The sequence below is a fragment of the Physella acuta genome, unplaced genomic scaffold (genome assembly GCF_028476545.2).
Source record: "Physella acuta isolate Inbredline_101_S28 unplaced genomic scaffold, ASM2847654v3 ptg000072l, whole genome shotgun sequence".
In the NCBI taxonomy this organism is placed as follows: Eukaryota; Metazoa; Mollusca; class Gastropoda; family Physidae; genus Physella; species Physella acuta.
Window position 1 is genome coordinate 615,001 of NW_026731592.1, and position 136,493 is coordinate 751,493.

The 136,493-nt window shown below is 37.6% G+C and overlaps 10 protein-coding genes and 2 non-coding genes across 17 annotated transcripts in view; 6 read left to right on the top strand and 6 right to left on the bottom strand.

Moving 5' to 3' along the window:
* Positions 1-3,208, bottom strand: part of LOC131952373 (uncharacterized) — a 3,704-nt gene extending 496 nt beyond the window's left edge. The window contains exons 1-4 of the mRNA XM_059314995.1: positions 3,105-3,208; positions 2,619-2,746; positions 770-945; positions 1-87 (exon numbers count right to left, since the gene is read on the bottom strand). The exon at positions 1-87 is cut by the window's left edge and continues 51 nt beyond it. Of these exons, the coding sequence (XP_059170978.1) occupies positions 1-87; positions 770-945; positions 2,619-2,746; positions 3,105-3,174 (461 nt within the window). The 5' untranslated portion in view covers positions 3,175-3,208. The remainder of the gene's footprint in view (positions 88-769; positions 946-2,618; positions 2,747-3,104) is intronic.
* A 2,510-nt stretch (positions 3,209-5,718) lies between these two features.
* LOC131952580 (uncharacterized) lies at positions 5,719-10,125 on the bottom strand. Its single transcript, XM_059315327.1, has 4 exons — positions 10,015-10,125; positions 7,514-7,641; positions 6,280-6,581; positions 5,719-6,020 (listed from the first exon to the last, which is right to left on the bottom strand). The coding sequence occupies exons 1-4, from the start codon at positions 10,079-10,081 to the stop codon at positions 5,858-5,860; spliced, it is 660 nt and encodes a 219-aa protein (XP_059171310.1). The 5' UTR covers positions 10,082-10,125; the 3' UTR covers positions 5,719-5,857.
* Positions 10,126-14,214: 4,089 nt separating this feature from the next.
* Positions 14,215-19,378, bottom strand: LOC131952681 (monocarboxylate transporter 2-like). The gene is made up of 5 exons (XM_059315444.1): positions 19,249-19,378; positions 17,707-18,304; positions 16,446-16,652; positions 15,134-15,368; positions 14,215-14,432 (listed from the first exon to the last, which is right to left on the bottom strand). The coding sequence occupies exons 1-5, from the start codon at positions 19,275-19,277 to the stop codon at positions 14,215-14,217; spliced, it is 1,287 nt and encodes a 428-aa protein (XP_059171427.1). The 5' UTR covers positions 19,278-19,378.
* A 1,049-nt stretch (positions 19,379-20,427) lies between these two features.
* On the bottom strand, positions 20,428-29,070 carry LOC131952385 (monocarboxylate transporter 9-like). The gene is made up of 5 exons (XM_059315015.1): positions 28,965-29,070; positions 23,571-23,755; positions 22,527-22,670; positions 21,404-21,547; positions 20,428-20,576 (listed from the first exon to the last, which is right to left on the bottom strand). Exons 2-5 carry the CDS (start codon positions 23,692-23,694, stop codon positions 20,428-20,430), a joined length of 561 nt encoding a protein of 186 aa, XP_059170998.1. The 5' UTR covers positions 23,695-23,755; positions 28,965-29,070.
* Positions 29,071-30,045: 975 nt separating this feature from the next.
* Positions 30,046-35,495, top strand: LOC131952486 (actin, cytoplasmic 3-like). Its single transcript, XM_059315176.1, has 4 exons — positions 30,046-30,260; positions 31,212-31,419; positions 33,820-34,004; positions 34,829-35,495. The coding sequence occupies exons 1-4, from the start codon at positions 30,046-30,048 to the stop codon at positions 35,358-35,360; spliced, it is 1,140 nt and encodes a 379-aa protein (XP_059171159.1). The 3' UTR covers positions 35,361-35,495.
* Positions 35,496-40,747: 5,252 nt separating this feature from the next.
* Positions 40,748-68,298, top strand: LOC131952534 (uncharacterized). Its single transcript, XM_059315258.1, has 30 exons — positions 40,748-40,888; positions 41,731-41,941; positions 42,449-42,518; positions 42,636-42,732; positions 43,055-43,146; positions 47,668-47,806; positions 48,745-48,844; positions 49,199-49,287; positions 49,443-49,542; positions 50,096-50,194; positions 51,087-51,190; positions 52,100-52,279; positions 54,265-54,421; positions 55,097-55,205; positions 55,946-56,082; positions 58,673-58,829; positions 58,944-59,032; positions 59,638-59,751; positions 61,538-61,695; positions 62,284-62,383; positions 62,679-62,742; positions 64,006-64,076; positions 64,445-64,567; positions 64,937-65,027; positions 65,291-65,415; positions 65,518-65,644; positions 66,614-66,726; positions 67,122-67,207; positions 67,515-67,701; positions 68,188-68,298. Exons 2-30 carry the CDS (start codon positions 41,771-41,773, stop codon positions 68,218-68,220), a joined length of 3,282 nt encoding a protein of 1,093 aa, XP_059171241.1. The 5' UTR covers positions 40,748-40,888; positions 41,731-41,770; the 3' UTR covers positions 68,221-68,298.
* LOC131952703 (U1 spliceosomal RNA) lies at positions 63,511-63,674 on the top strand. The gene has a single exon (XR_009388558.1). It is a non-coding gene; the product is annotated as a U1 spliceosomal RNA (small nuclear RNA).
* A 2,107-nt stretch (positions 68,299-70,405) lies between the features above and the next one.
* LOC131952497 (5'-nucleotidase domain-containing protein 3) lies at positions 70,406-84,932 on the top strand. Of its 3 annotated transcripts, none has more exons than XM_059315195.1 (17): positions 70,406-70,520; positions 70,664-70,869; positions 73,530-73,705; positions 74,101-74,175; positions 74,434-74,489; positions 75,177-75,267; positions 75,395-75,463; positions 75,695-75,775; positions 75,987-76,047; positions 76,241-76,349; positions 76,502-76,603; positions 76,886-76,970; positions 81,636-81,722; positions 82,061-82,114; positions 82,823-82,909; positions 83,078-83,142; positions 83,578-84,932. In XM_059315195.1, exons 2-17 carry the CDS (start codon positions 70,707-70,709, stop codon positions 83,828-83,830), a joined length of 1,614 nt encoding a protein of 537 aa, XP_059171178.1. In that variant the 5' UTR covers positions 70,406-70,520; positions 70,664-70,706; the 3' UTR covers positions 83,831-84,932. The 3 variants fall into 3 exon arrangements, with proteins under 3 accessions (XP_059171178.1, XP_059171170.1, XP_059171188.1); XM_059315187.1 differs by having other exon boundaries at positions 70,442-70,549; XM_059315205.1 differs by having other exon boundaries at positions 70,443-70,549; positions 75,719-75,775.
* Positions 84,933-85,396: 464 nt separating this feature from the next.
* Positions 85,397-103,452, bottom strand: LOC131952514 (uncharacterized). 4 transcript variants are annotated; one of them, XM_059315227.1, is made up of 29 exons: positions 103,325-103,452; positions 98,622-100,998; positions 98,394-98,490; positions 98,178-98,283; positions 97,917-98,082; positions 97,752-97,787; positions 97,507-97,587; positions 97,045-97,161; positions 96,618-96,716; positions 96,312-96,467; positions 95,697-95,789; positions 95,209-95,322; positions 94,989-95,084; positions 94,708-94,904; positions 94,431-94,496; positions 94,067-94,154; positions 93,599-93,858; positions 93,067-93,268; positions 92,421-92,589; positions 91,548-91,829; positions 89,001-89,216; positions 88,789-88,891; positions 88,458-88,542; positions 87,602-87,695; positions 87,259-87,341; positions 86,879-87,027; positions 86,665-86,757; positions 85,787-85,889; positions 85,397-85,604 (listed from the first exon to the last, which is right to left on the bottom strand). In XM_059315227.1, exons 2-29 carry the CDS (start codon positions 100,974-100,976, stop codon positions 85,431-85,433), a joined length of 5,880 nt encoding a protein of 1,959 aa, XP_059171210.1. In that variant the 5' UTR covers positions 100,977-100,998; positions 103,325-103,452; the 3' UTR covers positions 85,397-85,430. The 4 variants fall into 4 exon arrangements, with proteins under 4 accessions (XP_059171210.1, XP_059171201.1, XP_059171219.1 ...); XM_059315218.1 differs by having other exon boundaries at positions 103,357-103,451; XM_059315236.1 differs by having other exon boundaries at positions 103,422-103,436.
* Positions 103,453-105,677: 2,225 nt separating this feature from the next.
* On the top strand, positions 105,678-107,020 carry LOC131952685 (uncharacterized). The gene is made up of 2 exons (XM_059315459.1): positions 105,678-105,996; positions 106,536-107,020. Exons 1-2 carry the CDS (start codon positions 105,750-105,752, stop codon positions 107,018-107,020), a joined length of 732 nt encoding a protein of 243 aa, XP_059171442.1. The 5' UTR covers positions 105,678-105,749.
* Positions 107,021-109,100: 2,080 nt separating this feature from the next.
* Trnah-gug (transfer RNA histidin (anticodon GUG)) lies at positions 109,101-109,172 on the top strand. The gene has a single exon. It is a non-coding gene; the product is annotated as a tRNA-His (tRNA).
* A 3,899-nt stretch (positions 109,173-113,071) lies between these two features.
* Positions 113,072-125,266, bottom strand: LOC131952596 (anosmin-1). Its single transcript, XM_059315346.1, has 15 exons — positions 124,952-125,266; positions 122,025-122,093; positions 121,665-121,733; positions 121,200-121,431; positions 120,472-120,629; positions 119,923-120,052; positions 119,604-119,734; positions 119,265-119,399; positions 118,865-118,961; positions 118,389-118,511; positions 117,862-117,968; positions 117,386-117,554; positions 116,121-116,338; positions 115,619-115,766; positions 113,072-114,774 (listed from the first exon to the last, which is right to left on the bottom strand). Exons 1-15 carry the CDS (start codon positions 125,111-125,113, stop codon positions 114,593-114,595), a joined length of 2,130 nt encoding a protein of 709 aa, XP_059171329.1. The 5' UTR covers positions 125,114-125,266; the 3' UTR covers positions 113,072-114,592.
* Positions 125,267-136,493: the final 11,227 nt, after the last annotated feature.

A 136,493-nucleotide genomic window follows, 5' to 3' on the forward strand; every position in this document is an offset into this window, starting at 1 on the left:
CTGATGCCGGGCTTGATGTAGTGGTAAAAACACGGCATCAGCTTCTTGACACTGCGACAGCCGTAGTTCTGGGAGGCGGGGCAGCACCTGAAAGTGGGCGGAGTCAACTCAGTGTCACGTGCCCTGACTGTTTTAGTCTCTCGTTGTCATGGTTACAGGCGTGTCACGTGTTTTTGTTGAACGTGGGGGAAGGAGAGTACAATAGCTTTATCCGAGATCTTTATCCAAGATCTTTATCCAAGATCTTTATCCAAGATCTTTATCCAAGATCTTTATCCAAGATCTTTATCCAAGATCTTTATCCAAGATCTTTATCCAAGATCTTTATCCAAGATCCCACATGATCGTCTGCTGCTATAAGCCATAAGAACTCCCCATTAATTAAATCGACACTCAAACTTTTTTTTTTAAATAAAACACTTTATTCTTTAATCTTTAGCACATCCACCACATTTTCCAACAAGTCAATTTATTGTCCTAAATGGTTGTAATTGCAATCGTCGAGGTTTTCTTATTTCTGATTTTGGTTATCTGAGACTTCTAAAAACGTATAGATCTACAAAAATACTCCAGGTTTGGTGGGTGATGTCGTTTAGCATTGATTTACCTCCCTTTATTACAGTTTAGCTTAAAATAACAATCATTTATAACAATCGATTTTTTTTAAACTTGAAAGTAACAAAAGCGTATGTCATGATGGAGGTAATCTTTATGTAATGGGGGACGTAAAGTTTATGTAATGGTGTAATTCGTGAAATGATGTACCTACTTTTTGTAATCAAGGTACCATTCGGGATACTGTAAGTACTGCACATACAGATTCACTTTGGCGAGCTGGGTGAAGCTTATTCCGGTGCCCGGACTGTTAGCATGACAACCTGTTAAAGGTTCCTCAACGACAACAATCGAGCCATTTCTGTACTGATCGTAGTACAAGCCGGACATCTGGCAAGTTTTAAACAATTTAAATAGATTTCTAATCAAATAAAACATCGCAAGTTTTAAACAATTTAAATAGATTTCTAATCAAATAAAACATCGCAAGTTTTAAACAATTTATATAGATTTCTACTAAAATAAAACATCGCAATTTTTAAACTATTTAAATAGATTTCTACTAAAATAAAACAGGCAAGTTTTAAACAATTTAAATAGATTTCTACTCAAATAAAACATCGCAAGTTTAAAACAATTTAAATAGATTTCTACTCAAATAAAACATCGCAAGTTTAAAACAATTTAAAAAGATTTCTACTCGAATTAATCATCGCAATTTTTAAACAATTTAAATAAATTTCTACTCAAATAAAACCTGACGTTTTAAACAATTAAAATAGATTTCAACTCAAATAAAACATTGCAATTTTTAAACAATGTAAATAGATTTCTAATCAAATAAAACATCGCAAGTTTTAAACAATTTAAATAGATTTCTAATCAAATAAAAGATCGCAAGTTTTAAACAATTTAAATAGATTTCAAATCAAATAAAACATCGCAAGTTTTAAACAATTTAAATAGATTTCTGCTCAAATAAACACCGCAATTTTTAAACAATTTAAATAGATTTCTAATCAAATAAAACATCGAAAGTTTTAAACAATTTAAATAGATTTCTACTAAAATAAAAACCTTGCAATTTTTAAACAATTTAAATAAATTTCTACTAAATTAAAACCTGACAAGTTTTAAACAATTTAAATAGATATCTACTCAAATAAAACATCGAAAGTTTTAAACAATTTAAATAGATTTCTAATCAAATAAAACTTCGCCAGTTTTAAACAATTTAAATAGATTTCTAATCAAATAAAACATAGCAAGTTTTAAACAATTTAAATAGATTTCTACTCAAATAAAACCTGACAAGTTTTAAACAATTTAAATAGATTTCTACTATAATAAAAATCCGCAATTTTAAAAAAAAATAAAAACCTTGAAATTTTTAAACAATTTAAATGATTTCAACCAAACAAAGAACATTTCTGTTTTTTAAGTTATAAATGTTTTCTTGTGTGTATTTCATGTATTTTAAAAACAGCAATCTAGCGAAGAGTGGACTTAGTACCAATAGGCGCCACTTGGCTGATATGTTTGGGCTCCTAGATCGAGTTCTGTACTGGGGCCCCCGTGCAGTTTATTGGGGCCCCTGGAACGAGTAGTGTACTAAGCTCCCAGATTGAGTTCTGTATTGGGGCCCCTAAACCGAGTAGTCCAGCCGTGTAGTGCCCCCCCCCCCCCCCCACCATTTAACGAACAGCGTTATTTCCTGGTTGTTTTCCTTGATGTTATTTATTAAGGAATTTTTTTATTTTTTTTAATTTACATTTTATAATGACTAAAGCACAGTATAATTAGACTGATAAGTTCTTATTTTGTGTATTATCGGAGACACTTAAGCTTTAAGAAAAAAAAATGCGAAAACTGAGATTCCATTGTTCACGCGTAACACAGACGTAAGCAGACTTTAAAAAACCACACTGAAATATACACGCTCACACAGATCAACACACACACACACACATAAACACGCACATACAGACGAACTTTTGCTTGCTCAATAATGGTACAACAATAAGCAAGGGAAATAACCGAGAAAATGTTTTTTTAAGAGTTACCTTTTTTCCAGCTGGCCGTTTTACCGGTCTTGCTACATTCGATAGAATCATCTGATCGAAATCGTTGTCTTTTTTCTCGATCAACTCTACTTCATCATCTGAAATGGGCTCAAGCTGACCGCAATCACCTGAAATTAACGGGAAAAAAATATTTTAAAAAATTGAAACCGATGGACCCCGTAGTTTTAAAAGGTTTTAAAATTTTAAATTATTGACCTCATCTGTTTAGTTTTATTGTGATTCATTTTAAAACTGTAGGCTTTTTTTGTCTCTTGGGTAGCGGACTAATCCTCTACAGATGTACCAACTGGTAGTACTAAACACATTGATGACTATGACCCGGGTTCGAAAATCAATTTTCTTTCCTGTCATTTTCAGACTATTCACACAATTCGTTTATTGGTTTGAAAAAGTTGAAATTGAAATAATTTTTTTAATGAATTCCTTAAGAAAAAGAACTTAAACAAAGTTTTGGCCAAAACTTACTCGTAGAAATCTGGCCAACGGTCAGTTCTAGTAACACTAAAACGGCGATGACAAGTGATCTAAACATCATGGCTTCGTTGATGTTTTAGATTAGTCTTCCCTGCAGACTGTTCTTCGTCTATGTAGGCTCAGCTGATTGGCTTGTTATATACACTTCCATCTTTATGTTTTGGTCTCCTCTAGCCAATCAGAACACGGGTTACATCGGAAACGATTTTTAAGGGCATTCCTTGTACAGCAGTTTGAAATTGGTGATAGGGATTTTTGCTGATTGCAAGACAAATGGGCGTACGTTCAATAATTCCCTCCCCACCCTCCGTCCAATACACATTACTTGACAACCCCCCCCCCCCCCCATAACACACAGTGCGCATAAGCCCACGACATACCCCATCCGACCTCTGTATACCAGGTTAAAAACCTCCTTTTTCCACCCACCCTGCCCCCTCCAGACACTTCTGCCCCACCCCCCTCTTGATTTTATACATCCCCCCAAGTCAAGCAAAAAAAAAATCCACACCCCACCCCCCAACCCCCACCCCCTCTCCACCGAATTATCCTCCATTTATGAGCGGTGGGATTTTCCAACACAAAATCACACAAGTTCTGTTATTGATCTTCGATCCACATCAAAAACAAAATATTTACCTATTTACCCCCCCCCCCCCCCACACACACACACACACTTCCCCAACCCTCCCTCTAATCTGCCAGCTGCTTATGCGAATATTAGAATAATAGATAATTGATGCGTAAAACCACCACCCCAGCCCACCCCCCACCCCCCACCCCCCACCCCCAAGTGGTCTACGTCACACTCCACTGAATGTATTGTTGTGTGGTTTAGATGTTTAGGGTTTTACCTCAGATTTATCGTTCTTTAAAGGCTCTTTTGCTTTGAACTTAAACTTTGAATCATACACCGGAACTTTTACACCCTCATCGATTTGGTGGGATCGAAGCTGTGCTGATCTTATGTGTGTGTTGATATGTGTTAACGTCTTGTGTTTGTTTTTGTTGTCTTTGGTGTGTGGCAATGTGTTGTATTTGTTTATGTGTCTACGGTATATGTGCGTTAATCTTTGTATGTGTCAGTGTCAATGTTGCGAGTGTCGTGGTCACGTGTATGATTATGTCTCTGTTTTATGTGTGTTTTTGTATATGTCAAAGTCTCGTGCATGTTTATGTGTCTGTGTTGTGTGTCTAAGTCTTATGTATAATGTATGTCAATGTTTGTGCACATCTTTGTCGTGACATTCGTTTGACGAATTAGACATGTTCCTGGCAGGTTGGATCAGCCAAAAGTTCGTATATCGAAGCGCGAATTTTCCATCGGACAACACGTTTACAGTCTGTACTAGATGCGAACCATAAACAGAATGCAAAAAATGCTGAGAATGGAAGGAGCTTATTTGAACTCATTTCTTCCTATTTGAGTGTTGTAGACAAGATTTTCAACCCACGACGTAGATCTAGAATTGAGTTGCCATAACATTTTTTTTTAAATTGTAATAGTTGAAGTTTGTCTTCATTACCCTTCCGTCCCCTACCGTCTTCCTAGCTTACCCTACCATGTGCTCACCATACCCTACCTATTGCCTACCGTCCCATTCTTCCTACCTTCCCCACTTTGTCCCCTACCTATTGCCTACCGTCCCCTTCCAATTTCCGACAGTCCCCTACAGTCTACGACGTTAGCCTACGCAGCCTATCACTACTATTCTTTAGGCCATTCCATTGCCATTCCCTTTCTGTGTTTTTATCTCCCTGCTGTTGTTGGTTTGTAAGTTGCCGTAGGTCTTCGTTGGTAAAATGTTGGACTAGCGGTTGTATGACTTTGTTCTGAGGTTGGTGTTGCTGAATGATTGAGGGTGACGGACACAATTGTGACGGACACAGTTGTGAGTGTGACAGACACAGTTGTGTGGGTGACGTACACAGTTGTGTGGGTGCCGGACACAGTTGTGTGGGTGCCGGACACAGTTGTGTGGGTGACAGACACAGTTGTGTGGGTGACGGACACAGACATAGTTGTGAGGGTGACGGATACAGTTGTGTGGGTGACGTACACAGTTGTGTGGGTGACGGACACAGACATAGTTGTGAGGGTGACGGATACAGTTGTGTGGGTGACGGATACAGTTGTGTGGGTGACGTACACAGTTGTGTGGGTGCCGGACACAGTTGTGTGGGTGACGGACACAGTTGTGTGGGTGCCGGACACAGTTGTGTGGGTGACGGACACAGACATAGTTGTGAGGGTGACGGATACAGTTGTGTGGGTGACGTACACAGTTGTGTGGGTGCCGGACACAGTTGTGTGGGTGACGGACACAGACATAGTTGTGAGGGTGACGGATACAGTTGTGTGGGTGACGTACACAGTTGTGTGGGTGCCGGACACAGTTGTGTGGGTGACGGACACAGTTGTGTGGGTGACGGACACAGTTGTGTGGGTGAGTTGCCAAACTTAAAATGATTGTCACCTATCTAGATTCATAATGAAAAAGTATACATTACAATAAAAAGACAAAACGGGTATAATACTAACTTTTATTATTGCTTTATTGATTTGATGTTACATAATATTGGAAGGTCTAAAATTCAAAGATGGGTAGAATTAGGTTTTAGAATTATTTTGACTGAGTTTTTTGAAAACATACTTTTATGTTATATACCGAGATAAAAATGATTGAAGTCAGACAAAGTCAGCTCTTGTGACTTGTGTCAAGGACTTTTCTGATCGTCTGCTCCTAGACCTGTCTACAGTAGCAGCTGGTGGGCAGGTACCTGGCGAAGTGGACGATGGTTGTCCACCACCAATTGATGTAGCAGACGGCGGCAAATTTGGTGTAGGTGAAGCGCCTCAAGCACACACCAGTGTAGAAACAATCCGGGCAAATTATGGCGCATTTCCTGTAAGAAACGAAACAAAATGGTGTAAACATTCTTTAGACTTTTTGTTTAGCTTGAATTATTTATTTATTTTTTTAAAATTTACATCTAAATAATTCGTGAAAATATCTTTTTTTTTTTATTTAAAGATGTAAATTGGATGAAATCAAATCTTTAGTGTGGCTAGTTTTTTTTTTTTTTTCGATTTTTTTTAACCTGGTATGTTTACAGAGAATACAAAGCTTCAGAAAACTTACCCACTGCTGAAATAAGAACTTACCTACAGTTGCAGTATTGGGCGATGTTGATCCACTGTAGAGGGCAGCACCATGCTTTCATGCCGTGGACTTCATAGTAACCACAACCTATCGGTGCATAGACACTGCGGCAGCCAAAGTTCTGGTAGGCCGGGCAGCACTTGAGAATCTTCGCAGCCCAGTCGGCAAATTGAAAGTAGCGCACATACAGATTCACTTCCGCTAGCCGGGTGAATCCACTTCCGTTCCCTTGACAGCCAGCTAAAGGTTCTTCCACTGTAGCAATCGTGCCTCTTTTGTACTGATCGTAATACAAACTGGCAACCTGACAATTTTTAAACCATTAAAAAATAATTTATCGCAAAGAACTAGATATTTGTTTTCAGGTTTAAAGGTTTTCTTTTAAACAACGCAATCTAGACAATAAACTGCTTAACAGCATTATCCGCCCCATGGCCGATAAGCGTACCGGGCCCCTAAGCGAGTTGTGTACCGGGGCTCCTAGACCGAGCAGTGTACTGGAGCCACTGTGTAAAGTACCGGGCTCCCTGTGTCCCTGGTCCCGGGAATATATAAAATGTTCAAGGAAATGTTTACATGCAAATATGGACGCTAAAGAAAATATACATAGGACCACTACAAACGTAAACGTGAGAGTGTGCGTGAGTTTAAACGCAAACGTAAACGTAAACCAACCCCATTCCACAACCCCATAATTATCCTCATAGTTAACCATATCACAATCTATATCGATTTCCCTACCTCTACCCTTGACCCTACCTCTGCCTTTATCTTTTTCTTTTCATTGGGAGAGCCTTCACACCTCCCCCCCCCCTCCTGAAGAAAAAAAGTCTACCCCCTCCCCCAATAATATTAAGTGCCCCCCCCCCCCCCGCAGAAGAAAGTCTTGAAGAAAAACTGATCAACTTTTTCTATTTTAACCAAAAACAAACACACGCGTACACCCCCCCCCCCCCCGCGCAAACACATACACACACAAATACACGCTCACGCAGATAAACATACACACACATACACACGTACATATAAACACACACTAACATTCGCTCACCCAGCCAGACAGGACTGGAGGGATAAGTAGCAGTAGACCAGACCAACCCATCACATCCCAGTCTCACGTCGACACATTACTATACTACACACTTCACACCATTTTACAATGTGTACAATGGTACTATAAGCAAGGGGGACAAATGAGAAACTTTTTGTTTTAAAATAATAAAACGAATTACCTACCTTGCTTTGAACTGGCTGTTGTAATGGGCGGGCCTCACTTGATAGGAGAGTCTGATCAAATTCGTAGTCTTTTTGCTCGAAAAACTCTACTTCACCGTCTGATTTGGGCTCAAGCTGACCGCAATTAGCTGAAATGAACAAAAAATTTAAACATTTAAAAAAGTGACTTTCAATTATTTATTTTTTTCAAAACTCCAATAACAGACATAATTTTAATATCTGCAGGCTGTCTTTATCCTTTGGGTAGTGGACCAATCCCCTATGAATTACCAGCTTTACCAACTGAAGGCACAATTCACACAGCTGATGACGACCCGGGTTCGAAACTCAGCTTGTGTCCTCTTGTTCTAAGGCTACAAACACAGTTCGTTCTCACAAGCTTTTATTACTTCACTAACTATGTGTGGGTTTGGGTGTGTGTGTGTTGTGTGTGTATGTTTGTGGGTGTGGGTGTGGGTTGTGTGGGTGTGTGTGTATGTATGTGTGTGTATGTGGGTGGGTGTGGGTGGGTGTGGGTGGCTTCGCAAATCTTGGAATATTATTTTCACCCATTTGGATTTGTGCGATTTAACTGGGATATTTGACAAAGTGGTAGATCTACGATGACAATGCAAGAATATCTCATTTTTTAACTTTTTGGTAAGACAATTAGTCATTAAAATTTAATTTAAAACTTGCTGTATTCAGTAATAAAAAGAGAGATAACGAGTGAAATAAAATACTAGCGATCGTTCGATCTATGGACGGTCACGGTTGAGCTCTTTTTCAAGGTTTTCGTACCTTATAATAGACCAGGAAGTAAATAGGGGCAGATAACTGAAATTTAAGAGATCATAGGTGACTGGTCGGATTTTGACGCAAATATTTTTACTGGTGGCCTATGTAGTGTCCGCTTAATTTCGAACGAATGAATTATAAAAATTAGAAAATAAAACAAATATAAAAAAAACGTTTATAGCAACAAGCTTTTAAATACACTGAAAATCCTAATATATAAAAGCCCATGTGAGCACTTCTCTCTCTCCCGCTCTCTCTCTCTGTCCGCAACATTTTTGAGGCTATGTCATCGGTATGTTCAGCGATATATGGAGAACTTAAAGATACAGACTTTTGTTGAAAATAATATGTTGGATGTATAAACTAAATTTTATTTAAAGAAGGAAAATAAAAATAAAGAAATATTCGAATGTAGAAACACAGTTTTACCTATGTAGCCGAAAAAGTGTTTATTGTTGTGACAAGAACGCAAAAAACAATGACGTCACATGTTTAAACTACGGAAAGTACACAAAAGTAATGGCGACATCTTCCAATTTTAGAAGATCAAGAAATGAACTAATTCATTCAAATTTGATTTACATCTATAGATCTACTTATCAATATATACGCTATGAAATGTATAAAATTTTCTCGGCCAAAATTAATACAGATTACTTTTTAAAAAAACAGAATGACCATTGAACAGCCGAGTTTTTAACGGAATCATTTTAGTCTCTTAATCAGTGTGTGTATTTAATATGGTGTTGTGTTGACTAATATTGTATATAATTTTGTTTTTCTAATAGGCATTGGTAGTTTATGTTATTTTAAATGTGTCGGATTTTTAGCTATTTAGTTATTTCTTTGCTTTGTCATTAATATCGTGTAGTAAAGCACGTTGCGTTTTGACCAATAACTATTTTATAAAATACTTTTCTCAAACAAGTTTAACATTAAAATATAAAGGCATATGATTCTGATTCACATAACGGGTACCGACGGCTAGTAAGTAAATAAAACTAAAACTAATGTTTTTTTTCTTTGATAAAAGCTTTGGTTGCTAAAATATGTAGATATCTCATGGTGGACCACAGCTTTTATTAAAGAAAGCAGCCATCCGTGATCACAATTAACAGACAACAGCATGCTGATCAAGCGAAGGATAGTTCTTAATTATTGAATCAAATCGTTTAAAAACTGTATTTTCTGCCCCTATTAGCCTTAACTACTTCGACCCGGCTCTACGTTTGTAAATATTCGGCGTGAACAAGAGCTAAGCTGACTAGTCGGGTGATAGCGTCTATGTAGTTATCTCCCCTTTGTATAGTAATCAATCTAGTGAATTGATTTTGTTATCTCCCCTTAGTTTCGAAAAAGTTTAAATAAATGTAATGACTAATTTAACATCTAATTAAATTAAAACGTAGCTGGAAATTTAGGAAGATATCGCTGCGTTAGAAGTGGGTCATTTGTGATTTGTGAATAGAATAAAAGCGATTTTTCCTTATTTTTTTTTTAAGTGAGAAAAACTGAAGCCGAATCAAGTTTTTTACCAAATTTTCTTTAGAATAACTGAACTTAAAACAATTGTCTTATCAATTCCTACATTGTTTTAAATGAAATTGAAACCAATGTATTATCAACTTCTTTTTTTAAAAAAAACGAAAATCTTGAAATTTAAACCAGTTAACAACATATTTAGAAAAGCTGAAATCAAAACCATGTTTAGACCAAAGACTCACCCGTCAAAATCTGGCCAATGGTCAGTTCTGGAAGCACCAGTACCAAGATGACAAGTGATCTAAACATCGTGAAGTCGTTGATCTTTTAGATTAGTATACCTTGTGCGCTGCTTGTTGTCTGTGTAGGCTGAGCTGATTGGCTTATTATATACACGTTCTCCGTGATGCTTTGGTCTAGTGCAGCCAATCAGAACACGCCGTTGCATCTATTACGCCTCCAATGACGTTTATCCTGTAACAGTTTGAAAATACCTCCTCTTGCCACCCCACCGTCTTCAGAATATATAGACAGTTTTGTCCCTTCCCCCTGAGTAAGTGCCCACCCCACTGGATTATACCCCCCATCCCCCCTTCTCCTAGAATGTTGATGTTTATGTGAGTCCCCCCCCCCTCCCTGGGCCGTCATTCCTCTATGGCCGGTGGGATTTCTCTACACAAAAACCATACCTGAAAATACAAGTTATATCATTGATCTTCCGCCTACGGTATTTAGCGATCCCACCCCCCCCCCCCCCCTCCCTTAGATTAGCCAGACGTTTTAGATAGTTTTCAAAGCAAATATTAGAAATACTTAAGAAATAATAGATAAACCCCAACCTTGGCGGGTCACCCCCTAATGACTGCCGGCTGGATTAAATGTTTGGGATAAGATTTATTGTTCTTTAAAAGCTCTCTTTCTTTGAAGTTAATATTAGGAATCATAAACCAAAATTTTTAGTATTAATTTCATCGATTTGATGGGGTCGAAGCAGTGTTGTTCTTGTATGTGTGTATGTATGTGTGTCAAGGTCTTGTGAATGTCGATGTGTCTTCCTTATATGTGTTTTGTGCGTGTTGTCTGGTGTATGCTTATATGTCTATGTTGTGTGTCAAAGTCTCGTGCAAGTTTATGTATCTGTGTTGTGTGTCTAAGTCTAATGTATAATACATGTCTATGTTGTTGTAACAGACTATGCATGTCAAAGTATGTGCACATCTTTGTCGTGACATTCGATTGACGAATTAGACATACTCCTGGCGCGGTTAAAGTTCCCTTTAAAACCTGACGGTCTATAGCGCAAGTGAAGTAGAGTTCAGGGATAGTGTAGTCAGTACTGTGCCAGTTGCCTTTACTTTCCCTAACGTGAGTTAGGTACACATTAGAGCTGGGTGGACTCAGGGACGGTCTACTGACTTGAACCCGGATTCGAACCCGAGACTTACTGGTTAGCAGTCCAGCTCTTTACCGCTAGACCTGGCGCGGTTGGATCAGCCACAAGTTCGTTCATCGAAGCTCGAATGTTCCATCGGACAACACGTTTACAGTCTGTGCTAGATGCGAACCATAAACAGAATGTAAAAGATACTGTGGTTGGAAACAGATGTTACATCACACATCAACAATACATCACTGCCTGACTCTTAAACATCACACATCAACCAGACATCGCTATCTGACTCTGTAACATCACACATCAACAAGACATCACTACCTGAATGTAACTTCACACATCAACAAAACTTCACTCCCTGACTGTAACATCACACATCAACAAAATATCATACATCGACATCCCAGCAAACTGACAAATGACATCATACATCGACATCCCAGCAAACTGACAAATGACATCAGCATATGACATGATGTCAAACCTACCATATGACTCCGAAAACATCTACAAGATGACATCATAAACCAATGTCACATGTCATCTGTATCGTCACACACCAACACAAATGACATCACAAATCAATCACGCATCATCCACAACTAGTAAACAATTACTGAATTTGTTTATTTAACGACCACAAGTCTACAAAATGGAAATGGTATAATTTTTAAATCACTAAATACCAGCTTCAGTAGCTGTCCTTGAGTTACAATTTTAACTAGTAGTTTAAAATTCCAGACATTAAATGTATAAACTGGAAGTTTTAATTACAAAAAAAAATGCATAATTAGTTATAATCGTGTAACATTTCATTGGCATGCTTATATCAATATGACACAAAGTCTTAATCACAGTAGTGCTAAAATAGTTTATTATTCAATATTTATGGGAACATATATATATATATATATATATATATATATATATATATATATATATATATATATATGTTAAAATAATTTTAAAAAGTGAATTCGTTACTCATATATAAACATGTATATTAAACAATTTAAAATGTTTATTTTTAATATTCAAATATGAACACGTATATTAATAATTTAAAGTGTTTTTTTAATATTCAAATATTAATATTAAATAATATTAAATAATTTTAAAAGTTTTTCAATATTCATATTCATGTATATTCATATTCATTTATATTAAATAATTTAAGATGGTTTATTTAATACGAACATGTATATTAAATAATTTAAAATAGTTTATTCAATATTTATATGTCAGCATGTAAAAAAGATGATTTAAAATATTTTATTCAATCTTCATATGTGAACATGTATATAAAATAACATAATGAAAGATGTCATAAATACTGTCTATGGTTTATTTTAATAGTCTTCCATGTGCCAGATAAATAAAACTGATGCTAAGCTTAAAAAAATGAAAACTGAGATAGGATGTTAAAAATAGTTTTTAAAAGTTAAAACAATAAAACAATAAGTTGAAATGGTGTCATTATGTTATGGAGAAATACACAGGTTAAGAGAAAAAAATTATAATTCAAATAAATGATGTAACTATTGTTATGGAGAGAAACAAAGGTTAGGGGGTGGCGGGGGGGGGGGGGGGGGCAAAAAAATTATAAGTCAATTAAATGATTTAGTTATTATTATGGAGAGAGGTACAAACTTTAAGGGAAAAAAATACTTTTTTGTTTTCACAAGCATAAAGATCTTAGTGTGGTTTAAAATATACAGTAATTGACAAAAACAACAGAACTTGATATCTAAAGATAACCAGTTATATTTTAAAATTATACTATAAAATAATGCAGCATAGGTGTAAAAATATAAATGTTCAAAACATATTTTCTTAATAAACAAAAATGTCTTTATACAGTGAATAATTTAATTTAACTTACTTTTGTGACGATTTGTTTTCTAATTGAAATATAATTTATCGTGGGGGGGGAGGGGGGGGGGGATTTTTCATACCAGTGTCTGATAATAGCATCTTCTTTAAAAAAGATTTTAGTTTACTGGTAGTTAACTAAAATACAGACATGGCTTGCTAATGTCATGGCTAACCCTATAGATTACCTTAACCCTAGTCCTACCATATACCTAATCCTTATTTCTAACCATAAAACTAGTTGAGATTACCATACTACTAGCTACCCAACACACCTATTTTGGAAGAGTCTATTATCGGAGATCAATATGTTCAATCATCCAATGTATATAATGCCCTTCTAGCTCATGTTACAAAAAGATTAAAGACCATAATTAAAGACCATAATTAAAGACCATAATTAAAGACCATAATTAAAGACCATAATTAAAGACCATAATTAAAGACCATAATTAAAGACCATAATTAAAGACCATACTTAACGTAATAATAATTCTTTTGAACTTTTTCAAAATATAACCATGAAACATTCATCACAAATACACAAGACAAAAACAGTTTCAATAATAAGCTAGTGGTAGTTCGCTGAGGTAGTTTTATCTTTGGTGATGGATTCTGTGTCCCAGTGGATAATTAACACGAATTTTAATTATTATAAGCAAATAAATAATAAATTATCCTACATTAATACAATGGTACCTGGAATAGATGATTTTTAAAATAAATAATTGACAACTGCGGAATATCTTACGATGAAAATTTTAAAATTGTGACAATTATTGTCTTTGATTAGCTGGCAACAATTTCAGGTTTAAATAAATATTGGACAAAATACAAATTTTTACAATACAATTTTAAAATACAATTTTTTTAACATTGTGACAATTTTTTTTAAACGTCTTAGAAAAAGGGTCAAAGATTAGATAGTTGAATAAAATTTGACAAAAGCACGGCAAAATAAAAAATGTAAATGTTTTTGATTTTACAACATGAGAACAAGATACAGTTTAAACATTGTGGTTAAAAAATGCTTTCCTAGTTATAAGTAGTTGTTGAATGAAATTCACAAATTCGCCGTTTATAGTTGTGTAAAAATGCAACTTCAACAGCGATAAAAAAAAAAAACATTGCTTCATTTTTTTTCTTTATATCTTTAAAAATATTTTTAGGAAACTATTTAAACTTCCAATTCTGTTTTCTGTAGCGGTTCTGTTTCCTCCTTGTCTCCCTTTAGCCCTCCCTCTTTGGTCAGACTATTGTTTTCTTTCATGAACTTTTTGTCGTTTAGTTTTTTAAAAAGTGGCTCCATCAAGATAACAATGGTACTCAACATTACCATCACGCCCACATAATGGAGGGGGATAACAAAACTACCTGTGGCATCCAGCATTGCTCCTGAAATGGTAATTTTATGTCAGTCATATGTTTCAACTATATGGTAATCTTATATCAAAGTTACATATCTAACCTATATGGTGATCTTATGTCAAAGTTACATATCTAACCTATATGGTGATCTTATGTCAAAGTTACATATATCTAAATGGTGAACTTATGTCAAAGTTACATATATAATCTATACGGTGCTTGTATGGCAAAGTTATATTTGTAAAATAAATTGGTTTTACTTTCATCCTTTTAAATTACAAACTGTGAGGTTACATATATAGAAAATTATGTTGAGTGATTTTTAAACTGTTGGTTCTAAGTTTTTAAAACAGTCCAACAATATTGTTTTATGCCAGTATTTACAAACTAGTCTATAATTTGTAAAGCTATGTCAGACAGCCATGTTGTATGGTTCCATACATTAATCTGCTTTGTTATATTTTAAATAACAAATGGGACCAAAGCCCAGTTATTATTTCTTTTATGTTATTCTTAAATTAGCTGTAAATATAACATTAAATATTAAATACGATTTAAACCTAAAACTAGTTATAAAACTATAAAAATGAAAAGATTTATTCATTACGAGTTAAACATAATTGATATGAATATCTCTAATTAATACATATCGAGCAAGATTAATTCATTTTGTAGATAGAGAATGAAATATAATAAGATTCCAATACAAGTTATCCTAGCACACTTACCTAACACAGGATGGTTAAGGGAAATAACTAACGTTGCGATCATCATAGCAAGACCATTGGCCTTGGCGATATTTTCCGCCCCAAAGTAGTCAAGCAGCATGACGTTGTAGAAGTTCTGACGGAACCCGCCGAAAATGCCGACTAAAACGGCGAAGGCCACGAACAGCTTGTAGGTGTTGAACAGCCTGGAGCACTGACATATGACAGTGATGACAGCTAGGCTGAATGCCACTAACTGACAGAAGACAGAAGCAAACAAATAAACTCTCATGAACATTTTCTAGATTTAATGGCATCTTGTGCATCATCTGTAGAAAGATTAACCTACTAATGTTAGGTAAGATTAAACGTTATGAATCTAAAACGTACGAGCAAGTACTAAAATTTATGTATTCTATAAAGTACAATGTAAAGAGACCCTTTCTGGCCTAATGGTCAATAGGGTAGGTGAAGTAGAGTTTTTCTGATTCGCAGCCTTAGCATACAAAGGGATTGTGTGGTCAGTTTACTCCCCAGTCAGTTAATCTGTACCCATCAGTTAATTAGGCTCATATCCTAAGGGCTCAACAACCCAAGATTTGAACACAAGACTTCTGGGTTAGCAATACCACACTCCGCCACTTAGCCATGCCTCAAGCCTCACCCCATAGTGTGTTACATAGGTAACGTTAAAAACGTAACTCAGGCACTTTTCTTTAGCAATTCAACGTATCAATATAATTACCAACTTTAGTAAAGATAATACTGTAGTACAGAGGCGTCATCCAGTCAGGGATCACCCGATGTGACGAGTGAGGGTGTCACCCCACCCCTTTCAACAACTTTTGGTGTCACAACTCTAACTTAACAATTTGTTATATTCACATCGCGTTAACAGTAAATTTTTCATTTTTTTTATTTGGTGTCACCCTTAAATTGTGCCCCCCCCCCGGTGCCACCCCCTCCTCCCCGCCGTGTGACGCCACTGCTCTAACCAGTGGCGTAGCGAGGTCGGGTGTCACCCGGTGCGGCACTTAATGGTGTCACCCCCCCCCCCCAGAGGCGTTGCGACCCTTCCCGGGGACAAACTTTCAAGTTTTCGATTTGCACCCCCCCCTCAAACTTTCGATTTGCACCCCCCTCAAGTTTTTGATTTGCACCCTTCCCCCCCCCCCCCTCAAACTTTCGATTTGCACCCCCCCCCCCTCAAGTTTTTCTCTATATATTTTGCTATTTTTGCCTTGGTGTCACCCCCCCCCTAAATGGTGTCACCCGGTGCGGTCCGCACCCCCCGCCCCCCCTCCCCTCGCTACGCCCCTGGCTCTAACCATACCTTAGGCTTGGAGACAAACTTGAAGTCCGCGATGAAGCCCATGACGATCCTTGTGACGAGGTCAGTGACCCCACTTACAGTCATCAACATGGCCGCATCAGACTTCCCTATCCCTGACGTCACGGCTATTGTTGGCATGTAGATGGTCAGGTAGTTGCTGAACACAGCCAGGGCCGTGAACAACATCATCATACGGAACAACCAGTTCTGTGGGGGAAAGTTAACATCATCATACGAAACAACCAGTTCTGTGGGGGAAAGTTAACACCATCATACGAAACAACCAGTTCTGTGGTGGGGGGGGGAAGTTAACATCATCATACGGAACAACCAGTTCTGTGGGGGAAAGTTAACATCATCATACGGAACAACCAGTTCTGTGGGGGAAAGTTAACATTATCATGCCAAAGTTAACATCATCATACGGAACAACCAGTTCTGTGGGGGAGAAAGTTAACATCACCATACGGAACAACCAGTTCTGTGGGGAGAAAGTTAACATCATCATTTGAAAAGTTAACATCATCATAAGGAACAACCAGTTCTGTGGGGAAAGTTAACATCATCATACGAAACAACCAGTTCTGTGGGGGAAAGTTAACATCATCATACGAAACAACCAGTTCTGTGGAGGAAAGTTAACATCATCATACGGAACAACCAGTTCTGTGGGGAGAAAGTTGACATCATCATTCCAAAAGTTAACATCTTCATTTGAAAACTTAATATCATTTCAAAAGTTAACATCATCATTCCAACAGTTAACATCATCATTCCAACAGTTAACATCATCATTCCAACAGTTAACATCATCATTCCAACAGTTAACATCATCATTCCAAAAGTTAACATCATCATTCCAAAAGTTAACATCATCATTCCAACAGTTAACTTCATCATTCCAACAGTTAACATCATCATTCCAACAGTTAACATCATCATTCCAACAGTTAACATCATCATTCCAACAGTTAACATCATCATTCCAACAGTTAACATCATCATTCCAAAAGTTAACATCATCACTTCAAAAGTTAACATTAACATTCGCCACAACCAGTTCTATAGGGGAAGATGCTCAGGATATTGTGTTAGTGGAAAATGTTTACCTAAGCCTAAAATGAATCAAATGATTCAATGTTTTTCACCTTTTTACCTTTTTACTGGCATCAAAAACAGTTTAATTAAAACGTTGATGTAAAACTATAGTGCGAGCCAAAATTGTTTACCTGAAACTATAGTGTGAGCCAAAAATGTTTACCTTGAAAAGCGACAAATCAATGAATGTGCTCAGCTGACAGCCACGCCCACTTTTCTCGCTCTCCTCCGCTAAAGACGGCAGGATACAAGGGAGATCAGCGTGACTGACCACACTCAGCTGACTCGTGTAGCGCTCCAGGCTGATCTGTTTTCTACTGCTGGCGACTGTACTGCTATCACACGATATTTGCCGGGAAGGAACAAGCACGTTTCTTTGACTAGAGAACAGTGTAGGGGAGAGTCCCCCGGATGTGAAGCCATTTTTAATCTGCTCGGCGTCTGAACAAGATCGCTGCCGTGAAGTTTTTATTTGCGTGTTTTCAGCGTCTTCGTGTATGAGAACCTCCTTGAAGCTAGGATCGTCGTCCTTTGATCCAATGCCATCATACTTGTCCTCGTTTGCCTCATCAGGACAAGGGTCCTCTACAAGACTGACGTCCTCGTCTTGACCTTCACCTTTGGTGTTGTACACGTCACCGGAAGTGATCAAGAATGGGTTGGGGTCAGAGTTCACATCGTGGTTTGGGCCCTTGTAAATCGGCGTTCTGTTTTGTTTCGCTGCTTTTTCCTGTTGCCTCAGTTTAAAGTGATAACGTTTTCTGTTCAAGAAAAATAAGTGTTAGATTTATAGTCAGGTTAAATTTCATTTTAAAATTACAAACAATAATTCCCAAACCTTAATACAAACATGTAAGCCAATACGAATTCTTGGCCAAGAATTTTTTTAAATTGTTTCTTGATCACTGCTGGGTGGCATGTTCGAGTATTAGAACACACGAATGTTAACCCAGAAGTCTCGAGTTCGAATCCTGGCCTCAAGGCTGCTGGACGTCCCTAAAGCTCTGATGGGTACCTGATAGGGAAACTAGGGCGGCTGGGCATAGTGCTGACCACATAATCATCTCGTATGCTGAGGTCATTGAATTAGATAAACTCTACTTCATCTACCCCATGTGTAAAGGGCACGAAAGGGAAAAGATGATGATTGACAACCTAACTAGAGCGTACAAGACATACTGGACGGCCACTACATAAAACACTGGACGGCCACTACATAAAACACTGGATGGCCACTACATAAAACACTGGACGGCCACTAAATAAAACACGGGGCGGTCAATACATAAAACACTGGACAGCCATTACATAAAACACTGGACGGCCACTAAATAAAATACTGGACGGCCACTACATAAAATACTGGACGGCCACTACATAAAATACTGGACGGCCACTACATAAAACACTGGACGGCTGCAACATAAAAACACTGGACGGCCACTACATAAAATACTGGACGGCCACTACATAAAACACTGGACGGCCACTACATAAAACACTGGACGGCCATTACATAAAACACTGGACGGCCATTACATAAAATACTGGACGGCCATTACATAAAACACTGGACGGCCATTACATAAAAACCTGGACGGCCACAATTCATAAAATACTGGACGGCCACTACATAAAACACTGGACGGCCATTACATAAAACACTGGATAGCCACATTTCACAAAGCACTGGACGGCCACTTACTTGTAGCTTTCAACAGGACGTAGCAGCATATTTACGGCCACCAGGTGAAGTTCCACCCCAGACAGAATCAACAAAGTCCCTCTAAAGCCAATCTCCAGCCTACAAGAAAATAAATGCTTGTATGTGTGACAGACAGAATCAACAAAGTTCCTCTAAAGCCAATCTCCAGCCTACAAGAAAATAAATGCTTGTATGTGTGACAGACAGAATCAACAAAGTTCCTCTAAAGCCAATCTCCAGCCTACAAGAAAATAAATGCTTGTATGTGTGACAGACAAAATCAACAAAGTTCCTCTAAAGCCAATCTCCAGCCTACAAGAAAATAAATGCTTGTATGTGTGACAGACAGAATCAACAAAGTTCCTCTAAAGCCAATCTCCAGCCTACAAGAAAATAAATGCTTGTATGTGTGACAGACAGAATCAACAAAGTTCCTCTAAAGCCAATCTCCAGCCTACAAGAAAATAAATGCTTGTATGTGTGACAGACAGAATCAACAAAGTCCCTCTAAAGCCAATCTCCAGCCTAGGAGAAAATAAATGCTTGTATGTGTGACAGACAGAATCAACAAAGTTCCTCTAAAGCCAATCTCCAGCCTACAAGAAAATAAATGCTTGTATGTGTGACAGACAGAATCAACAAAGTTCCTCTAAAGCCAATCTCCAGCCTAGGAGTAAATAAATGCTTGTACGTGTGAAATGTGTAGTCAGTGGTGGATAAAGGTGGGGGCTGATAGGGTCGCAGCCAGGGACCTTCTATTATTGGGCAACCAAATCATCTCAGCCAGACCCCCACTCACAGCCATACGCACACATAACTGGATGATTTTCAGTTAGCCCTCACTATTCCACCTCAGACTCGGGATCATTTTAGCAGTAGCCCCTCCCCCCCCCCCCCCTCCTCCTTGATCATTTAAACAAGTGCGCTAAGGAGCAAGTCTATTGATTCTTTAAATTTAGAACACAAGAAAATTGAATGTTGAGACACAACACAGATTCGAATTAATATTCTAATTAATATTCTAATTAATATTCTAATTAATATTCTAATTAAGATCTCAGTGTGTGGAGCTCTTGCTATAATTTAATTAAACCCATCTTGTAAAAATGGTTTCTAACCACCGGGTTCTCCCAAACTTTACCTGAGAATCTCTGTTAGAGGTGGGGGTTCACCCAAACTTTACCTGAGAATCTCCGTGAGGGGTGGGAATGCGATGTAAGCAACACAGAATCCGGCGCTCCCTAGAGACGACGCCATGGCCCTCCTCTTGTTGAAGTAGAAACCGATCATAGACAAGGGGCAGAGGATGAGCCCGCCGAACGCGACGCCTGGGTGGGAGAGATCAATTATTAGGGTACCTTTTATCGGCACGAATGTTATTTTGGCAAATTGGCAGCGTTAATTATAATGCTATTTGACAATTTCGAGATTATTTTTACTGGTGTTCTTCTTCTTCTTCGTTCTTAATTATTAGTGATGAAGTGGATCGAGATTTATCTGTCAGTGGGTTTTGAACTCGAGACTTTGTTCGAATTTATCAACCTTGAGCTTTTTGCCGACTCGACCACGCGTTCGACACAATTAAGCGTTACGTGTCAACTGGTTATGCGCCATTGAGGCCATTGACTCCGATTTCAGCCTACTTTTCTTTTTGGATTTGCTTCCATAGCCTTTGTCCAACCAAGAACAAACTACAAGGCAGCAGGTGTTTAATTTTGGAGTTGTCTCTCCTAGAAGAATGGCTGTCCCCAGCTAACGAGCCTCATCTGCCCGAGGGCTCGAACTCGAGAATTTTCGGTTTAGCAACCATGAGCTTTACCGACTCAACCACGCCGAACCCATAAGGGCATCCATTTATGACACCCAAGCTGGAATAGGGTTTTTTTCTGCCGACACACAATGCTTTGGTGTTCAATTCGACAGAGAAAAAAAAATGATTTTTATAAAATGTTATTGTTATATATATATATATATATATATATATATATATATATATATATATATATATATATATATATATATATAATATATATATACAATATTTATATATTAAAAAGTAGAACAGAATGAGTTTTGAAAAACTTTAATTGGGCGTCTTAAGTGACGTCACACTAGGGGGTGGGGACAAACTTTTAACAAGATGTAATTTCCTTACCTTTGACGATGAAGAGCAGCAGGAAGATGACGATGTTTGGGGCAAACGACACGAGAATCGAAGCAACACCGTTGATCATAGCACAGAAGACGGTGATGGTCCGCACGTCAAACCTCTTCATGACAATATTCGAGATCATCACAGCTGTCGACGGTGGTTGAAAGTTAAACCACGTGATAACAGAAGAAATGTAGCCATAACTACAGTGTTTATTAAAACAGTTAAAATACTCAACTCACAGACACAAATGCCTAGCCGGAAATAATTTTATAGCGAAAGTGCTGAGTTTGTTTTTTTTAAAATAACAGGATTGTTTTCGTTTTCATTTTTTTTTATCATTGCGTATTCACCCTCAGCCTCAGTTAAACATTTTTTTTTATGTTTTTGTTGTTGTTTTTGTTGTTGTTTTTGTTGTTGTTTTTGTTGTTGTTTTTGTTGCTGTTTTTGTTGTTTTTGTTGTTGTTTTTGTTGTTGTTTTTTGTTGCTGTTTTTGTTGTTTTTGTTGTTGTTTTTGTTGTTGTTTTTTGTTGCTGTTTTTGTTGTTGTTTTTGTTGTTGTTTTTTGTTGCTGTTTTTGTTGTTTTTTGTTGCTGTTTTTGTTGTTTTTGTTGTTGTTTTTGTTGTTGTTTTTTGTTGTTGTTTTTTGTTGTTTTTGTTGTTGTTTTTGTTGTTTATTTTTGTTGCTGTTTTTGTTGTTTTTGTTGTTGTTTTTGTTGTTGTTTTTTGTTGCTGTAGTAAGGAGGGATGATGTCTAATGTTGCACCAACACATCCACACACACCGTCTATGTGTTTTAGTTGAGAATTATATCATGGGAACACAAGACCACCCTCGTGGATCACCCCCCCCCCCAACCCACACACATGATACATCTCTCCTTATACACTCATATATCATTGTAGATGTCAATCAAACAACACTTCACTCCTTCCATGACTCGAAATCCTTAAATGGGAGTTGGGGGGGGGGGGAAATGTAGACTCCGTTTGTACATGACATTAAACATTGGGGTTACTGAACGTCCAAACTAGAGTTTACATTAGCCACTGGACGGCCAGTCGTTAAACATAAACACCGGACTGCCACATGCCTACATGCAACTGGACGGCCATACGAGAGCTTACATGAAATACTTCCGGCCAGCGAGTGGACGGTGAACATGAGAGAGATGACCGTGTTGGTCTCCTGGAAGGCCTGCACGATGTCCACGAAGAGCACAGACAGTGACCGCGTGTAGCCCACCACGACGAACATGTCCAGGAAGGAGACTGAGAAAACACAAACATTGAAACGTGAGAAACAATGGTACGTCTAGCTTCAATATGCTGCCCTTCTAGCTTCAATATGCTGCCCTTCTAGCTCCCATATACTGCCCTTCTAGCTTCAATATGCTGCCCTTCTAGCTTCAATATGCTACCCCTCTAGCTCCCATATACTGCCCTTCTAGCCTCAATATGCTGCCCTTCTAGCTCCCATATGCTACCCTTCTGCCTCCTGTATGCTGCCCTTCTAGCTCCCATATACTGCCTTTCTAACTCCCATATTCAGCCCTTCTAATTCCCATATTCTGCCTTTGTAACACCTGTATGATGTCATTCTGATGCCTGAAAAACAGACGTTTAACCAACGCTCCTTAATATTTTAAATATGATACCTAATTTGTCAGAAAATGACACCTAATTTGTCAGAAAATTATACCTTATTTGTCAGAAAATCTTACCTAACCAAACCAATCTCCTTTCTTTGCTCTACACCAAACCCCAGACATTTGCCCTAAACTTATTCCAATTTTCTGCTTCTTCTAAACTTAACCATTTGTAGTCTCTCGTTCTAAATTTAACCATTAGTCCCTCAACCTAAGGATTAATTAAACCACAACCTTTATGCCTCTCTGTTGTTTTTTTTCTAGAATCGCCAGCAATCTCGATCAGAATCTAATACCGGCGTGAAACTTAACCCTAACCCTTAACCGCACACTACACCCTAACCCAGCCCTAACCCGAGCCGTAACCGCGAACCCAAAACGATTCTGATAGCAGAAATCAGATCAAATCTATACTACACTGAAGTGTTCTGTCCGTGTTTGTTGGGGTCTGTTTCACCATCAATGGGTTAATGTGGGTAATCGGGGTGTATATGTGCGGGGGGGGGGGGGGGAGGTGACCTACTTATAGCGATGACCCACGACCATCCTCTCTCCATCGGGACCCCTTCGTTCTCTCTGTCCATCTCTTCCTGTGACGTCACCACCTCCGTCTTGTGGTTGTTCGCCTTAGGTTGTTTAACCTTCATGTTGCTATGGTGACCAGGTCAGCACGAGATTCAACAGTGGCTGGCACCAGTCACGTGTCATCTGGGGAGAGAGTAAACAATACAATGGTAGAAACTTAGCTTCCTTAGTAACCAATGACTCCCTTAGTAACCAATGACTTCCTTAGTAACCAATGACTTCCTTAGTAACCAATGACTTCCTTAGTAACCAATGACTAAGTAATAAACGGCTTCTTTAGTAATCAACGGCTTACTTAGTGACCAAAAGCTTCCTTAAAGACCAATGGCTTCCTCAGTAGCCAACGGTTTCCTTAGAGCTAAATGGCTTCCTTAGTGACCAACAGTTTTCTTAGGGACCAGAAGCTTCCTTCGTTACCAACGGCTTCCTTAATAACCAACGGCTTCCTTAGTAACCAACGGCTTCCTTAGTAACCACCAGCTTCCTTAGAGACCAATAGCTTCATCAGTTACCAGAAGCTTCCTTTGTAATCAACAATTTTCTTGGTGACAAATAACTATCTTATTGACTAACGGCTATTTTAAAAACATCCAACAGTTTTATAATTAACCATCCCCTTCTAAGATAACGCTAATTTCCCGTAGACTCGAACCCAGCAATGAAAGAATTCTTGTACCAGTTTACCTACCAGACCACGCTGGCTCAGTTTACGAGTGTTCTAGAAATGCCCCACAATGTCCTAGAAATGTCCCACAATGTCCTAGAAATGTCCCACAATGTCCTAGAAATGTCCCACAATGTCCTAGAAAGGTCCTACAATGTCCTACAAACAACTATGTCCACACATTCCATCACGAGACCTGACCGTAAACAAAACCTGACCTTAAAATTGGACAACCCTTATCAACAAGAGTGTGTATCCTTATCAAAAAGGGTGTGTATGATACTACCGAGATGATAATGTGAAGATGAAGAAACTAGCCCTTGGTGAATTAAAAAATAACCAGACTTGGAATTCCCGTTCATTGATGTTTTGATGTATTTTAAGTAGAGTTGTGTTGTATGAACAACAACAGTACAACAATGTCAGCTATACCAGCGATTTTAAAATACTGCTTGTCCAACGGGAGGGGGGGGGGGGATTGGGTGGTAGAGTGGTGTCTCATAAATTTCATAATAACAGAGGACAAAATAACTGTCCTCTCTACATCAAAAAAACTGTGATTGAATATGGCTAGGCGCATATTAGAATTTTTACTGACATCAATTTAGGTTATCGCTAGTTTTAATCGAATAAAAAAGCACACATACACACACACACACACATATATATATATATATATATATATATATATATATATATATATATATATATATATATATATATATATATATATATATATATGTATATATTGATTTTAATTTAAATAAAAATTGTACTTGAAACAAATATCAGACTTGGCTACTGATGTATTTGAAGTACGTATTATAATTGAAATAAGTATAGTACTTGAACCAAGTATAGTACTTGAAAAAGTATCGTATTTGAAATAACTATCGTACTTAAATAGGTATCATACTTGAAATAAGTATTGGATAAAACAAGTACTTTACATAAGCCCATCATTGTAGCCTATCAAGTTTTGCATAAACATCCGTTTCCCGTTATTATGTTATAATTGACCACAAAATACCCCCCCCCCCCCCATATATGATAACGAACGCTAATTAACCTATTAAATCAACTTACCTTTTACATAACACCCATATCCAATAATGAATAGTACAATTAACGAGACGATAACAAAATATGGTAATTTTAAATTTTAGTGTCCAACTGATCTAATATTATTGTGACTGAAGATGGTGTAATAAAGCTGTAACTATTGGACTAAGTACGGTAGCCCACGTTCAACCTACTGTTTCTCTACATTACATCAGGCGACTTCCAACTTACTCCTGTATGTTGCATCATGCGGGTTCACCAGGAGAATTACAGCTACCGCATTTACACAAATAAATTACCCAAGCAGGGCATTGAAGAAAATTACAACTACCGTATTTCGACAAATAACTGACCCAAGCGAGTTGACCAGGACTTTGAACCATCATATTTACACACAACATCAAGGAGCATTAAGACTACCGTATTTACACAAATAACTGACCCGAACCTGAACAAACTGTCATACGGAAAGATAGCTCCGTGCTGCACACGGTAAAGGGCAAGGAAATGTCGTCTGTTAGACGTCTGCTGTGTTTAGACAAACTCAGGCAGGTGTGGATGGGTACATGTGACCATGTGACACCAGGTACATTTTGTCACGTGACATCACGTAAAGATAACCACGTGACATCTAGTACAAATGACCACGTTATGTCACCACGTGACGGCCAAGTACATATCACCACGTGACAGGAAGTACAGACGACCACGTGTCTAGAGTGGCGTTATTTTGACGTAAATAATAATAAAGTATTTTTGTGACCCGTGTTTCTTCCAGGCTTTTTTCTCCGGGGGGGGGGGGGGGGCTTGAAAATTTTATGGGGAGGAGGCGGACACTTTTTAAAGTATATATTTTCTATATAAATTCCATTTCATACGGGGGGGCAGAGTTACTTCCAGGCATCTCTTCGGGCCGCCCCCCCCCCCCCGAAAACAATTTACCGCCCCCCCCCCCCCCCCCCCGAACGAAATGAAATTTATATAGTTTATATAGAAAATATATACTTTTAACAGTGTCCGCCCCCCCCCCCCGAAGAAAGTCTACCGCCCCCCCCCCCCCCCCCCGAAAATTTCAAGTGCCCCCCCCCCACCCCGGAGAGAAAAGTCTGGAAGAAACACTGGGGGGGGCGGTAGAATTTCTTCGACGAGTTGCCAGCAAGAAACTCTGTTTGTAACAAGTTTTTTTGTGACCAGTTTTTTTTTTGTGTGTTAATTTGTGGTAGTTGCCCGGTTTTTTTGTGCTAATTGATTGGCCAGCTGTCAGCCTAATTAACCTCTGACTGGTAACAAGCGGGTGGTGGTATGAAGCTGTGGGACAAAACCCCGTACCGCCGACAATATTTCGGCAAGTCATTCCGCTCAAAAGATTTATGCGGGTGTGATCTATGAGGGCGTATGGCCGAGACAGCTGGTTGAAATAGACATTTGGTTTAGAGAGTAGAAAATATAGAATAGTGAGCAGTGGCTGATGTTATTTGGTACAGTTAGACTCTATATCTCTGTCAGCACATTAATTATTGTTACCACCCTCCTTTACATACATACACACATACAAACGAACACATCCATTGACATTTTTATTTGTTTTTAATGACAAACGTAAAATAGACGATTTTTAAAATATTAAGTTTATATATTTATATTTTTTTTTCTTTCTGACGAAGGCTTCATGCCGAAACACTTACAACTTAATATGTTAAAATAAGGGCTGGCTCTACATATGCCTAGGCTAACTTAGATTGTATGAACCGTGCTATCTTAGTTCCATTGAGCAATGTATGTCATTGCCCCATTCATGTGGATGACCGATATTAATGAGAGAATGGTCTGCGCATGACCCAATAAGGCAGTGCCAACAGCGCATGTCAAAGAGCTCGCGGCAGCTAAAAATACAACAAACTAGCAACGTCATCGCTCCGTCACTTCAAAAGATAGCACGTCGCTATCTTAAGCTGCAACTAGGCCTATGCCAGTTTTCTTAAGACCAAATTGAAGTTATCTGCAAAAAGTTACTGAAAAGTTATCTACAAAATGTTGCTGTACTTTAACCCGTATACTAAGTCAGACACCTTTAGGGAGATTTCGGTATTTTAATAAATGATACATTGCAATAGTCGTTATATATGGGTTAAAGGTCAGGGATCATGATGTATTTTTAGAAGCTTCAGCTAAACTTAGGCCGTAACAACTAGTGTGCAGTTTGTTCTAAAATCATGTTTTGTTTATTACATAATCATAAAATTACACCCATCATAACTTGTTTGCTTAAACTAAAAATACCGAGATAACAAAATACTGTAAACATAGCCTCGAGGTAACCGCAAACAGTAATGACTTAATCGTAAGTTCAAATCTAGCCGCATGTCTAACCCTTAAGTTAACTCTAAACATGCACCTATTTTGAACCGGATAAGTAAAATAAGGATCTCAAACAGTTAACCCATCCGCTTTAAATGTTACGTATTTTTACACTGACTCCAGTTTGTCAACTTAAACCACAATCCCCCCCCCCCTCCCCCCACAAACCCAAAAACACCTTGGCTCGGTGTTTACATCCTTCTCTCCCCTTAACCCAGTCCCAGTTTTTGCCCTTTGTTTTCAAGACACGGCAAACAGCGAAGGGGACGCAACTCGTAACAACTGTGTTTAAGTGACGTCCCTTGAAGAGATGTATCGTCTTTGGTTGACTTATCTTCTATCAGATGGGTGTGTTGGATGGTATCTTTCAAGTGGCATTTGATGGTATGCTACACATGTTAGCAACCATCATGGCTTCTAAGAGTACCATCTGATGGTAAACCACATTTAAAATCTGATGGTAACCCACGCCTACCATCTGATGGTAATCTACAACTACCATCTAATGGTAACCTACACCTACCATATAATGGTAACCCACGCCTACCATCTGATGGTAATCTACAACTACCATCTAATGGTAACCTACACCTACCATATAATGGTAACCTACACCTACCATCTGATGGTAACCCACAACTATGCTACAACACCAGCCACTGAAATACATCACTCAATGAGGCTTAAAGACACATCCTTTCTTCTTTTGTTCATTTACCTGACCGTGTATACTCGCAGCTCACAATATAGCAGATATGTTAGTTAAGACAAGAAGAATTCCTGAGCAAATTATTTAAAGAACTATCTATGCCTAATACTTTAACTATGTATGTCTTACGTGTGTATACATACATACATATATATATATATATATATATATATATATATAATTTATTTATTACATGCATATATACATATATGAATATACATATAAATGCATACATATATATGTATAGGCCTATATGTATATATATATATATATATATATATATATATATATATATATATATATATATATATATATATATATATATATATATATAGCCTATGGAGTTCAAGACTTGGAATCATAATGCCAAACGGATCTAGACCACGTGTATCTACACGGAGAAGCAACGTGTGTGACCAAAAGCTGTGCTGTTGGTCTAAACTACAATCAGCTGATCGTGTCAACAACGCCACGGGTCAGTAAACAGGAAGCCACGCCCACTTGATCTAAATTTAAACGTCAAGTAAAGGACTACTCACATCGTGAAGGATGAACGGTGTCCACGTGAAATTATCCCACCCCTTAAGTCCAAAAACTTCAATAAGAAAAGTCAGTAACAGTCCGCTTGAACTGTCGGGTTCTTTTTTTAGCCCATAGAACCTGACCCACTTTCGGCACGTCATTCAGTGCACTACGCATGCGCGGATTATGTTTTGACTAGTTGTGATTGGCAAATACATGTATAATATTGATTGCGTATAAAACAATGTACGTTTCGAACAGGAATGTACAAAAAAGGAAATATCCTGTATAAGTAATTAGAAATCTCACCACAAAGGCCTAATTTAATCTATAAGGTCTGGTAGTTTTTGGGCCCCATTTAGTTGTGCAATAGGACAGTCCAAATTTGGGTATTGGAACTATCAGTTATACGAAAACGCGTCCACTCCACACTAATTATGGTTAATTAAATTCAAATTAAGAATACGTCAGTTCTGGTTCTTCAGATGTAATTGTTTCTGTTAGCAGAAATTCTGCAATGTCTGCCCTTATAAGTAGCCCCTCCTCCCCCCCACCCTCTCAGACAAACACACATCCTCTTAAAATTTAGATTATATAAGGATGCATCTAGATCATTCGTTTTTCAACGAGCACCCGACATAGCTGTTGATGTGATTATTTGTATGTACATTATATCTGCAAATTTGTTTTTTTTTTTTTTTTTTTAAATTATTGTAAGTAAATATTGCAATAAAATCGCTTTAAGAAACCAAGTTCTTAAAAAAACGATTGCGCTTAATTAATTCAATAGTTTTTATCCATTGATAGAAGATATTTTATAGGGCTTTTTTGTGTTTGTTGTGAACGGAACTTTAGGGGCTTTATGTTTAATTTTAGTTTTACGGCGTAACCGTTTCTGAGTTTGGAAAATAATCTTCTCCTAATTTAAACCTCGCATTTCATCTTTTGTTATTGTCAAGTTATCAGACACCCAGGGTAGACTGTGAAATCATTGTCTACAACTTTGGACAGCAGCGTCATAGGAACAGCACCATATCCACAGCAACAACACAGGAACGTCATCATAAGAACACAAGATTCTGCAGCTCGAACTTTAAAATGACGTCATACCTCGACTCTGAGTGTACCCCCGTCGTCATCGACAACGGCTCGGGGATGTGTAAAGCTGGTTTTGCCGGGGACGACGCCCCCCGGTGCGTGTTCCCTGCCGTGGTGGGGCGCCCCAAGTACCAGACAGTCATGGCGGGCATGGGGTTCAAGGACGCCTACATCGGTGACGAGGCTCAGGCCAAGCGGGGAGTTCTAACCCTCAAGTCAGTCGCCATTTTGTGTTTTGTCACGTGCTTTAGAGCCACGTGTTGTCTTTTGCTTGGTTACCATGGTTTCCATCCATACCAAGGTCACTATTTAAGTTGTACTTGGTTTGTAATATTGTGTTGTTGTTTTTTTTGTTTTTGTTGTTTTTTTTTTTGTTGTTTTTTTTTTGTTGTTTTTTTTTTGTTGTTGCTTTTTTGTGGATTTATTTTCTCCTTTTTAGTGCAATGTTACATAAAAGCTTGTTATTAAAACGTTTTTTATGCTTTTTTTTCAGTACTTTTAGAAATTTTAAATACAAAAGAGTTGCATGACTAAAAAACTATTTCTACTTTTTTCATGCAACTCTACTGTATTAAAAATATTTAAGTACTAAAAAAAACGATTCAGACAGACGGGATTAAGACTGGAATAGCATTGTCAAGTTCACTTGGTGAACAATAGTTTTTAGCAATGCAATTCTATCCAATTAAGTCAAATTTTAATGTCATATTGCATTGTCATCAAGTCTTGACCTACTTTCCGAATTTTAAAGAAATTGGTCGGTTAGAAGTGCCCGAAATTTAGCTCTCCCGTTTCAGTCTAGAAAGACAGATGGGAGGGATTAAGACAGGGTAATCAAGTTACATAAAAGCTTGTGATAAAAGCTCCAGTTTAATTTAATTTCTTCAATGACTGTAACTACATTAGGCACGCAGGCATTTTTTCCCATTGGGTTGTAAAAATGTGTTTGAGTTTACATTTAACTCGTAATTCTTCTGGGTATTTAGATCTGAATAACGGTATGTCTCGATGTTTAGACTCAACTAACGGTGTGGCTCGGTATTTAGACCTGTCTCACGGTGTGTCTCGTTATTTAGACTCAACTAACGGTGTGTCTGGGTATTTAGACTCAACTAACGGTTTGTCTGGGCATTTAGACTCAACTAACGGTGTGGCTCGGTGTTTAGGTACCCCGTGGAACATGGCATCGTCACCAACTGGGACGACATGGAGAAGATCTGGCACCACACCTTCTACAACGAGCTGCGGGTGGCGCCCGAGGAGCACCCCGCCCTCCTGACAGAGGCGCCCCTGAACCCCAAGGCCAACAGAGAGAAGATGCTTCAAATCATGTTCGAGACGTTCAACGTGCCGGCCTTCTACGTTAGTGTCCAGGTAACAACAGGTGTTCTCTGTGGGTCTGCAGGCAATAGAGTACCTGGGGGTGGGGCGGGAGTGTATAATATGTTGACTGAAGGTGACAAATGTCAGTGTTTATGACATGTCAAATGTCACTGACTCGTGACATCACTAGGCCCCACGTGATTCACTAGTTGAGTCAAAAATTGGCATTTGAGTGATCTGGGTCAATTGTTGTGTTGATTTATTGTTACAGTTTTCGGCCTCTTTTATCTTGATTACTAATAAAGGCTTAAGTGGTCTTAATAGCCACTTAACAAGCTGTGTGGTGGTGCGTTGGAAATACGGGTCAACCTGTGACAGGTGTCACCATCTGTAGGTAAAACATATCACCTGTGTTTTGATGTATAGGTAAAACATATCACCTGAATATTGATGTATAGGTACAACATATCACCTGTGTTTTGATGTATAGGTAAAACATATCACCTGTGTTTTGATGTATAGGTAAAACATATCACCTGTGTTTTGATGTATAGGTAAAACATATCACCTGTGTTTTGATGTATAGGTAAAACATATCACCTGTGTTTTGATGTATAGGTAAAACATATCACCTGTGTTTTGATATATAGGTAAAACATATCACCTGTGTTTTGATGTATTGGTAAAACATATCACCTGTGTTTTGATGTATTGGTAAAACATATCACCTGTGTTTTGATGTATTGGTAAAACATATCACCTGTGTTTTGATGTATAGGTAAAACATATCACCTGTGTTTTGGTGTATTGGTAAAACATATCACCTGTGTTTTGATGTATAGGTAAAACATATCACCTGTGTTTTGATGTATAGGTAAAACATATCACCTGTGTTTTGATGTGTAGGTAAAACATATCACCTGTGTTTTAGTGTATTGGTAAAACATATCACCTGTGTTTTGATGTATAGGTACAACATATCACCTGTGTTTTGATGTATTGGTAAAACATATCACCTGTGTTTTGATGTATAGGTAAAACATATCACCTGTGTTTTGATGTATAGGTAAAACATATCACCTGTGTTTTGATGTATTGGTAAAACATATCACCTGTGTTTTGATGTATAGGTAAAACATATCACCTGTGTTTTGATGTATAGGTAAAACATATCACCTGTGTTTTGATGTATTGGTAAAACATATCACCTGTGTTTTGATGTATTGGTAAAACATATCACCTGTGTTTTGATGTATAGGTAAAACATATCACCTGTGTTTTGATGTATTGGTAAAACACCTGAATATTAATGTATAGGTACAACATAACACCTGAATATTGATGTATAGGTACAACACATCACCTGATTATTGATGTATAGGTACAACACATCACCTGAATATTGATGTATAGGTACAACACATCACCTGAATATTGATGTATAGTTACATCACCTGTGTTTTGGCCTATAGATACTATTGGGCCAGTAAATATTGGCCATGGGAAAATTAATCTAATATATTTCATATTTCGATAAAATTGATCATCTTTACATTGAGCTATAGTTAAAAATTGATTACTTGTGTCTGAGGGTACAGTTCATCACTTGCTTATTGATCTGTTGGTACAACATTTCACCTTTTTATTGATATTTAGCTAAGATTGATTTCCTGTGTATAGATCTTTAAGTACAATCGATCACGTATTTCGATCTATTGGTGCAATCGATCAATTGAGTATTGATTTGTTAATGCATTCGATCACGAGTGTATTAGTATAGATCGATTGGTACAATCGATCACCTGTATATCGATTGGTTCATGCAATCAATCATCTGTATATCGATATATTGGTACAATCGATCACCTGTATATCGATTGGTTCATGCAATCAATCATCTGTATATCGATATATTGGTGCAATCGATCACCAGTGTATTGATTTGTCAATTCAATCGATCACCTGTGTTTTGATTTGTCAATTCAATCGATCACCTGTATATCGATCTATTGGTGCAATCTATCACCTGTATATTGATTTGTCAATTCAATCGATCACCTGTATATCGATCTATTGGTGCAATCTATCACCCGTGTATCGATCTATTGATACAATCTATCACCTGTATATCGATCTATTGGTGCAATCTATCACCTGTGTATCGATCTATTGATACAATCTATCACCTGTATATCGATCTATTGGTGCAATCTATCACCTGTATATTGATTTGTCAATTCAATCGATCACCTGTATATCGATCTATTGGTGCAATCTATCACCTGTATATTGATTTGTCAATTCAATCGATCACCTGTATATCGATCTATTGGTGCAATCTATCACCAGTGTATTGATTTGTCGATTCAATCGATCACCTGTGTATTGATTTGTCAATTCAATCGATCACCTGTGTATCGATCTATTGATACAATCGATCTTTTGTTCCAGGCTGTACTGAGCCTATACGCCTCAGGTAGAACGACAGGGGTGGTGACAGACTCAGGGGACGGGGTGACCCACGTGGTGCCCATCTATGAGGGCTACTCCCTCCCCCACGCCATCAGCAGGGTCAACTTGGCCGGCCGGGATCTGACCAGCTACCTGCAGAGAATTTTGAGTGAGAGGGGACACAGGTAACTTGTTCGTGGTAATCATAGGAGTAGGTAGCACTACTTACCTGGTTTTATTATCAAAGGTATAGGTTACTGTTTTTCCTTTTGTTTCCCTGTTTCTTGGCAACAGTTTCCCATTTACTGATAGGTACCCAAAAATGCTGGATAAGCTCAATAAGGTCAAAAAATATTTTTTCAAGTCATATGACATCAAGAAAAAAAATTGTGCATGTAGTTTATAAAAACAAATTACTGTCCTTAACAATAACTGATTTAAGGCTACGGGAACACGATTAACCAGCTTTACAAGATCTTTACAAAGGGCAGATGAAGTAGAGTTCATCTGTTTTTATTACCTCGCATACATACAAGGGTAGTGTGGTCAGCACTATGCCCAGCCGCCTTTACTTTCCCTAACGTGAGTCAGGTACCCATCAGAGCTGGGTGGACTCAGAGACGTCCTACAGTCACAACTCGAGACCGTCGGGCTAGCATCCAAACGCTCTCCCGTTTGACCACGCCCCTCCACCCCCTTCCCCAGCATTATAAAATGCAGGACCGTTAGCTCACATAAGTCTACATTGTATAGATTGTTACGAAACAAAAATAGGTTTCTTGTTGATTAGCCGTACTGAAATAATCTGATATCTAGTATTGCTGATGATACAACCCGTATGTGGGTACGTCTAATCTACAAGAATAAAACCCGATACTGACATCAATTTAAAGTTAATTTATTTGACAGTGCGGCTAAATATTGTTCAATAAACTTCAAAGTCCGTTTTCTTGTTAAATTAAAATGTTGTTACATAAGTTTAAATATACGAAACTTTTTTTCCCCGTAGGTTTAACACGTCATCAGAGTTGGAGATAGTGCGAGACATCAAGGAAAAACTCTGCTACGTCGCGTTGGACTTTGACAAAGAACTGGAAACCAGCGCGAAATCTTCCTCTATCGAAAAGTCCTACGAACTTCCTGATGGTACGATTATTGCTATTGGCAACGAGAGATTCCGCTGCCCGGAAGTACTGTTTCAGCCATCTTTTATTGGGCTAGAGTCGGAGGGTGTGCACGAAATTCTGTATAAAGCGATTCAAGCGTCGGATGTTGATATTCGCAGCGACCTCTATAGCAACACTGTGCTGTCAGGGGGGACAACTTTATACCCGGGCATCGCGGACAGGATGAAGAAAGAGTTATCCGCCATGGTCGCGTCCTCTATGAAAGTGAAGATTATCGCCGCCCCTGAGAGGAAGTATTCGGTGTGGATTGGAGGATCAATACTGGGATCGTTGTCGTCCTTCCGACAGATGTGGATAACGAAGGAAGAGTTCGACGAAAGCGGGCCGTCCATCGTCCACAGGAAATGTTTCTAGAAGGTTCTGTCTGGTGTCTACGCCAATTGTTGGACTGTCTAAAGGCGTTTGTTTACCTTCATTTTTTATCTATTTCTTACTCTCTGTAGAAAAGAAAATTAATCAGCCTCTTCCCATCCAATTGATCGCTTCACATCATCAAAGTTCATTTAATGTATTTGATTGTTGGAAGCTCCATTAATCACATCAGTCAGTGTTTAATGATGTTGGAGGCCCCTTTGATCATGTCACATCAGTCAGTATTAAATGTTATTGGAAGCTCCATTGATCTCGTCACATCATCACTCAGTATTTATTGCAGTTGGAAGCCCATAGACCTCACGAATAACTCTCTTAGATAAACTCCAACGGGGAGATTAAATTTTGTTTTAAACTAATGTGCCGTAGTATTAGAATATAAAATGTGATTTTGAAAATGTGATTGTGAAAATGTGATTGTGAAAATATGATTGTGAAAATATGATTGTATGGTTTTTACATGAATTGTTTACTGTTAACAATATTTTCGTCAAATAAAACTTAAAAAAAAACTTTTTTGCTTTTCTTCCTCATAAATGTAAACAAGCAGGTCAGGCTGATTCTCGGCAGAACAAAATTGTAGGAAGTTGTCAAACATGCTTGTCAAGTGTTGGTTTTAATTAATTAATTTTTTTATTGCTAAACTAAACTATTTTAATGTCATGGAACAAATTTTAAGGTCATGGTATAGAATACATATTTTTTATAGGTGGTTTGTCCACAGCGGGGCTTTAACCATTGATGTTTGGGCCACAACAAGACTTTGACATATCTAGTGTGTTGTTGTTTTTTAAATAATAGCATATGTTATTTAGTTTAAAAGGTCGAAGAGATACTTTCGGGCGTTAACTTTTAAATTTCTTATTAAAAGTTGCCTCTTTAAATTTCAGTTATAGAAAATGCAAAGTAATTTTTTTATGGACAAAGGGGAACAAACATGGAAATTATTTCACATCGTAGTTTATTCATGGTTATCTCGCTTACTTGTTTTAGGACAACTTGGGGAAAAACGTTAAATTTTAAAACCTATGCCTAAGCGCAATACTTTGTGATAAGCATATAATTTGAGTTAGTAATCTCATATTTTTCTTAACATCCTTAAAAATTGAAAAAAGAAATATGAACAAGAATTAAATAGATTTAAAGATAATACTGAAAATAGTTAAGCGAGACAACCCCGGCTTAACTAAGAAGTGAAATAATTTCATGTTTGTTCCCCTTTGATCAGGAATTAGTAGCTGCAATTTTTTTTTCAAAAAAAAAATCTAAGAGGAGTAACCGATGCAAAAACTAGCGAAGAAATAGTAAAAACACGATAACCTCCCTTAGACTTATTTTATAAAAAATGATGACAAATATGAGAGATAAGATTTCTAATATAATCGAAAAATTCAAGTAATCGTTTTAATTAATCTGTATAATAATAACTGTTTACAATTGTAACCCTCACTCAGTGGGGATGCTTTTACCCACTGAGGTGTTGTGGTTTAAGACGGGCTGACCCTGAGATTAAGTACACACCGACGCCGACAGTTGTTGTCAAGTACTCGTTTATTTATAGCATCGAGCCATGACGGCGATGCAACACAGTAGTACAAAACGAACTAGCCAAGATAAACCAAAAGATCCAAACAATCCAAAAGACCAAAAGATCAAAAGATCAAAAGATCAAAAGATCAAAATAGAAAAAGAAAAACTGTAGCCCTAAAACAAATGTAAAATAAAAAAGTTACATTCAGGACAACACCACGTGTAAGCTACAATATACACGGGTACAATAAATTATGTTTTCGGCCAGTACACAGTACTGCCAACAAGTACCAATAAGTAGTACTACAAAATAAATACTTAATTTAATACATCACCCTAACTAGTGTGCACATGCAGCACTAGCAGGAATACATAAGTAAGTATTTTAACAAACATAATTTAAATAACTACCTTCATTAGGTCTACATCTTGGTCCACAGACAGCAGCCTTGCGTGTGCGACACGGCTAGGCACATGTCACATGACATGAAACACAGGTAATTTCGCTCACAAAAGCATAAAAAAACGTCAACAGTTCAGTTGCAGTCCCACAGGGGCCGCAACCCAATGAATAAAAACTTCATAGTTTTATCCCCCTTTGGCTGGTAACCATATGTGTTACACAGCCCCCCTCACAAATAAATGTACAATGGAATTCACATTTACATTTACATTTACAACTCATACTTAAAAAAAAAGTTCAGTACACAAGTACACAGACATTAAGTCCTTTCAACTCAAATAGATTATTCCCGGCAAACCGGTAGAGGCTCCAGTGCAGGTACTGGTCACCACTTGATGCGCCAGGTTGAGTCGCTCGACGGGTCGTCGTTGACGGGTTGACCTCCGCAGCTCCGCTGGTGGTTCTGGGTTGATCAAAGAGTCATCCTCGTCCGATGCCTCGTCCCTCGCATTCACCTCATCCAGATGTGGGGCTGGCCTGACCATCACCTTGTCTTGTCCGTCCCGGGCGACAACCTCTGGCACGAAAGGCGTTGCCTCCGGCCGAAGTCTAGTTGGGACCACTACCTTGATTGTCAGTTCCTCACCTTCATCTGCCTCACTGGTTGGTATGACCTCTCTCCGTCGCTCCCCCTCCGCCACAGTGGGTTCAGCACTCGACATTGTATAGTCGGGTCGCTGCCAACCACGGCGGCGTCCACCACGTCGTCGGCCTCTCCTCCGGCGGCGTCTCCGACCTCTGCTTGTGTCATGTCTGTCTCCCAAGCGACGATCTTGCTCGCGCTGAGACTGACATTCATAGTGTGGCTGTCTACCCTTCTCACGCGCACCCTCCGGCTGCAACCCTCCTCCACGGCGGAACACCCGACAGCCGTACCTCCAGCCGCTAGGCGAGGTAACCTGAACTGTGGTTGCTCGACACTGTGATGATCTCGGTGGCGTAAACTTGGGCTGGGAGCTTGGCAGAACACGCATCAGCATCCGCTCCCCGACGCTGATGGATTGGCGTTTCCCTGCTGCTGACCCCGTTGCCTAGCTGCTTTTCTCGGACAGTCGCGGACGAAGTGCTTCGTGGACCCGCACCCGTAACAAGCTCCTCTGGAGGGCTGTTGTTTCCGGGCTAGGATATCTGCCACCTTCTCCGCCAGACGGTCGAGTTGTTCCTCCGTGAGCATCAGCGGCGTCGTCTCCTGGCGACCAGCTACCGTTACTGCGTCGACCTTCTGCGCCAGACGGTCGAGTTGCTCCTCCGTGAGCATCAGCGGCGGCGTCGTCTCTTGGTGAACAGCTGCCGTTACTGCGTCGACCTGGATAGTCCTGTTAGCTGCTGCCGTGGCTACGACTGGGGACTCAGTTGTCCCGTCCAGCCTTTTAACAGCTTTCAGGACGTCCTCCACCTTCGGACTGGCTTCCCCTGCGAAACCAAATGTACCGCGAAGTTCGAGCGCCAGAAGAGGTGAAACCCCCTTGCAGAAAGTGTGATACACCTTCTTCTGGGCATCGGCCTCAGTAAAGATACGCTGCTGGTTTAGCTTCGTCATCTCTGACCACAGTCGGCAGAGAAATTCCGACGCTGACTCCCTTGGATGTGGAGTGAGTCGGCTGAACTGCAGATACCTGTCTTCGGCACATCTGGTGTCGCCAAAAGTGCTTTGTAGGAGGCATAGCACTTCCTCTGGACTCGCAGCTTGCTTCACCCGCTCATAGGCAATCCCTCTCAGGCTGCCTAAGACGCGTGGCAACGGGTTCGGAACGCTGGTGTTCCGCAGCAAGCATTGAACTTGGGTTTCCCATTCCGGGAAACTCACCTCCCCTCCTCCAGTGGGTGGAAGGCCGGTGAATACGCTCAGCTTGCTGTGTGCTGGAGCACACACCTCCACCGTCACGGGCCGCTGCGCACTTGTCTGCATCGCCGCCATCTTAGCCGTCAGTTCGGCCAACTCCTGCGACAACTTCTCCAACGTCGGGTGGCTGTTCTCCATCCTACCTCTCAAGGTCAAGCCCCACGTTTGGCGCCAAATGTAACCCTCACTCAGTGGGGATGCTTTTACCCACTGAGGTGTTGTGGTTTAAGACGGGCTGACCCTGAGATTAAGTACACACCGACGCCGACAGTTGTTGTCAAGTACTCGTTTATTTATAGCATCGAGCCATGACGGCGATGCAACACAGTAGTACAAAACGAACTAGCCAAGATAAACCAAAAGATCCAAACAATCCAAAAGACCAAAAGATCAAAAGATCAAAAGATCAAAAGATCAAAATAGAAAAAGAAAAACTGTAGCCCTAAAACAAATGTAAAATAAAAAAGTTACATTCAGGACAACACCACGTGTAAGCTACAATATACACGGGTACAATAAATTATGTTTTCGGCCAGTACACAGTACTGCCAACAAGTACCAATAAGTAGTACTACAAAATAAATACTTAATTTAATACATCACCCTAACTAGTGTGCACATGCAGCACTAGCAGGAATACATAAGTAAGTATTTTAACAAACATAATTTAAATAACTACCTTCATTAGGTCTACATCTTGGTCCACAGACAGCAGCCTTGCGTTTGCGACACGGCTAGGCACATGTCACATGACATGAAACACAGGTAATTTCGCTCACAAAAGCATAAAAAAACGTCAACAGTTCAGTTGCAGTCCCACAGGGGCCGCAACCCAATGAATAAAAACTTCATAGTTTTATCCCCCTTTGGCTGGTAACCATATGTGTTACACAATAATTGTAATCAAAATTATACACTTACTAATAAATGTGTAGATCACTATAAAATTTTATGGAAAACTGTTTTAATAAATTATAAAAGGATTTGATTAAAATTCTCTGTTGGCAGAGTTCAGACATTTTGGAAGAATATCGATGTTTTAAGAAAATGTCAACTGCAATTTTGAGGGGGGGGAGGGGGGTGGGCTGAGGTGTGACGTCATTTTAGGTGGGTCTGACTTTTTGCGACTATGTTTGACGGAGGCAAGGGGGGGGGGGTAAATTACTAAAATGCCTCAAAAAAGCGTGACGTCATTTATGCATTTACGGTTAGCGGGTGTGGTGGCTGGGCGTTGTTTAGACTCATTTTCACTTTGATCTGTAATAACAGTAATAATGCCCCCACCAACATTACGCAAATATTAAAACACAGGAGACATTAAAATTATACAAAAGCCAAAAATAAACACATAATTTACTATTTCTCTTATGTAAAACGTTTGCATTTTGGCCGAAAAAATAAAAGTTAATGTGTGCTACTCGGTGACAAGTGACAGCCCTAAAATAGACTTTAACTTAATTCGTGATTGTTTGGAACCTTTCGGCTTCTTGCCTACCCGTCAACCCCCTTTCTAACCAATCAATACTCAAACAAGTTGCCCTGCATTAGAATGTTGTTTACAAATGGCGGTCTACGTAGATTTTAGTCTAAAAGGAAGTTTGTTTTATTAGAGTTCGAGAAGTGATCTAAAAATTAATTTTTACTATCGAAATCGCGTAACAGAATCATTTCAAAGTAACTGATTGTTTTAAAATATTTATTCTGTACATTTTAAATTATTACATTAAGCCTACAGCTCTTTAGTCTTTAGATTTTACTTAGAGAATTAGAATTAGATTAGTTTTTTAGATTAGATGATCTAGATTTTATTTTAGATCATTCTGATTCTGTACAGTAGTACAGTACTTTAATGTGCCTAAAGTCTAAACTAAAACAGTTTTAGATTTTAGGCTTTATTTTTTTCTTTTTTAACTGTAAACTGATCTAGCCCTAAGTAATTAATATTTAATATACCAAATACTGCCTAATATATCTAGATGTAGATCTGATTCAATGAAAATTGAAAATGAATAGGCCTAATGAGTAAAAATAGTTTATAACTTTATAGGCATATATTATTATTATATTGTACACACTTTAGCATTTTATAGGATATGATAGAAACTGAATTTTAGCCATCTTTTTGGTCTTTTTGTAAATTACTATAGAAATGTATTAATATCCTCAGTGCTGACAGCACTCAGAAAATATTTTAGAAAGAACTTTATATTTAAAAAAACAAAAGCTGTAATTTGGTAGGGTTGTAGGCTGAGGTGTGACATCATTTTAGGGGTGGGGGGGGGGGCTTGTCTGGCTTTTTGTGACAATATATGATAATTGGGAGGTGAGGGGTCGGTATAATCATAAAAATAAATATGATGTCATTTATGGATGACCCCCTACTAAATTGTTTAAAGTTGTCCCAAAACTCTAAAGGGTTAATTAATTTCAATATTAATTAATGTAGAATAGACTGATTAAAGACAGATGAAATATTCATCAGACATTTTTATCACAAAATGTATTTCATAAAACAGGATGGCTGTATAACGGGAAATTAGAATTTTAAAAACTGCAATGGCTTCTTTAGCCAAACCAATAGATCGTAAACGTGTGCAAGCTAGGCAGGTGGAGAAGCTCCAGCAGCATATGATGATCTTAGAGCAACAGATGGTTGAACAAGCCGCACTAAGACGTCAGCTAGAACAGATCAGCCGACTGGACACGACCAGAACACAGAAAGCTTTGGTAAGTTTGTTTTCTTAACTTACATAACTACAAAATATGCTTTAGCCAAACATTTGGGATTTAGATGAAACTATTTATTTGTATAGTCTCACAGTTATTCATCAAGCAGAAACGTGTCCACTGTTTTGTTCAAACTGTTTGTTACAGGAGGGTTTAGACAATGGTTAAAATATATATTTTCCATTTTCAATATTTGTTCAATTTTATCTGGGGGGAGGGGGACAACATACTGCCTCTTTCCACCCCCACCTCCCTTGAGAGATGCTTGAAAGAGCAAAGAACCACTGAATATATCCATTCCTTATCTCTAATTCTAACCATAAGGATAATATTTTTTTAAGCGTAAGCTACTCCTGCTGTGTAAATATATAGGTACTGCTATAATATTTGAAATCCAAATTAATTTAAAACCATACTTTCTTTTTTGAGAAAGCCAAAAGATCAATCTTAGAAAACAAAACTATTTTACCGTAACATATTTGTAATCGTTGTATTTCCCTATTGCAGGAGAGAGCATCAAGCAGTAACAAAACTTTACAAAATGAAATCGACAGAATATATGGACCAAGTCATGAGTGTAAGTCTTAGAACACTCAACCACAATGTTAGGTTACTTTAGAAAGTCAAGTTACCTTGTCATATAGTTTGTTAACTAAAGTAAGATTACGATTTTATTTTTGTGTGAATATTTCAGATCCCAAATCCCCTGCCCTGAATGCTGTGGAAGAAATTATTGCACAAAGAACCAAAGATTTCCACCGCTCACAGCAAGAAAAAAATGCCAAACTTCAGTAAGTTCAAAACATATTTTAAAAATTTGTTTTTCAAATGTATTTACCAAACTGTGGTCAACTTTGTATATTTTTTGTGTTATTATTTTTTAGTAAATCTAGCTATGCTTATCATAACAGAGTTTACTGCTGAACTCAGGATCAAAATCTATATACTTATTGTAATAAGTTTTTACCAAAAAAAAAATGAAATTCAAGAAATGAGATGGAGCAAACAATTTAATTTGATGTATTATTAGCTGATCATTTCACTATCTTTGAACATGTATTCCTGTCTCTATTATTAATATTCACCCTAATTCTAGAAATTTAATTTTTCTAGACAGCTTGCGCAGGAAAGGCTGCGCATCCTTGAGGCTAGAAACAGATTAAAGGAGAAACAAGACATGCTGCGCTCTCTCCCCTCCCCCAATGGTAAGGCAACTCAGCGTATGTGGGGCCATAAATATTCACTCTACTCACCACTGCTTTACGATGACAGCACACACACCTACTCCCCTGTGTTTCAAGACGGGTATTACACACACTATCCACGCCCCCGGGGTAAACGCAGGTGGTTTAATAGCAGTATGTATTTTGTGCCTACCCCACTGTTTCAGTCTCTATGGCGATAGTTTATCTAACAGTACTGTTTTATCATATACTAAAAATATTGCATTTTATAAGGAGCAGATTTTTTACTAGGCTACATGTTTCCCTGCTTCACTGTATACCTCCCTTTTAGACCACTCACCTTGCTTCTTGACCACACTTCCTGCTTGACCACATATCTCCCTACTTGACCAAATACCTCCCTACTTGACCACATACCTCCCTACTTGACCACATACCTCCCTACTTGACCACATACCTCCCTACTTGACCACATACCTCCCTACTTGACCACATATCTCCCTACTTGACCACATACCTCCCTACTTGACCACATACCTCCCTACTTGACCACACTTCCTACTTGACCACATACCTCCCTACTTGACCACATACCTCCCTACTTGACCACATACCTCCCTACTTGACCACATACCTCCCTACTTGACCACACTTCCTGCTTGACCACATACCTCCCTACTTGACCACATACCTCCCTACTTGACCACACTTCCTGCTTGACCACATAACTTCCTACTTTGCCACACTTCCTGCTTGACCACACACCTCCCTACTTGACCACATACCTCCCTACTTGACCACATACCTCCCTACTTGACCACATACCTCCCTACTTGACCACATACCTCCCTACTTGACCACATACCTCCCTACTTGACCACATACCTCCCTACTTGACCACATACCTCCCTACTTGACCACATACCTCCCTACTTGACCACATACCTCCCTACTTGACCACATACCTCCCTACTTGACCACATACCACCCTACTTGACCACATACCACCCTACTTGACCACATACCTCCCTACTTGACCACATACCACCCTACTTGACCACATACCTCCCTACTTGACCACATACCTCCCTACTTGACCACATACCTCCCTACTTGACCACATACCACCCTAATGTCTCCATCATTTTGTTGGTTTATTTTAGTGCTAGAAAATTGCTGTATACTTGGTCTGACTTTTTATACTATGTCAATATGAAGACCTTGGGATTTTATATGGTAAAAATAGAGAAAAATATAGACCCTAACATGGTAAAAATTTTTAGATAAAAATAATTGTTTTAGATAATATTCCACCACTGTATCAGAAATTGCTTTAGTATAATTATTTAACTAACTCAATTTTAGCCATTAGCTTGAAATGTAATTTTTTGTTCTAATTAAAAAAAATTCCTGGGCTGCTAATTCTGAAATACTTAACAAAATATTTGACAAATTGTAACCCCGTGATTTTAAACATTGCTTTTTTTTTGCATCTATGCTATTTAAAGTGTCTTTCACTTTTTAAACACTGTCTCAACGTGTGGTTGATTAACAATGTTTTGATTTGTTGCCTGAAATAATTTATTACATTTTTAAATATTTGCTCGGAGCCAAAGATTTACTGAGGCCAGTATGAAGAGTATGGAGAGTTGATGTAAATGGTTTTTTAATGTATTTTATTATTTGCTTTTTAGTTTTGCTTAGCAGATCTCTAAAAGATGATGTGATAAATAAAAATGTATTTATATTTTTTAAAGCTTTATTTGTACCTCAAATATTTATAAATACTGATTCAAAGCATTTTTGTAATTAATAGATTTGTGATGAAAGTAGATTTTTTAATTAGTTATTTAATTGTTAGTTTTGTTCTGTGTAGTTACTTCATTAATAGTCATTGACCTATTCTTATAATTTATTGGTAACTATATTAAAGGTATGTAAAGGTCTAAGATAAATTCTAATATTAAAAATATTGTGAGCTTGATTAATATTGAAACATGTTATAATTGTTTTGTTTCATTTTTTAGTTCTAAAAACGCCTCAAGTTGTGTCATTTTTTTTTAGTTTATTTATGAGCTTTTAAATGTTTTTTGTTGTTTTTTTTAGAAACTATTGATAGGAACTTAACTTCTTTCCTTTATTTTCATGATGCTTTCTGTTGAAGGGATCAGATATTTTGAAAATAAATGTTTCCAAACACAACTTGACATTTTGATTTTGTTTGTTTGGTAGAATTAGTGTAGCCTATATATTTTTTAATTGTTCCTATTAATGCATACACCAAGAATTAATTAACATGTCACAGATCTAGCTGGCTTTTTTAAAAAACTATTAATGTGATAATTTCTAAAGTTAGAAATTTCAAAAACCTGCTTCAGTTTTACCAGCACAATATATCAAGCCCTTCAAAACAATCTTAAAATTAAGTTGTGTTTCGGAATTATTCATTCAAGTTTATGATAAATATGAAATGAAATATTTTTTTAATATGTTTGTATTTAAATCTGTTTGACAATAACAAGAAAAGTTCATTTTAGCCAAACCTACGAAGTACAGATTTTTTTAAAAAAACAACATTGTATTGATTCAGTATATATATAATTGTGTTTCAGTTATTAGTTTCAGAAAATGTGTTCAATACACTATTTGTTTTCCTCTAATGTATCCGCTTATTTTTTTTTCAAAAGAAATTTTCCTATTATTTTTCTTATGTATTGGAAAAGACTTAATGGCTTAATTTGCTGACTGTCTAGATGCCATATTTTGTGGTAAATTTCCTGATTCAGTATTTTCTGTCCTGTCTCACTTTTTAATAAACTAGAGATATTATGTTTAAGGCATTTCTCTGAACTCTCAGTGGAAATGTTAGCCTTATCATTGGCTCAGATTTACAACAACAAATCTTCTCTGATGTTTTTATTGCTTCATGTCCAGCATACGTCACATCAACACTTTCTTCCCCCAATCTGATTCACAATTTCTTTCTTTGATTGAGCTGAGTTGATTTATTGGCAGGGTTAGCTTTCAAGTATTTCGCTTAACATTCCAGTTGTAGTTTTTAAATTTACTCAACAGAATTTTAAAAACATAACTAAAGTGACAGAAACTTGGTCACAGAGAGTCTAAATAAAACCCTCTTTTAGCAAACCAATAGATTTTCATTGGTTTAGTACTAAATAACTTGAATTCTATTAAAAAAGAAATTTGTATAATAAAATCATGTTGGCTACATATTTTATTAAGCTTAATTATAATTGGTTAATGAATTTTGTTTCTTTTACAAAAAATAATTGAAATTTTACATTTATTGAATAGTAATTTTTTTTTTGTTAGAATCACAAGTGAAACTAAATCAGACGTGAAATGAATAAGGACCAATTGTTACAATTTTATTTCCCTCCTATTGATCCGCAGTAAAACACATTCCAAATACAAAAGAGCTATTCTTAAGGCTTTGTAAATGAGGGTAGGGCATCAGCCCAAAATAACTTTATGACATGCTGGTGAATAGGGCTTGAGCTAACAACACTGGGGACTGGGAACTCTTCAATATGTGATCAGATTAAAGCTTTTGAATAGACTGGGTGGATTTGTTTGAGTGTATATACAGAGATAAGCCTGAAGAGAAAGGTTGAAGAGGGTGAAAGGGCCAGATTTTTTAGTTCACTAAGCCAAATCTAAAAGACAGATAATCAATATTTGTGAGCTTTTGGTTTGGCTTCAACAGTTTGATTACTTTCACAGTTTTGTTGCCTTTTATTATCAGTACATGTCATGTTTACACAACAATACTTCTTTACAAATCTTTTAAGCCAAAAGCCACACAAAAATTATCCAGTTTTGATATTTTATTAATTCATTTTAAAGTACTGTTGATGTTTTTACTATTTATAGCACAGGCTCTATATTTATAGTATTATATTTTATCTTAGATTTTTTTTATAGAAACATTTTATTTACATAAACTACTATTCATATCAAAATGTATAAACTTATTTATTTTTCACTTAATTTTTTCTCTCAATGAAACATCTTTTCTCGTCCTAATAAAAATGTAATTATTAATTGTTCAGATTAAAAAAATTTAGAAAAAAAATGTTATGCTAAGATATTTTTCTTAATGAAATAATGCATATTATAAAACAATTACACTGGATTTTTAGTTGGAAAAAAAAGCCTTCACAATTCATCTGGTTTTGTAACAATTTGTTGCTATGTGACTAATAACAAACACAAGAGTGTAAAAAACAAAGGTAAAAAATGGAAAGTAATACCAATTTGCCCAATTGAATTTATTCTTAAGGCCTAAGGATCAAAGATGGATTAACTTTTGTATCTATTGCCTTAACTAGCATTAAAATTCATCATTAGGCTTGGAAAAAACATTTTGGCTAATTTGGTTTTCTTCACCCGCCCATGCCCTTTGTTTTCTAAAAAAAAAATTGATTCCATGTTTTTCTTTTCCTGCAGGCCATGATGTTAGGAAGTTTAAGCTTTGTTTCCCAAAAGAAATATTTATTCCATGTTTTTATTTGCCCGCAGGCAGTGATGTGAGTGAGATAGAAATGAAACCCCCTGGTGTTCACACCCCCAGCTACAGGAGTGTCCACTCCTCCGACTCCATGGTCAGAAGAGTTGTTAACAATTTACCTGTTACTGTTGACAAAATTTGGCATTTGAGGTAAATAAGATGTCTTCAGTGCATTGTTAAACTATTTTAATGTAATCAATTCTGATATTTTTACTTTCTATCTTAAATCAATCAATTCTTTACTGGCACCATTGATTTTCTTATGAAAACATTTCAAGGTGTACTGGACATAGATGTACATCTGCAATAGTGAAGGAGTTATCTACCTTATTTAAAGTTCATGTTGATTAACCGTTGCCGCTGTTTGTATGTTTAGATGTTTGCAGAGGCGTCGCGAGGCGGGGGCGGGGGGTGCAGACCGCACCGGGTGACACCATTTAGAGGGGTGACACCATGGCGAAAAGTTGCAAAATATATTGAAAAAATATGCTTTTTGCCAGTTCAATTAACTGACGAACAATGGAATTTTTACTATTAACTGTGCACACTTTAAATCTATCACCAGAGGGAGGGGTGGGGGTGGGGAAGAATGTAACACCAACTATGAATATTACAGAGGACCGTGAACCGGCGGGGAGGGGGTGAGACCAAAATCTAAAATTTAGGATGAAAACGATGCTTTTTCCAGATGAGCTAATTGGGGTTTTAATATACTGTGCAAAATAATTGGCGCATTAGGGGGAGACACCGATTTCAACTATATATAGGTCTATGTAGACCTTAAATTATATATATATATATATATATATATATATATATATATATATGTATATATATATATATAATATATATATACAAATTTTCGGGGGGGGGGGGTGACACCATGAGGTGCCGCACCCAACCTAATGACGCCACTGGATTTTTGTATGTTTAGATGTTTGTATGTTTAGATGTTTGTATGTTTAGATGTTTGTATGTTATGACATTTGTATGCCAAACTTTTTTGTAGTTTACATTTACAAGTTCATGTTTGTATTTTCTCTTTGTATGTTTACTGTTTGAATGTTTATTGTTTTATTTGTGTAAAGGGACAGTTTACAGAGGGATTATGTGAAGACCAAACGACCGTACGCTGGGGAACTGGGTATCACATCATACGAGCCATGGCAATACAAAGACTTCTTTATGGTACAGTTTTTGCTGAAAAGAAATTACATAACACAGCATATTATTTAATGGTTTAGTTTTCAATCCATGTCATGTTTGTAGGCTACCGACAATTCTTGTATGTAGCCTGGTTACCAGCATTTATTTGAATTAATTTATAAACATTTCATACTAAAATGTTAAGTACACTCAAATATTGAGTTAACCCATTAATCAGTGACAGTGTGTTTAATCAACTAAGATATTGTGAGAAATAGGGCTGGTAAGTAGGTCACCAACCAGTTCTATGGCTCATGCAGGTTTTATTAAGCTGTAGAACTTGTTGGTGACCTACTTACCAGCCCTATTATTATCTAATTGTGAGCTGTGTTACAGGTACGTGACCTACTGGAAGAGTTTATTAACGACTTTTTATTTAACCACATTCCGTCTGACCTGAAAGTCCTCAAACAAGGGAGAAAACTGTGAGTTAAATTTTTTTTTTAAATCCGTCGTCATTGTTACTTGATTTGTTTTATTTCTTACTTATGAATGTACATTCTTTTTGTGAATGTGTTTTCCCTTTATGTTAGTCACTATTTTCATATTTACTTGCTTTCTATATTTTATTTTTTTAAAGGCAAATGCTTGAAGAAAATGACAAAGACTGGAAAAAAACTTCCAAAGTCTTGTCTGAAAGAGCCGTGGTCAAGCTGCTAGCTGAGGAGCTTCTGCTTGAGGTATTTTTTACAGTATTTCACATGTATTGTCATCATCTGCCTTAGTTCATCATCTTTTCCCGTTTGTGTCTAAGACACATTAGGCAGAAGAAGTAGAGTTCATCTATTTGAGAGACCTTGACATATGATGGGAAAGTGTGGTCAGCACTATGCCCAGACACCTATGTTTTCCCAAACGTGAGATAGGTACCTTTCAGAGCTGGGTGGACTCAGGGACATCCTACTGCCTTGAACACGGATTTAAACTCAAGACTTTCAAGTTAACGGTCTAGCTTTCTACCGCTAGGCCACGCCGTTCCATCTGCTATAGTTAGTCCTACTGGAACGTCAGAAAGTTTCTAAAAATAAATTTAATAAACACAACTTTTTTTTAAAAAAAACATAGTTTTGCTTCAGAATAATATTCAATATTTTGAATTGGAAAGAGCAAGGTACAGAATTTACAACAGCTTGTCCATATAAAAAAAATAAATAAAGAAAATGTAAAGTTGGATTAAGCATTTAATGGATTATGTGCTTATTTCAATGCTAAAATTGTTTTTGTTATATCTAGGTAACAAGTAAATTGACTGAAGAGATTGCTGGTGAATGTCTCTTTGATGATTTCATTTACAAGAGAATTTCTTCCAACATGTTTATCAAAGAAGCTGAGGTTTCAAATTTACTGATTTTATGTCTGTTTTGGTTTGTTACAACTTGTTTAATGGTCCAAATTTTAATGGTCCATATTTCTTAAAAAAATGGTTTCTTATCTGCCATTTTATAACTAAATACATAAGCTGCCAGTTAATGAAATGTCTGAAATTCAAAGTATGGAAATATATTAATATTGTTTTAGATTTAGATGTAATTTTTTATTAACAAATTTTCATAAATAAATTAGAACTTGCTTACAATTAAGTGCTCCAGCTACTGTCTCTTTACAATCAACCTTTAAATATTTTCCTATGGTCAACCTTTCAAAGATATTTTCCTATGGTCAACCTTTCAAAGATATTTTCCTATGGTCAACCTTTCAAAGATATTTTCCTATGGTCAACGTTTCAATGATATTTTTTCTCTATGGTCACCTTTTAATGATATTTTCCTGTGGTCAACTTTTCAATGATATTTTCCTGTGGTCAACTTTTCAATGATATTTTCCTGTGGTCAACTTTTCAGTGATATTTTCCTGTGGTCAACTTTTCAGTGATATTTTCCTGTGGTCAACTTTTCAGTGATATTTTCCTGTGGTCAACTTTTCAGTGATATTTTCCTGTGGTCAACTTTTCAGTGATATTTTCCTGTGGTCAACGTTTCAGTGATATTTTCCTGTGGTCAACTTTTCAGTGATATTTTCCAAGGGTCAAACTTTCAGTGATATTTTCATGTGGTCAACTTTTCAGTGATATTTTCCTGTGGTCAACTTCTCAGTGATATTTTCCTGTGGTCAACTTTTCAGTGATATTTTCCAAGGGTCAACTTTTCTGTGATATTTTCCTGTGGTCAACTTTTCAGTGATATTTTCCAAGGGTCAAACTTTCAATATTTTTTTGCCACTGTAGGTTCAAGCAACTGGCAACCCTGATGGCAGAGACCCCAATGACCCTGCCTATGACATCATCACACGTACCTTCCAGTCTATGCAGAAAAACAGAGATCAAATAAAGTAAGGAACTCTTGTGTTTTTGTTCAATAAATAAATGTTTTGATAAATGTTTTAGTTTGTTTCAATTGTGTTTTAGTTTTTGTTTTAATTGTGTTTTTTAGTTTGTGTTTTAATTGTGTTTTATATGTGTTTTAATTGTGTTTTTGTTTTTGTTTGTGTTTGTAATTGTATTTTAGTTTGTGTTTTAATTGTAGTTTAGTTTGTGCTTTTAACCAATGTACAGTAGCTCTATGTTGCAGCCAATTATAGGACTTTGTATCCTTAGTACATGTGTTACCATGAATCAAAAGATAGCTACTGTGTGTCACCAGTACTGGTGATAAGGATACTGTATCACCACTACTGGTAGGACCATTTCAATGTGGTACACTTGTTAAAATGATTGATACACAGATTTAAATATTAATTGAAATTTCTGAGGCTATAGTAAACAATGTTGTTGTTTAAATTTTCTTAAGCCAAGGCTACTCTTTACCTGGCCACTCTATACTTGGCCACCTGACCACTCTTTACTTTAAACCTGAAGCCTTGTAGTGTTTTACATTGGCCATTCTATACTTGACCACTCTTTAGTTTAAACCTGATGCCTTATAGTGTTTTACATTGGCCACTCTATATTTGACCACTCTTTAGTTTAAACCTGATGCCTTGTAGTGTTTTACACTGGCCACTCTATATTTGACCACTCTTTAGTTTAAACCTGATGCCTTATAGTGTTTTACATTGGCCACTCTATATTTGACATCTCTTTACTTTTAACCTGAAGCCTTACAGTGTTTTACATTGGCCCCCACTGTTCCACTATATCTATATTATTTCAACTTTCTACTAATTTTGTGATTTCCCTATATAGTACTATATTATATTAGTTCTATTTAAAATGAACACTGTGTAACTCTCCCACAACAGAAAACATATTTGGTCACACTCTCAGCTGCTGAATCAGCAAACATCTCCTCCACCTCAACTACTTCGCCCCGTGTCACCTCCGCCCCCCATGCCACCCAAAAAAAAGAAGTCACCACCAAAAGTGAACAAAACACCTTCACAAGTGCCCATTTCAGAGCCACAACTATCAACTGTTGTTGAGTAAGTAGCATCAACTTTATTAAAATAACTACGCTATCTGCTAATATGCTAGTTTTGAATGAAAAATGATATTTTCTTTTTTATTTAAATTTCAATTTAATTACAAGCTAAATTTTAGCTTGTTAACTTTAATTTTTTTTATATTGGAAAACAGCCAAAGTACAAAATTTATTTTTAAAAATAAGTTGAAAATGAACATTTCTTTTGAAGCAAAATTCAAAAAAATTAATTCCTTTAAAAATGGAAATGTAAAAACTTTTGGTTTTGGTTTAATACAATAAAGAGCTGACTTGGCAATATTAAAACACTTCTAATGGTTTGTAGTGAAACAAAATCAATAACTATGTCAGTAATGTGTGTTTTGAGAAAGCTAATTTTGTAGCCTTATACATCCAGCACAATGGGAATAACTGCAGTGTGTTTTATGGCTAGTCTATTTATCATATGCCTGATTGACATTGTTTGGCTAGACTGAATTATTTATAAAGATATATATTTTTTCTGTTGTTTTTTTTTTTTTTTTTGCTTCATTCTAATTTGATCTCCCCAGGAATGTTGACTTTTAATGGGCTCTTCACTGTAATAAGGATAAGTGATTTATTTCAGATTTGTTTCATCTATGTCGATCACTGTTTTATACTTTCTTCTTTGTTGTATTAGTTACTTGTAAATTTCATTTAAAGTAATTGTAAAGTATGTAGTTGTAGCCTAACAGATTTAAATAAATAGTTTAAAAAAACTAAAGTCACAATAAATTTAATTTTAATAATTTCAATTTTGGTCAAAATTTTTGTCTTCTTTATTTTAATTATTTTAAATTTCAAGTTATTGCAAATTATGGATTATTTCTCTAAGAATCTATTTCTATTTTACAATGTTAACTGACTTGTCTCGGTTGTTAGCTGGTTCACCTCCTAACCTAATGCACAACTAACAAAACTTAATGACATAGCTGCATTTCTCATAAGCTTAACACACACAAAATAGGATTTTACAACAATTTAGAAAAATATAATTTAAATGATATTACAAAGCTTTAATAACTCATCATTTCTTTGTCATCGCTTTTTAAATATTGTTTTGAATAATTAAGGAAATTAGATTTATATTCTGTCAAAAAAAAACATCATATAATTCTATTACGTAAATGATAATGAAAAAGCGGTTTCAATTATGCTAGTTTTGATTAAAGCAATTATTTTGTAAATATACAGCATATTTTTTACCCAATTGTCAGTATTTATTTTAATTTTTTTTAAAGTAAATATTTTAAAACTGTTTTATTTTTTCTTGCAAGCAGAAAATTTGATATCAATAAGTTAGGTTATCAAGCAGTTTATGTGATATAAATAAGTATGGTGTCTCTGTGTCTAGATTTAATAAATTCATTTAAAAGTGCCTCTTTATATTACAGTATTACAATATTAATTATCTGGGGTATTTCAGCTATTTATCTGTCTGCATTGTTAAATAATTTGTTTTATATCATTCCTTTTCAAATCCTCTTTAATGTAGGACTTTGGTTATTTTGTTTAAAATAAAGTTAGTTTAATTATATATAAGCTTGACTAACTTAATTGTTCTGAAAACATTGTTCAGGCTAAGTTTTTAATAATTTTTGTAAAAATTAGAACCCTGCAAATCTTGATAAAAATATAAAAAAAAAATATTAGCACCATTTTATGGAACAAAAACTGTGTGTTTATATTTGATATTTAATGCTAAGATCTTCTGTATTGTTATTACAGCATTTACTTATGATATTAAATTTAAAAATACTGTGATATGTTACTTCAAAAATAAATATATTAAAGAGAAATATTTTAAAATACAAAATGTTGACATTTATTTATTTACTTATTTGACTGGTGGAAAAAAATGAATGCTGCTAAAATCATGTGAACAGAATGAAAATGTAAGTACAATTTAATCTTTTAACAATTTAGACTTGGAGATGGTAAAAAACCTGGCAACATTGGTTTCAGTGAGCCAGTTGATGCAGATGTAACCATCATCAGCTTTGATCATCTCCATCCAGTTGATCTCATACAGACAGATTACATGAAAGAAAAAGATCCAAAAGAAAGAAATAAAAAACTCTGGAACTGCATTTACCAAAAAAGAGAAGCAAAATATTGGAAGGTATTGTAATTTCATTAAGATTTACATGAATGTTACATTTAGATTGTTTATAATTTGTTTACAAATTACATGAACCTAAATATTTTTCTTTTATTAGATTTCTCTTATTTTACTTACTATTCTCACTGATGGCTGATATGTGACATTGTTTTACATTGTCTTTGTCTGGCAACTTTCTTTACTTTCTCACTTTACTAGTCTAAGTAAAAAAGAAAAGTTTCTCTTATTGTCATAAAATAATTATATTCTACACAAAAATTTTAGGCACTTAAAAACTACATTAAAAATTACAAAAATATTTTAGAACTTGAGGCCCTATGTATTTAATCTACATTAAGAAGTACAATAATATTTCAGAACTTGAGGCCCTATGTATCTAATCTACATTATGAAGTACAATAATATTTCAGAACTTGAGGCCCTATGTATTTAATCTACATTAAGAAGTACAATAATATTTCAGAACTTGAGGCCCTATGTATTTAATCTACATTAAGAAGTACAATAATATTTCAGAACTTGAGGCCCTATGTATTTAATCTACATAAAGAAGTACAATAATATTTCAGAACTTGAGGCCCTATGTATCTAATCTACATTATGAAGTACAATAATATTTCAGAACTTGAGGCCCTATGTATCTAATCTACATTATGAAGTACAATAATATTTCAGAACTTGAGGCCCTATGTATTTAATCTAACTGTGGCCAAGAGATGTCAAGGTATTTCAGTGGTCAAACCTTCACCGGATCATATGCAGGTGGCTATTGGGACTTTAAGTGGTAAATACTTTTTTGTTTTTAAACTGTAGCTTAGTTTGATTGTTTTCAACAAACCATGAGCTGTGTTTATTCATCTGAGCATATGTTAGCCCCTAAAGCTTCTCAGAGCTATTTTTTAGGCTATCAACAACCCACTAGCAAGGTCAAAGATCAGAACATTTGTTAGCCCTCAACAACCCACTAGCAGGGTTAAAAGTCCTCAGTTTAAATATTCCCAGAAACATCTTTTGACAGCAATCTGTTTTTCCCACTAAGTGATTCAGCTAGATGTCTTTGACCAGGTTTATTTGAAGTGTTCACTCATTTACTCATTTTAAAAGAAAAAAAACAGATAACTAAGCACATTATCAAATACAACATCTATTATTCTAAGTAATTAGTGATTTTGTTTTAAATGTTATCTATAATTAATGAACTATATCCAATAATCATTTATTGATGGGGGATGTTATGATAAATATAGTGTCTAGTAAACATTTTTTGATAGTGGATGTTATGATAAATATAGTATCCAGTCATGATATTTTGATAGGTGATGTCATAATAAATATAGTATCTAGTCATGATATTGATAAATATAGTATCTAAACATCATTTTTTGATAGGTGATGTCATGATAAATATAGTATTTAGTCATGATATTTTGATAAGTGATGTCATAATAAATATAGTATCTAGTCATGATATTTTGATAAGTAATGTCATGATAAATATAGTATCTAGTCATAATTTTTTGATAGGTGATGTCATCATTTTCAACACACAAGTGGAACCCTGGATGGCTGTAAAATTAGATGTTGGGCAGACGGTTGATGGGGGTGTAGTGCATTTAGCTTGGTCACTTGACTCTTCTAGGCTGTTGGCAGTTAAAAAATCTGTAGGTAGTGTAATCTTTTAGGCTGTTGGCAGTTAAAAAATCTGTACGTAATGTAATCTTCTAGGCTGTTGGCAGTTAAAAAATCTGTACATAATGTTATCTTCTAGGCTGTTAGCAGTTAAAAAATCTGTAGGTAGTGTAATCTAGGCTGTTAGCAGTTAAAAAATCTGTATGTAATGTAATCTTTTAGGCTGTTAGCAGTTAAAAAATCTGTACGTATTGTAATCTTTTAGGCTGTTAGCAGTTAAAAAATCTGTACGTAATGTAATCTTTTAGGCTGTTAGCAGTTAAAAAATCTGTACGTAATGTAATCTTTTAGGCTGTTAGCAGTTAAAAAATCTGTACGTAATGTAATCTTCTAGGCTGTTAGCAGTTAAAAAATCAGTACGTATGGTTATCCTCTAGGCCAGGGGTCAGAGGCGTAGCGACCATTCCCGGCGCCCAGGGACAAACTTTTCGATTTGCACCCCCCCCCCCCTCAAAATTTTGATTTGCACCCCCCCTTCAAACTTTCGATTTCCACCCCCCTCAACCTTTCAATTTATTTCTCCAACCCATTTTGGCGCCCCCTAAGGTCGGCGCCCTTGGACATATGCCTGTCCCCACCCCCCTCGCTACGCTACTGCCAGGGGTCGGCAACCTGCGGCTTTTTTATATCAAGATGCTGCTCTCCAGCTTCTTGAACAAATACTAATAATCTTAATAAAAAATAAAATATTTGAAATAAAAAAAATGTTAGTGGCTCTTTAAAACCAGGGAAATTTTGAAAATTGTAACTTTTGGCTCTTCCGCTTCAAAAGGTTGCCGACCCCTGCTCTAGGCTGTTAGCAGTTAAAAAATCTGTAGGTAATGTAATCTTCTAGGCTGGTAGCAGTTAAAAAATCTGTACGTAATGTAATCTTCTAGGCTGTTAGCAGTTAAAAAATCTGTACGTAATGTAATCTTCTAGGCTGTTAGCAGTTAAAAAATCTGTACGTAATGTAATCTTCTAGGCTGTTAGCAGTTAAAAAATCTGTACGTAATGTAATCTTCTAGGCTGTTGGCAGTTAAAAAATCTGTACGTAATGTAATCTTCTAGGCTGTTAGCTGTTAAAAAATCTGTTCGTAATGTAATCTTCTAGGCTGTTGGCAGTTAAAAAATCTGTATGTAATGTAATCTTCTAGGCTGTTAGCAGTTAAAAAATCTGTACGTAATGTAATCTTCTAGGCTGTTAGCTGTTAAAAAATCTGTTCGTAATGTAATCTTCTAGGCTGTTGGCAGTTAAAAAATCTGTACGTAATGTAATCTTCTAGGCTGTTGGCAGTTAAAAAATCTGTACATACTGTAATCTTCTAGGCTGTTAGCTGTTAAAAAATCTGTTCGTAATGTAATCTTCTAGGCTGTTGGCAGTTAAAAAATCTGTACATAATGTAATCTTCTAGGCTGTTAGCTGTTAAAAAATCTGTTCGTAATGTAATCTTCTAGGCTGTTGGCAGTTAAAAAATCTGTACGTAATGTAATCTTCTAGGCTGTTAGCAGTTAAAAAATCTGTATGTAATGTAATCTTCCAGGCTGTTAGCAGTTAAAAAATCTGTATGTAATGTAATCTTCTAGGCTGTTAGCAGTTAAAAAATCTGTACGTAATGTAATCTAGGCTGTTAGCAGTTAAAAAATCTGTATGTAATGTAATCTTCTAGGCTGTAGGCAGTTAAAAAATCTGTATGTAATGTAATCTTCTAGGCTATTGGCAGTTAAAAAATCTGTATGTAATGTAATCTTCTAGGCTGTTGGCAGTTTAAAAATCAGTACGTAGTGTAATCTTCTAGGCTGTTAGCAGTTAAAAAATCTGTACGTAATGTAATTCTCTAGGCTGTTGGCAGTTAAAAAATCTGTATGTAATGTAATCTTCTAGGCTATTGGCAGTTAAAAAATCTGTATGTAATGTAATCTTCTAGGCTGTTGGCAGTTTAAAAATCAGTACGTAGTGTAATCTTCTAGGCTGTTAGCAGTTAAAAAATCTGTACGTAATGTAATCCTCTAGGCTGTTGGCAGTTAAAAAATCTGTATGTAATGTTATCTTCTAGGCTGTTAGCAGTTAAAAAGTCTGTACGTAATGTAATCCTCTAGGCTGTTAGCAGTTAAAAAATCTGTACGTAATGTAATCAGAATCTTCTAGGCTGTTAGCAGTTAAAAAATCTCTACGTAATGTAATCAGAATCTTCTAGGCTGTTAGCAGTTAAAAAATCTGTATGTAATGTAATCTTCTAGGCTGTTAGCAGTTAAAAAGTCTGTATGTAATGTAATCCTCTAGGCTGTTAGCAGTTAAAAAATGTAAATGGTATGATTTGTTTAAAACAAAAATAAGTTTATGTTAAGTACTGAATTTTATTTATAAAAAAATAATGTGCCTAGTGATATGGCTGAGTACATTTTTGTTTTTGTAAAGTAATTTTAACACTGTAATTTAGTCATTTCATTGGGAACAGAAAAACTGGCTTTGCCATCGTAATTCAGCATTGATTGGGATTAGATTAGGTGAATAGCTCTCATTGGATTAGTTGAGCTGGATTAGTTAAGAAGGATTAGTTGATGTGTGTGTTGTATTTGCAGGGTTCTGTTTTTGTTTGGCTCACAAAGGGAAAGCCAGCATTAAAAGAGCACTTGAAAGTCATGGAGTTCCAAACAAACGAAACAAAACCTCAGCCATTTGCCCTCATTCCTATCAATGCTTTTGATGCCAACAAAGGGGACTTAACTCTCACACAAGGTCATTATATTTTTCTACATCATTTATTAAAAAAATGTAGTTTTAAAAATGTAATTGTATCACATATCAAAAGCTATATGACAAGGGAAATAACTCTAAAATTTCATGTTGCAGGATCTCTTGTTGAACAAGGCACATCTAGAGGTCCAGAGAAGGCAGTTCTGGCAGATTTCTTCCCCTCCCTTACCGTGCTGACCACTCAGGTATGAATTGGACACTTTGTGTGCTCATGTCTGAGATAAGATTTATCTGTGTTGGACTATGTTTGTTGTTTAACTATTTCATTGTGGAGGCTTATTTACCTTTGTTGAAATTTTTTTTTTCAAGTAGCCCATATACATATTTTACATATAAAATCATTTGATAAGGGAGGCAATGTATTGCATATGCGTAGCGACGGGGGGGGGGGGGGGTACATATGTCCCCGGGCGCCGACCTTAGGGGGTGCCAAAATGGGTTGGAAAAAAAAATAAAAATCTTATTTTAGCTGCAGTTTTACATTATAAATATAATGGGTGGGAGGCGCAAATTGAAAGTTTGAGGGGAGGGGGTGCAAACTAAAAATAAAAATTGAAAGATTGCTCCCGAGGGGGGACAAATTGAAAGTTTGTCCCTGGGCGCCGGGAAGGGTCGCTAAGCCTCTGATGTATTGTAGGAGCTTTGATAGTGAAAATAGTAGCCTACGTTTTTGATAGAGGATACAGTTTTTTGTCTTTGTGATTGGGAAAAAAAGATAATCTTGTAGAGCCAAAAAAAATAAAAACCTTGAGCATCAGAAGGTTAACTTGTTATATTTTTGTCCTTTTAGTACTCCATCTGTGCGGCACTACAGATGGGAGATATACTAAAACTTGACTTGGAAACACTCAACAAAAATGAAAATGTTTTGAAGGCACCAATGCTTCTCAAACCAAAAATTCAGGTAGTTTTGAGAATTAATTTTTATATTTTCCAAATTTTAAATAATTGCTGAAAGTATTGAAATCTACTTTTTAATTTCATCATATCTTTATTAAAATGTAAGCCACAGCTTTCAAAAGGTATGGTCTATTTAGGTGGTAGTTTGGTTGAGAGGTTGGTTGAGTGAGTGGTGAGTTATTTTTATTTTTGTTTAAAGAACTCAAATACCTTGGTTCTTGAGTCTGAGCAGATCCCATGGCTACCTAGTATCTGTAACACTTAAACACCAAAGATAAATATCTGTAACACTTAAACACCAAAGATAAATATCTGTAACACTTAAACACCAAAGATAAATATCTGTGACACTTAAACACCAAAGATAAATATCTGTAACACTTAAACGCCAAAGATAAATATCTGTAACACTTAAATGCCAAAGATAAATATCTGTAACACTTAAACACCAAAGATAAATATCTGTAACACTTAAACACCAAAGATAAATATCTGTAACACTTAAACACCAAAGATAAATATCTGTAACACTTAAACACCAAAGATAAATATCTGTAACACTTAAACGCCAAAGATAAATATCTGTAACACTTAAATGCCAAAGATAAATATCTGTAACACTTAAACACCAAAGATAAATATCTGTAACACTTAAACACCAAAGATAAATATCTGTAACACTTAAACACCAAAGATAAATATCTGTAACACTTAAACACCAAAGATAAATATCTGTAACACTTAAACACCAAAGATAAATATCTGTAACACTTAAACACCAAAGATAAATATCTGTAACACTTAAACACCAAAGATAAATATCTGTAACACTTAAACACCAAAGATAAATATCTGTAACACTTAAACACCAAAGATAAATATCTGTAACACTTAAACACCAAAGATAAATATCTGTAACACTTAAACACCAAAGATAAATATCTGTAACACTTAAACGCCAAAGATAAATATCTGTAACACTTAAACACCAAAGATAAATATCTGTAACACTTAAACACCAAAGATAAATATCTGTAACACTTAAACACCAAAGATAAATATCTGTAACACTTAAACACCAAAGATAAATATCTGTAACACTTAAACACCAAAGATAAATATCTGTAACACTTAAACACCAAAGATAAATATCTGTAACACTTAAACGCCAAAGATAAATATCTGTAACACTTAAACACCAAAGATAAATATCTGTAACACTTAAACACCAAAGATAAATATCTGTAACACTTAAACACCAAAGATAAATATCTGTAACACTTAAACACCAAAGATAAATATCTGTAACACTTAAACACCAAAGATAAATATCTGTAACACTTAAACACCAAAGATAAATATCTGTAACACTTAAACACCAAAGATAAATATCTGTAACACTTAAACACCAAAGATAAATATCTGTAACACTTAAACGCCAAAGATAAATATCTGTAACACTTAAATGCCAAAGATAAATATCTGTAACACTTAAACACCAAAGATAAATATCTGTAACACTTAAACACCAAAGATAAATATCTGTAACACTTAAACACCAAAGATAAATATCTGTAACACTTAAACACCAAAGATAAATATCTGTAACACTTAAACACCAAAGATAAATATCTGTAACACTTAAACACCAAAGATAAATATCTGAAACACTTTAACACCAAAGATAAATATCTGAAACACTTTAACACCAATGATAAATATCTGTAACACTTAAACACCAAAGATAAATATCTGTAGCTCTCAACATGAAATGTAACTTTACTCTTTAGACCAGCATTGAGGTTCCAAATTTAACCAGACAAAACATTGGGGCAGAACTTCTGCGCCAACACAAGGATCTGGTCCTGCATGTGAGTTTTGTGGGGAACATAGGCAAGATGGTGACGGTGGACAGTGCTGGCTTCATTCTCCTCTGGAAATACGACAAGTAGGTTTGTGATGTAGGTTTGTGATGTAGGTTTGTGATGTAGGTTTGTGAAACATAAGGGTTTGTGACACATGTAGGTTTAGGACACGTGTAGGTTTGTGAAACTAGTAGGTTTTTGGACATGTAGGTTTGTGATACTGGTAGGTTTGTGACACAGGTAGGTTTCTGGCACATGTAGGTTTGCGAAACTGGTAGGTTTTTGGACAGGTAGGTTTGTGACACATGTAGGTTTCTGGCTCAAGTATGTTTGTGGCAAAAGGTAAATTTCTGCTGTATGTATGTGACCCACGCATTGTTGCAACATTTTGTCTGCAGCAGAAATGTGTTGACAAATAAAATGATTTTTTTACTTAATTTCTGTTGAACTGGTTATGTAATATCCATGAGAGTTTACCTGCAAACATCAGTTGAAGACTGTATTTTAGATAAACTCAGATTATGTTAAAGTATGGGATAGATGGGCAGAAGTGACTTGATCTGTTAAATAACTTGTATACACTACCCTTGTGTATAGAGCCCTTGTGTACACTAACCTTGTATCAACTAATTTTCTTGAAGAAAAAAATGTAAACACAAAATTTGTTTCAGATCTTTTCTAACTGGCTTTGATTGGTTTACACCTGAAAAAAAATTCAAATTAAATCTACACAGGACAATGTTCCAACCCTTCCCCGAAGACAACACAAAAGTGAGTTGCATCTATATATTCCCCCCACCACCACCACTAAAACTGTGTATATATATATATTTTTTTTTTTAATTTATTAATTTATTTATTTAAATATCCATCTTGTAGGTCATAAATCATAACAGATCCTGCCCATCTGCTGCTACTGTTCCAAAAAATAAAATTTACAAATTGTTGGGTTTTTTTTTAACTATTCACACTTTATTAAAGAGAACAATAAAAATATGTGAAAAATTATGACACAAATTTTTTGAAAATCCGAGTTGTATTATCTTTTGTTTATTCCTGGTTGCAGATAATTTTTACAGATCAGCAAAAAAATGTGTCCAGATCTAAAATTAGAAGGGAGCGAAGTGAAGGTGAGTTTCACCGTCACATAGCTAAAAATAAACCATTTTATCATAGCGGGGGGTTATGGTTAGAGAGGGTTAGGATAGCAATAACAGAAATAATAATAACCTTTAATTTAAAAATAGCAATAAGTCGCATAGAAAATCCGAGTAAATTATGCCCGTATGAATCATTGTAGCCACTTACTAGTATTTTTTAACTGTGTCAACCCAGTCCATGCCTGCATTAAATTAAATGGAAAGAAATTCAAATATGAATTTTAAGAAATTACCTAGTTTTTCAGCTCAAAAGGTGAATTTAAGAAATTACAGTGAAAATTGTTTAATGCTTAAGATGAAAAAAAAATCATTTAAAACGAAATATTAATTAGACCTTAATAAAATACTCGGTATTTCATTAAAAATTATTTTAACAAACACAAAACAAAACAAAACATTTATCAGGAAAAGATTTCCCCTCTCTGAATGCAGTTGTTTTACGCATTGTGCTCGGCTTGTTTTAAAGGGAGGTTATAAACAACGTAAACGATCAACTAAGGGAAGCAACTTCTGCTGTCAATTTAATTTTACATAATTGACTGAATGCCGCAGTAATAATTATTTTAAAAGGATTGGCGTTTTAAGTTAATTTTAACAAATTAGTTTATTACATCAATGAAGAAAAATTTAATACATCACTTAAAGCGATGTATAAAAGATTGAACCATTCAGAAAAAAAAACACTTTAGCGATCTTGCGATGACCGCTAAAAGTGGTGAATCGGCTACTTGATCAAGCATACTTACCTGGCACAGGAGGCACCTTGATCAGCAAGGAGGTCCTCCCAGGGCGAGGCCTGCACATTGCACTTCGTGTGGGTTGACCCCTGCGATCACCCCAAATGTGGGTGACTCGGGTGCGTAATTTTTTCGTAGGGGGGACTGCGTTCGCGCTATCCCCTGCACAATATTAAATGTAAAGAATGGTAGCTACTCATTTTTGCCTGTATCCTACTATTATGTCTAGCAATGTGTTAAGAATGCTACAATCATATAATCTCTTACACTACCTAATCATTTCAAGTGTACGCTAGATGTAAGATGGGTAAAATCCAGTTCAATGCCAATGTTGCACAGCTAAATGGGCAGTGGCTACATTAATACCAGTGACAGTCTGTATTTAATACAATTTAAATTCAAATAAAATCATCTTAATGGTGTTACTACCTTAAATTGTACTTTGGTTTCTCATGAAATCTCTTAAAGGTTGTATTTTTCTGTATCTTGTTCACAGCTCAAATATCACTGGACAAATTAAAGCTTGGGAACCCTTGGCACATTATCATAGGAAAAAATGGACTTGATGTTTGTTGTTTAAAGTTTTATTTTGTTACTTCTGATTTGATGTTTGTGGTTTTAAGTTTTATTTTGTTACTTCTTACTTGAAGAAAGTTGAATAAAAGCTTTTAAAAATGTTTTAATAACAAGCTTTTATATAATTATGCACTAAAAAGGAGAAAATAAATTCTTAAAATCTTTAATAATAAATGCACTATTTAAATGACTATAAACAATAAAGAAAAGCATGGGTCACTATATTATCTATTGAATTTGAATACCTTTAATAAAATTAATTTAAGAAGCAAAGAATTTCACTATGTTCCTGTGACTCACTTAAACTTCTTTTAAAAAAAACATCACTACATGTCCTAATGCATGATTTTATTTGCCAGACTTACATGTATGCCCCACAAGCCAATGTGAATGACTCTGGAGCCATGTTTAATGTTGTTGTCAGACACAGAAAGACTCAGCAAGTATCCAGTCACATGACACGGATGTATAAACCTGTCAAAGTAAACATTTGCATTTTTCTAATCTACCCTCTGAAATCATTTGGTTTTTCTGGTCAAATTAACTAAAAATAAAAATAACTTTTTTTATCTACTGAAATTATTTTTTTTTTAATAAAAAGAAACTTCATGTTAAATGCTAAAATCATGTGTTGTAATTGTTATGCTATCAATATTTTACCCTGTTTTCTGGTGTTAGGATTCAATTGAATTTCAAATCATGTTTTAAGCTAAATTTTGATTAACAAATCAGGTTGCTGGAATAAAACAAAAAATATCAAATTACCCATCAACGAAATAAACAAACAAAATCAAACCATAGCAGTTTTATGTTTGACATTTGTGTATTTAACTGCAGTTTTTCTTCCTCAGCTTCAAGCTTCTGCTATTCTGTCTGTGAAACAAACTCCCTCTGGAAATGATTTAGTGATTGTTCTTTTGTTTCCTCCCTATCAACCCAAAGGTGGGCAGCCATCTTTTAATCTTTATCATGGGCAGCATATGCATCTATTTGCCTTCCAATCTGTACATTTTTGTTTTATGAAATATGTTTGGTGGAAAATATACCACCATTAAACATTGGTCATCTAAGTTATGTCTATGATTTTATAACAACTCTTCAATTAAATAATAGATTTCTACCAGCAGATAGAATGATAAATATTAGTTTTTATTAACCAAATAAAAACAAGGATTCAAGTATTCACAAAACAATTTATTTCCCAGGTCCATATTTGATGATACTTGTTCTACACCTACCAACAATGGCTTTACGCAACTTTAGAAAAGAGATTGAGCTAAGCAGTCAAGAACATGATGAGTATAAGGAAACTAAAACCTTGTCTATGGATGTGAGTCTAATTGTGTTGTTTCCTTGTTATTCATGCTAAAGTTAATATTTTTATTTAAATTACTTCAGGTACCCTTTTAATTAATTTTATTATTTTCATAAGGTTACACAAACGTATGGGCCTACTGGCTCAGAATACCTATTCATGACACTGAATGGTCAGCTGAACTGCTTTTCACTCAACTCTGGCTCATCACTGCTTTGTATTGACAGTAAAACACGGCCCAAAGGTTGTATGAAAGCCAATTATTTACAGCTATAAAATGTGTACAAAAAGAATTAATTTAAATTAGAAGCCAAAAATTTATTTTTTTATAGATAATTGTACAACATATAGAAATCTACTATGTTGAGTTTATATATATAAAGAGCGCACGACAAAAGAGCGCAGACAAAAGAGCGCCGACAAAAGAGCGCCGACATAAGAGCGCACTAATTTCCCGACAAAAGAGCGCCGACATAAGAGCGCAAACTAACGATCGAAAATCATAGTTAATGGTTAATAAAAATTAACTCAGATCAGAAGGCATCGTTTGATGTTAACTCTTTATTGTTTCATTAAAAAACTAATTGTTCAGTTTCTTTAACTAAAAAAGTGATAAAATCAACGTGAAGTCCAATTATTCAAAACGCAATCTAATAACACATACAAAGATTTTAAATGTTAGGCCTAAATTTAGAATATAAACTGAAATGAAATGTAACAAAATGAAAATATATTTCAAATGAATAAAACGTTTATTTATAGTTGCATTTATATTGCTTCCACCAGCATTTGCTCTGTCCTTTCCACATCTGTAGCCTTCGACCAATATAATAACCTTCCCTTTCTGTGATTCGATCTTCTACATGTTACTTGGGTTAGAAATATTTTCAAACTGCATTCATAACATATTAAACATAATATATAAATAAACATGTCGTTTTATCGTTCCGCCGATTGTTTAATTAAAACAAGTGTCTGCGCTCTTATGTCGGCGCTCTTTTGTCGTGCGCTCTTTTGACGGGTCACCATACTTTGTTTCTACTATTTTAGCTTGTTATGAATCTGATAATTTACCCCATATCAACTATACTTATTTTTTTTTTTATTTTTACTCACTATGTGTTAACATTATACTTTATAGTATTTATACTTTTAATGTTTTGATATTTCATCCTGTGTTAACTGTATACTTTTCATGTTTCTCTAACCAAAGCACCAAAGTTTCCAGGGTTAAGAATTGATGAGCAATATTTTAAAGTGCCAAAACTGTGCCAGGTGGCAGCACTAGGCAACTTTGGCTCTCTCTATGCTGTGCTCTTTGATCAGGTGTGTGAGTAGTTTCCTTTTACTGATGGCAACTTTTAGATCTAGATAGTAGGAGCCATCCAGAATAGATCAGACATACCTTAGATGGAAGGGGTGTCTTCAGACTTATGCGACAATGTGCTATGTGTGTGGGGGGGGGGGGGGGGCTGTAAACATTGATTCCTCTAAACTCTGAGGGGTCAAATTTGTCAATATCATGGTAGGTGAGGGGGGATGATTCTTGCTTTTGTAGCAATAGCAGGTGAGAGTACAAAAAACTCAAATTGTTTTTTATCATAAATGGAAAACCCATAACTGTCAATACATAAAACTAAATTCTTAGTGTACACCACTGCTGAATTTCTAGTTAAGACCAAGTAACCACTGCTAACTTTGTTTTATTGCTAAATTTCTAGTCCAGTCAAGTTTTTAAAGTTCTACGACTTGATGACAACAACCCTCCTGAGGACACCAGGCTGATGAGCAAAGCTTTCAAAAAATGGTGGGCTGTGTTGATAACATTAATCTTAAGCAGTAGCAAATTTTTAAATTTTACATTTTATTCTACAACAGATGCTGATTTTTTATAAACATCATATTAGTTTTGGTTATAGGTTCACTTTAGAAAACTTTATTACAACTAAACATGGGCTTCCTTATATGATAACGTTAAAGTGTCCTTCTCAGACACCAAAAATAACAGTTAATCATTTAAATAGTTGATTAAAAAACTGATGTTAAAGAATTAATGTAACTGTTACTGTGATGTGATTTTCCAAAAAATTTATAAATCCATTCATCCCCCTTAGGGAGGGTTACAAGAAATGTCCGTCTGAGCTTCGAGTTAATCCAGTGGACTGTCTGCTGCCAGATATGAAACACTTGGAAGCAGAAATGAGGAGTTTACTGCTGTCCTTGCCATTCCACAATGAGGAGATAACCAGGGAGGACCAAGAAAAAGAAAAAATTGGGAATTATCTGGCCTTGAAAACCAAGGTAAAAACAAATTTCAATAACACAACAAAACAAAAAGTGATAAAATAAGGTAAATATGTTCATAAAAGAAATAAGTATTTCAATTTTTTTTAAATATTCAACAAGATAAATAACACAAGTGAACATTTATTCCATTAAGCTCAATCAATGAGGTTTGATATATCAAACATCCACTAGTATCATTGTGATACAGCAAGGTATATTTCTCAAAGCTTTATTTAATATATAAGTTGGCACTTAGCTTACCTCCCCCATATAAAGAAAAAAATGCATCCCTCTCACCATCACTTATTCCAGTACACATTAACAGTTATGCTGTTAATGTCAGTCAAAATACAACCTAGGCTAATGTTTAGGTTTCTTTAATACTTCTGAAAGTAAAACATTAATTGTAAAACAAATTATGGCTTTTCATGTGAGAAATCAAGAACTACACAGTCAATCTTATTTTAATGAGACTTTTTAATAACTTTTTATTTTTAACAGGTGGAAAAGGAGGCTCTGGTGAATAAATTATAAGAAAACTGCAGAAATGTTGTTGTTCCGTTTTTGTTTTTTTTATTCCTCACATAAATAAATAAATGACAATGTTTTTTACACCGTTGTTACTGCTTTTTTTTTTTTATTTGTTAATGAGAGTAATGTTAAATTAAAAACAATGTAGAAAAAACATTCTACACTTGATGATGTACTGCTTTTTTTTACTGCCAGCAACTGTCACTACTATAGCTTGTTATTATTGAAAAAGTTTCTGTGAACATGAAGGAGTATTGGTCTTTGGTTTTCACTTATCAAGTCCTTGGAAAATACTAGTTTAGAGTGTAGACCCCAGACTCACATTTATCATGTCGAATTGTTTTAGAAACATTATTTAATTTAAAAAATGAATAAATTAATAAAATGGGCACAGATTTTTTAAACTTGGTAAAACTCCATTTTAGCATAATTATTCGCTGCTTCACTCTCACCTCCAAAACAAAAATGTTTTTAAAAAAACAATGTCTTTATTTTAATGGGTTTTTATTTTTATAATTTTTGTCAGAATTTGAAAAAAAAAAAAATCAGATTCAATGTAAAATGTGCCTAATGTAACTGTTTGTTTTAACACTTGAAAGTTTTGTGTGAAGATTTTCATGGGTATAAATTATAAATAAAATACGAACCTCGCATTTTGTTTCAAGTATTTCGTATGCGTGGTAATAAAAAAAAATTATCTGAACTCGCAATGACCCCAAAAGTGACATCATCACATTTTCAAAAAAGCTATTGATCAAGCTATGACGTATGGATATCTAAACCTGGTGACACCCCCCCCCCCCGAACCTAAGTGGGCGCCAAAAGGGGTAGAAAAATTAATTGAAAAGCTCATTTTAAACTCATTTTAAGCTGAAGTAATCAATTATATACAGTCAAAGTTACCAAATTAAACGAATTCAAGGCTTTCCACATTGATTTAACTCTTTTTCTGTATCAATTTTGTATCACTGAAATAGAAAATCTAATGGGATAGTAACTGGTAAGAAGCTCCACAAACCTTTCCAATTTATTTATTTACTGTGGGAAAGAGGGGGGTCGCTTTTTCAAAGACAGGAATAACTATAAATAGAATGGGAGGGAGGGGCGCAAAAATGTATATTCCGCCACGGGCGCCGGAATCGAGAAGTTGAAAATAAATTATTTAGAAAATATGTCCATGCCAGATATTTGTAAACAGAAATAACAAAATGATAAATCATAGTTTTTTACATTTTTAAAAATTCGTCTTTACAATTTCATTAATGCTTTTATATAAATATTTATCAAATAAAATTGCATCTTAATCAAAGTTTTAATTAGCCTACTTAAGAATAAATTCAAATATTAAATTAAAATATCTAACCTAAAACAAGCGATCATTTTTTTTTCGAAAGTCCCCAAATTACAAAAATTCGATATATACATTTTAGTAGAATTTTTTTACAGCAGTGTAATTTAATCAATTAAATTATTGATGATTAATAAACAGGCTTGAACGCAAGATAATTACAAAACTGTTGGTATAATTAACACAGCAAACGGAATAAAAGGCCTGCACACAGCACAATGAAAAAGGATTACAGTTTAAACACGACACGCTTATCAACTTATAGATAGGTCTCTAAATAAATATACATGTAGCCTACAAAATATGTGTGCGCACGAATATGTGTAAATTACAATTAAATAATCAGGTAATCAGCTGCTTATAAATTATTCATTTCCGAACTTATATTATACTTGCATTGTTCAGTTTTGTCAATTATTGAGGATAAACATGCATATGCAGCCTATGTAACCATTTCCACGCCGGGGGGTGGGGGGTGGGGGTGGGTAGCCTTGTAAAAAAAAAGTTGCATAGGCCCTACAACCCATTTGTGCCTAAAAATTGATTTAATAACGCAAATGCGAAACATTTGTTTAGAATAGCCAGATTTCACGGTAAGTGATGGCGAACATTTCTCGTTTAGGGTTGATTTATACGACCTTTCATAAGAGAATATAGAGTTATCAAACCTTTTAAGGCACCTACCCATATAATATTTTTAAAATTCTTAGCAGTCATTTGTACAAATTAAAGGAGAAAATGTGCTAATTAAATGTATATAGATTTAATTTTAGGACAAATGGGATTGAGTAGATATGGGCTTTACAGTTTATAATATTACAGCATTTGAGAGTGTTTGAACCGATGAACTCCTGGTTCATAGGTTAGAGGTTACAGCTCATTTTACTGTGTGAAGAAATGTGTTGTCAACAAGTTACATTAAGCTGAAATTCTATTGTTTATGCTTAGAACATTGGTGCGTACGATTAGAACATAGCTTGATTGGTAAAGCAGTTTTAATTATGTGTGCCGTGTTTTTTCTATAGGCCTAAGTAATTTACCTAGATCTAGATTAGGTCTTTAAATCATCTTATTTTCTGTTTTTGTTTTTTTTTTTAGCTAGGTAACCAACAATTGCAAAGAAGACTGAACTTCCCAGATAATGATGGCGGCGACCTGCAGGTTTTGGAATTTGATTTTTCACAATCGACATTCGTTGGTTTTACGCAAATGTTGTTTAAAACAATATAATAGCAAACGCACATACGTTGCTTCTAAATTGAAACTTCAAGAGCTTTATAAACTTAGTAAATCTGCTGCTGAAGGTTAGTGATGAAATTTCTAGATTCTAGAATCTAGTTCAAATTTCAAAATACTAGATCTAAAATCTATGCTTTAGGTACCTAAAACTGCCCACGTCTAGTAATGTGAAAAACAGGTGACTCCTTAAATTTTATTAATTATTTCACATTTTGAGGAGGATTTTGATATTTAAAAAAATGTTTCAAAGTTGCATTTATGAATTATGTACCTGTTTTTAAACAATTGAATTAAAACTGTTCAGTAATAAATGAAGACTAGCGATATTTCCAACAGATGCAACCATGCTCATTTACTATATATAGCAGCTATCTTGTTTAAGTTTTTCTTTGTAATGTAAACTTGCGCGATATTCAGGGGAAGCCACTCTATTTTACAAATGGCTGCTGTTTATATAGCAAATCTTGCTCGCAAACACTGCTGTTTAAAGTTAATTTCTGGCCTATATTGATAAATTTGCCATTTATTAAGGTTTATTATTCATTTATCTATAATATTTGACACAAATATATTACAATGTACTTCTATTAAAGCCTTGACAATTAGGTAACTTTTTCGTACATTTCTAGCCGCGGGCGATTTTACGTACCTAAAACGATAGATTACCAAAATAAATTATTATTAGTATTAATTTATTAGGCCTTAAGCGTAATAATTGGATGATTATAGATACAGATGTCCAATAATAGACTCTTCCATAAAATAGGTGTGTTGGGTTGTTAGTAGTATTGTAATCTCGACTAATTTTATGGCTAGAAATTAGGGTTAGGCGTATGGTCGGACCAGAGTTACGGTTAGGGACAGGGTTAGCTCAGACATTCGCCAGCCATGTGTGTATTTAGTTAACTACCAGTAACCTAACACCCCTTTTATAAAGGTTTAATTATCGGACACAGGTATAAACATTCTCCCTAATAATTAATTTATTTTGACCTACCGTAAAACTCTTTGTTTTTTAATTAAAATCTATACCTAATACTGATTAAGACCTATGTAATGTAATTAATAATTTCTGTCTTTAAGTAGGGCCTAAGTAAGTCTTAAATTTAGTCTAATGACTAATGTGTTATTATTTATTTGGCCTGTGTTACAGAAAATAAATGTAATTATTCATCATCATCTTTTCCTTTTTGTGCACAAGACACGTGTGGCTGCCAAATGTAATCATTTGTATGAAATAATTGCCAGGATTCTATAACAAAAAAATTGAATATAAGACAGTATATCTTGAGATACTAATAATGTAATAAGGATGGCACATTAAATGTTGCCTGATTTTTATGTGTAAAAGATTTGTTGTAATGTTGGTATGAATAAATTCAGTAGGGCACATAATTATGTTCTGTTAGGTTTGGCTATGTAATTTACCTGTTTAGGCTACATCACAAGAAGGAAAACTTATTGGAATGTTGTGTTGTTGTTTTTTTTTGTGACATGATAAGGGTAGTATTTGGCCTACTAAATAAATTAGAACCTCACACTTCTGACTTAAAGTACTGTTGCTGTAATATTGCTATACCAAAATTTCTTATAAATACTATGTTTATTACACATAGGTATTTGTCTTAAAAATGCCATCATTTAGTAAAGCAATGAGGCATACATTGTCCAGTGGATAAATGAGTGCTTCATAAATTCCACCAGACAATTAGATTTGAACAATACCCCTCTTTGAGTTGTTCAGTGAAAGTGTTGATCTTTAGAAAGAACTATTCAGACCCAGCCTGGTCCAAATAGTCTGCAGTGACTATACAGACCCAGGTTGTTTGCACTTTGGGACATAATTTATGGATTTCCACCGCCCCACCCTGCTCTTAGTAAATTGGCTATAATATATACTTTTGTTGAATAATTTTACATTTGGTCTAAATTTATTGTGATCAATGAAAAAAAGGTTATTTGAAGCAAAACACATTTTTTTGCTCTTAATATAACATTTGTTTTTCTTTAAATTTTGTTTAGACTTTAAGGCCAGCTGCATTAATAACAATAAAAATTTCAGTGATGGACCACCTAAATAGATGGTAAATTTTAGTGATGGGTGGCGTGTCTGTTCCTCTGTTAATGTTAACCCTCATTTGGCCTCCTTTCATTTTAACCCTCAGCCTTACTACTTTTAACAGTGTTGTCACGAGTTTAAACCGTCTCTTAACTTTTCAGCATAGTTTTCTTTTCAACTGTAACTTTAAGTCGTTGCTCAACCCAATAACTGATAAAAACATTAACCACGGAAAATGATGAACTGGAGGGAGGGGGAGAAGAGAGATTACTCAGCAATACAACATTTTATGTCCTTATGTTACAATATACCATTCTGTGTGAAGTAATGTTATTTTTCCATAACTATCTCTGACAAATGCTGTTTGAGTTATTTTGCATTTGTTTAACATTCACCAGAACTCATTAAACTTCTTTAAACTCAACCAGATGCTTGTGCATGCAGTCCAAGCAGTTTATTAAATTATTCTTTGTATTTATTATTTTTCTATTTTATTATTAGTATTATTTATAAAGCTCAGTTTAATTTTTTTTAATAACTGTCTCAAAGTTGGGTCATTTTAATGGAAATTAAATTTGCTGTCCATTTTTAAGAGCTGGTTTGGTATTTTCTAGAACAAACTCTTAAGCAATGTTTACCAACAATGAACTCTCCTTAATTTTCCAGAGCAACAGCCTATGCCAGACCAAAACCCTGAAGCAATATTTGCCAACAATGAACTCTCCCTACAGAAGATTGAGGTCTATGGCTTTGACTATGACTACACACTGGCCACATACACACCCAAGCTACATGAGCTTATCTTCACCTTAGGAAAGGAGGCTCTGGTTGATAAATTAAAGGTCATTTCTTGTTTTTTTATCTTTAAAACTGGAAAATTTAGACTTAAAATGTAGGCTTTGTGTTGTGGTTTTTTTTTAAACAAGTAAAAATTAACCTTTCTGACCTGATATAGCAGGTGTAGAGTTCATCTGTTTCTGTGAGCTTATCATATGACCACAGTATAGTGGGATCACATATGTACCCATCCTAACCACCTATCTTGAGTCAGGTATTCATTAGAGCTGAGTGGACTCAGGGGACATCCTGCAGACTCGAGCCCAGCACAGAAAATATAGAAAATAACTTGCACCAACTTCTAGTAGAAATGGCATGCTACATTAATATAAAATGAATATTATATGCAACAAAAATTTATTTTTAAAAATTTTCAAAAATAAAATTGTACATCTTCCAGTACCCTGAAGCAATTTTAGATCTGGAATACGATGCTGATTTTGCCGTGAGAGGATTACATTATGATGTCAAGAAGGTAATGATTTATTTTTTGTTCATGTTTTTATTTTTGAAATAGAAAAGATTTTAATAATTTGCATTGAAATTTTATCCTGTTATTAGTTTTCTTGTGTACTAATGCAATATACAAATACATTCACTGTACTACAGATTGTGTAAGCTTATCATTCCTGTCTAATTTAAATCAATATTAATGAACATCTGTGTATTTTGTAATGTATATCCCTGGCTAAAAAAAACATCTTTATTATCCCACAATTTCTATTGATTCCAGGGTCTTTTCATGAAGATTGATCAATTTCACAACATACAGCTAGGCACAGTTTACAGGTTTTTAAATATATTTTTTTATTTCTGGGGTATTGGCAATCCTCTTCCTTCCTCCCACTTCCCCCCCCCCCTCCCCAGTTTTGTTTAAATGTCAGCATCCCATGGTGTGTTGGAATAAATAGCTTAAACAAGCTTACACCCGACCAACTAGTTCTTATTTTTTTAAGATCAGTCCTGCACCACCAACACCCAGGTGTTCTAATATTATGCTACTACCTTAAGATTATTTATTATTTGTCTGTATTCTCCTTGTCATGTCCTCCCAGTTACCTTATAACACTTAGATACATTCGGCTTTCCTTTCAAGATCTGGTCATTCCCTACCCACTTGGTCATTCCCTACCCACTTGGTCATTCCCTACCCACTTGCTCATTCCCCACCCACTTGCTCATTTCCTACCCACTCAAAATATTCTTGTTGCTACCAACAGTGGAATGGGATGGAGTGGTCTAGCAGTAGAGAGCTCGACTGCTAACCCGTAAGTCTCGAGTTCGAATCCGGGTTCAAGTCAGTAGACCGTCCCTGAGACCAACCAACTCTGATGGGTACCTAACTCATGTAAAGGCGGCTGGGCATAGTGCTGACCACACTATCTCTTCATATGCTGAGGTCACAGAAAAAAGTGAACTCTACTTCACTTGCCCTATAGAAAAGGGAACTTTACTTTTTTTTTACTTTACCAACAGGGGAATGAAACCTGTGCCAGATGAAGAAGTGAAAACATTGTTTGAAGGGACTCACATATCTGTGGAAAACATGAACACATTTTATGGTGCAGTAAGTGAACAGTCTCACTCAAAAATATTCTTACATTGCTCTTTTTATTTGTTTCTACTGTTAAATTTAACATATTTTTTTGTTATGGGTATTAAGCAAAAAATGTGTACGCTCTACAATATTTCAGGGACCAATGCACCAAATGGTTGATTTGTTTGCACTTCCTGAAATCACACTTGTCTCCCTTGTTACTGAGGTTAGTTTCTAATCTTGGTTTGTTTGTTTTTTTGGTACTTTTTCTTTGAGGAATATAAGGACTTCTCATTTGGAATGTCATGATTAATTTCTAATCTCTTCCACATTTTTTCCAGATTGTCATAATTTATTTCATATACATAATTTACAATAACAAAAATCAATATGACATCTGGAAAAAAAAACTATAAAAATCAACATGAAAATTCAGTTTACCTACGTAATTCACTAGTACATATCAAATTGTCTTTCACAGTATTTTATTGCCAACAACATTACCTATGATCCTGAATATGTGTTCTTTGATATACGAGTAAGTTATTACATTGATTTGTGTGTATTTATGTATGTATGCATATTTGTGTGTATAAATTTAAATTTATAGATACACACAGATATAGAAATATATATTAATGTTAGTGTATATTACTAATTAGCCTAAAAACTCATTTCATTACTGTGGTTGGCTAATTTTAGAATACAAACTTGTAAACAATAAATTGAGATTCTTGTCACATTTTTAGAACACTGTCCAAGGTATCCACAACTCAGGTCAACTTCACCAAGCAATAATCAAAGATTTAGGTAAACAATTTAGCTTTTTAAGTAATATATCTGTGATTTGTCTTTTAATGTTGTAGTAGATTAGAAAACAAATCCTGATTTCTAGTTATAAGATAAAAAATGATTTTGATGGTTACAGATCTTTGTAAGAAAAAAAAATATCTGCAGATTTCTACTTATAAGATTAACAAATTTAATCAATTGATACATGCAGATCTCTACTTGTATTCTGAGAAATGTTATGAAACCAAGTTGTTGTTAGAAAATTTGCGTGGGGAAGGGAAGAAACTCTTTTTGATCTCCAACAGTGGCTTCCCTTTCATGTGAGTTTTTATTGACACATTAAATGTTACTTTGTTTATTTAACTTTACCCAGTAACAATTTTTTAAAAGTCTGTCTCAATTAATAGCTGAGGAAAAGATGTGTGTCAGTGCACATCATGAATTATAATTTTTTGTTTATGCAACATCTCAGTGACCATGGAATGAAATACATGGTGGGGAAAGAGTGGCAGGAACTGTTTGATGTGGTCATCGTGAATGCCAGGAAGCCAAAGTTCTTTAAAGAGGGCTACAGGTAACAATTTATTTTTGCATTGTTGGTTTCTTCTAATGCCAGTAATCCTGTTTTATCTGTCCAAGTTATAAGGCTGTTTGTAGGCCAGTATCTACCTTTTCTGAAAACATTACAGGTTAGCAAAAATTGAGATATGGGCTAAATTTAGCTAATGTAAACAAAGGGATTCTTTATATCCGACCATGGACCCAAGGCTTAGCTCCCATGATTTTACTACATTCTAGGGTTATCCCTTCTCTTGATTTAAAATAGTAAATTTTTTTTTTATTTTTACCTACACAGGCCATTCAGGGCTTACAATATGGAACAGATGGCGCCAGAGTGGGGCCGTGTGACAAGTCTGAACAAAGGTGTGGTGTATAATCAGGTGGGTACAGGTGTGGTGTATCAGGTGGGTACAGGTGTGGTGTATCAGGTGGGTACAGGTGTGGTGTATCTATCAGGTGGGTACAGGTGTGGTGTATCAGGTGGGTACAGGTGTGGTGTATCAGGTGGGTACAGGTGTGGTGTATCAGGTGGGTACAGGTGTGGTGTATCAGGTGGGTACAGGTGTGGTGTATCATCAGGTGGGTACAGGTGTGGGGTATCAACAGGTGGGTACAGGTGTAGTGTATCAGGTGGGTACAGGTGTGGTGTATCATCAGGTGGGTACAGGTGTGGTGTATCAGGTGGGTACAAGTGTGGTGTATCATCAGGTGGGTACAGGTGTGGGGTATCAACAGGTGGGTACAGGTGTAGTGTATCAGGTGGGTACAGGTGTAGTGTATCAGGTGGGTACAGGTGTGGTGTATCATCAGGTGGGTACAGGTGGGGTGTATCACCAGGTGGGTACAGGTGTGGTGTATCAACAGGTGGGTACAGGTGTGGGGTATCATCAGGTGGGTACAGGTGTGGTGTATCATCAGGTGGGTACAGGTGTGGTGTATCATCAGGTGGGTACAGGTGTGGTGTATCAGGTGGGTACAGGTGTGGTATAACACCAGGTGTGTACTGGTGGGGTGTATCAGGTGGGTACAGGTGTGGTGTATCACCAGGTGGGTACAGGTGTGGTGTATCAACAGGTGGGTACAGGTGTGGGGTATCATCAGGTGGGTACAGGTGTGGTGTATCATCAGGTGGGTACAGGTGTGGTGTATCAGGTGGGTACAGGTGTGGTGTATCACCAGGTGGGTACAGGTGGGGTGTATCACCAGGTGGGTACAGGTGTGGTGTATCAGGTGGGTACAGGTGTGGTGTATCACCAGGTGGGTACAGGTGTGGTGTATCTGCAGGTGGGGTGTATCACCAGGTGGGGTGTATTAGGTGGGTACAGGTGTGGGGTATCATCAGGTGGGTACAGGTGTGGGGTATCAACAGGTGGGTACAGGTGTAGTGTATCAGGTGGGTACAGGTGTAGTGTATCAGGTGGGTACAGGTGTGGTGTATCATCAGGTGGGGTGTATCAGGTGGGTACAGGTGTGGTGTATCAACAGGTGGGTACAGGTGGGGTGTATCACCAGGTGGGTACAGGTGTGGTGTATCAGGTGGGTACAGGTGTGGTGTATCAGGTGGGTACAGGTGTGGTGTATCAGGTGGGTACATGTGTGGTGTATCAGGTGGGTACAGGTGTGGGGTATCATCAGGTGGGTACAGGTGTGGTGTATCACCAGGTGGGTACAGGTGTGGTGTATCATCAGGTGGGTACAGGTGTGGTGTATCACCAGGTGGGTACAGGTGTGGTGTATCACCAGGTGGGTACAGGTGTGGTGTATCACCAGGTGGGTACAGGTGTGGTGTATCTACAGGTGGGGTGTATTAGGTGGGTACAGGTGTGGTGTATCACCAGGTGGGTACAGGTGTGGTGTATCATCAGGTGGGTACAGGTGTGGTGTATCATCAGGTGGGTACAGGTGTGGTGTATCACCAGGTGGGTACAGGTGTGGTGTATCAGGTGGGTACAGGTGTGGTGTATCACCAGGTGTGTACAGGTGTGGTGTATCATCAGGTGGGTACAGGTGTGGTGTATTATCAGGTGTGTACAGGTGTGGTGTATCACCAGGTGGGTACAGGTGTGGTGTATCACCAGGTGGGTACAGGTGTGGTGTATCAGGTGGGCACAGGTGTGGTGTATCAGGTGGGTACAGGTGGGGTGTATCATCAGGTGGGTACAGGTGTGGTGTATCAAGTGGGTACAGGTGTGGTGTATCAACAGGTGCGTACAGGTGTGGTGTATCAAGTGGGTACAGGTGTGGTGTATCAGGTGGGTACAGGTGTGGTGTATCAACAGGTGCGTACAGGTGTGGTGTATCAACAGGTGGGTACAGGTGTGGTGTATCAGGTGGGTACAGGTGTGGTGTATCAGGTGGGTACAGGTGGGGTGTATCATCAGGTGGGTACAGGTGTGGTGTATCAGGTGGGTACAGGTGTGGTGTATCATCAGGTGGGTACAGGTGTAGTGTATCATCAGGTGGGTACAGGTGTGGTGTATCAGGTGGGTACAAGTGTGGTGTATCATCAGGTGGGTACAGGTGTGGTGTATCAGGTGGGTATAGGTGTGGTGTATCAGGTGGGTACAGGTGTGGTGTATCAGGTGGGTACAGGTGTGGTGTATCAGGTGGGTACAGGTGTGGTGTATCATCAGGTGGGTACATGTGTGGTGTATCAGGTGGGTACAGGTGTGGTGTATCAGGTGGGTACAGGTGTGGTGTATCAGGTGGGTACAGGTGTGGTGTATCAGGTGGGTACAGGTGTGGTGTATCATGTGGGTACAGGTGTGGTGTATCAACAGGTGGGTACAGGTGTGGTGTATCATGTGGGTACAGGTGTGGTGTATCACCTGGTGGGTACAAGTGTGGTGTATCATCAGGTGGGTACAAGTGTGGTGTATCATCAGGTGGGTACAGGTGTGGTGTATCAGGTGGGTACAGGTGTGGTGTATCAGGTGGGTACAGGTGTGGTGTATCATCAGGTGGGTACAGGTGTGGTGTATCATGTGGGTACAGGTGTGGTGTATCACCTGGTGGGTACATGTGTGGTGTATCAGGTGGGTACAGGTGTGGTGTATCAGGTGGGTACAGGTGTAGTGTATCAACAGGTGGGTACAGGTGTGGGGTATCAACAGGTGGGTACAGGTGTGGTGTATCACCTGGTGGGTACAGGTGTGGTGTATCGGGTGGGTACAGGTGTGGTGTATCGGGTGGGTACAGGTGTGGGGTATCAACAGGTGGGTACAGGTGTGGTGTATCATCAGGTGGGTACAGGTGTGGTGTATCGGGTGGGTACAGGTGTGGGGTATCAACAGGTGGGTACAGGTGTGGTGTATCACCAGGTGGGTACAGGTGTGGTGTATCACCAGGTGGGTACAGGTGTGGTGTATCAGGTGGGCACAGGTGTGGTGTATCAGGTGGGTACAGGTGGGGTGTATCATCAGGTGGGTACAGGTGTGGTGTATCAAGTGGGTACAGGTGTGGTGTATCAACAGGTGCGTACAGGTGTGGTGTATCAAGTGGGTACAGGTGTGGTGTATCAGGTGGGTACAGGTGTGGTGTATCAACAGGTGCGTACAGGTGTGGTGTATCAACAGGTGGGTACAGGTGTGGTGTATCAGGTGGGTACAGGTGTGGTGTATCAGGTGGGTACAGGTGGGGTGTATCATCAGGTGGGTACAGGTGTGGTGTATCAGGTGGGTACAGGTGTGGTGTATCATCAGGTGGGTACAGGTGTAGTGTATCATCAGGTGGGTACAGGTGTGGTGTATCAGGTGGGTACAAGTGTGGTGTATCATCAGGTGGGTACAGGTGTGGTGTATCAGGTGGGTATAGGTGTGGTGTATCAGGTGGGTACAGGTGTGGTGTATCAGGTGGGTACAGGTGTGGTGTATCAGGTGGGTACAGGTGTGGTGTATCATCAGGTGGGTACATGTGTGGTGTATCAGGTGGGTACAGGTGTGGTGTATCAGGTGGGTACAGGTGTGGTGTATCAGGTGGGTACAGGTGTGGTGTATCAGGTGGGTACAGGTGTGGTGTATCATGTGGGTACAGGTGTGGTGTATCAACAGGTGGGTACAGGTGTGGTGTATCATGTGGGTACAGGTGTGGTGTATCACCTGGTGGGTACAAGTGTGGTGTATCATCAGGTGGGTACAAGTGTGGTGTATCATCAGGTGGGTACAGGTGTGGTGTATCAGGTGGGTACAGGTGTGGTGTATCAGGTGGGTACAGGTGTGGTGTATCATCAGGTGGGTACAGGTGTGGTGTATCATGTGGGTACAGGTGTGGTGTATCACCTGGTGGGTACATGTGTGGTGTATCAGGTGGGTACAGGTGTGGTGTATCAGGTGGGTACAGGTGTAGTGTATCAACAGGTGGGTACAGGTGTGGGGTATCAACAGGTGGGTACAGGTGTGGTGTATCACCTGGTGGGTACAGGTGTGGTGTATCGGGTGGGTACAGGTGTGGTGTATCGGGTGGGTACAGGTGTGGGGTATCAACAGGTGGGTACAGGTGTGGTGTATCATCAGGTGGGTACAGGTGTGGTGTATCACCAGGTGGGTACAGGTGTGGTGTATCATCAGGTGGGTACAGGTGTGGTGTATCATCAGGTGGGTACAGGTGTGGTGTATCAACAGGTGGGTACAGGTGTGGTGTATCAACAGGTGGGTACAGGTGTGGTGTATCAACAGGTGGGTACAGGTGTGGTGTATCATTAGGTGGGTACAGGTGTGGTGTATCGTCAGGTGGGTACAGGTGTGGTGTATCACCAGGTGGGTACAGGTGTGGTGTATCAGGTGGGTACAGGTGTGGGGTATCATCAGGTGGGTACAGGTGTGGGGTATCATCAGGTTTCCAGTAAGAAAGTTTTTACCATTTATTTCCAATTTTTCATTAGCAGGTCATCATGATGACCAATTAAACTTTGGATTCTGTTGCCTACTATGCCTTTTGAAATGCTGCCTTTGTACCAGATTCCTAGTATCTTCTTACCTTATTACATCTCATTTCATCACATTTATCAGAGCTTGACCTTGCTTGTTCTTCTGTCACACAACCAACAGGGCAATCATCATGAGCTACAGGAACTGACTGGCTGGTACGGGCCCAAGGTGTTGTATTTTGGTGACCACATCTACAGTGATCTAGCTGTAAGTTGATTTATTCATGCAGGTCTCAAATGGTTAAACATTGCTCTAGCTGTAAGTTAAACACTGATCTAACTGTAAATTGATTTATACTTGTTGGTTTGAGAGGGTTAACGTCATTGGTTAAGGTATAATTTGTTTAAAATAATTAATCTATTATGTATTTATGATGGTCAAATTTGTAATTTAATGGGGTAATATGATAATGTGAATTAGAAATTGCTTTACCTAAAAATATTATAATCTATTTGCATGATAAATTTGATAACGGTACAATGTAATTTTTATGATTGTGACCAAAACATTGATGCCGTTGACATTTAATGCTGGGCGTGTTTCAGGATCCTTCATTGAAGTATGGTTGGAGGACTGGTGCCATTATTCCAGAGCTTGAGGTTGGTCTACTTACTGTTCTTACATTTTATTCAGAGGTGTTTAAGTGGCTGATTAAGTTTACATGATACATATTGTTGTTTTATTTATCTTGTGATTACTGTCAGATCAACTGAGGTTCTGTTTATAAATGTCTGTCAGATCAACTGAGGTTCTGTTTATAAATGTCTGTCAGATCGACTGAGGTTCTGTTTATAAATGTCTGTCAGATCAACTGAGGTTCTGTTTATAAATGTCTGTCTGATCAACTGAGGTTCTGTTTATAAATGTCTGTCAGATCAACTGAGGTTCTGTTTATAAATGTCTGTCAGATCAACTGAGGTTCTGTTTATAAATGTCTGTCAGATCAACTGAGGTTCTGTTTATAAATGTCTGTCAGATCAACTGAGGTTCTGTTTATAAATGTCTGTCAGATCAACTGTTTATAAATGTCTGTCAGATCAACTGAGGTTCTGTTTATAAATGTCTGTCAGATCAACTGAGGTTCTGTTTATAAATGTCTGTCTGATCAACTGAGGTTCTGTTTATAAATGTCTGTCAGATCGACTGAGGTTCTGTTTATAAATGTCTGTCAGATCAACTGAGGTTCTGTTTATAAATGTCTGTCTGATCAACTGAGGTTCTGTTTATAAATGTCTGTCAGATCAACTGAGGTTCTGTTTATAAATGTCTGTCAGATCAACTGAGGTTCTGTTTATAAATGTTTACAGGCTGAAATCAACAAACAAAACTCTGAAATTTACAAGTCCTCAGTCAGATGGCTAGTGGCTCTACAGCACTTGATAGATGACATGCAGGTCAGTCCTCCTATGATGCAATTCCTTTAAAAAACATTAAATAAAAGGATCTTTGCTAGTTGATGTTTTTTGGGGGTTTTTTTTTAATGATCATAATTATATTTAATGTTAACTATAGTAACAGACATTGAAATGATTTTGTTTGTTAAGATTTGTTATGTTTTGTAGCATCAGAACTCCCCCGAGTCTAAAGAAGTGATCAATAAATGGATTGAGGAAAGGAATGAATTAAGGTACTTTCAGTCTGTAATCAAAGATTTAGAGATAATCGTTGCAAAGGATTTAGATTCCATTTTGAAGGTTAATGCATTGTGTAGTTAAAACCTTACTGTTGTAATAACATTTTATTGTGTGTATAGTAATAATACAAAAACAACTCTTATCCAGTCAAAAAATACTATTTATTCATCCATTGAGACAGACGTATATCCATTGAGACAGACATATATCCATTGAGACAGACATATATCCATTGAGACAGACATATATCCATTGAGACAGATATATATCCATTAAGACAGACACATCCATTACTACAGACATATCTATTACTACAGACACATATACATTACTGCAGACATGTATCCATTAAGACAAGACTTATCCATGAATACAAGACACTAATCCACTAAAATACATATGGGTTACAAACATCTATTTTCCCACAGGATGTTCACTAAATCGTTGTTCAACCCTCACTTTGGAAGTCTCTTCAGGACGTATCACAACCCAACCTACTTTTTCCGGCGCTTGGCCAGGTTTGCGGACATCTACACCTCCAACCTGACCAACCTGCTGCGCTACTCCACCTCCTACACGTTCTACCCCCACCGCATCCTCCTCCCCCATGAGCCCAGTGTCTATTCATCAAAGTTCAACAGAAAAAATCAGGGGTGCTTCAATGAAGAAAATAGTTCATGAATTATCAAGGGTGTTTGAATAAAGCAATTAGCAGAAAATCAGGGGTGTTTGTATGAGGCAAGTAGTTTCTGAATTATCAGGGGTGTTTTTATGAAGCAAGTAGTTCCTGAATTATCAGGGGTGTTTGTATGAAGCAAGTAGTTCCTGAATTATCAGGGGTGTTTGAATGGAGCAAGTAGTTCCTGATATTATCCTGAAATGGCTTTAGTTTAAGGTTGTGCTAGCAGAGTCTCAGTATTAACTAAAATTAGTGTCAGTATTTATGTTAAACTATGTTAAGTATAATCTTAAATATCATGTGTATTTATTTGCTTGTAAGCAAAACTATGATTTGACAATAATTCAATTCACTTGTTTTGTCACATAATTTTTTAAAATATTGTATTTTTTTTTCATTTCATTGGAGATTATTTCTATAGCTTTTTAGGGAAAGTGGTAGATTTACTTTTAAATCCACAATTTGATTGCAATGAGTTGTGCAATATTTCCTCTAAATTTGACCCCAACCCTTCAATGTTATTGTACTTACTCCAGTATAATTGATGTCATAAAAGTTGAGCCTATTCAAGAAGTCTAGACCTTGCATTTCATCTAATGGCACTGTGTCATATCTTGACACATCAAAAGCTGACTCATCACTGACCTGGAAGTGTCATGGTCCCCACACTAAATGACAATGTCCTGCAGAATTTTGACCCCTACAGCTCGACTACTTTGTATGATTTATGACTCCAGCTGAACTTTTTTTGTGTGATATTTTTTCAACCAACAGGTTATTTGCTCAATATTTTTAGGCCTGTGCACATTTTTTTTTTACTATTTTGAGGAACTGCTGTAGAATTTGTTGTTCATGACTTTAATTTCGTTCCTGTAACTGAATCTCAGTTTTTATTTAACCAGCAAGCAACATAAGGTTGATATTAGATCTGCTGACATTCTGCTGGGGGTGTGTAGTCAGTGATTTCCTCATTTGAAGGCATTTAAATATTAGTTCATGTGAGCTTGTAAAGTTTTGCTATACTTTATTTAAACATTTTGTAACAGTATATTATCAGCATTAAATACTGATGTCATTTTTTATTTACAATCACTGATTAAAAAAACAAAACCAAAAAAATAGCTGTGTTGGTTTTTTTTGCATTTGATTATTATTTATTAAGTCAGATGGTAAGAAGGATCAAAATTTGTCAACCACAATTATACAAGTCAGACACATACAGCAACAGTTACACCTGGCACATTCTGGTGTAGGACTTATGGTCATACAGAGAATATCAACCAATGGCAGTGGTCTGTAGCATGAAGGAGCTCAAGAACAGTTCAGCATTTACACAAACATTTATCCTATTCCACTCACAAACTATAAATACAATTTTTCTACAAAGATCTAAAGGAGATTTGACAGAGGCAGCCTATGAATGAACATGCCTAGATATAAAACCTTGTGTTACAAGTGATGGATTCCTCTAAACATTGTTATGAGAGTTCAAAAATATCTGAAGACTTGTAGTTTTTTATGCTGGATTTTAAAACTAGCTAATTGATTGTCTTGGTTTAAATAGAGTCTGGACACAGTACTACAGAATAGGATGGGGTTTTTTTACTTCCATGCTGGCCCAATACCAGCAGTGCCTTTACCCCCTGCAGCCTTAGTCCCAGCTGGTTTCTTCTCCTTGCTGGGATCTGGGGATGGCTGAGCTTTTTTGTTTAAGCTCACTGGCTTGGCTGCAGTTGGTTTGTCTCTGGACTCCGGGGGTGTGCCAGTTTCTGCAGACTTCAAACAAATACAACAGGTTAGGCTCGTACAGAGTAAGTTACTTATTGTCTTACAATGTCAATCTATTTTAGTAACCTCTACATTTTTATCTCCTATCTATATAAAGCAATTCTCAAATGTTTACATGCCACGCCCACCTCTATGTAACCACACACTGCCCTTATAAGGTCATCACTCACCTGGCTGGCTATCCTGACCTTTTTGACCTTTGCCTCCTTCACTTTGCGAGCTTGGTTTTGGGACTTGGCTTCATCTTGAGCTTTCTTGTCATCTGGTTCAGTCCTGGGGAGAAAAAATACCAAATGTCACCACTGAAAACTGCCAGCACAAACAAAAAATAACCTTAAACAATTGCTTCTTGCAATTGTTTTTTTTTAAAGTTAAGTGACTTTTTATTTGACATGCAGTGCAATATGATATATGGTCCAGAACTAAGGTAGGTAAAATCTTAATAATGTAGTATAAATGTTAGTATAAAAATTAATTTATTAGTGCACTTTAAAGAAACCAACCATTTCACAAAAACATTTTTTATAAGATATTCAACACAGGTTTACTTTGAGACAAATTTTGAAGGAACCAAACAAATAGTTGAGATCTCTAGGATTTCAGCTATTGCGTAGCTATTGTTTAAATCTCAGGAATGCATTGGTATTGAATGAGTTATAAAAAATGAATTATTTAATTAAAAGTTCAGGCCCCTAACTCTCCTGTTTCTAGAGTTGTCAGCTGTCATTGATATTCTGCTTTAAGCACTGAAGATTGATGCATTGTCAAAACGGCCCTGTCAAGACGACCTCGACAAATTGGTCCATAACAAAATCGTCCAGTCAAAATAGCCCCGACATACTGGCTACTGTCAAATGGTCTCCCATTATATTGACACGCTAAGAGAGCCCTTATTTCGGAAGCCTAGATGACTAAAGCTTATTTATCCTATTTGTTAGGAGCCTATTTGTTGGGAGAATACAACAGGGTTTATTTGTCGCTGTCACTTTTGTCTAGGCTGTTTTGATGCCATAAGCAGAAGTATACACTTGATGCTGTCCAAGTATACCTGCTGTTAGATGACATAGTCTTGAGTGCACTAATCAGCTGGGTTGCCACATTGGCTTGCTCTGCCATCTTTGGGTTATCTTCCCATTGTTCTCTGTCAAGTTTAAAATCAATACAGACTTTTAAAAAGTCAGTTGTGTTTAGAGATAGGGACCGGAACAAAAAAAACGTGTAAATGTGTAAGTACAGTAGCAAGGCATTAAGAATCTCCCCACCTGTATGTGGCCAAAAGCTGTGAGATTTCTGAAAGCCGCTGGGAGTTGATGGCCCCGTTGTCTCCCACACCGTCCGACACGTCCAGTAGATGACTGGTGCCGGTCATCTGAGACAGTCCACCTTCTTGTGTGTGGAACATTCTTGTAGACTGGAATACAAGAGTATTAACATTTTCAGTAACAACACTTAATCATGTTTCTTTTATAAAATATTATTCCACTTATTCAACCACATAGTCGGGACACTAAGATCACAGTTGCTTCAGATATCCAGACACATTTTTAAAAATATTTAGTACAATATTGGTCTAAATATCCAGATAAAAATGTTGTGATACAAATTCTAGTGATATAGATGTACAACTAGGTAAACAACCGACCTGGTGCTCTCTCAGGTGATGTAGCCGGTTCAGCTGGGATGTCAGCTCGGCTGCGGTTGCGGTGTCATTCAGGTCAAGGTCAACTACAAGAAATTGTAAACTCTTATGTACATGTGCTACCCAGCTGTTTACATGTGCTACCCAGCTGTTTACATGTGCTACCCAGCTGTTTACATGTGCTACCCAGCTGTTTACATGTGCTACCTAGCTGTTTACATGTGCTACCTAGCTATTAAAATTTAAAATAATTCCAACAATTATTACATGTGCTACCCAGCTATTAAAATTTAAAATAATTTTAAACATTTTAGAAACCAAAAAAAAAATGTAACACTGTTGTCACCTGTAAGATCTCTGGAAGATTCTAGAACATCTAATTCTGAATGGACATCTCTTTCTGGTTCACTGCACACACTGCCTGGAGCTTTCTGCAGCAGCTGTTGTTTACAAAATGTGTTTCAGCACAAACAGTTTCATGAGGAAGTTGTAAAAATTGGCAAAAAAACAAGTTCTCATGAAGGAATTTCTCCTAATGAACTTTTATTTGGCAAAATTAAATGTTTAATAAACTCCCACTTAGGATGTAACAATCAATTCACCATACGCACGTAATGTTGGAGTAGCAAAATTAAATGTTTAATAAACTCCCACTTAGGATGTAACAATCAATTCACCATACGCACGTAATGTTGGAGTAGCAAAATTAAATGTTTAATAAACTCCCACTTAGGATGTAACAATCAATTCACCATACGCACGTAATGTTGGAGTAGCAAAATTAAATGTTTAATAAGCTCCCACTTAGGATGTAACAATCAATTCACCATACGCACGTAATGTTGGAGTAGCAAAATTAAATGTTTAATAAACTCCAACTTAGGATGTAACAATCAACTCACCATGCACACATAATGTTGGAGTAACGAAATTAAATGTTTAATAAGCTCCTACTTAGGATGTAACAATCAACTCACCATGCACACGTAATGTTGGAGTAACAAAATTAAATGTTTAATAAGCTCCCACTTAGGATGTAACAATCAACTAACCATGCACACGTAATGTTGGAGTAACAAAATTAAATGTTTAATAAGCTCCCACTTAGGATGTAACAATCAACTCACCATGCACACATAATGTTGGAGTAGCAAAATTAAATGTTTAATAAGCTCCCACTTAGGATGTAACAATCAACTCACCATGCGAACATAATGTTGGAGTTCACCCTGCCTGCTTTGATGCTCCTCCATACTGTCTAATATCTGACCGTATTTCGTCTGCATTCTGATAAAAATTATATTCTTAAATAATAACAATTATAATAATTAAAATACAATATTTTCAGACATTTAGTTTTGATATAGTTGTCTACAGTTATGATTTCTACAGCCAAATGCCCAGACTACTAATACAAGGTAAACAAATGTGCATGGATGACTAATGAATAGATTAATGAAAGTAAAGGAATAGCTGTTAAGCTTGGAAATATGCAGTGACTGTTGTGTTACTTTCATAAAGTTACAAACTTACCTCTCTGAGTTCACAGTTTCACCAATAGATTGGCTCATGTTTTCTGCTTGCTGTCTGTCGGACGTCTGTTTTACAGGAGGTGACAAGCTTTCATTCAGTTTTTCTGGACAATACAAATTTTTAAGATCTGTCATGTAATGTATTTATTACTTCCGAAGGGAACAAAAAAGTGTTTAGTTCAATAATATAAAATATTGAATATTTTGATTTACCAGCTTTTGAAAGCCCATGTCGACTTTTCCTTTGAGGCGAGCCAAGGACCTGCAAAGATCCCAAAGTGGTTGCTGACCTCAACAAGGTGGTGGCAGCTTTGTTTGTGCCATAGAATGGTCGGGCCTGTGCAGCAGGAGACCACGGCTCCGTACTCAGCTCTGATGGACTGGGGGTCACAGTGGGACTTTCTGGGTCGTAGATGTTTTTGTTGGAACCTGTGGTGAACAACAGGCGGTTACTTGTGGGGGGAGTGGCAAGTCTAGGGGCTGGGGGAGTGGCAAGTCTAGGGGCTGGGGTAGTGGCAAGTCTAGGGGCTGGGGTAGTGGCAAGTCTAGGGGCTGGGGGAGTGGCAAGTCTAGGGGCTGGGGTAGTGGCAAATCTAGGGGCTGGGGTAGTGGCAAGTCTAGGGGCTGGGGTAGTGGCAAGTCTAGGGGCTGGGGTAGTGGCAAGTCTAGGGGCTGGGGGAGTGGCAAGTCTAGGGGCTGGGGGAGTGGCAAGTCTAGGGGCTGGGGTGGTGGCAAGTCTCTGGGCTGGGGTAGTGGCAAGTCTAGGGGCTGGGGTAGTGGCAAGTCTAGGGTCTGGGGTAGTGGCAAGTCTAGGGGCTGGGGTAGTGGCAAGTCTAGGGGCTGGGGTAGTGGCAAGTCTAGGGGCTGGGGTAGTGGCAAGTCTAGGGGCTGGGGTAGTGGTAAGTCTAGGGGCTGGGGGAGTGGCAAGTCTAGGGGCTGGGGTGGTGGCAAGTCTAGGGGCTGGGGTAGTGGCAAGTCTCTGGGCTGGGGTAGTGGCAAGTCTAGGGGCTGGGGTAGTGGCAAGTCTAGGGGCTGGGGTAGTGGCAAGTCTAGGGGCTGGGGTAGTGGTAAGTCTAGGGGCTGGGTTAGTGGCAAGTCTAGGGGCTGGGGTAGTGTAAAGTCTCTGAGCTGGGGTAGTGGCAAGTCTCTGAGCTGGGGTAGTGGCAAGGGGCTGGGGTAGTGGCAAGTCTAGGGGCTGGGGTAGTGGCAAGTCTAGGGGCTGGGGTAGTGTCAAGTCTCTGAGCTGGGGTAGTGGCAAGGGGCTGGGGTAGTGGCAAGTCTCTGAGCTGAGGTAGTGGCAAGTCTAGGGGCTGGGGTAGTGGCAAGTCTAAGGGCTGGGGTAGTGGCAAGTCTCTGGGCTGGGGTAGTGGCAAGTCTAGGGGCTGGGGTTGTGGCAAGTCTAGGGGCTGGGGTAGTGGCAAGGGGCTGGGGTAGTGGCAAGTCTAGGGGCTGGGGTTGTGGCAAATCTAGGGGCTGGGGTAGTGGCAAGTCTAGGGGCTGGGGTAGTGGCAAGTCTAGGGGCTGGGGTAGTGGCAAGTCTAGGGGCTGGGGTAGTGGCAAGTCTAGGGGCTGGGGGAGTGGCAAGTCTAGGGGCTGGGGTGGTGGCAAGTCTAGGGGCTGGGGTAGTGGCAAGTCTCTGGGCTGGGGTAGTGGCAAGTCTAGGGGCTGGGGTAGTGGCAAGTCTAGGGTCTGGGGTAGTGGCAAGTCTAGGGGCTGGGGTAGTGGCAAGTCTAGGGGCTGGGGTAGTGGCAAGTCTAGGGGCTGGGGTAGTGGTAAGTCTAGGGGCTGGGGGAGTGGCAAGTCTAGGGGCTGGGGTGGTGGCAAGTCTAGGGGCTGGGGTAGTGGCAAGTCTCTGGGCTGGGGTAGTGGCAAGTCTAGGGGCTGGGGTAGTGGCAAGTCTAGGGGCTGGGGTAGTGGCAAGTCTAGGGGCTGGGGTAGTGGCAAGTCTAGGGGCTGGGGTAGTGGTAAGTCTAGGGGCTGGGGTAGTGGCAAGTCTAGGGGCTGGGGTAGTGTCAAGTCTCTGAGCTGGGGTAGTGGCAAGTCTCTGAGCTGGGGTAGTGGCAAGGGGCTGGGGTAGTGGCAAGTCTAGGGGCTGGGGTAGTGGCAAGTCTAGGGGCTGGGGTAGTGTCAAGTCTCTGAGCTGGGGTAGTGGCAAGGGGCTGGGGTAGTGGTAAGTCTAGGGGCTGGGGTAGTGGCAAGTCTCTGAGCTGGGATAGTGTCAAGTCTCTGAGCTGGGGTAGTGGCAAGTCTCTGAGCTGAGGTAGTGGCAAGTCTAGGGGCTGGGGTAGTGGCAAGTCTAAGGGCTGGGGTAGTGGCAAGTCTCTGGGCTGGGGTAGTGGCAAGTCTAGGGGCTGGGGTTGTGGCAAGTCTAGGGGCTGGGGTAGTGGCAAGTCTCTGGGCTGGGGTAGTGGCAAGTCTAGGGGCTGGGGTTGTGGCAAGTCTAGGGGCTGGGGTAGTGGCAAGTCTAGGGGCTGGGGTAGTGGCAAGTCTAGGGGCTGGGGTAGTGGCAAGTCTCTGGGTTGGGGTAGTGGCAAGTCTAGGGGCTGGGGTAGTGGCAAGTCCCTGGGCTGAGGTAGTGGCAAGTCCCTGGGCTGAGGTAGTGAGACTAAGAGATAGGGGTAGTGAGACTAAGAGATATGGGAGTGGTTTACTGTATCATTCCAACACAAATATTACACATGAGCTGTTTCTTGACACCCACCCTTCATCCTGTCTACACTTGTAGCACACACAGTCAAATGTTTACATCCATGAACTGACCTCTACTGGCAGCGTTCTTGAGCTGCTTATGATCCCCATAGTCCCCAGTCAGTGGTGAACTCTGGAAGCCTAAAGTGCTGTGCTGTGAGCTGTTGTGTGTCTGGCGTGGGGGGAGGTGGGTGGCGGCCTGCTGTCTGTTCTGACCATACTGGTTCAGGTGGGGTGGTGGGAAACCTGCGCCGTAGCTACTGTTGATGAGGTAAGGGTGGTTGGCAGGAGGGTATTGGTGGTTGGCAGGTGGGTTGTTGTCTGTGCTAGTTTTGAGTGAATGGTGACTTGATTCTGTGAGGGAAAAACGTGTATGTTAATCTTTAAGCAGCCTGTAGGTCAATTGACTGAAATAATTAAACAGAGAAGGGGATCAGGTTTGGTGAGTGCTGTAGCAAAACTATGGTTCCCAGAAAACTGCGCAAACAGAAAAATGTGCAAATACAAACTAATTATACTAATACACTTTAATTGGTCATATTTCTCAGAAACATGTTTTATTTAATTTATTATGCTACGATGCACATGTAGCCACTATTTGTTAATGTCTATAAATGATGGATTTGAGAAAACAAAAATGCCCTTGTACACTTTGTTGTGCGCAGTTTTCTGTCGTGCATCTTTCCTGTCACCCAAAACTATATAAACTATAATGGGGAGTAGTTAAATTATTGAGTTATGTGCAGTAGCGTAGCGAGGGGGGCGGGGGGGGGGGACGGACACGACATATGTCCCCGGGCGCCGACCCAAAATGGGTTGGAAAAATAAATTGAAAGGTTGAGGGGGGTGCAAATGGAAATCTCAAGGGGTGGGGGTGCAAATCGAAAAGTTTGTCCCCGGGCGCCGGGAAGGGTCGCTACGCCTCTGGTTATGTGCCTAGCTTGCCTGAGTGAATAGATGACTTGGGGGACGGTGCAGAGGTGAGTTCTTGCAGTGACTGGGTCCTGTGACCATTGGTCAGGTGTCCAGATGTTGTGATGATTGTGTTACCGCTAGGACCCGTTACGTAACCATGGACACGAGGAAGCTGTGAGTGACTTAAGTTATTGGACGGCTGGAAGAAAACAAGAAAAGTTATTGGACAGCTGGAAGAAACAAGAAAAGTTATTGGACGGCTGGAAGAAAACAAGAAAAGTTATTGGACTGCTGGAAGAAAAGTTATTGGACGGCTGGAAGAAAACAAGAAAAGTTATTGGACGGCTGGAAGAAAACAAGAAAAGTTATTGGACGGCTGGAAGAAAACAAGAAAAGTAATTGGACAGCTGGAAAAAACAAGAAAAGTTATTGGACTGCTGGAAGAAAAGTTATTGGACGGCTGGAAGAAAACAAGAAAAGTAATTGGACAGCTGGAAAAAACAAGAAAAGTTATTGGACGACTGGAAGAAAAGTTATTGGACAGCTGGAAGAAAACAAGAAAAGTTATTGGACAGCTGGAAGAAAACAAGAAAAGTTATTGGACGGCTGGAAAAAAACAAGAAAAAAGTTTAACCCGAGGATAACTTACTTTGTTATCAGAGAAAGGTGAACTTACTTTGTTATCATCAGAGCTGCCTCTGTCTGATGTGGGCTGGTGATGGAACTGGCCATGATAAGGATATGTCATCTTGTCTTCAGACGTTGCCAGAGAAATCCTGCTGCAGGTTCCATAGGAAGAGGACTGGTCACTGCTTTGGGTGACCTGCGGGACTTGAAGCTCATTCCTGGTCATGGGGATGTCCATGTTGCTGGACAGTCTGCCACAATCAAGATCAGACAGTTAGGTACAGTTTATTCATAATTTAATATCAGACAGTAAGGTACAGTTCATTCATAATTTAATATCAGACAGTAAGGTACAGTTCATTCATAATTTAATATTCAGCTTTTCAAACTTTTAACTTTTTGTTATCAAATTGTACAGCTTTAGAATTTAACTGATATTTAGATTTCTTTAGCTAAATTAAAATGAACCACTTCTAACGTCTAAATGATCTAACCAAATAAAAAATTACTTCTGTAAATATTCCTCAACAAAATAAATAAATAACTTCTGCACCATGCCCCTAATAAATAAAAAAAATTACTTCTGTAAATATTCCTCCACCCTGCCCATCTTGTTGATTTCATCCCTCCTATCCTCCCTTCCATTCTCATTGTCGATATTCTGGTGCAACTGTGGTGACGATGTCGCTCGTTCTTGACTCTCATTTCCCTGGTCAGCCAAAGTGGCAGGCCCAGATGTGGCCAGGTTTAAACTGGCAACAGAGGTATTGCCGTCTGCCACAGCCAAAGCAGAGGCCAACTGACCACCATTCTGGCTAGACATGAATGAGCTGTTTAGACCCTAGAGAAAAAATGGACATTCTGATATTTATTTACACTAAACAGAAAACAATATTTCTAGTGTTTTTTTATACTCTTCACAGAAACCAACTTTCAACTATTTCATCCTTTTTTTTAAAATAAATATGGCACATCCATCATCTACACTATATTGCTCTCTGAAAAAGGATAATGCAATAGAATATGTGAAAAGGTCATCTATTACTTACCTTCTTCTGTGGGGTGCTGACTAACAGAGAGACAGCCTCATTCCACTGGGACTGCATCATAAACTGGAGTTTGGTCAAAATCTCCATCCTGTATTTCACAACAACAAAATAAGTTGCTATAGCAACAAGAAATGTTATTCAAGAAATTTTAAAGCTTTAACAGAAAACAAAATAATAAATACTTTGGTGACAAGAAATTTTAAAGCTTTAAAAGAAAACAAAATACTTGCTAATAAATACTTTGGTGACAAGAAATTTTAAAGCTTTAATAGCAAATAAATAGCTTGCTGATAAATACTATAGATACAAGAAATCTTGAAGACCATGTTACACAGATATTACACATCAACCTAAAATCTCACACCTCTGAGACTCCAGTTTAATCTTTGACTGTCTAAGGTGATGGTTTTCTGTCCTCAACTCCTGGAGTCTGAAAAAAAATACATAACAAATTCAGATTGTACCCAAATTTGGGAAATCTAAGTCACATGATTCGAAGATAGAGTCATGACAATAAAGGGAGGTAAAGTATTTAAGGATACAAAAACATCTTGATTCAACACACTATTTTTATATGAACTTAAAAAATAATAATAAAATTACCATTCTTCAATTCTAAATTAAAATATAAAGGAACAAACTTTTCTTCCAGCTCGTTAATATGTTTTCGAAAATCTTCTTCCTTTTTCAGTCGCTCTTCTGTAAGTGCTACTGACTGTCGTTCCATTTCCTTTTGGTGGCGGCTATTGAGCTCACTCAGCTGTTTTTGGTACCGTTCAGCAGCTTCTTCTAGAGCTGTCTCTATCCTCATATGGAACTCTGATGCCTGGTCTGCAATCTGCAACAGTGGCCTGAGATTATTTCCTGTTTCTCTTACACAAACGCAGCTAACACCCATCTAAAACAATAGTGAACTAAATACCTCTTTCTCCATCTGGGCATGGAGGTCAGTCTCCAGCTTGCGTTGTGCACTTTCAAACTTTGCCTCCATTATGGCCATCTCAACTTTCTGGCTTTCCTGAAATAGTTTTTTATCTAACTGAATTTATTGTTATTTTCTATGATAAGTTAAAGTTTTTAAAACATATTTTCCTAAACTCAAACCAACATTTTTTTCTCAAATTCTTATGAAATTTTGGTACCTTTTCTCTGATCAGTTGTTCAAAATCTAAAACAGTTTTTTTCAACTCAGCTTTTAGTTGCTCACACTCTTCATTAGCTGCGTCTAACTTTTTCTTCTGGCTCTCCAGTTTGACCTGTCAAAATAAACGTGTATGTGGTATCAGTAGGGACGGCATGGTTGAGTGGTACAGCACTCAACTGCTAGCCCAAAGGTATAGAGTTCAGAACTCCACTATGACTCATGACATATTATTGAGCATGATGTTTTTTATTCACGCACAAGATGGTGATGAGTTCTTGGCACACCTATGAATTGTAGCCAGTCAACCAGCCATCAGTTGGGTCACCAATGGCGCAGGGGGGAGTAAAGAGATTTAGGATGATCCAATTACACCCCGGCTGATATAAACAGTATTAGAACACAGTACCTCTGGGTTAGTGGTCCTACAGCATAACCACACATTTCTATTTGCATAGAAAACAATTTCTGTAAACCCTATTTACTCACTTTCTCCATGCTGATGACCTTTTGGTTGGCTTCTTTAACTTCATCAATCTTGGCTAACAGTTCCTGCTCTCTCTTTGACCAGTTGTCCTGCTCCTGTTAAGGAAATTAAATGGTGCTTGTCATTACTTTCCCCCATAAATCTAACACTAAAACACAGCACAGGCAACTCACTGAGCCCCCCAGCACACACACTCCCTGAGCCCCCAGCACACACACTCCCTGAGCCCCAGCACACACACTCACTGAGCCCCAGCACACACACTCCCTGAGCCCCCAGCACACACACTCCCTGAGCCCCCAGCACACACACTCCCTGAGCCCCCAGCACACACTCCCTGAGCCCCCAGCACACACTCCCTGAGCCCCCAGCACACACACTCCCTGAGCCCCCAGCACACACACTCCCTGAGCCCCCAGCACACACACTCCCTGAGCCCCCAGCACACACACTCCCTGAGCCCCCAGCACACACTCCCTGAGCCCCCAGCACACACACTCCCTGAGCCCCCAGCACACACACTCCCTGAGCCCCCAGCACACACTCCCTGAGCCCCCAGCACACACTACCTGAGCCCCCAGCACACACTCCCTGAGCCCCCAGCACAAACAACTCACTGAAATCAATCTCTCCTGTGCTTGCTGCGCTTGCCTCTCAGCCAAGTCTCGGGCCTCAGACAGGTCGTTCCACTCTGCAGTCATCTTGTTGAACTTTGACCTCTCAGCCTCAAACTCTTCAGCTGCCTGTTCTTTACTGCGCTGGACCTCATAAAGCTGCCAAGTGTAGCATAATACTTGATTGGTCAACAAATAAACTTAATGTAACCAGATTTTTAAAAACATTAACACTTTGATTCTTTAAGTGAAGGTGTGAAAGCATAAGCAGGAGGAAAGATTCCACCGTTGAGTTAAAGATAAACATACCTCATCCTTTAAACAGTTGATTGCTTGTGATGAAGTTTCTTTCTCTGCCTTTAGTTGATCCACAGTCTGGGCAAGCTCCTTCTCAAAGCTGTTGATCATCTGAAAACAAAAGGATTTTTGCCAGACAACTGTCTCATACATCATATGACATATGTTATCAAAACACCTACATCAACAGACATTTTGGTTTGACAAAAATTTCTGTAGGTTTGTGGTTGAATATTGTAACTCAATTTTGATTAAAATTGAGCCAATATCTTGTTAGATATGAAATTAGTAGTTAAAAATAAAGTAAAGATTACTAAATTAAACAAAAGGGTAGATAAATAGGTAGTATTAGTTATTACACTTAGTGTATTCCACCTATTTCTGCATCTGGTAAACATTAAAAAAACTGAGCTTTGGTTGAAGGCGGAAGAAAACTTACATTTTGCTGTGACTGTAGATTCTCCTCTATCTGTTCCTTCTCATGTGTCAGTACCCTGAGAAAATCATCTTTCTCTGCCTCTCTCTTCTTCCAGCCCTCTACAACCTTGGCCAATTGCTACAGAAAAAAACACAAAGATGAAACATTTTCACAAAACATGAAAAATGTAATTAGTACACACATTATCACACAAAAACCAAATGTTATATATACTTCTAACATTTTCACAAAACAAAAAATGCAATACATACATAACATATCTTCACACCAAAACCAAATGTTATACATACATCTAAAATTTTCAAAGAAGTAACAAGTCATTCATACATCTTACATTTTCACAAAACACAAATGCAATAATGACATTTTCAGAAAATTAAAAAAGAACAGTTGACAACAAATTATAACTAAATTTCAACTTACTATTGTAGTACCAACCCACTATGAACTAAGATGAAGTACCTTATCCAGTTGTTCAATCATGAGATCCTTCCTCTTATCCGTTGATACCGCCACAGCTAGTTGCTGCTGAATTTCCAATATCTGTCCACAACAGCACAAAAAATAAGTTTTCTTACAAACACTTGTTTTGATTTTATACAACATTAAAACTGTAACAAGAATGTCAGGGTTAAGGGTCAATCAAACTGACCACACACTTTCACATAGTAAAGCTGTTTAATTAAACAATAAATTGCCATTTTTACCTTTGTGTTGAGTTTATGAATTTGTTCCTCACAATGCTGAAAATAATGTTAATTCACTGGTGTTATTTACTAATGATGCAAATTTCCTATAAAAATAGTTTCTAATTTTAATGTTAAATTTTAATTTCCAATTAACATAAACAAAGTTTTTTATAATGGGCTTGCCTTTCTTCTGTATTTTTCTTTTTCTAAATTATCCCGCAAATATTGGTTCTCTCCCTGAATGACAGCCTCTGTCCTATTGGACAAGGACGGCAAGTCTAAAAATATCTTAGATGAAAAAGTGGGGAAATTTTCCAAGATGTCCGACATGTCATCTTGATTATTGTTCCTGAGAGAACAAATCAAGAAACAATTATTAAATTTTAGTAAAAATATGAAATCTTAATAATGTTGCAATGCTAAATGATTAGAACTTAGACCTACCCCATAATGGAAGTGATGTCTGGGTCAAAGTGAAGCTGACGTTTGATTGGTTGATCAGAGATTAACAAATCAGATGCAGTGTCAGTGGGATCAAATAATGTATGTTCTGTTAGGAGGAAGTTTGAATACATATGTTTTAAGTCATTTAGTATCAAGATCTGTGCTAGATATTTTTCTTTAAATAAAATTATTGCCAGCTATTTGTCCTCAACTTACCTGCCATATGATTGGATGACAAATCTGCTCCGACACGCAGCATGTTGTGCATGTGGGCTCTTACATCCTCCATGCCATGAATGTCATGCTCTGCATTCTAGAAAGTAGATAATGATTTCATATGCTGTTACGACAAGTGTGTATACTTATTAAACAGCACAAATCTTTGGTCTTATTTTTATTGAAATGTTTTTAAATGATGAAATTATTTTATAAATGATCACTGACCTCAGGAAGTTTGTGACCAAACTTTTTATAACCTTCCACTTGATTGGCTCCCATGTCCCTGATACTGTTTTGGTGATTCCCATCAAAATAGTTGAGTGCATCCCCTTGCGTGTAGGGTGAGATCTGTGAGAAGCTGGAGTGGAGCTGTTGGCTATTGCTGGCCTGGCGCTGTGGCAAGGACACTGAGCTGCTGCTCATATTTCCACGATTGTAGTTTTCATTGAGACGATGTATCGCTGATTGCTGGTCACCACTGTAGTTGCTTTGACTGGACGCTAGAGAGTGATTGGAACTGAAGACCATCAGTGGCTGCTTAATGTAGGACTGGGAAGATCGAACATCCATCTGGTGCTGGTTTGGCTGAGTTCGTATGCGGTCAAAAGATTGTGAGAACTGGGGGTGAGACGGCTGAGGCTTGGGCATGGCTGTGCTTGAAACATTGGCATGAACTGCATTGTGAGGCGGATGTGTGACCTCAGATTGACCCACATCCTCCCGCTGAGGTAGCGGTGAGATATTGTTCTCTGTTCCAACAATCAGTTGACAATTACCCCTGGCTGACTGCATCTGAGAACTGTTGTTTAAGTACGACTCTTTCCCCACCCCACTCACTCGACTGTTGGTACTATTAGCAGTTGAGATCTGTAACATATTGGGCATAGAGCTGTGTGCTTGTGGCGGCCTGACCTGAGCATTGACCACAGCTTTGGCTGGCTCACCTGGTTTGTGGCGCCCAACAGCAGAGCTCCCCCCATGGTTCCCAGGTTTTGTAGCTGGTGAAGACTTCCTGATAGATGTGCTAGGGGCTGAAGAGCGCGTTGCTACAGCTCCGGCTTTTTTTTCTCCAGATGAGGCAGAGCCCTGAACCGCAGGTCTGCGAGTCTGGACTTTGTTGCTCGCTGATTTTTTACCAGCTTTGCCACTGTCCCCAGCTGATTGGTTCTGGTCAGTGACAGCCAAAGAACTTCCAGCGCCTGCTTGTCTTTGGTCAGTTTGAGAATCAACGCCATCTCCTTCATCATGAATGTCCACTGCATCTACTTTGATTGGGGCTTGATTCCTCAACAAATTTTTTGGCTGGGACCTGATGGAATCTATCAGGTCAAAACTGGCATTTTGGTTACTGCTGCCATTAGCCTGAGGCCAGTTACTGTTCCAGTCCTTGGGGAACTGATGTTGACCGCTGTTGCCGGCCATGTTGTTGGACACTGGCTGGGCATACATTTGGGTGCTTTGCAGCAACCCCTCTTCACTCAGCTCCAAGCTTAAAGCATCTGTGTTATCTTCCTCATTGCTGTGGACGTCTCCAAAACCTCCCATGTTTCCCTCCCCTCTGTAGGAGCCATTTTGTCTTGTTGCCTTGAAACTCCCAGGCTGCTCGACCTGGAAATTCCGCGGCGGCCCCTGCTGCTGGGATGGGTCAACTAAATGTTGGAAGTGCTGATGGTGGGAAGATAAATAACTTGTTTGGTCTGTGGGGTCATCTTGGGCCCACATGACATCATTATCAGGACCCTGGGAGTTGGTAGCCATTAATGTCATGTTACCAGCGCTGTAATACTCAGATGAATTATTCTCCATCATATGTTCATCTCCATAGTGGCTGGACCCATCTTCCCTTTCTAAGCTATCATACAGATTCTGGCTGTCCTCATCTGGTCTGGGGTTGCCTGCACCGCCTGCGGAGTTTGCTGGGGACAGCAACGGCTGCTGCCCCATCTGAGAGGGAAGAAAACTGAACCCATAAAGGGAGTTGCCACCATTGTCCAAGATAGAGGAATCATGACCCTCGATAATCCGCACATTCTGACCTTGATCGTGTGCGGACATAGCCCCACCATACAACCCATGCTCAGATACATCTGAGCCATTGACAGCTGGACGGTGATGCATGTACTCATCTACATTAGGATTATCCTTAACAGCAGCCTCAGCTTCTAAATGTTCGTTCTCCTCATTATCTTCTCTATTCCCCACATCTTCAGCACTTTCCTCATCATCATATACATCATCATCAAAATTCAATCTTTGTAGTGGATTAAATAAGCTGTCGTTGTCATCTGAGCTTCCATGATGAACAGGACTAGCATTGTTCCCATCTCTAGCCGGTCCACCTCGTCTACTGAGCCCCTCTTGGGAGTGGGACTCAAAATGTGTCCCACCATCATCATCAAGACTCAGTGAACTTCTCTGACCATCTGGCTGTTCAAAGTCATCATCAAGCATTCTTAGCTGCTCCATGTTTCTGTCAATGGAGGCCATTTCTGAATCTGAATATCTTTGGTCAGCACTTTCATCATCACTTTCTACACTGGAGGCATGTGTCACACCATGAGAACTGGCATGTCCATCCATTATTATTTAATTCATTTTAATCCTGATAAAAAAAAAAATTATAAAAAGAAGTTAATTAGTATCACTAGAACTGCTAATACCTTTGAAGTTAGAAATAAAATAAGGACTAGGGTCAGCGCCATATATATTTATATGAGGTATCATTATCAAACTGCAAAACATTAAAAATTATTTCAGAACAACGTTATTAATTTTTACAGTATTTATTTGGGGCTACAACATGAATGAAGATTAATGAAGACAATTTATATTGAAAATATTCTAACCCAGCATTTACTTTTGTTTAGTCACAACTTTCTGTAAATTGAGTGATGTAAATAGGGGCTACATTTATTTTCCAGTAATTATTTTAATACATATATTCCATACAGCCTAGATTTAGGCCGATAAATAATATAAATATAAAAGGATTGAAACAAAAGGAAAACTAGAACAATAACAAAAAATCTTGACTATTTGTACACCTGCCAGACATGTACATTTTCTGTTTTTACTTTTGTTTTTTATTTTAATCTGCTACTAAATGTTATTAAACTTTTGGTGATAGAGAGGAAACCTTTTTTCTGTCTTTAACCCCTTTCGTAGGCGTTTTGATGAAAATCTCAAAAAAAAAATTTTTGGAAAAAAAGCATCAATAATAGCTAGCACACTAGTAAACTAAGTCAATTTAGCATATATTAACTTTCTGTGCAAAGTCATTATAGCTGAAAAAAAAATTTCAAAGTCAGGTTCAGCCTATTATGAGCTAATGAAGAAAAAAACTACTAGATTTTTCAATAAAACTTTATAGAAACATATTAAAATATTTTAGAAATGAATTTAGATAGCTAAAATTTAACAAAATCAATAAATCATTTAAAAAAAAAATTAGCGTAGATTTTAGTATTGTATAGGCCTAGCTCTAGTTGTGGCGGATAGTGTTAGTAAAAAAATCAAAATTTTATATTTTTGTGTTTTATGACAATATTTGTACATAATTTACATGCCATGCTTTTTATATCCACAGAGAGTAAGTATACCATGTTAAAAAAACTGCACTCTTAACTAATAATTCATATTTTTACTTAAAAAATTATAAAAACGATCATCAATGAGGAAAGCGCAATGCATTATATTTTTAGATATGACGCGACATAACTAATAAATCTAGCCAAATAATTGGATTTCGGCGCAGCTCACAATTTCCCGCACTTTGTTTTCTGCAAATAGATTATAATAAAATGGCGTTATAAGGGGGGTCATAATTCTGGCATAGTGACCACACGTACGGACCTAAGAATTATTTCCAAACATTGTCATTTATATAAAGCTAAGACTCTGAACTGTTTCTTCACCACACGCTGGTTAATATTCATCGCGTTGTTTAGAAGGTATGTGATGTTAAGTTCACGTTAACACAAGAATAAAAAGAGCTACTTTCACTAAAGCGCCGCTTGCAAGATAAATAAAGAAATTAGGTCAAAAGTACACCTTACTATTCTTGATTAACAGACTTAATTAGAAATAGGTAATTCCGATTACTAAAATTATTAAATTGACAATGGCTTCAAAATCATTGGTTTTATCCTTCTACCCCTTAATGAAATTGAAAACGAAACCGCGCCACCATCTTAGTAAATCGCTTCGAGGGCTTGCGCCATGAGTTAATATAAACAAACCTGGAAGCAGTGAACCGAACGGCCTACTCTTCGGAGGGCCGGGCCAATCTAGCAGGCCTAAACTTTTACGAAGTGACTACTCGGAAGATTTTTCTCCCCAACGTCTCCACTTAGTCAGCAAGAGATAGCTCTGCGCATGCGCAGTTACCTATGGCTAGGGTTAGAATGAGGGTTAGGGATAGGATTCGGGAAAGGATTAGGGTTGGTGTTAGCCGTTAGGGTTCTGCGGTTGTAAACACACGCATGCGCAGTACCATCGAAAACATCACCGCGATGGCAAGTCGTAGTTTCTCTCCATTGCGCATGCGTATCTTATTCCGGCTAGCATCGGCCAAACTTTTATTGCCAAAAAAAGAATGAATGGTGGCTAATAATTGAATAAAAACTTAAAAAGGAATCCGAATAGGCCCAACTAAATGGCTAAACATAAAAAAATGTACTGATTGGAATGACCATTATCACGACTGGGAGAGAGAATCATAGAGGTGTGAGGTGATGTGATCATTCAGATCAGCTAGAATGCTAGATCAGTGATCAAACTGATCAGCCTCAGACTCAGTCACTTGAGTCACGGTGGTGTCAGGTCGGGACTGAGACTGATTCTCAAAAATTCTAGGGAAAATTCTATAACAATTAGGCCATATAAAATATATAATGAAATATCATGGACCAATAACATCGTCTAAGCACCTTTCTATTTTGTTTCTATTTCAGGGGTCTACCTGATTCAATGTTTTAGCAGTGCACCAGACACCGCAAATGTAGAGATAACACAAATTTAGTTTACTTTGTTGACAGTTTCTAAAGAATTTACTCTCTTTTAACTCTCTGCGCATGACCAGAAAAAAGGGTTTCCTTGTTGATGATCCACCAAATAGTATTTTGATCATTATTTACCATAACTTTCATGTCCAAAAAAATAAATGCAAATTAATGATTACGTGACTTTACGTCGCTGTGCATTATAAAGAAGTTAGGGAACAAAAAAAAGAAGTCAAAAGTAAAAGGGATAAGGCGAGGGAGAAATCAAGACCTTATTTTGAGTGGCCGTCAGTGTTTCTTTCGGGCATCCAGAGTTTCTTCCAGGCATCTCTTCGGAGGGGCGAAGCCCCCCCCCCCCCCGAAATTTTTTTACCGCCCCCCCCCCCCAACGAAATGAAATTTATATAATTTATATAGAAAATATATACTTTTAACAGTCTCCGCCCCCCCCCCCGAAGAAAGTTTACCGCCCCCCCCCCCCCCCGAAAATTTCAAGTGCCCCCCCCCCCCCCCCCGGAGAAAAAAGTCTGGAAGAAACACTGCGGGCATCTCTTCGGGGTTTTTTAAAAAAAAAAAAAACTCCAATAACTTTAAGGTATACATAATATTAATAATAATACACACCACAACACCTCATATTTTCAACTTGTAGGGCCTAGGCTTCATCCCCACTCTTACACACATGGGTCTACACACAAAAAGACACAGTTGTCGTAGATAAGGCCTGCAAATACTGCAGTAACTATCTTTTTAAAAAATAAATCACTTATTATTTTTCATTATAATGGGCTACACCAATATTACCATCTGTACTCTGTAATCGTTATTTATGTTACAGCTTATCAATAAAAATGCCGTTAAATGCTATAATAGCTTACACATTGAAATTAAAACTATTATGGCTACTGCTATTAAAGCCTGAGTCTTTCCATAAACTCCTACCCTGTCGACCATTGTTGACTCCATGAACGATTGAGAATCGTTAATAACACGGACGCCCCAGGGGGGAAATGGGGGGATTGGACCCGGAGACACCCAGCCTAGTGACGCCACAAACTGTTTATCTTTAATATCACAATACGTGCCACGGAGATTAACTGGAGGACAGATTATTGAGTAATTAGATCACCACTCCGAGCTCTGTTAGCTTTATTAGGAGGTGTTGTCGCCGGTGTTTTGCGGATCGTCTCTGTAGTCATAGTATCTCGATATTAATGCAATTGTCGTTAGTGTTGGTGTCTCGTAAAAATGTCCCCTGCGGGTCAAGTTATTGATTTATCAAGATGAATTTTAATTATCCTATATTAGTGGTTTGGTTGAAATAGCACATCGTTGACACTGTTAAATGTAAATTACTATTGTCTACACTCTTACTCTGATCAGCGTTTCTTCAAACTTTTTTTCTCCGGGGAGGGGGGGGGGCACTTGATATTTTCGGGTGGGGGGTGGGCTCAGACATGAACCTGATTGGGATCAGCGCCCGGCAGATAACTGCGAGCGGAAGAAAAAATACTCACATGTGTCTTTTAACAACACCTAATAAATAATTATTTAGATATAAAAAGAGTATTCTGACGTCTAATTTAAATATATTTTTATTATGAAAAAATTATTTTCCATGTTCCCTCTAGCTAGCATACTGGTAAGCCTACTTAATATTAAGTGCCAAAGTTTTTTTACACACTCATTTTATCCAAAAATAGATTTGTTTGGCCTACTTTTCATGATTAATGAAAAATAAAAAAAAAATCTTTACAATAAATAATAGATTTTATGTCGCAAGTTCTCATCAATAATGTGTCCTCGGTAGTATAGTGGTAAGTATCCCCGCCTGTCACGCGGGAGACCGGGGTTCGATTCCCCGCCGGGGAGGCTAGTTTTTTGTTTTTAGAATCAGGTTACTTTTTCATACTGTTAATAGTTTGTAAGAAGAATCTTTATTCCTGAAATGTTATCTAACGAGCGAGTTTTCGTGATCACATAACTGTTGAAATCTACAACCGGAGTCGGGTTATATTGATTGTTTATCTCAAATATTATTGTATCGAACGAATCAACAAGCCGGCTGTCTCGCTCACAACTGCGAGCTTGAATATAATAACATATTTTGTTTATACCACGAACAAATCTGTTGTGTCGTGATATAACTAATAAAGAACTCGTCTGATTGATGGTGAGCGGGTTGGGAGCTCTGGGAAAACATATTTTATAACCTGTCGTAGTTGGTGACAAGCCTATATAATAAACTTGCGGGTTTTTTCATATATCGCCATTAGATTAAAAGAAACGGCGAGTGTAAGGTCCATACTATACGGTATGGGAGTTTTGGGAGTTAGGCTTTAGTAAGCTCGTGATGTCTATCATGGGATTCTATGTTTTCCATGTTGCCGTTTTGGCGGTGACTTTATTATGCGTGCTCAAGCACGGCTGCCTATCGATGAAGCAAAAGCGACAGATGTTTTATATGCCGAATACGCTGGATAGTCTGCGCGCGCAGATTCAGAGCGTGGAGCGGTCACTTTTGGAGTGCAGGCGCAGGATCGAATTACTGACAGGCAAGGCGCAGGTACAACATGCCAAGGCCAACGTTGGCTCCACAGGTGAGGTGTTTTCTATTTATAGACACAAACATGCGTGGGCGGGATTTAGAGCAGACGACTGCAAACCTGAGTTCTAGTCCAAGGTTCGTGGTCGTAGAACGTTTTGAGTCAACCGAGCACTGATGGCTACCTGACGACATTAGGGAAATTAAACGTGGCTGGGCATAGTGCTGACCACATTATCCTTTCACATGCCGAGGTGACTGTCCCATGGTCCGTTAGGTTCTAAAGGGTAGGTTTACTTTTGTTTTATAAACATACGTACAACTAATTTCTCCTAATTTCAAAATAAATAAAAAATTAAATTTAAAAAGTATACAGTTAGGTAAGGCTTGTTCATTGTTTGAATATTGAAGTTTAAAAAAACACAGTCCTCTTCGTAACCGCCCCCCCCCCACCCTCCCCCAACCCAAGGAGTGTGATGTCGTATGGACACTCATCAAAATACACATGGTCTAACATATTAATATAAAGGAAAAGTAATCAAAAATTGTTTTTTAAATAACATTTTTTTATTTATTTATTCTTTATTTTTAAAGGTATTGGGAACTGGGGTTGGATCGGTTTCATCGATGATCGAAGAAGAAAAAGATCTGTCAGAATTCGTCAGGTACCCTATTTCAACTACTACTGGAACGGCCAGTACTATCAGCTGCAGAACACGCTGAACACACTCAACTCAGAATACAGCCAGTGTAATGCCAACTTGCAGAAGACGCTCGCGACCCAACAGCAGATCAACGACAAGGAGCAGCTGGCCAAACAGCTGTTGCAAGAGATCGAAGTCGGCGCGACCAACCTGCGCAGCTGCGTCAACTCAGGGGGGCGGACGGATTTGGATCTTCAGAGCCTGACCAACTACATCAATAACGGCGGGTTTGTCCCCGTGGTGCCAGCACAGACTAGACCACAGGTGTACCAGGCCCCGCCCCCGGCGCCTCCCATTTGGTGGATGTACAGATTTGACGACAGAAGACGAGAAGTCGTGGCAAGTATCTCCCAAATGATCTGGTTCAAATCCTGATTGGCAGCAGTGGCGTAGCTAGGGAAGGGCGGGTGGGGCGACCGCCTCGGGTGCCGACCCTAATGGGGCGCTAAAATGGGTAAAAAAAATATTAAAGGCTCATTTTAAGATGGGTTAGAAATATACACAAAGTTAAGAAAGTAAACGGAGCGCAAAATGGATATTTTGCCACGACGCCGGAATGGGTCGCTACGCCTCTGCTTGGCAGTGGCATAGTTCGAGTGAGGCAAAGAGGGGAGGGGGGAAACCTGAGGTTTTACCGGGAGTCGGAAAATTAGAGAATCCTCCCGAATAGGAACATCAATATAAGATAGTTTCAATAGTCCACCGGCGGTACCGAAAGGTGTAGTTTGGGATCGCCCATAAAAGACACACTGACACATCGTCAAAACATTTTCTTGACCACCACCCCTTTCCCATCGCCTATTAGTGTGACGTCATTAATGGACAACTTCTAGGGTAAAAATACTGATGTTGTCGATCCGCTGAAATACATAACGAGAAAAACAACGCCATATTTACATGAATATAACCACTATTTTTGGCCATACTTGTGATTTAGATTCATTGAAAGGACAGTCTGAAAATTACATTTCAACCACCACGTAGCAACGGCAGAGGCGTAGCGAGGGTGGGGCGGGGGTGCAAACCGCACCGGGTGACACCATTTAGGGGGTGACACCAACGAAAAAATAGCAAAATAGATATAGAAAAAAGATCATTCCATTTAAATTAACCATTAAGTTGAATTATAATTTACGAGCAAAATTGATAAATCCCGACAAACGGGGGGGGGGGGGCGTAAACTTGCTACCTATAAACAATGCTACATCAAGCTGTATTAATAACCGACAATAAATAAACAGCGTTACTATTATTCGTGCAAAGTTTAGACCTATCAAAGGGGGAGGGGGTGATACTAACGTTCACATCTAGACTAGGTGCCGCCAGAGGCGTGGCGATGGGGGGCAGGGGGGAGACATATGTCCCTGGGCGCCGACCTTAAGGGGGCGCCAAAATGGGTTGGAAAAAGTAAAGTTTGATGGAGGGTGCAAATCGAAAGTTTGGGGGGGGGGGGGGAGGGGGTGCAAATCGAAAGTTTGAACCCGGGCGCCGGGAAGGGTCGCTACGCCTCTGGGGGTGTCGCACCGGGTGACGACCGACCTTAGAAACGCCACTGTAATACGGTAGTACGGATGTCACAGCTAGTCCACCCTTGAAAAAGAATGGTTAATTATGCCTATAGGACCGTCCGGGGGCGGGTGGTGGACATACACGTTTGATTTTTATAAATTTTTTCTATCGACCAATCCCGTATATTAATTTTTTTTTTATATTTACTTAATATTACAAAACGTCTAGATCTAGTTGCAGTGGACGTTTGTATTAAATAAATTATTAAATAAAACCAATCACATAACAATAAAATTTGTTTAAATAAGAGATAATTTTAAATTTAAATCAGATATCGATCTGCCAAGCAAATTGCCTAGATCTAGCTAAAATCTAATAGTAATAAATAATCTAACATATTTAAATCTACATTTTAGGCCTAGACTCTACCTAATCTACATAATTTTAAAAGTATTTTACTTTTGGTTTTGGCATTTAGATATTTAAAATGAGGTATCCTTTAAACGAAATAAAACATAGATTTATATCAAAATCATTTCGTTAATTTATGAATAGTCTAGAATTTTCATGTTTTTATTACTTGAAAAATCGAAACTAGAATTAAAGTAACGAGGGATCTAGATCTAGATGAAACCTTTTTTTTTTTTTTTTGATTAGCTGGTAGTTTTAAAAGTTGTTTCCCTTGGCTGAAATCTTTTGAAGCTCAAAATAAGGTGTAAATAATATGAAATATAATGGTCCGCTTTTTGTAATTTCATTCTAGATCTAGACCTAGCGGCAGAGAAACTAAGAATGTAGATCTTAAGTTCAAAATCTTTTTTTTATATAAAAAGATCTAGATCTACATCTAGAATCTATGTACATTGTATTATTTACAAAAAGCGAGACAAGGACAATTTTTAATCAAGGCTTCTTTAGATTTTCCGGTTGCTTCGTGGGCGCACTGGCCGTGATCGTATAGTGGTTAGTACTTCGCGTTGTGGCCGCGACAACCCAGGTTCGAATCCTGGTCACGGCATATCTGCTGTGCTGTCTCGCACTGCCAAGCCCATGTATTTTTTTTTTATTTTCTTTGTTTAGGTGCAATTGTATGTCATCTACTTTATTACTAGAATTAGTAGTGGAAAATATTAACTCTAAATTTTAATTTAGCTTACGTTAATTTTTCTTTCTTTTCATTTTCACAACTAGCCAGCAAATGTTGATTGGACTCAAGTGCTTGCTCAGAGGCAGCAATGGAAGACTTTGGTGCAAGAAGCTCTGGCAGCGTGTTGGACTGGAATTGGCCGTTTGCCAGATGGGTCATTCCCACAGACCACAACTCAGGTTGTGACCACCAGAACATCAACGCCTGCACCCCCACCCCCACCACCTCCCCCACCGCCCCCACCACCTCCCCCTCCTCCACCCAGTACAACAACAACAACACCTCGTCCTACAACCACCACACCCCGGCCAACCACAACAACAAGACCTACAACCACAACAACACCAACAACCACAACAAAACCAACCACAACAACTACCACCACACAGTCCACAACAACCACCATCAACTACACAACAACTGTGGTGTATTTCACGTCAACAACAGGACCAGGGTTAACAACCACTTTTTCTCCTCTATTCACCACCACACCATGCAAGGTCTAAACACCACTACACCATGTAAGGTCTGAACATCACTACTCTGTGTAACATCTAAGCACCCCCCACACTATGTAATGTCTAAACACCACCACACCATGTAAGGTCTAAGCTCTAAACATTACCACACCATGCAAGGTCTAAACACTACCACACCATGTGAGGTCTAATCACCACAGGATTTAAAATATTTCCTCTAATATTTCCTATGAACACCACAGTGACAATTGTAACACATCATCCAGGTTCAAATCACCAACACATTTTTGTTTATTCTCTTTCACTTTGTATAACTCTTTGCATAAGAAACTATAAAAATCTCTTAATTTAGAATAAGTCTAATAAAAAAGCTATATAAATGCCCCTATTTTAAATGTTTTTGGTATTTTCACAAGTTTATGTTGTCATCCTTAAATCTATTTAGTATATGGACAAATAAAAACTTCTTTATTTGACAATTATCAAAATTTTTGTTTTCTATTTCATACATTACAAATGCAAAAAGAAAGGTTTTCAACTATCGTCTTATTTCACTCAGTTACTACATTGTTTGCGTCTATTGTCATATAACAATGATAGCCAAACACCTAGACCTACCATTCTCATTTTCAATCGTTATATAATCAAGACAGCCAAAAACTCGACTTCTACCAATTAGTCCTGTGTTATATAACCAACAACCTCTTGGTAGACCATTGTTGTATAAAGTAAAACTACCCTTCTTGACCAATCAATGTGGCTGATGTGAGAGATCTCACAAGTTTCTGTGACCTGGAGCGTGTTCAGCTCCAAGCCAAACCGCCTTTATTTCCCTAACCAGAGGCAGATCACTCCAGCCCAGGATCCAAACTCAGGTTAGCAGTCGTGAACCATACTGGCCAACCATGCCATCCCATATTATTATAAAAACATGAGGGACAAAAACCTAGAACTAGATCATTGATAATTTCTTTCTGAGTAAAAAAAAAAACAATTAAAACCCAATGTATAATAGCAGATTTTTATTTGCATGATATAAACTTTACAATTTTTAATATTGTTTCCTCCTAAAGTACTTTATAATTAAAGTTAAACACAAATTAGTATTGATGATTTTTAACATGTTATATTGCAACAGCAAATGAGTAGTACAAGAGTTTATTTATACCCATAACAAAACTGCGTTGTAATTAATTTGAACCATATTCAAATAAACCACCAACTACACACTGCATCATAAGTGCAATTACACATACAATAAAAACATTTATAAAATATTAGGACTGCCAATAGAAAGAATTATACAATAGTAATATCACAGTATTTTCAATGCATTTCCAACAATTTATTCAGGTTCAATTTGAAAATGCATGCATTATTTGTTTCTTCTCACTAACAGAACACCAAGTTTAAAAAAAAAATGATAATAAAAATTCAAGTGTAAATGCTACCTGGATTAAATATTGAATTTAAATACTTGAAATTACCTAAAATAACAAATCACACAATTTGATCCAACCATTGACCTTTCAACTTTAACAAATGTAAAGCAAACTTGCCAACACTTTTCTCACATTCAGGAACTTAATTTAAGTCAGGCATGCAGTATGGTAGGACTGTGTAATGGATAAAACAGAAGAATTTTTATCTTCACCAGAAAAGATTGACTGACACAACAAAGGTTGGAATGGTGCTGGGGGTAAATGATTTAGACATGATACTGTATCATCATTTAACTTATATGTTGTCAAAAGTACTGAAACTGTTTAAAGACTGCCACCTTTAAGTTAAGTGAATTTGCATACTTGAATGTAATTTTAAGAATTGAAAACAATTCAATAAAGCAATATGTAATGTCTATGTAATGCCATATAACAGGATCATGAGTTTTGTAATATTTATACACAAGTCAACTCTCACAATTATACCCATGGTCTTTTTTTTATACAGTTCATGGATACTTCTGTCAAATTGTGCATATATGATACTTGTTAACTTTTATATACAAGTATATATTCACACAATTTTAAATAATTATCTGTCACTCACACCAGTATAGCCAGGCTATTACATACATACATTACGATCAGATACCATCCTTTACATATACACACATTATTCATGTAAAGCATGTCACTACATACGAGACATACTAGTAGAGATATGAATGTTTACAAACAAGCGTGCTTGCATTTATTGAAAAAACTATGACACAGGAAGTAAAACCATACAAATGTAAACACAGACAACTGATAATTATTTAGATTTACATGTGTAAAAAAAATACAAACATTTACATGCTAAGACACATACTAGCATTTACCTGTAAAACATGTTAAACAATATACAAAACAAGGTGACGACCTAACACTAAACTTTTTTGCCTATACATGAATGATAGGACAAAGTGCTGTAACATTTTTCTCAATGTACTGTATACAAAATTATTCCATTTTTAATTTCAAACTACATTTATATATCCATGTATACAAATCATTGTCTACAATTGTTCATCTATAATTACACTACAAAAAGTTCGTGGTTAAACATCACAACCCCTTTGGTAGACACCTTACTTACAGGTACATTCACTCATTCAAACATCTTTTTTGAACCTTCTCTCTTATTAATCTTCAAGCATGAGAAAAAGAAACATTAAATTCAATGCTGACTTGGAATGCAAAGAATAATCAAAATAAACCACTGGCCAGTAAAAATAGTCAATGAACACATGACACAAATTTCAAATGGAAGGCAAGAGTTCATGACCTCTATAGAACATAATTTTATTTTCAGAATGGACCTAAATTAAGAAAAATATTTCATACAAAATATCAGATTAACCAATAAGTCATACTTTAAAAAAAAAAACTCTTCCAAGTATTGCTTAGCAATAATGTTTCAAATTATAAAATGAGTGTGGAAGTATTGTTTCCAAATATATAAAGAGTTTAGTTACAGGTTCCAAACAAAAAAGTTTAGAAATAATGTTTCCAAATTTTTCAAAGAGTTCGGGAATAATGTTTTTAAAAAATATGATACTAAGAATCATCTGAATTTGAACAAGGCAAGAATTTGGTGGAGGGAACAAATGCAATATGGGGTTAGTTTTGTAGGGAACATGTACAGTGTGGGGAACATGTTATGTAGAGAAAGTGTGAAGCATGGGGAACATGTGTCATGTAGGGGAACATATGTGTGCAATAAGGGAACAAGTTTAATGATGGGGAACATATTGTGATGTAGGAAAAGTGTGAAGTATGGGGAATATGTCATGTAGGAAATGTTTGCAATAAGGGAACAAGTTTAATGTTGAGAACATATTGTGATGTAGGGAATTTGTTCAACAAGAGGAGCAAACCTTGAGGGGAACTGCTATGAAAGATTATTTTACAATCAATTCAACAGTTTAAAAAATTGCTTACACTGCTGAAATCTCAACTTCCAGACATGTAACAACAATAGACTAAATTTAAACAGCAGTTTGAAAATAAGGTTTGCTTTTAGATCTTTTCATTTTAAAAAGGGTAAAATGATTTCCAGTTAGCACCAAGATGAATGATATCAGAGCAAGATAGCATCTATTCTTATTTATTGTTACAATCACAAAGAAAAATAATATTTTAAAAAAAAAAACAAAGTTTGTACAGAAAGGAAACAAAACATTTCTTGTAAACAAGATGAAAAATGAAATTTTTGTTAAGGAAAAAATTTCCAATATTTTTCTAAAATACTAATGCATATGCAGTATTTGCATAATTTGTTACTGGTGGTAAAATTTTCCAATAATGTTCAACAACTACATTCTACAATCTAAGGCACACAGTGTTTGTCAACATTAAATCTCCAGATGGTTTAGGGAAAAACAACAATCCCAAGTCAGTTCAGTTACCTAAACAAAGTAAAAAACTAGAAGCAAAATAAAACAGTTACAGTAACACAAAAAATACAAAAAACTTTAAAGTCATCTTAAATATGAAGCAACTTGCATTTTTCACATTATAAGTTTTTGTTTGAATAATTTCTGTAGCAAAATGGGAACCAAAGTCTGCTAATGAATTACTTCAAGCATAGTGAACACAGTATTTATAATCACTTGAGTCTTCTAGTTATACTTTCCGTCATTTAGGGTGGAATATCCTGCATGTGACAAGTACTTATGTAATGACTTATGGACAAGAACAAATAAATGCAACGCTTGTGAAAGTTCTGATTGTATCTGTGATCCTCAATATGTACTTGAATTGCATGTTCAAACTTTGGGAAGTGACCTTGATATCGATGATCATTATTGTGAAGTTGAATGTTCAGAGTTGGTAAAGCCACCTTCGTATCAATGATCATCATTTGAAACTTTGAATATTTTGAGTTGGGAGAAAAGGCCTTTTCTGTTTCTGCCATTATCCCTAGATTGTGTAAATACCAGATCAATAACCATCAGAGCTAAACAGCTAAAATTAGCTGGTGTTGGTCAGTGACTCCACAAGAATTTGGGATGTCGCTGGAATCTCAAGGTTCTTGGTAGTGACCATCTGGAGCTTGCTGGTCAGGAAAGTTCCAGTCAATGACCATCTCATCTGACTAGTGTGAAGGCTGTTGGTCAGTGACCACTGCTAAAATCTCAAGGTTTAAAGACTGGTTAGATTGTCCTAGAGTCTATTTAGCATTAACCAGTACCCAGCATAATAATAGCAGACAATTTGCTCCACGAACCTAAACAGTGAAACACAACACCTTGAATGATGTGGTCACTTTGACCTCTCCCTGTGTACTTTAAGCACAATTTGGTCATAAAAGCTTTTTAAAAGTGCTTTAAGAATGAAGACCAAATCTATAAATAGCCATACAGATAAGAGAGAGAACGGCAATGTATGATGGATTCCCTTTCAGATGGAGAGATTTATTTTTAGCATCGACTACACTGGTCTGAGCTGTAGAGAAGTCTGAGGTCAATGAACTCTGGAACACTGTAGACCTGGAGGAATCCTGGAGACCTGCAGGATAAAATGTTTTCAAACACTGAATCAGCACATTTAGTCAGAGGTTTATTGCTCTTGGTCAATGTCATTTAGGTTATTAGAATCATCTTGGACCTTAATATCATTTTCAAAACTTAGCTATAAATTATTTCCATGAAAATTCATAATAAAAATACTTATTACATGACAAATTAGCTATGAATTATTTACATGATAGATTAATTATGAATAAATCTTTTAAACCCAAATTAGCTATGAATTAACTTTTAAGTCAATCAAAAATGTACAAGTTACACCTAATGCATGACAAATTTTAGTGTAGTGTCAGCAAGGTGTTCATTGGGTGTATCCAGCTATGACTCAAGTTAAGGGTAGTATGCCAAGGTCACAGAAACAGGTGAGCTCTATTTCACCTACCGAACCGCAATATTTTTTTAAAACTAATACATTTTAATGTAACAAACCAAATTAACATTCTGATAAATTTAAACAAGTATTAAGAAAGCTATTAGCAAATACAGACCTATTGTGTACTACTGACCATCAAATAGATCTGTTGTATACTACTGACCATGACATGGACCTAATGTGTACTACTGACCATGACATGGACCTAATGTTGTGTACTACTGACCATGACATAGACCTAATGTTGTGTACTACTGACCATGAAATGGACCTAATGTTGTGTACCACTGACCATGACATGGACCTAATCTTGTGTACTACTGACCATGACATGGACCTAATGTTGTGTACTACTGACCATGACATAGACCTAATGTTGTGTACTACTGACCATGACATAGACCTAATGTTGTGTACTACTGACCATGACATGGACCTAATGTGTACTCACCACTTGTGTCATAGCATGGGCCTATTGTGTCAGGTGTTGTGTAGTGTAGTACAGCAGGTAAACTCTTCACCTTGGGGCCATGAGAGAACACCTGCACAGTGTAGTGCTTGGATTGCTCTAGAAACGTCAGGCAGGCCTGGGAGTCATTCTGTGGAAAGTGTCAAAACAAACTATATCCCTATCTCTTGCCACTCTTCCTAGTAAGGTATACTAATATCTAACAGGTATAATTTTTCAAGTCATATACAAATATCCAGCTATGATACCTTTAATTATAACATAGTAGGCCTTAAGTTTACAAATATCAAACAAATATACTTTGCTTTTGCAGTAGAAAGAGTATGATACACAAATAAATAAATCAAGTTACAGTCTACCTAACAAATATGCTTTGTTGTTTAAGTACAATAGGGTATGGTAGACAAATACCTATCAAGTCCACTGTCCACTGTAGCTTAAGTAGAATGTAAATACAAGTTTACTTTAAAAGACCATAACGCACCCCAGGCAACTGGAGTTCATAAGGCTTTGAGTAGTAGACCACAGCAGACTGGCTGGTCTCTGGCACCGTGGACGTCTGACTCTGGCCCCACATCAGAGTGTAGTGCTGGACGTGAGCCCCTTCCTCCGCTGGAACCTGCCAGCTCAGCACAGCCTGACATATGCAGTTGGCTTTTTTAAACCTGATCTCCAGCTTAGACGGAGGCTGTATCGTTTTTACTACAATAGAAACACAACATTTAAGATAGTTTTTACTACAATAGAAACACAACATTTAAGATAGTTTTTACTACAATAGAAACACAACATTTAAGATAGTTTTTACTACAATAGAAACACAACATTTAAGATAGTTTTTACTACAATAGAAACACAACATTAAAGATAGTTTTTACTACAATAGAAACACAACATTTAAGATAGTTTTTACTACAATAGAAACACAACATTAAAGATAGTTTTTACTACAATAGAAACACAACATTTAAGATAGTTTTTACTACAATAGAAACACAACATTTAAGATAGTTTTTACTACAATAGAAACACAACATTTAAGATAGTTTTTACTACAATAGAAACACAACATTTAAGATAGTTTTTACTACAATAGAAACACAACATTAAAGATAGTTTTTACTACAATAGAAACACAACATTTAAGATAGTTTTTACTACAATAGAAACACAACATTAAAGATAGTTTTTACTACAATAGAAACACAACATTTAAGATAGTTTTTACTACAATAGAAACACAACATTTAAGATAGTTTTTACTACAATAGAAACACAACATTAAAGATCATTTTTACTACAGTAGAAACACAACATTAAAGATCGTTTTTACTACAATAGAAACACAACATTAAAGATCGTTTTTACTACAATAGAAACACAACATTTAAGATAATTTCAGTGATACAAATACCAACTATACCCTAATATTGTCAATTTTAAGTAAATATTTTACCTACTCTCAATAAAGCTATAAACCCGTAAGTCTCGAGTTCGAATCAAGGTTCAAGTCAGTAGACCGTCTCTGAGTCCACCCAACTCTGATGGGTACCTAACTCACGTTAGGGAAAGTAAAGGCGGCTGGGCATAGTGCTGACCACATTATCTCTTAATATGTCGAGGTCACAGAAACAAGTGAACTCTACTTCACTTGCCCTATGGACCATCAGGTTTGAAAAGGGAACTTTACTTTTTCTTTTACATTAAAGCTATTGTGCTCTGGCTATTTCAGTAAAATGTATGCCTTACCTTCAGCAAGACAATTTCTCTTTACATAAACCCCTATAGTCTCTGCACAGGGTGGTGTTTTGAAAAATGTCTTAACTCCCTTGTCTTCTCTACCCTGATAATTCACTGAATGAACTTTCAGCTCGTAAACACAATTAGAGATGAGATTGTAAAGTGTAAAATTTTGATTCTGAAACAAAGATTAATTAATCCTTTAAAGTACATTGCACTAAAACTTAAAATATAAAATAAAAAAATAAATAGCATTTCAAAGTATTAATCAGCTATTTATAAAACAAATTATATTGTTAACAGCTTCGAAATCTTATATTTAACTTTTCTTACAGAGTTTTTGAAAATAATTACTTTTTAATTTGAACTACATTTTCTTCTAATACCTTAAAACCCATACTAGATGTGGTTTATAGCTAATGATTATGGATAAAAAGTAATGCGTTTTAGAAACTGCTGACTCCTTTAAGCGACAAGCTACTTACATAAGTTGTTGCATCATTCTCTAATCTATCTCTAGTTTTTCTGTGTTCAGACTCCCCCTCACATAGGTGTAATCTCCAAAACAGCGTGAATTTATCAACATTCGCAGCTAAAATAATAGAAAATAAAAACTGCTTATGTCGACAGATTCTAGATTTTATACACAGGGGCTTTCTTCTTTATTTTTGATAATGTTTTCAATAAATACTGCTGTGGAGCTGAGTGAAAGAGCACTTGATTGTCAACAAGAAAGTCTTAGTTTATGGGCTCAGAGTCTATAAAGCATCCATTAGGTAGGCCTACTTGACCCAAATCAGGGACATAAAGGTGTCTCAGCTTAGTGCTGACTGCAGAGCCCCGTCATAATGGCAAGGTAAATGAAAGATGAACTATACATTTGCCCTATGAACTTTTCTACATGTTTGATTAAAAAAAAACTATTAAAAAACTATTAAATAAGGCTTTTGTTGTTACCAACATTTACAATGGTTTACAATAATACTAACGACAGGTACAATAGTTTACTCACCTGGATAAACAGACCACTTGACGTCTGTTGTAAGTTTGTTATTTCTGAATACAGCTTCACTAACAGTTACATTGAAAATGGTTGGCTCAGACTGTAAATCTACAACTGGGGTATAGCTGTCAACTGAAACATTTTAATCAATGGCATTAATTGCAGCTGCCAGTTCCTTGTCACTTCTACACAACTACTGTCAAGTATGAAAAAAATCATTTTGACGTAAACATATTTCTACTTGTCAGTCAAAAATTTCTCACTCTCAGTCAAATACATTTTTGTTTTAAGTCAAAAACATCTTGAACTTTGGCAAATGTATTTCTTTTAAGATATCTACACTTTTTTTAAACTTAAGGACCAAATCCAGAATTGTAATAATAATAACCTGGTCAACTCAAACAGAACAGCCCCACCCACCTAGACAAAAACCTCCATGTATTTATTAAATAAGATTTCAACAACAGCACAGAGACCAGACTTACCTGGTTCAGCTGGAATAGGACCAAGACAGGCATCAATGTAAGTCGAGGCAACTTTGCCTCTGAGAGTCCTCTCATGCCACTTTACAACAGCCCTGACCTAGGACAGATAAAATACTTTGTTGCAGCATGCAATGTTATAGCAATTAACGGAATATGTCAACGGCCAATTTTTGTTTTATTAGTAAGAAATTTCTTTTAATGAGGGGAAGATTAAGTCGGAAGAAGTTGACACCATATAACGAAAACAGGTATTGTTGAAAATTAAGCAGCCAATAATGGTAACATTCTCCTTTTTATTTCTTTTCAACATAAGACTTACTTTAAAATTTAGAATATATAATTAATAAATAACACTATTTATTACAAATATAAAAAGTTTGAGTTTTCTAACAAGTGTTACCTGCACAAAGTAAACTGTACAAGGATCAAGTCTAGAGATGGTATGACTGGTGCTGTCTGCGCCAATCTTCCTCTGATGCATGAACAATCGCACATACTTTGGACTAGCACGCGGAAGGCCTTCACTCCAAAATATCTGTCATTAAACGTACTCATACATTTAAACAATACAAAAATGTTGACAGGAACATACAGTTTTATTGTGGACAGGACTAGCTCTCTAATAGAGAGTAGTCTAAATAGTACATGTATAGTTCTTAGAGTAAATTATCAAACTTAAAGGGTTATCCATCATCAAATGAAGGGAGGACCCAGAGTGATATTAAAGCCACTTTCTTACCATGTAATGGTTGATGGGAAGCCCTAGGGTATACTCTGGATGGTCCCACTTCACTGTGATGTCCACCTTCTGTCCATGCTGCTTGCTTTTTGCAAGTTCCAAGTGTCGTGGGGCTGATGGGTCTTCGAGGCCTTTAGGTGTAAAAATTTAGAACATTATTTGGGACTGATGGGCCTTCAAGGCCTTAAGGTGTATAAATTTAGAGTTTTTTTCAACTTAACTAATACAAAATTATTTATTATAAATATAGCAATCACCCTTCTAAAACCAAACGTAATACTTATTTTAAAAAATGAAATGTTTATATAACAAAACTTACGCCTGACATAGTTAATAGACTTGATAAAGCCTCTAGAGCCGTGTGTATTGACTGAGGCTACAGTAAAGTTACACGAAGCTCCATACTCAATTTTTGTTGTCTTATCCAACTTAGCATGAGTGTCTGTAGCCTAGAATCATCAGACAGAAAATATTGTAACTCTTTAAAATGCTACTGTTCTAAGCAGGTTATTTACTCTTTTTTTTATTGTAAGAAAGGCGGAAGGCTAATTATCTTCTCAAAATTATTTAAAGACTTGTAATTGTAAGTCTTGTTGCTAAGTGCTATATTAGGAGGGGGGGGAGCTAAGAGACATAAGCTAGCTTGCTTGAAGAATGTTAATTTAAATAATTATTTTAGCTGAATGCAGAACTTTTTTTGTATCATTTTAGTGTGGGAGTCATGGCTTGTTATGAGGTGTACGATATAACATTGTAAGCATACACATTTTTAAACTAGCGTAAAGCCAATTTTAGAAGAAAAGTTAAAGCTTTATTATCTTTAAATAGTTAAAAGCCTTATTATGTTGAAAGATGTTTGGATACTTACAAAATAACGATCTGAATAATTAATGCTCGGACACCACCATCGAACTACATAGATGACAGGGGAGGGTACAGCTGGACTCAGTCCCTTTACCCACTCTATATGCAGTCCACCATTCTTCCTGCTATCAACAACAAGGTTTGTTGGTACTGGAGGTATAGCTAGAATCAAGAATTAAGTTACAATAAGCAGGAACTTTATTTACAAATAACTAAGATAAACTAATTTTCTTAAAACAATTCTGTTTCAGAACACAATAAATATATCACATAGAATAATGACAAATGTATATTTTAAACAAACATTTTTTTACAAATTAATAAATGAATACTTTTTAAAAATAAATAAATCATTTTTTAAATGGTGATACTTAATAGTTAATTAAGAAATTGAGGTTTCTACTTTTCAATTCTAATGTCAAACTATTAACAAAATAAATAAATTACGAAGAATTATGACAACTTTTAAACTATACATTTGAACCCTCCATACATTTATAGGTTCAACCCTACATATATTATAGGAGAAATATACATATATTTATAGGAAAAATAAAGTGTTGTTCAAGAAGCCCTCATACAGATAGGTAGGGAAAAGATGGTACTAAGGGAACCCTCCACACCCCCACCTTCCCTGTACGGTGTATTAACTCTCCATTATTATTGGTAAACAAAATCCACATTTAGAAGGGAAGTAAGTATTCTAATCAGCTTATCAGCTTAAGCATTTACCTTGATACTCCAAGGGCTGGTGGCATATCCTCCCACAGCTGTTGGGGCAACACTTCAGCATCCCATCACAATGTACGTCCCTGTCACACTCCTGGACACACGCTGTATCCAACCCTGTCATATTTTTGGGGCTTGGACAACTGCCATATTTGGACTGTAAAGTTTTGGCAATGAACTCACAGCTGTTGTTACATGCCTGCTGATGTGTGACTTTCCGTCTAATTCGTGGAATCTAGAAAATGAGTGCAATAAATGTTTTTATTAACTTGTGAAACAATGAATATGACTTTGTACTGGGGTAGAATTTACGTAACTATTTTCATGAATTTCAACTGAAGATAACTTGTTGCCCGGAATAGCAATTTACTTAATAAATAAAACTCACAGTAAAACCAGCCATTTAAAATAATCTTTACTGCTGTACAAGTACTGATAAAAACTTAAAATTACTAAACTAAGACTTACACTGCAGTCTTGTAGGCAGTCATTGTGGTTCTCATAGTCACTGATTGGTCTTTCACAGGCATAAAGGCACTGCACATGCAGAAAAGAATATAAAATTTAGCTATTGTTAAATGTTAAAATTTTATTCATATATTCTTTGAGTATTTATCTAAAAACATTTTTTTTTTAAATTTGTTTTTAAAGCAAACAGAAAAGATACTTTAAAGAAAGGGAATTTTTTTATTAAGCCTAAAACAAGGTAACATTTTTTATTTAACAGTAAAGTTGTGAGCTTAATCTGGGCTAAGCATCATGATCATTTGAGCCAATCTTTTTTTCTGACTTAACCAGAAAATGAGTAGACCAGTAGTTCAGACCTACCCATTTGCAAACTCTATGTTTTTCACACACCTTGATACTTTTGAAGGAGGACAATGCACTGTCTGAGGTCTGATGACAAATAAAATACAACTGGTCAAAATTAGATCCTCAACTTAAAAGTACAAACAGGCTGATAGAAATTAAAAAAAAAACAATTTTATAAAAAAACTGTAAAGAACAAATTTAAAAAATACAATAGGGCAAAAAATGTTCATTTTCCAAGAATAGAATGACATTTATCTCACTTATTAGGAGGAGCTTAACATTTCTAATACTGCCTAAGCTGGAGGAAAAACAACAAACTGTGTATAGCTAAAACTAATCAGTCTTAATTTTTAAAGCCACAAACCACATGTGTTACATACATCTATAGTTTAGCTTATTTTCTCTTTCTTCTGTGAATATATCATACTGTTATCATTATAAAGAATATAAAAAGACAATCTAAATTTTTATATTACACAGTAATTTCACCAGTATTCAACTAATAGAATATTATCATAGCCAAGTGATAACTCTGAGGGAAAATGTGTATATTGAAAGCTAGCCAAGGTTTTTTTGGATTGTTTTCAATGAGTGAATTTCAACTTTTTTATCAACTTGAGGGACACTACTGACTATAATTGGGTTAAAACCAACAATCTTAAATCACTTCAAACCTCTTCACTTGATAAGAAGGATTTTTTAACATACAATCTGCCACTTTTTAGACTAGATGTGCTTAAATATTTCCATAAAATTCTGCTGTTTGGAGAATATGTTGAGTCAATGAATTTACATTTTTATTTATAAAACCTATTTGTAAAATGTTATCAATACCAGACATAATTTCCCTTTTCTTTCTAAACCCAAAACTATGAAAAGTTAAGCTTAAGGGGTGATAACTAGGTTTAGAGCCAGGGTTAACCAGACTAATTTAAAAGTCATGCATATTGAGTTATCTGTTGCTGCTTCCTAATATATAAAAGCCCATGTGCGCACTTCTCTCTCTCTCTCCCTCATCAATATTTTTAGGCTATGTGATCACTATGCATATCTCCATATATGGAGAACATAAAGATACTGAATTGTTGAAAATAATAGGTTGGATGTTTTAAATGTATAAACTAAATTTTACTTAAAGAAGGAAAATAAAAATAAAGGCATATTCGAATGTAGAAACACATTTTTTATTATGCAACTGGAAAAGTGTTTATTGTTGTGACAAAAATGTGAAAAACAATGCTGTCACAAGTTTAAACTACAAAAAGTACACAAAACTAATGGCAACATCTTCCAATTTTAGAATATGAAGAAATTAACTATTTCATTCATATTTGATTTAGATCTATATATCTACTTATCAAGACAAGACGTATGCTATAAAAGGTATACAATATTCTCAGCCAAAAGTAATACAAATTAATTTAAAAACAACATAAATACCACTGAACAGCCGGATTTTTAATGGAATCATTTAAGTCTCTTAACTTAATCAGTGTGTGTATTTAATATGAGGTTGTGTTGACTAATAATTTATATATTATTGTTTTTCTAATAGGTATTTGTAGCCTATGTTATTTTATGGGATGGATTTTTAGCTATTTAGTTATTTCTTTTCTGTGTCACTAATATCATTCAATGTGTAATAAAGCATCTTGCATTTTGACCAATAACTATTTTGTAAAATATTTTTCTCAAACAAGTATAACATTAAAATATATAGGCCTATAATTCATGCGCAACGATGTGTAGTGTTCTCATAAACTCTAGATTACTACAAACAAAATGTATCATAATATTTTCCTGTTTTTGCCCAAGACAAATGAGGGAGATGAAGTAAAGTTCATCTGTATCAATGACCTTTAAGGAATAAATAGTGTGGTCAGCACTATGCTCAATAACCTAATGGCCCTAACATGAGTCAAGTAGATCTAGTTCAAGTACCCATCGAAGCTGGGTGGACAGGAACTTCCTACAAATCTTAGGCTATGTTGCAGACTATTTATTACAATTACGATTTAGGCCTACTAATACTACATAGATCTAGATCTAGCAGATTAGATCTTCTTACTCTTGCCTTACAGTCAATTGGAATTTGGTAATATATCGTTTTAGGTACGTAAAATCGCCCGCGACTTGTAATGTTAAAAACAGGTGACTCCTTAAATTTTAATAGTTATTTCACATTTTGAGGAGGACTTATGTTTTGAAAAATACAAAAATGTTTCCTTGTTTCATTTATGTACCTGTTTTTAAACAATTGAATTAAAAAAGTTTTCAGTAATAACTAATAACTGAAGACTAGCAAGGTTTTCCTCAGATGCAACCATGCTTATTTACTATAGCAGACATCTTGTTTAAGTTTTATTTAGTTAAACTTATACGCTATAGGGGGAGATTCAGGGGAAGCTACTCTATTTTACAAATGGCTGCTGTCAAATCTTGCTCGCAAACGCTGCTGTTTAAAGTTAATTTGTGGCCTAAATTGATATATTTAGCCTTTGATTTTGGTTTATTATTCAGTTATCTAGATCTCTATAATATTTGACACAAATATTTCACAATATACTTCTATTAAATATTAAAGCCTTGACAATGATCAATGAGGTAATTTTTTCGTACATTACTATAATACTACCCGCTGCCGATTTTACGTACCTAAGGCGATAGATTACAGAATTTATAGTAGATCTATGGTATTTTATATAACTTATATCATATATTTACTAGATCTAGCTAGATCCTCTAGTCTAGATTCTGGAATGTCATTATTTTTTGTCATTCATTGTTACAACAGAAATAATATTATTATTAAATTATTAATAATTTAAGCCTAAGCATGATAAAAAGGGCATTAATTTAAAGGCCTAGATCTAGATCTAATCTAGATTTTCTAGATCTAGATCTAGATCTACTACGATAACTTTAACTATCATAGTACGCACCACATTAGTTCCATTTTTAGAATTTGATCTAAGAGGGCCCTTTAGCTTCAAACAAAAAGAAAAGCATTGCCCTCGAAGAATATCTGCGTTGTTCGTGCTTCCCATGTGAAATTGCGCGACACATAGGATGAACAAGAAAAGCCATCTTCCAATGTCCCTCATCCCGACATGAGAGCAGTTTGTTAATCCAGCTCCTCTCGTTCCACCACACTAGATCTAGACTAGTTGGTTTTTTGTTTTACTGACACCTGTTGACAATCATTTCAATAGAACCCTTCCATCAAAAAGTGTGTTTTGCTTCGTCACTGGATTGGTTGCCCATGTCGTGTTTTCCATGTAACTAGAAACTCCGTTTTTCTAAAAATAGATGCGCTTGGATTGGTTCGTGTGTGGCAGTGACTTCAGGTCTAGTCTAGACTCTAGACATTCCAACTTTTGTCGTTGTGAATGAAGCATAAGATCCTCGATACAAAAATAACTGTAATAAGCTGCCTCTAATTATAATCAGTACGTTTTTTTTATATTGTCACGTGATATCACTTCCTAGAAAAAAATACCAACAATTAAATTAATGTAACTGAGTAGGCCAGTTGTCGGCATCTAACGCCCCAGAATTTGATATTGAATGAAAATAATGCTGCTCTTTTTATAAAATCAGGAATTAATTCTTAAACACCTGAGCCGGAATATAGATCTAACTTACGACAGGTATACTAGATCTGTACAGGTCTAGAGAAAAAAACTCGAGGCAACAAGTAAGGAAACAAGTTTCGTGGGGAAAATGTTTCCATATATGTAATTAACTTGTTGCATTTTTTTAGACAAGTAGTGTCAAGTAGTATGGTAGCCCTACGTGTCGTATGTGTAAAGGCGGTTTTACAATAAAATCATATTGAATAAACTGTTGTCTCATGTGCTTTTAACACTTTTATCCTTAAACTGTAAAACTGTGTCTTCCATGTCAAAGACCAAAGCCGCATGATATGCAGTCAGGGTTTCTTTCAGACATTTTCATTTTTCTTCGGGGGAGGGGGACACTTTGAAATTTTCTGGGGCGCAATTAAAATTTCGGGGGTTGGGAGGCGAACAATAGTTAAATGTATATTTTCTATATAAATTGTAGAGTTGTTGTTTTTTTCTATTCGTCCTGGTGTGCTCCTTTACCCCGAAGAGGTGCATGAAAGAAACTCTGTATTCAGTCCACGTGTTGCAGGTTTGGGAGGGGTCTGCGTCTCGTGGTAATATTCATAGGCGTCGCATCTTTAAGTCGCTACAGCATGCGGCTTTGCAACCGTCATGTGCAGTCAGCCTGACGGGGGATGGGGGGGGGGGGGGGGGTAAAACTGTCACAGGTACATAAAAGTCGACAAATATACCAAGTCTACTACCCCTCCCCATTTAGTCCCTAAAGGACGACCATGGCGAGTTGTCAAAAACTTCCATTGCGTTTAATGACGCCCGCGTTTCGGTTCGAATCAATGAAAAAACGTTATCAATTCATAAACGGTTTTCACCAGGAAAATGTTGAATGGTATAGAACACTCCCCTTTAAAAAATGGTTCCGGTCTGGTTTCAGCTAATGTAGCAGGTACGACCCAACTAAACACGACGACTGTTACAGGCAAAACACACACACACACACACACACACCTCTATTGAAAGTCAGTGCTGTCAGTTTTTAGAAAGGTTCAGAGTTTTAGTTACAAAAAAATTACTGCATTGAAACTTTAATTTGAATTTCTAAGCGGCTACAACCCGCCAAACCGGCAACACGCAACTCACTACCTGTCAAGAACATTGCATCATAGTTATTTCTGACACGCTTGCCACCACGTGTCTTGATTTAATTTCAACGAAACTAGATCTAGAATCTAGATCTAAAGAAATAGGCCATGTAATCAGGCAAAGCTATTTTTAAAATTCGTTTTTATCAGTAGCTTTTTTTTTAATTAAGAAAAGGTATTATAAAAAAATATTTCCGATGTGAAATTTCTTAAGCAGAGCCTACATGCAGGGGCGTAGCGAGGGGGGGGGTGCGGGGGGTGCGGACCGAACCGGGTGACACCATTTAGGGGGGTGACACCAAGGCAAAAAATAGCAAAATATATAGAGAAAGACTCGAGGGGGGGTGCAAATCGAAAGTTTGAGGGGGGGGGTGCAAATCGACCTCGCTACGCCATTGCCTACATGATACATTTAGAAAACCTGAATACTTTAGTTGGGAAAGCCCCTAATAAAATGCGAGATTAGTAATCGTGATGAGATCATTTAGATTTTGGTAAACGGAACCTGACTGATAGTACATTTCTAATTTTAAGCTGATTTCATTAGTGTAACAATTTTTTGTTAGAAAATTTATCTCTATCTTCCTACACTCCCCATCAAACTTTTTAAATGGGGATGAGAGGTTACACCTAAAACCTAATGGAGCCAATGGGCTTAGTTGACAGTGATTCTTATAGAATTTTAAACAGGATTTCTTCTAAGTTATTTTGCTCGGGGTGTGTGGGAGGAGGTGGCACTTGAAACTTAATGGAGGGGCGGGGTGGACTTCTTCTTCTTCGTTCTTAATTTTTAGTGTTGGACGGGATAGAGCCTTATCTGCCAAATGGTTTTAACTCGAGACTTTTTGTTTTTAATTTATCAACCATGAGCTTTCGCCGACTCGACCACGCCTCCATCACAATTAACGTGTCAACCTTTTTCTTTTTCGATTTGCTTCCAACTCTATACCTATTGACTTACTTTGACTTAGTCCTCTTCGCTCCTTATGGAGCATAGGGCCTCCACCATTTCCTTCCATTTCTTCATATCCTCGGCTATTAATTTTGACATCTCCCAAGACATCCCTGTTTGCTTCAGTTCTTCAAGAAGACTCCGCCTCCAGGTCTGTCTTGGGCGCCCTCTCTTCCGCTTTCCCTGGGGGTTCCACTCAAGCGCTCGGCGTGTAACATTTGGCGTGTAACCTTTCGCAGTGTGTGACCCACCCAGCGCCACTTCCTCCTTCTTATTTGCACACCTTTAGGCTCCTGCCTAGCTTTCCTCCATAGTTCCAAGTTCGGCACTTTGTCCTGCCATCTCAGTTTCTGTATCTGTCTAAGGCATCTATTCATGAAGGTCTGTATCTTTGCTGTGCTTGCCTTGGAGACTCTCCATGTCTCTGGGGTCATCCATAAATGACGTCACACTCGTAGGGGGGAGGGGGGTCCGTAATTTTGTGACGATGTGTGATGAGGGGGAGGGGGGGGGTCAGATGTTGCGACGTCACATTTTTGCATTATAAAAAAGCAATGTTAGAAAACGAATTTTAGACGTTATTTCGCGTTTTAGATAACTGTTTTAATAAATTGTAATAGTTTAGACAAGATTTTGGAAAAATATCAATGTTTTAAAAAAATTCAACTGCAATTTTGAGGGGGGTTGTAGGTTGAGGTGTGACGTCATTTTAGGGGGGGGTCTGGCTTTTTGTGACGAAGTGTGACGGAGGGGAGGGGGGGAGGTAAAAATCGTCCAAAAAAGCGTGACGTCATTTATGGATGACCCCTCTGCTCCATACAGCAGAACTGCCTTGACATTAGAGTTAAATATCCTATACCTATATACAGTGGCGTAGCGAGGTCAGGTGTCACCCGGTGCGGCACTTAATGGTGTCACCCCCCCCCCCCCAGAGGCGTAGCGACCATTACCGGGGACAAATTTTCGATTTGCACCCCCCCCCCCCCTCAAGTTTACGATTTGCACCCCCCCCCCCCCCCTCAAACTTTCGATTTGCACCCCCCCTTCAAGTTTTTCTCTATATATTCTGCTATTTTTTGCCTTGGTGTCACCCCCTAAATGGTGTCACCCGGTGCGGTCCGCACCCCCCGCCCCCCCCCCCTCGCTACGCCCCTGCCTATATATTACCTTAATCCTAACCTTAAGATAAAGACGAAAAACCTAAGAATTCACCTCACCCTAAAAGTAACCTAAAACCAAACCCAACTCTTGACATTGATTTAAGCCTAACCCTAATCCTAACCATAGCCTTAACCCTAACCCTAGCCCTGATTCTAGCCCTAGCTCTAGCCCTAGACCTAGCCCAAATTCAAACCCTAGCTGAACCTTAAGCTATGACCGGAGGGGGGGGGGAATGTCCAACTGGGGGGGGGGGGGTAATTGACAGGGGTAATTACTCCGGGGGGTAATGACGGGGGAAACGTCCGGGGGTAATTGACGGGGGGGGGGGGGGGGGGGGGGGTAATGCCCTGTTCCCCCCTCTCCATTACTTTCCAATACCGGTGCCTACGACAACTTATCACCTAAATAAAAAGCTTACGATCGATATAAGTAATTATTTCGGTGGGCACTCCCAGCAAACCCGATAACCAGACATCAGACATTCCCAACAGCGAGGGAAACAAAACTGTCTAGACGAACTAATGGGAAGCCTTAATCTTGTAGGAGGGTTTCTTTCTGGCTAGCTCAGCCGGCCATGCATACATACGTGGTATTTAAAATGATCTTTCTAAAATTCAAGGAAAATCCAAATACTTCAGGAGTTATGGTGATAGTTTAGGGGGAGGTGGCAGTGGAGTAGTGTTGAAGGTTGGGCTGGGGTGGTGACAGAGGTAGCGATTTTTTTTATCAGTGACTGATCGGTGTGTTTGTCAAATTGGCCAGGCGACGCCCTCAAATATTAAGTGCTTCACGATAATCCCATAAATATAAGTGCTTCGCGATAATCCCATAAATATAAGTGCTTCACGATAATCCCATAAATATAAGTGCTTCACGATAATCCCGTAAATATAAGTGCTTCACGATAATCCCGTAAATATAAGTACTTTACGATAATCCCGTATATATATAAGTGCTTCACGATCATCCCGTAAATATAAGTGCTTCACGATAATCCCTTTAAAATATAAGTGCTTCACGATAATCCCGTAAATATAAGTGCTTCACGATCATCCCATAAATATTAAGTGCTTCACGATAATCCCGTAAATATTAAGTGCTTCACGATCATCCCATAAATATTAAGTGCTTCACGATTATCCCATAAATATTAAGTGCTTCACGATCATCCCACGCCGAATTAAATCGCGCCACACCTTAACTATACCCTGACTCATAGGACTAAAGACATACCCGGCTCGGTCCTCCCATTGTTTTTACGGTCCTCCCATTGGTTTGACGGTCCTCCCATTGGTTTTACAGTCCTCCCATTGTTTTAATGATCCTCCTATTATTTTTCGCTCCCGCCTCCATTTTTCTTTCACGTGCTGTTAAAAAAGCTTAACTAGGTAGACCTACCTTGCTTTTTGATTAACAATATCTACTTCGATAAATGACTTCGGACACTCCATTTTGCTTATTTGCTAAGCCTAACTGGTGTTTCTTTCATACTTCTTTTTTTTCTCTGGGGGGGGGGGGGGGAATCACTTGATATTTTCGGGGGAGGGGGTGGACTAAATTTTCAAATCTATAAAAAAAATTACGCCATAGCCATAGCACTACCATACAAACACAAATAGAAAAAACATTTCTGTTACAGATAGCTGGAAAAAGAAAACCCGCGCATTCGTATAAATATCAATCGGAAGTCCTCTTGCTTGCTTTTTTCATCCTCCCACTAATCAGAGTTTCTTTCAGGGGCACCGCCTCCACAGCCGCCCCAAAGCACGTCTACCCTACCCCCCCCCCCCCCCCAAGAAATATAATTTAAATACAAAATATATACTTTAACAATTGCCCCCCCCCCCCCCCCTCGTTCAAGTGCTCCCCTTTCCCGGAGAAATATGTCTGAAAGAAACACTGATACTCAGAGGCGTAGCGACCCTTCCCGCGCCCGGGGACATACTTTCAATTTGGCGCCCCCCTCGGGAGCAAATTTTTCATTTGCACCCCCCCCCCCCCCCCCTCAAACTTTTGATTTGCACCCCCCCCCCTCGAACTTTTCATTTGCACCCCCCCTCAAACTTTCAATTTGGCGCCCCCCCTAAGGTCGGCGCCCGGGGACATATGCCCCCCCCCGCCCCCCCCTCCCCTCGCTACGCCTCTGCTGATACTAATGTGAGAATGAAGGCAGTTGTTGTTTTTTTTTTCCTACTTTTTTTAAAGAAAAAAAAAAGAGTCCCATATAATGTTTAAACATTTCGAAAGTCCTCGAATCATCCCCCATAACCACAACAAAAGAAACAGGAACGAGAACTCTTTGATTCGCAGTGCACTCCCCGCTGTAGACTGACGCCAATAGCTCCCCGTGGCTCATTCTTGCGTCTGGTTGAAATCTTTCCTAGTGAAAAATGACGTTCCGGCTAGGAAGTGGTGACTCCTTTATCACATAAACCAACGCGAATAAACAGATGAGATTTCTAATAGTCAAACCAACCGGAAATGGTAGATGGGGTGCGCACGTGGTGTTAGCCATTGCAAGTTGTGTGCTTTTAATTAATGCAGCAAACAGGTGTTTAATTAGTAGGCTAATTACTCGTTGAGCTGAATTAAATATAGGTCTATTGTTTGCTGCAATGAGCTCAAGAGACCGCCCCTGTAAATATATTGGTTCGAGTGAATTTCAGTTAGCCCCTATAAATAGTGAATTCAATGGTAGAGCGTTCGCCTGCTAACCCGAAATCCCGAGTTCGAATCCGAGTTTAAGTCCGTAGAAGGTTCCTGAGCAGTGGCGTAGCGAGGTCGGGTGTCACCCGGTGCGGCACTAAATGGTGTCACACCCCACAGCGTAGCGACCCTTCCCGGGACAAACTTTCATCAAATTTTCGATTAAGACCCCCCCCCTCAAACTTTCGATTTGCCCCCCCCCCCCCTCAAACTTTTGATTTGCACCCCCCTCAAACTTTCGATTTGCACCCCCCCCCCCAAGTTTTTCTCTATATATTTTGCTATTTTTTGCCTTGGTGTCACTCCCCTAAATGGTGTCACCCGGTGCGGTCCGCACCCCCCGCCCCCCTCGCTACGCCTCTGTTCCTGAGTGCACCCTTGTGAACCTGACTCACGTTAGTGAAATTAAAGGGGGCTGGGCATAGTGCTCACCACACTATTCCTTCATATGCCGGTCACAGAAACGGATGAACTCACTTTACTTACCCCGTGGGTTTGAATGGGACATTTACTACTAGTAAATTTCAGAGATAGCCCCTATACACAGTGGCGTAGCGAGGTCGGGTGTCACCCGGTGCGGCACTTAATGGTGTCACCCACCCCAGAGGCGTAGCGACCCTTCCCGGGGACAAACTTTCAAATTTTCGATTTGCACCCCCCCCTCAAGTTTTCGATTTGCACCCCCCCCCCCCTCAAACTTTCGATTTGCACCCCCACCCCTCAACTTTTTCTCCATATATATTGCTATCTTTTGCCTTGGTGTCACCCCCCCCTAAATGGTGTCACCCGGTGCGGTCCGCACCCCCCGCCCCCCTCGCTACGCCCCTGCCTATACATATATTGGTTCTAGAAAATTCTAGAGTGCCCCTATAAATATATTGGTTCTAGTAAACTCTAGAGTCTGCACCTATAAATATATTGGTTCTAGAAAATTCTAGTCTGCCCCTATAAATATATTGGTTCTAGAAAATTCCAGACTCAGCCCCCATACACTTCAGAGACTGACCCTATAAATATGTTTCTGTGGAGCCCGCTATAGAGCCAGAGACGTGTAGCTACTCTGCTGTACTTTCGAGGCTAGTTACCCGCCTCAAGGCGGGGGGGGGGGGGGGCTGTTGTGGGTGAAGTATCCGGGGTGTAGTGTCGAACGGGGGGGGGGGGGTTGAAGTATTAGAGGCGTCGTGTTAGAAATGGAGTGCTAAGGTGGCGTGGTGAGAGTGGAGTGTTAAGGCCTGTTGCGAGGCAAGCATTATCTAAAACTTAGTTTGTTGAAAAAGGGCCCCAAAAAAAAAACCGCAACAAATACTGATATGTTCAAATGATCGTTAAATCATTTTAATGTGTCTGGTAGGTAAGCCGTATGATATCGGTTAAGTATTGAGAACAAGTATTGCAACATCAAGATTTTTTTTATATAGAATCTTGATATAACATTAATAAAGTGGCGTAAAACAGGGAAAAAACTAATCGATGAAGTTGATTTTTTGTGTCTGTAACCACTACTCTCCAAAAGATATAAATACACGAAATGCATTTGTATGAAGAAAACTATATTTCGAAAAATAAAGTTTAATTAAATTATGATTAATTTTTAGAAATAAAATATGGAATCTCAAGGGCTATTTTTTTGTGGTAATGTTATTTTTCCCAATACGGTTGATCTTCTGAAATAATGAAAAAGCAAGTACCCATTACAGCTGAGTAGACTCCGTGACATCTTACGGATTCGAACCCGCGATCCAAACTCGAGACTTTTGAGTTTGTAGTCGTACGCTCTACCACCAAACCACGCCGTCATACATTGTTTCTTACCTTCAGTGTCTTGAAGCGCCCCCTGTACGATCCCACATGATCCCCGGGGGACCAAGAGAGGTAACATGAGCCTTGCGCATCCGGTTACCCGTGCTCCCCATGGCCTCGTGGTGTGGTGAAGGGGTCGGAGGCTTGCACCCAACCGATGAAAGCTCCACGGAGGCAACATGTCAAGAACCTTGGATGGAGATCACAGCAGAGACCTGACACAGTTGTCTACTTGTAAGGAAGAATGTAAGAAGAGCAGGGGGAGAGGCTTTTCAAACTTCGGGGTGGGGGAGGTGGCGGATACTAGATAAAGTACATATTTTCTATATAAATGGAATTGAATTTTAATTTCCATTTCGTCTGGGGTGAGGGGCGGTGGATGTGCTTTAGGCGGGGGGGGGGGGGGAGTCTGATAACTAGACCGGTCGTTGAATGTGCTGAAGCTGCACATCCCATGTAAAAAATTAAAAGATAAATGAATATTTTGTACATTCTTAATTAAATAAAATGGTCATAATAATTACTGTTCGAGTTTTTTTTTTTTTTTTTTTTTTTTTAAACAGTATACCACTTATATATAAAATAAATTCAAGTGACGTCACCAGGTCAGGTGACACTCGTTGAGGTCCACATTCGCACACCTCTCTTTCCTGCCTTTGTGGCAGTGTTTCTTTCAGGCATTTCCGGTCCTCCGGAGCACGTCCCCCGCCCATGGACAAAATAGAAAAGTTATTATAATTAAATAGAAAATATATTCTAACCAGTTTTCGCCAAACCAATGTTTTTAAACATCCACAACCTTATTAAGGATAAAGGAAAAGGAAACCGGCCTGAGGAATCCTGGAGAAGGACAGTGGAAGGAGAAGCGATGCTGCTGGGATTACGTGGGCTCAACTAAAGAGAACTCCCCAAAACCGTGAAGAAGTGGAGCTGTTAGCTCTTTACTCCCCTTTGCTAAAGTAAAAGAAATAAATCAAGAAAATGGGCTTCTTTTTTTAGTATTATTTTTTTATTGAACTGACCAGCGAACTATTTTTTTCGTCATGAGGTAACAGACAGAGCTGTAGCGAGGGGGGGGGGGACATATGTCCCCGGGCGCCGACCATAGGGGGCGCCAAAATGGGTCGAAAAAAAATTAAAAGTTCATTTTAGCTGCAGTATTGGATTATAAATATAAAAAAATATATCGGGGTGGGGGCCGGGAAGTAACCAGCGATCATTGCTAGAGAAGATAATCGCTAGTTGGTATCTAACAATTGCTAGTTGGTATTTCATAATGATAAACAGTCTAACAGTTACCCTAACCTAACCCAACACTCATAGTTATAATGGCCGCTGGAACGACGTGGTCAAATGACAGGGCGTTCGGCTACTAGCCCCGAGGTCTCGAGTTCGGATCTCGGTCCCGACTCGGGACTAGAGGACGTCACTGAGTACACCCAGCTCTGATAGGTACCTGACACAGGTTGGAGATATAAAGTCGGATTGGCATAGTGCTGGCCAAGCCATCCCTTCATATGCTGAGGTAAAAAACATGAACTCTACTTCTTCCTGCCCTAAAGATCTTTAGGTCTGAATGGGGAGCTTTACTTGTACCATTTAACGGAATAATACCCTTTAAGCAACTACTGCTTAAATCAATTCAGGTTTGAGGTTTGACGCCTTCTAGAATATTTGTGACACACTTCTGCCTTATAAAAACGTTAGAGGAAAGGGGGGCAGACTGACTATTGAAAAAAAAACCTGACAGTGCTACAAAACTGCTGTAAATCTGTCACCTAGTGTCGTCTACCACGCCTACAATTATGCAAGTTACGTGACGTGAAGGTGGACCAAGTTATTTCCCCTTACTTCCTTCTCTCCCCCTTTCCCTCCAGTCAATGGATTCCTTTGATTGCGTAAAATGTCGAAACAGCACAATGTGACACATGGTTTTATTAGTACGGTTTAAACCTCGGAATATTTGTCAGAATGACGTCATCAATTATTGCTTGCATATTTTAGGTCAAAATATCATTTGTGCATATCATCATAGCACCGACAATATACACATCGTCCGTTAAAACAAGAAATAAAACTTAGTTACGCAAGGGCACCAGTGCTATAAATATACAGATATACCCAGAATTGAGTGTTTTAGGTATCAAGAACTAGAAGAAAAAAACTTAGTTAAAGAGTGCTTTTTTTTTGGGGGGGGGGGGGGGGGGGGGGGGGAGGTTTGTTATCTCCAACCGATACATATTTTTTAGACATAAAAGGTTTGGCAGAAGTTTGCCAATGGCAATTTAAATGCAAGTTGAAATTTATTTCACACAATAATTTTTTTTACTTTAAAATGTTTTAGAATATCTACACAGGAATGTAGTCCTGGCACATAACAGGACAGTGTACAAACACACTTCAAAAGGTCCAGCGCTCCTCATGTACCAGCCTATGCTACTCTTGCAATGGTTCTCAGACCTTATTCAAAATTAACGCAAATAAATTTTTAAAAATCATTCGGAAATTCATGAATAATGCGTTAAATTCGGATATGTAAAATAATCTAAATAAAATCACTAACAGCAATTCATTTGTAATTTTTTTTTATCCACACAGGCGCCATAACCAGAATTTAACACTTCCGGTCAAAGATTTTATTTCAGCTTTTTTGTTTTGTTTATTTAAACGTATTTCTTGACACAGTTATCAGTTTGGCTGCTGAACTGGCCATTAGACTATAATTAAATCTTTAAACAGGAAAGTTACCCGTCCATTGGGCAGCTCAAGTAGGAGTTTATCTGCTTTTGTGCCTTCGGAATACGCATGGATAGTGTGATCGGCACCCATGTCCAACCTGTTTTACTTGACCTAAGCGGAGTCAGAGCTGTGTGGACTCAGAGGCGCCATATAGACCGAGCCTGAGGCGTAGCTAGGGGGTGGGGGCGCCGAGCCGGGTAATAAAATAAAATTGAAACAGCTCACTTGCAATACTCAGAGGCGTAGCGAGGGGGGGGGGGGGCGGGGGTGCGGACCGCACCGGGTGACACCATTTAGGGGGGGTGACACCAAGGCAAAAAATAGGAAAATATATAAAGAAAAACTTGAGGGTGGGGGGTGCAAATCGAAAGTTTGAGGGGGGGGGGGGTGCAAATCGAAA

Bases quoted from the DNA above. Each gene is read 5' to 3' on its own strand.
- LOC131952580 (XM_059315327.1), bottom strand. From the start codon at position 10,081: ATGTTTAGATCACTTGTCATCTTGGTACTGGTGCTTCCAGAACTGACC. The intron at 6,582-7,513 runs GTAGGTAATTCG...AAAAATTGTCAG, and splicing joins AACAGCCAGTTCAAAGCAAG to GTTGCCAGTTTGTATTACGA. The intron at 6,021-6,279 runs GTAAGTTCTTAT...CGTTTCTTACAG, and splicing joins GCCCAATACTGCAACTGTAG to GAAATGCGCCATAATTTGCC.
- LOC131952681 (XM_059315444.1), bottom strand. From the start codon at position 19,277: ATGCTGCTACGTCCTGTTGAAAGCTACAA. The intron at 18,305-19,248 runs GTAAGTGGCCGT...TTTCTTGAACAG, and splicing joins CGTCCTGTTGAAAGCTACAA to AAAACGTTATCACTTTAAAC. The intron at 15,369-16,445 runs GTATGGTTAGAG...GTCTTCTGTCAG, and splicing joins AGTTTGTCTCCAAGCCTAAG to TTAGTGGCATTCAGCCTAGC.
- LOC131952385 (XM_059315015.1), bottom strand. From the start codon at position 23,694: ATGAAGGTTAAACAACCTAAGGCGAACAACCACAAGACGGAGGTGGTG. The intron at 21,548-22,526 runs GTAAGCTCTCGT...CACCGTCGACAG, and splicing joins GCTGGCCGGAAGTATTTCAT to CTGTGATGATCTCGAATATT. The intron at 20,577-21,403 runs GTAAGGAAATTA...TCTCCCACCCAG, and splicing joins GCTGCTCTTCATCGTCAAAG to GCGTCGCGTTCGGCGGGCTC.
- LOC131952486 (XM_059315176.1), top strand. From the start codon at position 30,046: ATGACGTCATACCTCGACTCTGAGTGTACCCCCGTCGTCATCGACAAC. The intron at 31,420-33,819 runs GTAACAACAGGT...CTTTTGTTCCAG, and splicing joins CCTTCTACGTTAGTGTCCAG to GCTGTACTGAGCCTATACGC. The intron at 34,005-34,828 runs GTAACTTGTTCG...TTTTCCCCGTAG, and splicing joins TTGAGTGAGAGGGGACACAG to GTTTAACACGTCATCAGAGT.
- LOC131952534 (XM_059315258.1), top strand. From the start codon at position 41,771: ATGGCTTCTTTAGCCAAACCAATAGATCGTAAACGTGTGCAAGCTAGG. The intron at 41,942-42,448 runs GTAAGTTTGTTT...TCCCTATTGCAG, and splicing joins CCAGAACACAGAAAGCTTTG to GAGAGAGCATCAAGCAGTAA. The intron at 47,807-48,744 runs GTAAATAAGATG...ATTTGTGTAAAG, and splicing joins GACAAAATTTGGCATTTGAG to GGACAGTTTACAGAGGGATT.
- LOC131952497 (XM_059315195.1), top strand. From the start codon at position 70,707: ATGATGGCGGCGACCTGCAGGTTTTGGAATTTGATTTTTCACAATCGA. The intron at 82,115-82,822 runs GTTGGTCTACTT...AAATGTTTACAG, and splicing joins CCATTATTCCAGAGCTTGAG to GCTGAAATCAACAAACAAAA. The intron at 82,910-83,077 runs GTCAGTCCTCCT...TATGTTTTGTAG, and splicing joins ACTTGATAGATGACATGCAG to CATCAGAACTCCCCCGAGTC.
- LOC131952514 (XM_059315227.1), bottom strand. From the start codon at position 100,976: ATGGATGGACATGCCAGTTCTCATGGTGTGACACATGCCTCCAGTGTA. The intron at 98,284-98,393 runs GTAAGTTGAGGA...TCCTCCTAACAG, and splicing joins GTCATCCAATCATATGGCAG to AACATACATTATTTGATCCC. The intron at 95,790-96,311 runs GTGAGTTGTTTG...TTTCCTTAACAG, and splicing joins CACAGGAGAGATTGATTTCA to GAGCAGGACAACTGGTCAAA.
- LOC131952685 (XM_059315459.1), top strand. From the start codon at position 105,750: ATGTCTATCATGGGATTCTATGTTTTCCATGTTGCCGTTTTGGCGGTG. The intron at 105,997-106,535 runs GTGAGGTGTTTT...TTATTTTTAAAG, and splicing joins GGCCAACGTTGGCTCCACAG to GTATTGGGAACTGGGGTTGG.
- LOC131952596 (XM_059315346.1), bottom strand. From the start codon at position 125,113: ATGAGGGACATTGGAAGATGGCTTTTCTTGTTCATCCTATGTGTCGCG. The intron at 120,630-121,199 runs GTAAATGCTTAA...TCTTGATTCTAG, and splicing joins CCAGCCCTTGGAGTATCAAG to CTATACCTCCAGTACCAACA. The intron at 118,512-118,864 runs GTAAGTCTGGTC...AAAATGTTTCAG, and splicing joins TCCTATTCCAGCTGAACCAG to TTGACAGCTATACCCCAGTT.